Source organism: Scyliorhinus torazame, chromosome 14, assembly GCF_047496885.1.
Source record: "Scyliorhinus torazame isolate Kashiwa2021f chromosome 14, sScyTor2.1, whole genome shotgun sequence".
Taxonomy (NCBI): Eukaryota; Metazoa; Chordata; class Chondrichthyes; order Carcharhiniformes; family Scyliorhinidae; genus Scyliorhinus; species Scyliorhinus torazame.
The window spans coordinates 186,673,360-186,795,255 of NC_092720.1; the positions used below are offsets into that span (position 1 = coordinate 186,673,360).

The 121,896-nt window shown below is 49.3% G+C and overlaps 1 protein-coding gene and 1 long non-coding RNA gene across 2 annotated transcripts; one reads left to right on the forward strand and one right to left on the reverse strand.

Moving 5' to 3' along the window:
- Positions 1–7,811: 7,811 nt before the first annotated feature.
- LOC140389382 (uncharacterized) lies at positions 7,812–39,274 on the forward strand. Its single transcript, XR_011934364.1, has 3 exons — positions 7,812–7,873; positions 24,495–24,539; positions 38,269–39,274. It is a non-coding gene; the product is annotated as an uncharacterized lncRNA (long non-coding RNA).
- Positions 39,275–59,572: 20,298 nt separating this feature from the next.
- LOC140390274 (butyrophilin subfamily 1 member A1-like) lies at positions 59,573–120,879 on the reverse strand. The gene is made up of 13 exons (XM_072475298.1): positions 120,730–120,879; positions 109,750–109,870; positions 95,922–96,269; positions 93,146–93,427; positions 91,371–91,499; positions 86,814–86,840; positions 86,551–86,577; positions 79,007–79,033; positions 78,825–78,851; positions 69,702–69,728; positions 68,439–68,465; positions 65,280–65,306; positions 59,573–63,642 (listed from the first exon to the last, which is right to left on the reverse strand). Exons 2-13 carry the CDS (start codon positions 109,802–109,804, stop codon positions 63,116–63,118), a joined length of 1,530 nt encoding a protein of 509 aa, XP_072331399.1. The 5' UTR covers positions 109,805–109,870; positions 120,730–120,879; the 3' UTR covers positions 59,573–63,115.
- Between the last annotated feature and the right edge of the window lie 1,017 nt (positions 120,880–121,896).

Below are 121,896 nucleotides of genomic sequence, written 5' to 3' on the forward strand. Positions count from 1 at the left end.
ATGACTTTCAAATTGTAATCAAGCAACTACAAATAAAACAATTCTTTTTGGCACCTGAGAAGTTTTAACTGCAAATTTCTGCTGAGTCCCAGTATTCGCAAAGTGCTACTGGTAACCGAATAGTGGAAATGATATAAATTCCTTCAACTTTACACAGTCGAATAATACTAGGAATCCAACAACTTGGCACAGTCCAGAAATATTGTCGTATTGCGCCAGGACTTTGATTCATCAACTAAGCTTCCCCCAAACTAGGCGTAGTTCGGCAGGTTAAGATACTATCAATTACAGATTTCAACAATTGGCGAGCCAGCCAGGAGTTAAGATCCCTTTCAAATTAAAGATTCTCAACAATTGGCGAGCCAGCCAGGAGTTAACATCCCTTCAAAATATAGATTCCTACAGTGAGTAGACCTTAGTAGGTTTAAAATCTTCTGAAGCGAGCACGGCTTGGTCCAGCTCATTGTAGGCGACATTCTGCACCGCCTTGCAGGACTTGGGTCGATTCCGTGAGGTGTAGTGGCTGCCGGGAAGCCTGCGGGAAGCCTTACCCGACATCTACCGGCTACGTTGCGCTCCCAATTGGGCACGACGTGGCCAGTACATCATGCCCTTTGTTTCTTATTCATTCAAAGAATGTGGGCATCACTGATGGGGCCTGCATTTATTTCCCATCCCTAATTGCCCTTCAACTGGGCAGCTTCCATTTCAAAGTCAACTGCTTCGCTGTGGATCTGGAGTCACATATAGGCCAGAATCGAGAGGACAGATCTCCTTCCCTGAAGTGGGCCAGGCAGGTTTTTAAAACAACAACTTCGATTTTTATTACCCTGGTGGGATTTGAACCTGGGGTCCCAGAACGTTACTCCAGGTTACCCGCACAGGAACACTGCCTCGGCTATGCTGTGGTAATGCAATAAATGTAGTTAATGTGATCAAATGTCCCAAGGTAATGCTCTATTTGACACTGGGTGACATAAAGAGATAATCAGGACAAGCAATCCAAAATCTGTTCAAATAAGTAAGAGCAATTAAAACATGGACAGTGGGTGGAGAGAGTGAGGGAGAAAATTCCAGGCCCTCAGTTAAATTAAACAATGTCAATTAAATTCAGCTTCGCTATTCATGTCTCTACCATGAGAATAAAATTAATGTTCAAAGTAATGATCCATCATATACACAAAAGCCACAGGTGATCTCCTTAACTGATGTGTGTGTGTGAGAGAAGGGAGAGATGTCTAAATATGGATATCGCTTGCCGTTTTGGGGATGTGTATATTACTCATCCTTTTGCCCCTAAGGCTTTGTTCTACTGACCATCCCTATAGCAAAACAGAAGAATTTTCTCTGTATGCAAATGATAGTTGCACAATAGCTATTTTGTTAGCTGGACAGCTGGTTTATGATACTGAGCAATACCAACAGCGCGGGTTCAATTCCTGTATCGGCTGAGGTTACCATGAAGGCCCTGCCTTCTCAACCTTGCCCCTCAGCTGAGGTTAAATCATCACCGGTCGGGACGGCAGTGGTGAGCACTGCACCTGGGTTCGATCCCGGATCTGGGTCACTGTCCGTGTGGAGATTACTCATTCTGCATAGGCCTCACTCTCGCAACCCAAGAAAGTAGAGGGTAGATGGATTGGCCACACTAAATTGGAAAAAAAAGAATTGGGTACTCTAAATTTATTTTTAAAAATCATCACCGATCAGCTCTCTTTCAGTTTCATACAATTTAACACACTTTTTATCTGCTGAATGCGAACGTTATCACTGGTGCTGAGCGCCAGTTCGTGTTGGAGGTCGTGTCATCAAGACCAGACACCGCATGTCATCCTGACTCTGTTATGCATAATTTAGTAGACTGTCACAGTAAGGTCAGGTAGCTGTCACTGTGTGGTTGGAAGATGGTCATGTGGTTCATATTGTCATGTGAGAATACCTTTAAGAAATGGGTCTTTAAGAAATGGGTGTTTATCAGTGATGTCAGAGTGTGAGTGGAGCTGGGCTGTCTGTCTGCTTTACTTTCGTTTTTGAGTAGGCTGCTACAGAGTGAGTTTTTAGTTTCGTTTTCAGAGAGAAGAGCTGCAGTGAAAGCTAGCAGATGTGCATGGATCTCCCTACAAGCTAAAGAGTGTTCATTTGGGTGATTTCAAAGGGATGACTGCTCTCAATAGAGAATTTGAACCTGATCTCTGTGTTAAAAAGGGTCTTTTGTCTTCCGGATGTTGTTTGGGAATTAATTAAGGGTTATCTATAGAGTACTGTATTCTTTGGGGATTTATTGGTGTTGATACTTGTTAAGATGTTTACTGTGGGTTTATAAAGTGTTAACTGGTTTCATAAATAAATATTGTTTTAATTTAAAAGTACTGTAACTCTCTGAATAACACCTGAAAGGCAGGCCCGTGTGTTCCCCATAACCACAGTAAATTCAAAGTTAAGGATCAGGTGAACTCTATGATACACTTTGGGGTTCTCTAAGCCCTGGACCTTAACAGATTGGGGGCTCGAGGGGGATAAAAGTCTATCTATTTGATTGGCTTAGTGAACTTAAAGACAGCGAGGGGTGAGCATATTGTGGTTGCTTTTCAGGTGTGGTATTTCAGTTTAAGTAGGGAGTGTGTTGTGGACAATGGCTCATTCAGAGGCTCTGAAGTTTTTGGGGGTGGAGACGGTCACATGCAGTACCTTACGGACAGAGACTAAAAACACGCTTTTAAAGTTGGCAAAAACATTGCAGTTAACATTACCTGACAAAATGCGAAAAGATGAGGTAATTATGGCAGGGGCTAAGCATTTAAAATTGCCTGAGATACAGTTTGATTCATTGGAAATGGCAAAAATTCAGTTACAAATTAAACAAATGGAACATGAGAAAGAATTAAAGCAGCTTGAATATGAAAGAGAGAGAGTAAAGAAAAGGAGAGAGAAGAAAGGAGAAAAGAAAGAATAGCTCTAGCAGAACAAAAAGAAAGAGAAAGAGAGATACAGATCAGGGAAAAAGATAAAGAGAGAGAGTTTGAACTTCAGAAAATGGCCATGAAACATGACAGTCAGTTAAAATTGGCGGACGTAAAGGGAATCACACAATTGCATGATAGTGATGAGGATAGTGAGAAAGACTGTCATAGTCGAAGGCTTGGTGGGGATCTATTTAAATATGTCCAAGCATTGCCAAGGTTTGATGAGAAGGGGGTAGAAGCTTTTTTCATTTCATTTGAGAAGGTAGCTAAACAAATGAAATGGCCACAGGACATGTGGGTATTACTGATTCAAACAAAGGAGGTATCTGGGACGGATGAGGAGGTGAAAAAATCCATCTTAGGTGCATATGAACTAGTGCCTGTAGCCAATAGACAAAGGTTTAGAAATTTAAGGAAAGAATTTGGTCAAACTTACATGGAGTTTGAAAGGATCAAACAGAGTAATTTTGATAGGTGGATAAGGGCTTTGAAAATAGACCAAACGTATGAAGCTCTCAGAGAAATTAGACTTTTGGAGGAGTTTAAAAATTTATTTCCTGATGTCGTGAGAACTCATGTGGAAGAGCAGAGGGTTAAAACTGTGAGTTTAGCAGCAGAAATGGCAGATGATTATGAATTAGTTCATAAATCAAAGCTTGGTTTCCGACATCAGTTTCAGCCTGTGTGTGATAGAAACTGGGGACATGAGAAATACTCAAGTGGAAGAGGCAAAGGTGATCTGATGGGAGATAATAAGGAGAGTGTACCTCAGATTAACAAAGAAATCCAGGAGGGTAGAAAAGAAATGAAAAGTTTCAAATGTTTTCACTGTAATAAACTAGGCCATGTAATGTCACAGTGTTGGTGGTTGAAGAAAAACACTGGGAAGGCTGAGGTGGTAAAACAGGATAAGACAGTGGGGTTTGTTAAAGTGGTAAAGGAAAGCCCAGGTGAAGTGAAGGAGGTGCAAAAGATTGTACAGCCTGATCAAGAGGTGATTGATAAGAATGTGCCAGATGTCTTTAAAGAATTTACTTGTGTGGGTAAAGTTTACTCATGCATATCAGGAGGAGCAGGTAAAGAAGTCACAATTTTAAGAGATACGGGAGCTAGCCAATCTTTACTGGTAAGAGATGAGGAGTTAGGTAGTTTGGGAAGAATGTTGCCAGAAAAGGTGGTAATATGGGGAATTCAGGGTGAGAAGAGTAGTGTTCCATTATATAAGGTAAGGTTGGAAAGTCCAGTGAAGAGTGGTGAAGTGGTAGTAGGAGTAACAGATAAACTATCTTGTCCAGGAATATAGTTTATCTTGGGTAATGATATAGCTGGATCACAGGTGGGAGTGATGCCTACTGTGATTGATAAGCCAGTGGAAAATCAGACAACTGAAGTGTTGAAGGACGAATATCCTGGCATTTTCTGGATTGTGTAGTAACAAGGTCGCAAAGTCACAGGTTAACAAAGAGATTGAAAGTATGCTTAAAAATGGCATAAAATGGCATGGTTGCCGCTAATCGAGCTCACCCATAGTGATGGTACCAAAACCGGAAGGTACCAAATGGTTGTGTGTGGACTATAGAAAGGTTAATGCAGTTACAAGAATGGACTCTTAGCCTATTCCACGTTTGGAGGATTGCATTGAGAAAGTGGGACAATCAGCTTTTATTTCCAAACTGGATTTACTTAAAGGTTACTGGCAGGTACCTTTATCCGACAGGGCGAAGGAGATTTCAGCTTTTGTGACTCTAGATGGTATATACCAATTCAAAATTATGCCATTTGGCATGAAAAACGCCCCAGCCACATTTCAACGGTTAACTAACAAAGTTGTTTCAGCATTACCCAATTGTGTGATATACATCGACGATCTGGTAATTTTCAGTCAGACATGGAAAGAACATTTAAAACATTAGATGGAGTTATTCGATCGACTTCAGGAGGCGGGTATGGTGATAAACCTAGCCAAACATGAATTTGGAAAAGCCCAAGTCACTTTCCTTGGCCATACAAACAGACAGGATCGAATGGTCACACGGGATGTGAAGACAACAGTTATTGAGGAGTTTCCAATACCCTCGACACAAAGGGAAAAAAGGGAAATAATGCAATTTCTTGGTAAGAGTGGATTTGATCGAACATTTGTGCAAAATCTTTATAGCGTGGTTGCTCCACTGAGGGACTTGGTGAAGAAATGTCAAACAGCGGACTTTCAACAGGCATTTGACGGCCTGAAAACTGTGATAACCAATGCTCTTGTATTGGAGAATTACAAGGGACTCTGTGATCAGATTGAACTAAAGTATCTGACTTTAAAGAGAAATGCCGAGGTGGAGAGAAATGGACGGATCGTGCAAAGACCTTCTTGTTCAAAGAGACTGTTAATCAGAAGGATTCCTGTTGGAGGAAGAAGAACTAAAATGGACTATATTATTATAAATGTTTGCGTGTTATTAAAAAAAAAGAAATGTATATTCACTATCCATGTTTCTTAAAGGAAGTTGATGGTTTATTTATTTTTTCTTGGGGGAGGTGTCATGTGAGAGTACCTTTAAGAAATGGGTCTTTAAGAAATGGGTGTTTATCAGTGATGTCAGAGTGTGAGTGGAGCTGGGCATGTGTCTGCTTTACTTTCGTTTTTGAGTAGGCTGCTACAGAGTGAGTTTTTAGTTTCGTTTTCAGAAAGAAGAGCCGCGGTGAAAGCCAGCAGATGTGCATGGATATCTCCACAAGCTAAAGAGTGTTCATTTGGGTGATTTCAAACGGATGACTGCTCTCATTAGAGAATTTAAACCTGATCTTTGTGTTTAAAAAGGGTCTTTTGTCTTCCGGATGTTGTTTGGGAATTAATTAAGGGTTATCTATAGAATACTGTATTCTTTGGGGATTTATTGGTGTTGATAGTTGTTAAGATGTTTACTGTGGGATTATAAAGTGTTAACTGGTTTCACAAATAAACATTGTTTTAATTTAAAAGTACTGTAACTCTCTGAATAACACTTGAAAGGCAGGCCCGTGTGTTCCCCATAACCACAGTAAATTCAAAGTTAAGGGTCAGGTGAACTCCATGATACACTTTGGGGTTCTCTAAACCCTGGACCTTAACAATATGTAGTTTAAGGGTTGGCCACATATAGGGTTCATATGTGGGACTGAGTATTAGTAACATCCACATCGTGATGCAGGATGGCATCTGACCTAGACCCAGGGTCAATGTGATATTGAGCCGAGATGAATATAGACCTAAGCATGGACATAGGCCATCTAGTGTCCTTTGCTGTACATGTAATTAGCTCTAGTAGTAATGAAGACTTTGGCCGGAATTCTCTGAACCGTTCACCCCGCTACCAGTGAGAATGGAGAATTTGGCACTCACTGCAGTGGGAGCGGAGAATCCTGCCGGCAAGATTGTATGTAGAATCCCAGACTTACAGTTACCCCACTGAGGACTATGGGGCTTCTTAAAGACACACTGTTCTGTAACCAACACCCTCAATGAGATTTTTTGACTGTCACTGTGAGGTTGGCAGACTGTCATATGAGTCTGATATAGTGGAGATAGGTATCTTACTCGTTGAGATTCTTCCTGCCCTCGATGTTGCGAATCTGGCCACGTTGTTGCATAATGCTCCAAGTAGTCGAATCATGTTGTATCCTTAATCCTCATACGACAGGTTAATGCTGAAAAACAGCTTCGACCACTAATCCACCAGGCACTGGTCCATATTTAATGTGGACCTGCAGGATGAAGAGATGGTGGATCCTGTCGGAGGGTTCCCTCAACAAGCCATCTGGGTCAATTGGCAGAACGCCTCATCACCTGAACTTTCAAACAAGCACTAAGCCCCAGCTTGACTGTGGTGGGAAAGGTCCTTCCTACACGCCGATAGTCTCATCCCATCTACACATTGCCCTCAAGATGACTGTGGTAGGGAAGAGACTGTTGTCCACCTCCTTGTGCAATGTGCCTTTGCAAAGAAGGTCCAGAGAGAGATGAGGTGCATGAAGAAGTTTCTTTCTCATATCACATTGGCTTCTTTTGTAAATCATTTAAAATCTGTGCCCTCTCATTCTCGATCCTTTTACAAACGGGAATAATTTCTCCCTATCTACTCTACCCAATCCCCTCATGATTTTGAACATCTTCTATCAAATATTCTCTCAGCCTTCTTCTCTCCCAGGAGAACAATCCCAACTCTCCAATCTATCCTCATAACTGAAGCTTCTCATCCCTAAAACCAGTCTTGTAAACCTCTTCTCTACTTTCTCCAATACGTTCACATCCTTCCTACAGTGTGGCGTCCAGTACTGTACACAATATTCCAGCTGAGGTCTAACTAGTGTCTGTAAAGGTTCAGCATAACCTTGCTCTTGTACTGTATGCCCATATTGCTAAAGGCCAGAACTGCTCTCTCCACCTGTCCTGCCATTTCAACGACATGTGCACATGTACTCCAGACCCCTCTGAGTCTGTGCCCCTTTTAGAATTTTACCTCTTATTTTGTAATGTTTCTCCATGTTCTTCCTGCCAAAGTGCATCACCACACTTCTCTGCATTGAACTTCATCTGCCACCTAATTGCCCACTCCACCAGCTTGTCTATGTCCTTTTGAAATTCTACACTGTCCTCTTTGCAGTTTGCAGTGCTAAAACTTCTCTGACATAATTTTATACTATATACTATATATATTTGGTGAAATACATGAGTCTGATATAGTGCAGTTGAGGGCGAGGTGTTGACTTTTACCTGTGACTCGTATGGTTCATGCTGAGATGGGACCCAGTTTCCTTGATAACATGATGCCTTCTCGCTGAGCAAACAGGTGACTGTTTCCAGTTCCTCCACATCCTGTGTGAGGTGAGGGACTAAAGTGCTACTGCGCTTGTGTCAATCGGTGATTCAGGGCTGGCAGGTAAAACACGGCCAGAAACAAATGACCTTTGGGAATTAGTGTTAAACTTGATTTCATATTATCTGTGTGGTGGAGACAGCGAGATACTGACAGGCCTTTTCAAATCTCCACGTGGACCCCTACGGACTTAGGGTCCCAATAATACATAATAAGGTACTCGGCTGGGATTAGTGCAGGCGTCATTAATGGGTAAACGTTTAATGTATTCTAATTCCGCTCATGCTCAGCTATTTTAAATGAGACAGTGAAATATTTCAAGGCTGTAGTGCATTAAAATGCAGGAATGTTTCAAAGGAATGTTTTAAAATGGACAAGGTAGTCAAGAAAGCATACGGAATGCTGGCCTTCATTGGCCGGGGCATTGAGTATAAAAACTGGCAAGTCATGCGACAGTTGTATAGAACCGTGGTAAGGCCGCACTTGGAATGTTGCACACAATCTGGTCGCCACACTACCAGAAGGATGTGGAGGCTTTGGAGAGAAGGATTACCAGGATGTTGCCTGGTCTGGAGGGTGTTAGCTCAGTGGACAGGCTGAATAGACTCGGACTGTTGATAGGGTTGTGAAGAAGGCCTATGGAGTGTTGGCCTTTATTGGTAGAGGGATTGAGTTCCGGAGTCGGGAGGTCATGTTGCAGCTGTACAGAACTCTGGTACGGCCGCATTTGGAGTATTGCGTACAGTTCTGGTCACCGCATTATAGGAAGGACGTGGAGGCTTTGGAGCGGGTGCAGAGGAGATTTACCAGGATGTTGCCTGGTATGGAGGGAAAATCTTATGAGGAAAGGCTGATGGACTTGAGGTTGTTTTCGTTGGAGAGAAGAAGGTTAAGAGGAGACTTAATAGAGGCATACAGAATGATCAGGGGGTTGGATAGGGTGGACAGTGAGAGCCTTCTCCCGCGGATGGATATGGCTGGCACGAGGGGACATAACTTTAAACTGAGGGGTAATAGATATAGGACAGAGGTCAGAGGTAGGTTCTTTACGCAAAGAGTAGTGAGGCCGTGGAATACCCTACCTGCTACAGTAGTGAACTCGCCAACATTGAGGGCATTTAAAAGTTTATTGGATAAACATATGGATGATAATGGCATAGTGTAGGTTAGATGGCTTTTGTTTCGGTGCAACATCGTGGGCCGAAGGGCCTGTACTGCGCTGTATTGTTCTATGTTCTATCAATGTTCTATTAGAAAGATTGAGGTTGAGGGGCGACCTGATAGAGGTCCACAAGATTATGAGGGTCATGGATAGAGTGGATGGGCAGCCACTCTTTCCCAGGGTGGAGGGGTCAGTCACCAGGGGGCATAGATTTATGGTCTGTGGGGCAAAGTTTAGAGGAGATGTGCGAAGCAGGTTTTTTGCGCAGAGGGTGGTGAGTGCCTGGAACATGTTGCCAGGGGAGGTTGCGGAAGCAGAGACATTAACGGCATACAAACTGCATTTTGACAATGGATTGTATGGGTATTGAGGGATACGGCACAAGGAAGTGCTGAGGGTTTTGGCAAAGGTTGGTATCATGACCGGTCCAGGCTTGGAGGGCAAAAGAGCCTATTCCCGTTCTGTCTTTGTTATTTGTTCCTTGTTCCTTGTTCCTTGTTCCTTGTTCTGTGTTCTGTGTTCTGTGTTCTGTGTTCTGTGTTCTTTGTTCTGTTTTCTTTGTTCTTTGTTCTGTGTTCTGTGTTCTTTGTTCTGTGTTCTTTGTTCTTTGAAACGATAACTTCAGTTTCCTTAACACTCAACTGCAGAAATATAAATTAGGCTTAAAATTAAAGTCATATCTTATCCCTAATACCTACAAAATACAAATATAACTTAAAACTATCTCAAATTCCTATGTCGTGGAAATCATAATAAAGACAAATTCCTCGAGGTTCGGTTTAAGGAAATTTATTTACACAAATATATTTGCGGAGAGAGAGTGTTTCAGCTGCAAAGCCAGTGCACTGCACTCTGAGATTCGATTTAAGACAGCATGTTTTATAATCTGTAAGTAAATAGGCATGTTTATATTAAATAGACCTTGGAAAGTACGTACGATGAAATACGTAGTACGTATGTTCTTGCCCTTGGCTTTGTTATCTTTTGGAGGACAATGTGTTTTCATAATAAGTCCGAAACCAGAATATTTCATCAGTATTTCATTTATGGCAATTTCCCTTCCACATCCTAACAGATTCTGTTTGTAATGTCAATTCCATAGCCCTCTCCGCCTGGGCTGTTTGTTCGAGATAATGCAGGTCCACGATAAATTACTGTTGCCTCCAATGTCATGGGCGGCAGGGAAGCACAGTGGTTAGCACTGTTGCTTCTCAGCTCCGGGGTCCCAGGTTCGATTCCCGGCTTGAGTCATTGTCTGTGCGGAGTCTGCGCATTCTCCGGTGCTTGTTACGTGAATTGGACATTCAGAATTCTCCCTCCGTGTACCTGAACAGGCGCCGGAATGTGGCAACTAGGGAATGTTCACTGTAACTTAATTGCAGTGTTAATGTAAGCCTACTTGTGACAATAATAAAAAAGATTATTAAGATTAAAGTAACATTCGAAAATGATTAACAGCCCTTCTGCCACACTCTCTGCTCCGCATTTACAAACCCCACACAGTCACCCAAGGTTGGAATCAAATCCAGGGTCCCTGGTGCTGTGAGGTAGTAATGCTGACCACTGAGCCACTGTGCTATCCCTTGTTCATGTTCAAGTATGTGTGAGGTGGGAGCGTCATGTGGCACAGTGGATAGCACTGGTGCCTACGGCACTGAGGGCCCAGGTTCGAATCCAGGCCTTGGGTCACTGTCCGTGCGGAGTTTGCACATTCTCTCCTGGTCTGCATGGGTTTCACTCCCACAACTCAAAGATGTGCAGGGTAGGTGGATTGGCCACGCTAAATTGCCCCTTAATTGGAAAAAAATAATTGGGCACTCTAAAATTTTTGAAAAAGGAAGAAAAAATGTCTGTGAGGTTGAACCTCTGCCCTTTGACACTGAGGGCGACAGTTACAACATAACCGGATGATACATTCATGCTCATTGCTTTGTTTGCTATTTTAAGCGGCTAACATGCGTAGGAAGAGCAGGAAATAACCAACACAGCCCAGGCAGATGTATACCGTTAACCCATGCTTCCCCTGCCCTATCCCAGTTATGAACCTGCTTCCAGAACAGAGTTCCTGATGGGAGCCAAAGACTGAGGACGGGGTTGGAGAGGAGGTGAGGGGCATGGGAGAGGGGTGGAGGAGGGCATGGGAGGGGGTGGGGGAGGGCATGGAGGGATCGGTGAGGGAGTGCATGGGAGGGGGTAGGGGAGGGCATGGGAGAGGGATGGGGGACATGGGAGAGGTGGACGTGGGAGGGAGAGATGGCGGGGTGAGAGGGAGAAGTAGAGGAGCAAAGTGGGGAGGGTGGGAGAAGGGTGTGGGAGAGGAAGGTGGGGTGTTGGAGGAGGAAGGTTGGGAGGGGGTAATGGGAGGTGGGGGTATTAAGGTGGGGTTGAGGTGGCGGGGTGAGGGGCAGGTGGTGGAGGTTGTTTTGTTATGCTCTTGACGTAGCATAAGCTGTTTCCTTGAAGTGCACTCTGACAAAGGAAGGTTTGGAGATAGCTTTAACACATTTATTACTGTTAATGATTCTCCAACTTGGATTCGACTCTACTGTTAATCCTGCTGTAGCTACTCAGACTAACTAACCAGTCTGCTACAATCCACATGGTGGGTGTGATGTGTTTCAAATCAACCCTGTGTATACACTGAGTGTCTCCACTGGAAAGAGGAAGATCATGTGTGCTGTGTCCTTTTATATGGGTTGGTGTAATGGCCTCCTGTGGTAGTGTCACCTCTGTGTGTATCGTGACTGCCCATTGGTCGTGTCCTATCTTACTGACCTATTGGTTGACTGTCTGTGTGTCATGTCTCTGGTGCTCCCTCTAGCGTCTATCTTGTCTACGTGTATTTACATTAACACCTTGTGCATATCACCACAGAGGTGTGAGTTGGGGAGAGCGGAAGGGTGGCAGGGAGGGAGTTGGGGAGTGGGAGAATGGGAGGAGGGGGGATTTTGGGTGGTGGGAGAGGGAATGTGGGTTAGAAGTTGATGGGGGATGGAGGACAGAGGGAAGCGGATGGATAGGGGTGGAATGGGGGTCGAGCATGGTGGGAGGGGTTGGGGGTGTGTGAAGGGGAAAAGGGGAAACATGTGGTGGATGAAATTCCACGCTAAAAAATGCTGTGTGATGTGGGGAATGAGGAGAGATGCCACAAGCGAAATGGTACCTTGTTAAAGGCAGTTCAAGGAAAGAATTAACCGGCAGTGCGTGCATACATTAATGTTCGAAGGTGGCAGGACCAGTTGAGCAGGCTGCTATTAAAGCATACTTGATCCTTGACTTGATCTGTTGATACCACAAAAAATAGGAATGTATGTTAAACCGATAATAAATGGGACCTTATTGAAACGCACAGGATACTGAGAGGCATGGATAGAGTGGACGTGGGGAGGATGTTCTCACCAGTAGGAAAAACTAGAACCCGAGGGCACAGCCTCAGACTGAAGGGACGATCCTTTAAAACTGAGATGAGGAGGAATTTCTGCAACTAGAGGGTGGTGAATCTGTGGAACTCTGTCTTATGGTCTTAAACACTAGTCCTAAACATCACAGACCATAGGCGGGCACATTGCGAACAACCAGAATTGGGAATTCTCACCTTCCATGTCTTGGGAGGCACTGAAGGTGGTTATTAGGGGAGAAATTATAGCCCACAAGGCTCGCGCAGGGAAAAGAGGGCGACCAGGCAGCAACTGATCGACTCCATCTTGGAGATCAATAGAAGATACTCCAAGGCCCCAACCCTAGAGCTTCTGGTGGAGAGGAAAAAGCTACAAATGGACCTGCGATCCACCAAGAAGGCAGTGCACCAATTCCGCCAGACACGGGGGATCTTTTATGAACACGGAGAGAATGCGAACCGCCTACTGGCTCACCAGCTGAGAAATATCCACGAGGGAAATAGCACAGAAGGACAGCAGATGCGGACTGGTAGCCGAACCAAAAAAGGTCAACCAAGCATTTGAGGCCTTCCACCAGGGACTGTACACCTCCGAACCCCCCGACGGATGAAACGGTTCCTTGATGGACTGGACATGCCAGTTGTGGGGAACAACTGATGGAGGGAGCTGGAAACACCAATAGAACTGGGAGAGGTCATTGAGAGCACCAACTCCATGCAGGCGGGAAGGCGCTCGGACGTGATGGGTTCCCAGCAGACTTCTACAAACAATTTGCATCGGCTCTCACCCCGCACCTACGTGAGATGTTCGCAGAATGGCTGGCGAGGGGCACCCTGCCTCCAACACTAACACAGGCCACCATATCGTTGATACCCAAAACCCAGCGGAATGTGCATTTCGCTGCTCAATGTGGACGCGAAAATACTCACAAAATCCCTGGCCAGGAGACTGGAGAACTGCGTACCCACGAAGTACCCCAAACTCACTGGGTTCATCTCCACACTCGCAACTGGTGCCTTATATAACAGCCAGACCCAATCTACAATCCCCCTACCCGCACCGCCCCAACCCCTCTAACAAATACACCCACTCCATCCGATCAAACACCTTCTCCGTGTCCATCACAACCGCTAGCTCCCCCTCCTGCCTCTCCGAAAGCATCATAATTACACTGAGTAACCTCCTCACATTCAGACAGCTGCTTCCCCTTCACAAAACCCATCTGATCTTCGCCAATCTCCCCCGGGACACAATCCACAATTCGCGAAGCCAACTCCTTCGCCAATAACTTGGGCGTCCATGTTCAATGATATCGAGCGGTTAGACCAACACTGCTCCGGATCCTTATCCTTCTTTAAAATCAGGGAAATGGAAGCCTGCGACAATGTGGAGGGGAGTTCCCATCTCTCTTTTGCTGCAATACACGCCCTCACCAGCAGTTGTCCCATGTCCGCTTCAAACCTTTTATAAAACTCGACCGGGAACCTATCCGGCCCCGGGGGTCTTCCCCGCCTGCATCGTCCCCATACTATCCATCACCTCCCTCCGCCCAATTAGTGCCCCTGGTGCCTGAACCAACCCCTTCTCCACTTTGGGAAACTCTCATCCACCCAGGAACCGCCGTATCCCCTCCGAGTCATATAGCCTCCTATAAAACGCTTCGAACACCCCATTCGCCCCCTCCGGGTCAATCACCACAGTACCCTTATTATCCCTCACTGCCAATCTCCCTCGCTGCCTCCTGGTTCCTCAACTGATGGGCTAACATCCAACTCGCCTTATCCCATACAATGCTCCACGGCCCTCTGCAGCTCCCCCACCATCTTCCCCGTAGAAACTAGCCCAAACTCCATCTGGAGCCTCTGCCTCTGCTTCTACATCCCTGTCTCTGGCGCCTCTGAATATCTTCTATCCACCCTCAAAATCTCATCTACCAGTCTAGCTCTCTCCTCCCGCTCCATTTTCTCCCTATGTGTCTGAATTTATATGAACTCACCCCTGACGACAGCCTTAAGTGCCTCCAAGCTTGATGCCTCCAAGGGCTTTTGGCAGATTCAATTGGATCAGTCCAGCAGGAAGCTGTGCACTTTCAACACTCCATTTGGCAGATACTGCTACAATAGGATGCCGTTTGGCATCATCTCGGCCTCCGAGGTGTTCCATTGCATCATGGAACAGATGATGGAGGGCATCGAAGGGGTACGCGTCTACGTAGACGACGTTATCATCTGGTCCACCACACCACAGGAGCACATCAGTCGTCTCCAGCGTGTCTTTGCACGGATACGAGATCAGGGCCTGCGCCTGAACCGAGCCAAATGCTCTTTTGGCCAGACGGAGCTCAAGTTTTTGGGGGACCACATCTCCCGGATGCCGACAAAGTGGCAGCCATCGCAGCCATGCAGCAGCCGTCAGACAAGAAGGCAGTGCTGCGCTTTCTCGCGATGGTCAACTTCCTGGGTAAGTTCATTCCTAACCTTGCTTCGCACACGACTGCTCTTCGCCACCTGGTCAAAAAGACAACGGAATTCCAGTGGCTGCCCGCACACCAGAGTGAATGGGAGGAGCTCAAGGTCAAGCTCACCACCGCCCCGGTACTGGCGGTTTTCGATACCACACGGGAAACAAAGATCTCAACTGACACCAGCCAGTCCGGCATTGGGGCGGTACTCCTGCAAAGGGACGACACCGCATCATGGGCCCCGGTCGCCTATGCGTCGTGGGCCATGACCCCCACTGAACAACGCTATGCGCAGATTGAGAAGGAGTGCCTAGGCCTGTTGACTGGCATCGACAAATTCCACGACTATGTATATGGTCTTCCGCAGTTCACTGTGGAAACCGACCATCGCCCCCTGGTCGGCATCATTCAGAAGGACCTCAACGATATGACCCCTCGCATACAGCGCATTCTGCTCAAGCTCCGGAGGTACGACTTCCAACTTGTCGACACCCCGGGGAAGGATCTCATCACCTCAAATGCTCGGTCCAGGGCAGTCAACACACCGCCCGACTCGGAGGGGTTCGTTTGTCAGGTCGACGCACAGGTAGCCTTCACATCGGCCAATCTGCCGGCCACTGATGCACGTCTGGCCCACGTTCGCCGTGACACTGCGGCTGACCCCCTTCTACACCGTGTGATGCACCACATGATGGAAGGGTGGCTCAAGGGGCAGTGCCCACAATTTTACAATGTCCGGGACAACTTGGCCGTCATTGATGGTGTCCTCTTGAAGTTGGACCGGATTTTGATCCCACACAGCATGCACTGGCTTGTCCTCGAACAACTGCACGAAGGCCATCTCGGAGTTGAAAAGTGCAGGCGGAGGGCCCGAGAGGCTGTGTACTGGCCGAGCATCAGCGACGACATCGCCAACATGGTGCTCAACTGCCCCACCTGCCAGAGGTTTCAGCCGGCGCAACCCCCTGAGACACTTCAGCCCCATGAGTTGGTCACGTTCCCCCTGGGCGAAGGTGGGTGTGGACCTCTTTCATGCTCACGGCAGGGACTACATTATTCTGATTGACTACTTCTCAAATTATCTGGAGGTCATACGCCTGCACGACACAACGTCATCAGCTGTCATCCGGGCATGCAAAGAAACCTTTGCTCGCCATGGAATTCCACTCACCATCATGTCTGACAACAGGCCTTGCTTTGCGAGCCAAGAATGGTCTTTCTTTGCCACTTCATACAACTTCACACACGTGACGTCCAGTCCCTTGCATCCTCAGTCGAATGGCAAGGCAGGAAAAGGGCGTCCACATTGTGAAGCGGCTCCTCTGCAAGGCTGCTGATGCCGGATCTGACTTCTGTTTTGCCCTGCTGGCCGATCGCTTGGCCTCACTGTCCACGGGCCTCTTGCCAGCCCAGCTGTTGATGGGTCGCACCCTCAGAACCACTGTGCCATCCATTCATGCTCCTGACCTCGACCATGCTCCAGTACTACAAAGGATGCGACAGCAGTGTGCTCAGCAGAAGGTGGCACATGACGCTCGGGTGACTGATCTTCCTGCCCTGGCGCCTGGAGACAACGTCCGCATACACCTACCGGAGGGTGGCTGGTCGGCAACCGCCGAGGTTCTCCGCCACGTGGCTCCCCGCTCATTCCTGGTTCGCATGCCTGGAGGCTCCATTCGCCGCCGTAATCGGCGGGCCCTTCGTCTGGTTCCGCGCTCGCTCCGAGATCATGCACCGGTGCCACGCCCTCCTATTGTCCCTGATGTCGACTTTGTTGAGCTTCCTGCCACCCTGCCTCTTCCGCTCTCGCCCGTGGCCAGGCCCATTCCTCAGCCGGTGAATCCTGACCCACCCTTGAGGCGGTCAACCCGAATTCGTCGCCCACCTGAGAGACTTGACTTATGAGCCAGTTTGCACATTGGACTCACTGAATTGCTTTGCAATACTGTTAACGTGTTTCTTTCTTGTCGTTCCAGAAGTTCTCTCTCGTCGTTTGCTGATTGCATTTGTTCAGTTATTGGTACAACCTCGTTGTTCTGTTGCACCTGACACCTTCCTCTGTATATAGTTCAGCCTCATGTACATGTTGTAAATATTGCACACACATACTCAGATGCACTCAGTACACGCTTCTATTTATTAGCATGCAGGCACATATCCTTTGTGAAAGGGGGGATGTCATGATATCCACATCAGCATATCATGGTGCAATCACACACACACTGATGGACAGGCAGTTGGACCAACCAACACACACACAACATCGCAGCCAATCACCAGTGAGAGCACACGCACTATAAAACAGGGAACACCACAGTTCCCGCTCATTCTACCAGGAGATAGCTCAGAGCACAGAGCTCACAGCGTGCCACTCAGGCATACACCATGTGCTGAGTGCCTCACTAAGATAGTGATAGGTCTGGGTCCACAGGCTGGTGAAGCACGTACCCAAGCCAGCAGTTAGTTGTAGCTGTTGTTTATACAATAAAGCAGAGTTGTACCATCTACAGCCGTTTTGGATCATTTGTGCAGCAGAACACCCAACAAGACACTGTGGCTTACTGTCTTAAAGGAATAAGTGAATTGTCTGCTAATATATGCAAAATTCAAAGCTATCATTTATATCTGTAATAGCGTGAGGTGCCCACAAGGAGGCTGCTTGAATCACAGAATGATTTATTGGAACATCAATGAGATTAAACTATGTACAGACACAAAGGTATACAACACAGGTTTTTACTCCTTGACTCTTGAGTCTACACGCACCGGACCCCTGCTCCCGGGACTCGCGCTCTCCTCATTTAGACAAGGGTTCGTGCAAATGCCAACAAATGTCTGCCTCTTAAAGGGGCCACCCGATAACCCTTCAAGGTTTTTGCCACTTTCAAAGGAATGCAGTGGGACAGGGGTTGGGTAATGACATTTGTTTTGGATGGTAGCTCAGTACTGGGGAGAGAGATGGAATGGGCAGCTCTGTTTCAACACTAATTGTCTTTATTATTGAATTCAATACAATACGACTAATTAAACTGAAAGTGAGATGCAACAGAAATAATTAAGAACAGAACAACAACCAGAGGCACCTACATTCTCATGGGAGCTTTAATTGAATTATGATACAGAGTAAAGGGTGGACTGCCATACCTTGGTTAAGGACAGGAGAAAGGGAGCGCCTCTCGCCAGAATCGTTCAGCTATCAAGGACATAGTATCATAGCAAATAGAAGCAGTCGGAGGCCATTTGTCCTTTTGAGTCTGCTCCGCCATTCAATAAGATCATGGCTGATCCTCTATCTCAATGCCACATTCCACGCACATTCCCCATGCTCCTTGACACCTTTAGAGTCTCAAAATCTATCTATTTCCTCCTTAAATATACTCAGCGGCTTGGCCTCCACACCCTTCAATGGTAGAGAAATCCACAGGGCACCCGCTGAGTGAAGACATCTCTCCTCATATCTCAGTCCGAAATGGCTTCTGTCATATCCTGAGACTGTGACCGCTTCTTCTAGACCTCCAGGCAGGGGAAACAAAACTGCTGCATGTCTAGCCCCGTCAGAATTTTCCACTTTACAAGTAGATCCCCTCTCATTCTTCTGAAGTCCAGTGAATACAGGCCCAGTCATTACGCCAACGTATATCGCCAGAGCAAGGTTGCCCCTTTATATTGTGAACTGCTCCAAAATTAGGAAAAATGGGGTCTGAGATCTGAGCAAAACTAATTTCTTGTGTGTGTGGGTGTGGCATTTGTGTAATTGGACAATAACTTCATAGAATCATAGAATCCCTAAAATGCAGAAGGAGGCCATTGGGCCTATCGAGTCTGCACTGACCCTTCGAAAGAGCACCCTACCTATGCGCAATCCCCTACCCTACCTGTAAGCCCTCCCTAAGAGACAATTCAGCATGGTCAATACACCTAACATGCACATTTCGGGTTGTGGGGGTGAAACCCACGCAGACACAGGGAGAATGTGCAAACCCCACACGGACAGTGACCCGGGGCCGGAACCCGGGTCCTCAGCGCCATGAGGCAGCAATGCTAACCACTGGGCCACCATTTGCATATTCGGCCCGTGTCTGTGTGGGTCTCACCCCCACAACTCAAAGATGTGTAGGATATTTGTAGGATAAATTGCCCCTTAATTGGAAAAAAATAATTGGGTGCTCTGAATTTTTAAAAAACCTGCACCGCCCTACTCAAGACTCATTTGGAGCAAATGAAGTTTATTCGCTGTCGACATTCATTCAGGGAATGTGGGCATTTACTGTTCCTTGAACTGAGGGGCATTTTTTGAGACACTTTGCTGTGGGTCTGGAGTCACCTGAATATTGAGGTTTATCAAATAGAAAACTTAGCATATGCATGCACCTATAATATTATCATGTGCTCTGGACGGCAGCATTTTAGCACGGCGATTAGCACAGTCACTTCACAGCTCCAGGGTCCCAGGTTCGATTCCCAGCTTGGTTCACTGTCTGTGTGGAGTCTGCATGTTCTCCCCGTGCCTGCATGGGTTTCCTCCCACAGTCCAAAGTTGTGCAGGTTCGGTGGATTGGCTATGCTAAATTACCCTTCGTGTCCAAAAAAGGTTAGCTAGGATTACGGGGATAGGGTGGAAGTGCGGGGATAGGGTGGAGGTATGGGCTTTGTAGGGTGCTCTTTCCAAGGGACCGAATGGCCTGCTTCTGCACTGTAAATTCTACAATTCTATGAAGTACTATTGATCTTTTTTTTGCATTTATAGGTTGTTCCTTACACTTTGTCAATATTAAATGATGTGGACATGCCAGCATTGGACTGGGGTGAGCACAGTAATAAGTCTTATAACACCGGATTAAAGTCCAACAGTTTATTTTGAATCACTAGCTTTCGGAGCACAGCTCCTTCACCACCTGAGGAAGGAGCAGTGCTCCGAAAGCTAGTGATTCGAAACAAACCTGTTGGACTTTAACCTGGTGTTGTCAGACTTCTCACTATTAAGTGAGTGGGGTGGCACTGGCACAGTGGTTAGCACTGCTGCCTCATGGCGCCGAGGACCCGGGTTCGACCCTGGCCCCAAGTCACTGTCCGTGTGGAGTTTGCACATTCTTCCCGTGTCTGCGTGGGTCTCACCCCCATAACCCAAAAATATGTGCAGGGTAGGTGGATTGGCCATGCTAAGTTGCCCCTTAATTGGAAATAAATAATTGGGTACTCTAAATTTGTATGAAAAAATAAAAATATTGAGTGTGTGAATAAATGCCACTGTCGTTTGAACCCATATTAGTCTGGCCATGCATGCGCTATTTCCTCTTTCCGATAGGTGTGCTGTGAATCCCTGGCAGAGTGCCAGGTGATGGATGGATGGATTATGTTTATTATAATGTGTCCCGAGGTACAGTGAAAAGTATTTTTCTGCGAGCAGCTCAGCAGATCATTAAGTACATGGGAAGAAAAGGGAATAAAAGAAAATACATAATAGGGCAACACAACATATACAATGTAACTACATCAGCACCGGCATCGGATGAAGCATACAGGGGTGTAGTGTTAATGAGGTCAGTCCATAAGAGGGTCATTTAGGAGTCTGGTGACAGTGGGGAAGAAGCTGTTTTTGAGTCTGTTCGTGCCTGTTCTCAGACTTCTGTATCTCCTGCCCGATGGAAGAAGTTGGAAGAGTGAGTTAGCCGGGTGGGAGAGATCTTTGATTATGCTGCCCGCTTTCCCCAGGCAGCGGGAGGTGTAGATGGAGTCAATGGATGGGAGGCAGATTTGTGTGACGGACTGGGCAGTGTTCATGATTCTCTGAAGTTTCTTGCGGTCCTGGACCGAGCAGTTGCCATACCAGGCTGTGATGCAGCCAGATAGGATGCTTTCTATGGTACATCTGTAAAAGTTGGTAAGGGTTAATGTGGACATGCTGAATTTCCTTAGTTTCCTGAGGAAGTATAGGCGCTGTTGTACTTTCTTGGTGGTAGCATCAATGTGGGTGGACTAGGACAGATTTTTGGAAATGTGCACTCCTAGGAATTTGAAACTGCTAACCATCTCTACCTCGGCCCCATTGATGCTGACAGGGGTGTGTACAGTACTTTGCTTCCTGAAGTCAATGACCAGTTCTTCAGTTTTGCTGGCATTGAGGGAGAGATTGTTGTCGCTACACCACTCCACTAGGCTCTCTAACTCCCTCCTGTATTCTGACTTGTCGTTATTTGAGATCCGGCCCACTATGGTCGTATCGTCAGCAAACCTGGAGATGGAGTTGGAACCAAATTTTGCCACGCAGTCGTGTGTGTGCAGGGAGTTGAGTGGGGGGCTAAGTATGCAGCCTTGCGGGGCCCCAGTATTGAGGATTATTGGGGACGAGGTGTTGTTGTTCATTCTTACTGACTGTGGTCTGTTGGTCAGAAAATCGAGAATCCAGTTGCAGAGTGGGGAGCCAAGTCCTAGGTTTTGGAGCTTTGGAGCTTTGATATGAGCTTGGCTGGGATTATGGTGTTGAAGGCAGAGCTGTAATCAATAAATAGGAGTCTGATGTAGGAGTCCTTGTTGTCGAGATGCTCTAGGGATGAGTGTAGGGCCAGGGAAATGGCGTCTGCTGTGGACCGGTTGCGACGGTATGCGAATTGCAGTGGATCAAGGCGTTCTGGGAGTATGGAGGTGAGGCACATCATGATCAACCTCTCGAAGCACTTCATTACGACTGAAGTCAGGGCCACCGGACGTTCAGTTGTTAACTCTCTCACCTCTGAGTCAGAACATTGTGGGTCTAATCCCCACTCCCGGCGGATATAAACTATGCTGAGACGTCAGTGCAATATTCCCTCAGCCCACACCGTGTGCTCAGGCCTTGGAACTGGATTCGAGCCCACATCCTTCTGACTCAGGGTGGTGTGGGTTCTGAGGAATGCATAGAATTCTCCACGTTCCCCCAGAGGCTTCCTTCCAAAGCTGGTGCCAAATGTCTGTGGGTGCTGTTGGATTAATAATAATAATCTTTATTGTCACAGGTATTCATAGACACATAGTATTCATAGAATGTACAGTGCAGAAGGAGGCCATTCGGCCCATCGAGTCTGCACCGGCTCTTTGAAAGAGCACCCACTTAAGCCCACACCTCCACCCTATCCACGTAAGCTCCCCTAACCTAACTTTCAGGCAATTTAGCATGGCCAGTCCACCAGCCCTGCACATCTTTGGACTGTAGGAGGAAACCGGAGCACCCGGAGGAAACCCATGCAGACACGGGGCGAAAGTGCAGACTCCGCACAGACAGTGACCCAAGCCGGGAATCAAACCTGGGTCCTTGGAGTTGTGAAGCAACTGTGTTAACCACTATGCTAACGTGCTGCCCCCCCCCCCCCCCCTTACATTGCAATGAAGTCATTTGAGGCTTATGACTGAGGCCAATGTGTTTTTTTGTTCTCAGGTCAGGGTATCAGGGAATGTGGAACAAAGGTGAGTAATTGTAGCGAGCTACAGTTCGGTGGTAATCAAATTGAATGGTGGGCCCAAAAGGCTGAATGGCCCACTGCTGCTATTAACCGCAGTTAATTGTTGCTCCACCCGAGGATCATGTTAAGAGTGAGATAATTGTATCGTCTCATAAAGTCATTTCTTAAAAATTTGTTCATGGGATGTGGGCATCACTGGCTTGGCCCATCCCTGAGGATTTAAGAGTCACCCATATTGCCGTGGGTCTGGAGTCACATGTCGCCCAGGCCAGGTAAGGAGGACAGATTTCCTTCCCTGAAGGATATTAGTGAACCAGATGGGTTTTTTAACAATGGTTGTCCTTCTAGATGGCAGTGGTCATAGGTTTGGAAGGTGTTGTCTTGGTGAGTTGATGAGTTCCTGGAGTGCATCTTGTAGATGGTACACACTGCTGCCACTGTGCGTCAGTGGGGGAGGGAGTGAATGTTGATGGAACGGGTGCCAATCAAGTGGGGCTGATTTCTCCTAAATGATGCTGAGCTTCATGAGTGCTGGTGGAGCTGCACTCATCCAGACAAATGGGGACTGCTAACTTGTGCCTTGTAGATGGTGGACAGACTTTGGGGAGTCAGGAGGTGAGTTACTCGCTGCAGGATTTCGAGTCTCTTGCTTTTATAGCCACAGTATGTATATGGCTCGTCCAGTGCAGTTTCTGGTCAATGGTAACCCCCAAGGTGTTGACATTGTGGGATTCAGCGATGGTAATGCCATTGAATGTCAAGGGGTGATGGTTAGATCCTCTCTTGTTAGACATTGGGCAGCATGGTAGCATTGTGGACAGCACAATTGCTTCACAGCTCCAGGGTCCCAGGTTCGATTCCGGCTTGGGTCTCTGTCTGTGCGGAGTCTGCACATCCTCCCCGTGTGTGCGTGGGTTTCCTCCGGGTGCTCCGGTTTCCTCCCACAGTCCAAAGATGTGCAGGTTAGGTGGATTGGCCATGATAAATTGCCCTTAGTGTCCAAAATTGCCCTTCGTGTTGGTTGGCCTTACTGGGTTGTGGGGATAGGGTGGAGGTGGTGACCTTGGGTAGGGTGCTCTTTCCAAGAGCTGGTGCAGACTCGATGGGTCGAATGGCCTCCTTCTGCACTGTAAATTATATGGTAATCTATGATAATCTATGACATGGTCATTTCTTGGCGCTTGTGTGGCGTGAATGTAACTTGACACTTGTCAGCCCAAGCCTGGATATTGTCCAGTTCTTGCTGCATTTGGACATGGACTGCTTCATTATCTGAAGAGTCACGAATGATGCTGAACATTGTGCAGTCATCCGCAAACATCCCCACTTCTGACCTTATGATGGAAGGAAGATCACAGATGATAGAAAGAACAAGAACAAAGAACAAAGAAATGTACAGCACAGGAACAGGCCCTTCGGCCCTCCAAGCCCGTGTCGACCATGCTGCTCGACTAAACTACAATCTTCTACACTTCCTGGTCCGTATCCCTCTATTCCCATCCTATTCATGTATTTATCAAGATGCCCCTTAAATGTCACTATCGTCCCTGCTTCCACCACCTCCTCCGGTAGCGAGTTCCAGGCACCCACTACCCTCTGCGTAAAAAAATTGCCTCGTACATCTACTCTAAACCTTGCCCCTCTCACCTTAAACCTATGCCCCCTAGTAATTGACCCCTCTACCCTGGGGAAAAGCCTCTGACTATCCACTCTGTCTATGCTCCTCATAATTTTGTAGACCTCTATCAGGTCACCCCTCAACCTCCTTCGTTCCAGTGAGAACAAACCGAGTTTATTCAACCGCTCCTCATAGCTAATGCCCTCCATACCAGGCAACATTCTGGTAAATCTCTACTGCACCCTCTCTAAAGCCTCCACATCCTTCTGGTAGTGTGGCGACCAGAATTGAACACTATACTCCAAGTGTGGCCTAACTAAGGTTCTATACAGCTGCAACATGACTTGCCATGTCTTATACTCAATGCCCCGGCCAATGAAGATCCTTAGATCCCATACAGCTGAAGATGGTTGGGCGTAGGGCACACTTCCACATTTTAAATGTTCATTTATTGATTCATATATTTATATATTTATCCTGAGGCACACAGAACAGTGGGTAGAATGTAGCATTTTAGAAATATTTTTTCTTGTTACAAACTTGAGTTCTTCTTCACTTCATCCTTCAACTTCATAAAATTACTTTTGTCTATCCTTCTTCTAATTCCAGGATCACATCCGCTGTCAAATTTTCAACAATGCCACTGATACAGAGGTAAGAGTGTGGCTGGGGTGCATCGCACTGCAACTAAGGCCAATCCATAAGCTGCCTTCATTCTCTCAATCTGTGTATTGTGGAGTCTGTCCAAAGTAGGTTTCCAAAAGAAATTTTAAGCACTACAAAAACGACCTACATTTAGATAGCACCTTTACACACCGTAAAGCTATCCCCAAGCTATCCCAAAAGGAGTGCAATCCAACAAGGTTTGACAGTAAGGCAACATCAGCAGGCAGGTAACACAGAGCTCGGTCAAAGCGGTCGATCCTACGGAGCAGTGTATGGTGGAGACAGTGGTAGCTAAGTGGAGAGAGGCTGAGGGAGAGAATTCCAGGGTTTAGGGCTCAGTCAGCTGAAGGATACCTGGGGGCAAAGTGATGTCAAATCAGGGAATGCGTAAGAGGGCAGACTTGGAGTAGTCCAGGGATCTTGGAGGGATGCGGGGGAGGCGGAGGCCACGATAGAGTGGGTTTCAAGTCTCTTTTGTGGGCCATGACATTTAATCACTGTCGCCAATATGTGTTGATGTTCAGCCATTGGATATTGAGGTCTATCAAACAGAAAACCTAATAATTGCACCCCTGTAAATATTACCCTATCCCCTGAATTGCTTTTGATCCATTTGTTTACATTTATAGGTTGTGTGTTATGGGCAGCATGGTAGCACAGTGGTTAGTGGCGACCAGAATTGAACACTATCCTCCAAGTGTGGCCTAACTAAGGTTCTATACAGCTGCAACATGACTTGCCAATTCTTAAACTCAATGCCCCGGCAATGAAGGCAAGCATGCCGTATGCCTTCTTGACTACCTTCTCCACCTGTGTTGCCCCTTTTAGTGACCTGTGGACCTGTACAGCTATACTCTCTGACTGTCAATACTCTTGAGGGTTCTACCATTCACTGTATATTCCCTACCTGCATTAGACCTTCCCAAATGCATTACCTCACATTTGTCCGGATTAAACCCCATCTGCCATCTCCCCGCCGAAGTCTGCAAACGATCTAAATCCTGCTGTATCCTCTGACAGTCCTCATCGCTATCCGCAATTCCACCAACCTTTGTGTCGTCTGCAAACTTACTAATCAGACCAGTTACATTTTCCTCCAAATCATTTATATATACTACGAACAGCAATGGTCCCAGCACTGATTCCTGCGAAACACCACTAGTCACAGCACTCCAATCAGAAAAGCACCCTTCCATTGCTACTCTCTGCCTTCTATGACCTAGCCAGTTCTGTATTCATCTTTCCAGCTCACCCCTGATCCTGTGTGACTTCACCTTTTGTAACAGTCTACCATGAGGGACCTTGTCAAAGGCCTTACTGAAGTCCATATAGACAACATCCACTGCCCTACCTGCATCAATCATCTTTGTGACCTCTTCGAAAAACTCTTATCAAGTTCGTGAGACACGACCTCCCCTTCACAAAACCATGCTGCCTCTCACTAATACATCCATTTGCTTCCAACCAGGAGTAGATCCTGTCTCGAAGAATTCTCTCCAGTAATTTCCTTACCACTGACGTAAGGCTCACCGGTCTGTAGTTCCCTGGATTATCCTTGCTACCCTTCTTAAACAAAGGAACAACATTGGCTATTCTCCAGTCCTCCGGGACATCACCTGAAGACAGTGAGGATCCAAAGATTTCTGTCAAGGCCTCAGCAATTTCCTCTCTAACCTCCTTCAGTATTCTGGGGTAGATCCCATCAGGCCCTGGGGACTTATCTACCTTAATATTTTTCAAGACGCCCAACACCTCGTCTTTTTAGATCTCAATGTAACCCAGACTATCTACACACCCTTCTCCAGACTAAACATCCACCAATTCCTTCTCTTTGGTGAATACTGATGCAAAGTATTCATTTAGTACCTCACCCATTTCCTCTGGCTCCACACATAGATTCTCTTGCCTATCCTTCAGTGGGCCAACCCTTTCCCTGGCTACCCTCATGCTTTTTATGTATGTGTAAAAAGCCTTGGGATGGTCCTTAACCCTATTTGCCAATGACTTTTCGTGACCCCTTCTAGCCCTCCTGTGGTAGTCACCACTGTTGTACTGTCTATATCGCATACGAGGGGTAGTACGATAAGGCCCCTGTACTACAGGTACGGGGGTAGATCCCTGCCTGCTGGCTCCGCCCAGTAGGCGGAGTATAAATGTATGGGCTCTCCGAGCTGCAGCCATTTCGGCAGCAGCTACGGGAGGCTACACATCTCTGCGTAATAAAGCCTCGATTACCCTCTACTCTCGTCTCGTCGTAATTAATAGTGCATCATGTGTGGAAAGTATCACTGTCATAGAATTATAGAATCCCTCCAGTGCAGAAGGAGGCCATTTGGCCCATCAAGTGGGCACCACCCCTCTGAAGGAGGTCACTACCCAGGCCCAGGCCCTCTATCCACCCAATCCCTTAACCCCACCTAACCTGCATACGTTTGGACACTACGGGGCAATTTTAACATGGCCAATCCACCTAACCTGTGCATCTTTGGACTGCGGGAGGAAACTGGAGCACCTGGAGGAAACCCACGCAGACACGGGGAGAACGTGCAAACCCCACTCAGACAGTCATCCAAGGCCGGAATCGAACCCGGGTCCCTGGAGCTGTGAAGCAGCAGTGCTAACAGTTGAACCTGTATTATGCTGGCCATATATGCGGTATTTCCTCTTTGCTGGGGAGAGATCTAAAATATGTGTTGGCGGCGGGGGGAGGGGGGTGGGGGGGGGGGGGGGGGGCGTTGCCAGATGCGAGCCAGCATGCAATCGAAATCAAGGAGTGCTGGGCTAAACAGGAAGATGTGAGTTCAAATACAAGGGACAGACTTTTGGATGGGCTGACGTTTTCAGTCATCAGAACTTGAGATCATGCCCACTAAACTGGAACAGACAAATTACAGGTTTCACTCACTGCTTGCAGCTGGTGGGGCCAATAAATGATCAGAACTGTTTGCTCTTCCTCAGACTTCAGTGGACCATTGGGAATTAGTCATACATCATGTCACTAATCAATACCTAGGTAGTTTCCTTTCCTAAGAATGATGATAATCACTGCCAATTAAACCTGCCCAAACAAAACAGTATAAGGCTTCCTGGTACTTGGATTGCAGGAATGGTTTTCCAGCATACTCGGAGCAATGAGCACAGCTTTGGTCCCGAGACCCATTTAAAGGAAATAGTCATTTTTCCCCTTCAGGGAGGTGACCAATGCCAATTTACAATTCTCTTCCCGCACCTCGTGGTGCTCTGAGGCAGACTTTTTAATCCCTCTTTTGTGAGGTCCGCAAAGAGGTCAAACAGAAACTTTTGCGGTGCGTTAGCACTGCTACCTCATGGTGCTGAGGACCCGGGTTCGATCCCGGGCCCGGCTTACTGTCCATGTGGAGTTTGCACATTCTCCCCCGTGTCTGCTTGGGTCTCACCCCCACAACCCAAAGATACGCAGGGTAGGTGGATTGGCCATATCTTTGTATTAAAACTGTAAACAATATATGCATGGCCAAACGGTACAAACACTAACTTTGCGTTGGAGAAACAGGGTACCTTCTCCTCGGTACCAATGTAAGGGGGGGGGGGGGGGTACCAATGTAAGGGGGAGGGTGGATACTCTGATTATTAAAACAGTTCACAACACAGTTCTAAAAAAAACAAATGGAACAAGCACCAGACTTTGCGCTGGAGAGACCAGATACCCTCGCCTCTGTACCAACAGAAGGGAAAGGAAGGGGGGTGGTAGGGAGAGAGGGGAAATGAGGGTGGTGGGGAAGGAGGGAGTCAGGGTGTTGGTGGAGGAGGGCCCAATAGGGCACTGCCGGAACTATCTACGGAAGCAGAAAAACAAAGAACCTTCAATTATGATGTGCCAGATTACAGAGTCCCCCAGAGGGGGTGAGGGGCGACACAGTGTCAGGCACGAGTGAGCCCTGCACTACACTACAGAGTGCCTCATGTGCGCCCTTCGCTCCCGACACTGGGCGGCTGACAGCCATCGGACAATCGTCCTCTGGGCCTAAATCCTCCACCACACTGAGTGCGGCGGGCGACACGGGCTCACCAACCAACCCAGGGCCTGCCTTGATCCCGCCACCGGGATCATCGACAGGAGGGATCTCCTCAGGCTCCTCCCAGGGTCCCAGGCCAGTGGGAGGTGGTGGTGCAGATGCCTGCTCTGCTCCTGCCGGCTGGTCACCGGAAGGCCCTGAAATAACTCCGGAAACAGGTCCGGGATGGTGGCAGAGGTGCCCGAAGACAGAGGGTCTTCCAAACTCCAACCCGCTACGAACCTAAGAAGCAGGAGGTTATCGCTTACCCCCCTCTCCTGAGAAATTATACAAGTCCAGGGTGCGAACTTGTACTGGGTGGAACAGGACCTCTCGGGTCCCGTCTGACCCCAAGGCACCGTGCTAAATTGCCCCTTAATTAAAAAAGAAAATGATTGGATACTGTAAACTTAAATATAAAGAAAGCAACTTATATTTACAACAATATTTACACAGCACCTGTGGTTCACTGCTGGCTTTCTCCCTAGCCGGTTCCACACTGGCCGGCTCTATTTATACAGATAAAAGGTTAACGATTGCCCTGCCCCCTTACCGGGGAGCTCATATCCGCAAGGTCCAAATGGTAACCAATTGTCTCTACCCAATAGGACCCAGGCAGGTTCCAACACCGTCATTTAGTACTCCTTATGTGATCCTGAAGAATAGCGTGCAAAACAAAAACATGAATAATGACCTTCCCATAAGAAACCATAAGTAACGAGGACGGGTTATTCCTGACATGTGTTCTTTTTCCCTGACTGGCCCAAAACTTCTCTTACCAATTTAACAAAGCAGACTATGGCCTGTTCCTGTAGTTTGTAATTCCCAGAACAGGTTGCTAGTCTGTCACCAGAGGCTTATAGTTTGAGGGGGTGCCACTCCTCATCAAGTGTGGCTGACCATGGGTCCCTCCTGCTCTTACCGCCAGCCAGTGGCATATTGGAAGGACTTTACAGGTCGATCCTCAACCTGTTTGGCCACCTTATGGACACACCTTCCTTGGCCAACAAATCCTGGGGTGGGACTCGAAGTGGAGCTTCTGGGCTCAGAGATTGGGTCACTACCCTATGTGTCTACCCTATGTTAATTTATACGAGCTCTTAATAACTTTCCATCTCGTTCTACTTATCACACGCACACCTACACTCACGCTCGCCATCTCCCTCCTGCCCACCTACTCTCCCGCTCACAGCCCCCCATCCTGCTCGCTGATCCTCCCACTCACTGCTTCCTGCCCTGACACTGCCCCCATCACCCCATAAGGAGGGTTGGGGAGGGAAGCGGCAAGGAGGAGGGGCAGTGAGTAGGAGGGTTGGAAAAGGAAGCAGCGAGGGGGAGAGGGTGAATGGGAGTGTTTGGGAGGGAAGCGGCGAGAAGGAGGGTCATTGAGTGGGTTTCAGAAAAGACAAGTGCTGAGGGCTGTGCAGTGAACACTGCTGGTCTAGATGTGTTTAAGTGGAAACCATATGGACATATGGGGGGTATCGGGGATAGAGGACACATTGATGGGATGAGATGGTGGAGGGAGGATTGTGAAGGAGGCCTGTATGAAGTATAAACAGCCGTTCCAAAAGGCCCATTCCTCAGCTCGATAATACTTTATAAGGATTAAACTGTAAGACGCTGCATTGGAACTTACACTTACTTAGAGTCATAGAGGTTTACAGCATGAAAACAGGCCCTTCGCCCAGCTCGTCCTTGCCGCCCAGTTTTTACCACTAAGCTGATCCCAATTGCCCACATTTGGCCCACATATCTATACCCATCTTTCCCATGTCACTTACTCGAGAAATAATAAAAACTTTAGTGAAGGAAGTAACAGAAAGTTGCTGAACACTTTGTTCAGAACCTTCTGGTGTAGAAATGCTGCCTGAACCCGCAGAGTGCCTCCAGCAAAAAAACACCTCACAGCACCAAAGGAGGCCTTTCAGCCCATCGTGAATGTTCTGGCTCTGATCAATTCCACGCACTCACTCTATCCCCGTCACCTCAGACATGCTCTGCCTGTACTTCAACAACAGCGCGTATTTGTATAGCACCGGCAATGCAGGGAAGACACATCGTGAAAACCGTTATCGATTAATGTTTGACACCGAGCAAATAAGGAACTACTAGGACAAGTGAAAGGAAGGCAGTTTTGAGGAGGGTAAAGGGAGCAGAGAGAGAGCGACAAGGAGTTTTATAAAGGGAATTACAGAGCTTAGGCACCAGGCAGCAGAAGACATGAGCCGGAATTCTACAGCCGTTGCGATTCTCTTTTCCCGTCAGCAGCGGACGCCCGCCCGTGGGTTTTCCAGTGGGATGGGATGGTTACAATGGGAAATCCCATTGGCAAGTGGTGGGAAGACAGAATCCCACCGCCAGCCAACTGTGCATCGTGCCTGGAGACCTGAGAATCCTGCCCAAGGTCGTCAAATGGCGGAATGATTAAAATCAGGGTGGCGCAAGGGGGCAGAATTCTAGACTTCCAGCCGCTTTGCCACCTTGGCTTCAGATGCAGGGGCTCTTCTCCCCAAAACTCACCTTCCTCCAGTTTAGCCCATCACTGCACAGTAGAGGTGGAACATGGTGTTACCTGCCCCGGATTGGTGGGGAGATTACGTCTCCACCAATCAGTAACACCTCAGCGAGCATTGATGGAAGATTATTGCTTCCTGGATTATTTCAGCATTGCCTTGGACAGGGATTACTGCTGTGGTTTCTGTTGAGTGGTTGAGCAGAGCGATGCATTCTCCAGGCACTCCCATCAGTCTGTCCACAGGGACATTTCGTAACTTTAGGACCCGGAACACTGAACCTGAAATCTTTACCTTCGACCTAAACCTAAAGCCGGAACCCAGCAAAAGACGCAAGAGGGGGCCCTTAAAGTGCTTGAATCCAATTTACCAGGTAGGAATTCTGCTTTATTTACTGGGGCTAGAGAGATCCCGTCTCAAATTGATCCTGGGGAAAAATGGTTGATAGAAGCTAAAGGTCTGAAAGCAATATGGTTCATTCAAGAGTAACATAACAATGGTTTAGCACAGATGGCTGCACAGTTGGTTCGTGATGCAGAGAAAGGCCAACAGCGTGGGTTCAACTCCCGAACAGACTGGTTATTCATGAAGGCCTCACCTCGTCAACCTTGCCCCTTATAGAATGATAAAATCATAGAATCCCTGCAGATCAAGAGACCAATCGACCCATTGAGTCAGCACTGGTCCTCCAAAAGAGCAACCTACCATGGTCCACGTCCCCGCCCTATCCCCGTAACCTCACCTAATTGTTGGGCACTAAGGTGCAATTTAGCATGTCCAATCCACCTAACCTGCACACCTTTGGAATCTGGGAGGAAACTTTAGCTCCCAGAGGAAATCCACAGGGAGAATGTGCAGACTCCACACAGACGGTCACCAAGATCAGAATTGAGTGCAGGTCCCTGGCGCAGTGAGGCAGCGGTGCTAACCGCTGTGTCACCGTCCCACCCTCGCCCGAGGTGTGATGATCCCCAGGTTAAATCAGCATCAGTCAGCTCTCCCCCTCAAAGGGGAAAGCAGCCTATGGACATCTGGGACTGTCAAACTTGCATTTTTTTTACGCTCTTTAAAGAAATAGCTCACCCCCAGGTGTGTCACAGACATATTAAAAAAGGACATGGTCAATAGGACTTTAAACTAAAGATTGGGGGGGGAAGGGAAAGTCAGGGAACCAAGAGGTGAAGTAATCAGTGGGCAGCGTAGCTGCTTAGGAATACAAAAAAGCACGAAAAGACAAAACTCAGGAGAGGTTACGATAGTCCCCACCCCACAAAATATGACACAGTGTATGGAAAGGCTCAGTAAACCAAGGTCCACCACACTAAGAAAACAAAAAGGGACGGTCAATAGAGAATTAAAGGTGCTATATTTAAATGCGCGCAGTGTACGGAACAAGGTAGATGAGCTTGTGGCCCAGATTGTGACTGGCAGGTATGATGTGGTAGGCATCACAGAGACATGGTGGCAGGGGGTTCAGGACTGGCATTTAAACATCCAGGGATTCACAACCTATTGAAAAGACAGAGCGATGGGCAGAGGGGGCGGGGTTGCCTTGTTAATTAGGAATGAAATTAAATCAATAGCACTAAACGACATAGGGTCAGATGATGTGGAGTCTGTGTGGGTAGAGTTGAGGAACCACAAAGGCAAAAAAAAACATAATGGGAGTTATGTACAGGCCTCCTAATAGTGGCCAGGACCGGGGGCACAAAATGCACCACAAAATAGAAAGTGCATGTCAGAAAGGCAAGGTCACAGTGATCATGGGGACTTCAATATGCAGGTGGACTGGGTAAATAATGCTGCCAGTGGACCCAAGGAAAGGGAATTCATTGAATGTTTACAGGAGGGCTTTTTGGAACAGCTTGTGATGGAGCCCACGAGGGAACAGGCCATTCTGGACTTAGTGTTATGTAATGAGCCAGACTTGATTAAAGGTCTTAAAGTAAGGGAGCACTTAGGAGGCAGTGATCATAATATGGTAGAATTCAATCTCCAATTTGAAAGAAAGAAGGTAGAATCAGATGTAAAGGTGTTACAGTTAAATAAAGGTAACTACAGGGGCATGAGGGAGGAACTGAAGAAAATCGACTGGGAGCAGAGCCTAGTGGGAAAGACAGTAGAACAGCAATGGCAGGAGTTTCTGGGAGTAATTGAGGACACAGTACAGAGGTTCATCCCAAAGAAAAGAAAGGTTATCAGAGGGGGGATTAGGCAGCCATGGCTGACAAAGGAAGTCAGGGAATGCATCAAAGCAAAAGAGAAAGCCTATAATGTGGCAAAGAGTAGTGGGAAGTCAGAAGATTGGGAAGGCTACAAAAACAAACAGAGGATAACAAAGAGAGAAATAAGGAAAGAGAGGATCAAATATGAAGGTAGGCTAGCCAGTAACATTAGGAATGACAGTAAAAGTTTCTTTAAATACATTAAAAACAAACGGGAGGCAAAAGTTGACATTGGGCCGCTCCAAAATGACGCTGATAATTTTGTGATGGGAGACAAGGAAATAGCTGAGGAACTAAATAAGTACTTTGCGTCAGTCTTCACAGTAGAAGACATGAGTAATATCCCAACAATTCCGGAGAGTCAGGGGGCAGAGTTGAATATGGTAGCCATCACAAAGGAGAAAGTGCTAGAGAAACTAAGAGGTCTAAAAATTGATAAATCTCCGGGCCCAGATGGACTACATCCTAGAGTTCTAAAGGAGCTAGCTGAAGAAATAGTGGAGGCGTTAGTTATGATCTTTCAAAAGTCACTGGAGCCAGGGAAAGTCCCAGAGGATTGGAAAATCGCTGTTGTAACCCCCCTGTTCAAGAAGGGAACAAGGAAAAAGATGGAAAATTATAGGCCAATTAGCCTAACCTCGGTTGTTGGCAAGATTCTAGAATCCATTGTTAAGGATGAGATTTCTAAATTTTTGGAAGTGCAGGATCAGATTAGGACAAGTCAGCATGGATTTAGTAAGGGGAGGTCGTGCCTGACAAACCTGTTAGAGTTCTTTGAAGAGATAACAAATAGGTTAGACCAAGGAGAGCCAATGGATGTTATCTGTCTTGACTTCCAAAAGGCCTTTGATAAGGTGCCTCACGGGAGACTGCTGAGTAAAATAAGGGCCCATGGTATTCAAGACAAGGTACTAACATGGATTGACGATTGGCTGTCAGGCAGAAGGCAGAGAGTTGGGATAAAAGGTTCTTTTTCGGAATGGCAACCGGTGACGAGTGGTGTCCCGCAGGGTTCAGTGTTGGGGCCATAGCTGTTCTCTTTATATATTAACGATCTAGATGATGGGACTGGGGGCATTCTGGCTAAGTTTGCCGATGATACAAAGATAGGTGGAGGGGCAGGTAGTATGGAGGAGGTGGGGAGGCTGCAGAAAGATTTAGACAGTTTAGGAGAGTGGTCCAAGAAATGGCTGATGAAATTCAACGTGGGCAAGTGCGAGGTCTTGCACTTTGGAAAAAAGAATAGAGGCATGGACTATTTTCTAAACGGTGACAAAATTCATAATGCTGAAGTGCAAAGGGACTTGGGAGTCCTAGTCCAGGATTCTCTAAAGGTAAACTTGCAGGTTGAGTCCGTAATTAAGAAAGCAAATGCAATGTTGTCATTCATCTCAAGAGGCTTGGAATATAAAAGCAGGGATGTACTTCTGAAGCTTTATAAAGCATTAGTTAGGCCCCATTTAGAATACTGTGAGCAATTTTGGGCCCCACACCTCAGGAAGGACATACTGGCACTGGAGCGGGTCCAGCGGAGATTCACACGGATGATCCCAGGAATGGTAGGCCTAACATACGATGAACGTCTGAGGATCCTGGGATTATATTCATTGGAGTTTAGGAGGTTGAGGGGAGATCTAATAGAAACTTACAAGATAATGAATGGCTTAGATAGGGTGGATGTAGGGAAGTTGTTTCCATTAGCAGGGGAGACAAGGACCCGGGGGCACAGCCTTAGAATAAAAGGGAGTCACTTTAGAACAGAGATGAGGAGAAATTTCTTCAGCCAGAGAGTGGTGGGTCTGTGGAATTCATTGCCACAGAGGGCGGTGGAGGACGGAACGTTGAGTGTCTTTAAGACAGAAGTTGATAAATTCTTGATTTCTCGAGGAATTAAGGGCTATGGAGAGAGAGCGGGTAAATGGAGTTGAAATCAGCCATGATTGAATGGTGGAGTGGACTCGATGGGCCGAATGGCCTTACTTCCGCTCCTATGTCTTATGGTCTTATGGACATTTATCATTGAATTTATCATTGAATTTACAGTGCAGAAGGAGGCCATTCAGCCCATCGAGTCTGCACCGGCTCTTGGAAAGAGCACCCTACCCAAGGTCAACATCTCCACCCTATCCCCATAACTCAGAAACCCAGTAAACCCACCCAACACTAAGGGCAATTTTGGACACTAAGGGCAATTTATCATGGCCAATCCACCTAACCTGCACATCTTTGGACTGTGGGAGGAAACCGGAGCACCCGGAGGAAACCCACGCACACATGGGGAGGATGTGCAGATTCCGCACAGACAGTGACCCAAGCCGGAATAGTACCTGGGACCCTGGAGCTGTGAAGCAATTGTGCTATCCACAATGCGGCCGTGCTGCCCTTTTTGACACTGAACTCCAATGGGGCAGCTGATCAAAAGCTGAGTGAAAGGTATAAGCTCGAAGGAGTTCCTTAAAGGAGGGGAAGAAAGGGTCGGAAAAATTCAGGGAGGGGATTGCAGAGTTTTAATCCCAGGCAACTAAAGGCAAGGCCACTAGTGGTGAAAACCTTAAAATAAGGGATTCTCATTCCGCCAGAATTCGAGGAACGCAGATATCTCAGAGGGTTTTGGGGCCAGAAGAGATTACAGAGACATGGAAGGGAGAGGCTATGGAATGTTTTGCAAACAAGGAAGAATTTTTAAAATTAAGGTGGTGCTTAACTGGGAGATGAGGTAGAGAAGTGAGCACAGGGGTCAGGGGTGTCAAAGATCAGATTTATAGATTCATAGACATTCACAGCACACAAGGAGGCCATTCGGCCCATCATGTTCATGGCAGTCAAAAAAGGTCTGACTGCACTAATCACGTTTTCCAGCGCTTGGCCCACAGCCCTGAAGGTTATGGCAGCGCAAGTGAATATACAAATACTTCATAAATATTACGAGAGTTTCTGGCTCAACCACCCTTTCGGGCAGCGAGGCCCAAACTCCCTCCATCCTTTGGGTGAAAATGTTTCGCCTCAACTCCCCTCTTAGCCTTCTACCTCTTACCTTAAATCTATTTCCCCTGGTTATGGACCCCTCCACTAATGGAAAAACTGTCTTCCTATCCACCCTATCTACACCCCTCATAATCTTATACACATCTATCCGGTCTTGCTCAACCTTCCATTCGCCAAGGAAATTACCCCCAGCCTGTCCAATCTCTCCACGTAGCACTGACCCTCCAGCCCAGGCAACATCCTGGTAAATCTCCTCTGCACTCTCTCCAGAGTAATCACATTCTTCCTATAATCTGGCATCCGGAACTGCACACAGTACTCCAGTTGAGGCCTAACCAGCAGTTCCAGCATGACCTCCCTGCTCTTGTATTCCATGCCTCAGTTAATAAAGGCAAGCATTCAATATGCCTTCCTTCTTTAAAAAGTGTTTTTATTTTTCCCAATTATGGGGCAATTTAGTGTGGCCAATCCACCTAACCTGCACAGCTTTGGGTTGTGGGGGTGAAACCCACCCAGACATGGGGAGAATGTGCAAACTACGCACGGACAGTGATCTGGGGCCTGGATGGAATGCGGGTCCTCGGCGCCATGAGAGAGCAATGCTAACCACTGCCCAACCATGCCACCTTCAATATGCCTTCTTCACCATTTTATGTACTTGCACTGCCATCTCATCGATAGAGTCATAGCTGTTTACAGCATGGAAACAGGCCCTTCGGCCCAGCTTGCCCATGCCACTCAGTTACTATCACAAAACTAGTCCCGCTTGCCTGCGTTTGGCCCATATCCCTCAATACCCACCCTGCCCATGTAAATGTCAAACTGTTTTTTAAAGGAAAAAATTGTACCGCTTCTACCACAGCCTCTGGCAGCTCGTTCCAAATGCTCACCACCCTCTGTGTGAAGAAATCTCCCCTCTGGTCTCTTTTGTATCTCTCCCTTCTCACCTTAAACCTATGCCCTCTAGTTCTAGACTCCTCTACCTTTGGGAAAAGATGTCGACTATCTACCTTATCTATGCTCCTCATTATTTTATAGACCTCTATAAGATCACCCCTAAGCCTCCTACGCTCCAGGGGAAAAAGTCCCAACCTATCCAGCCTCTCCTTAGAACTCAGACCATCAAGTCCTGGTAGCATCCTCGTAAATCTCTTTCTAGTTTAACAATATCCTTCCTATAATAGGGTGACCAGAACTGAACACAGTATTCAATGTGGGTCTTACCAATGTCTTGTACAACTTCAACAAGACGTCCTAACTCCTATATTCAATATTCTGACCAATAAAACCTAGCATGCTGAATGCCTTCTTCACCACCCTGGCCACCTGCGACTCCAAGGAGCTATGGACCTGTACTCCTAGAACTCTTTGATCTGTAATTCTCCCCAACTCCCTACCATTAACTGAGTAGGTCCTGTCCTGATTTGATCTACCAAAATGCAACACCTCGCACATATTTATCCAAATTAAACTCCAATTTATCCAAATTAAACTCCAAGGGATCTGTGGATATGCACTCCAAAGTTCCTCTGATCGTCAGTACTTTCCAGAGTCCCGCTATTCACAGTGTAATCCTTTGCTTTGTTCGCCCTCCCCAAGTGCATTACCACACACTCGTCAGTCAAACGATTGAGATCATTTCAAGACAGTGGAGGCGTTGATGAGGTAGGGCTGGCTGTCACCTCAATACAGATGTGGCAATGGCTGTTGATGCTGAGTAAATGGTAGCGTCATAAAAAGTGAAAACAATGGGGTGTATAACAACAATTCTACCCAATCCTTGTCAGTTCATGGGCTGGGTTAAGGTAAAATTGCTTGAGTCATTCCAAAAGACCAGCTAACCTAAGCTAAGTGTGTGGAACTCCAATATCACGTTGACGTTCTTGCTTGCACTCTGATGTAGATCCTTCTGAAAGGTTGTCCCATTAACCAGCTGCCGCTTTGTTTGGCTTTGCAGACTCGGAGATCCCTCCCTGCTGAGAAGGATGTGGGCAAGAGGCTCCTTGTGCTTCTGCTCTCCATTGTTATCTTCCAGGTGTACTGCACTGTGGAGCCACAGGAAGATGAGCAGGCTTTGCATCCTGAGGGACTGGGGCTGGAAGCAAGGCCCGCTCTCCCTCCCACCATGCTTTTGAAGTTGGATTCTGCCGTCCTCCCCACGGGTACCTCCCCACCAGGAGCTGAAGCCAATACCACAGTTTGTTCCATTTGAATTCCCCCCTGTAGCCATCCGGGATGGCCACTTCCAACTAGGTACAGAGAAAGTCGCAAGCCTAGTGGGTAAAATGGACAAGCCAAGACTCAGGCAAGCTCAGAGCCTGAAATGCATATTTGTCAACAAGAAGTCCAGACGGTATCGAAACTCTGTCCAATTAGCATTTTAATGGGGCCGATTAGCATTTGATGGCCAATCTTCACCAAAACAAAGGACTGGTACTCATGCAAACAGCACAGTGACAGACATTTTTGCACCACTCCCTGTTCAAGGGAAACACAAACAACAGGGTCAATGACCGCTTGGGCCACGCCCAGCCATCCAGATCCCCGCCCACTTATTGGCTAAGGAATCAAACGGAGTGATTCGGGATCACCCAATTAGTAAGGCCCAAATCGAAGAACCGCCTAAAAGAGTGCGAGAAACCCCGAGTGCAAGAAGAAGAGTTCGCCATAAGTTCGCTCTCTCTTGGTCCTCATAACCCGGTCACGGCCATCGGCAAGAGCAGCAACACCAGAAGCAAGTCCAAGTTCAACGCCCGCTACCAGACGGATGAGCCTAGCTGAGCAGCAGTTACTCCTTCGAACTCGATAGATCCCGAAGCGAACAGCGGCCACTGTTTTCTGACCTAACCCGGGTGCCCGAAATTAAGTGCAGGTTGTCTCAGTCGATAGGTGTAGTTTAATTAGTAGTGTTTATGTTGCATGACTAATTGTGTGTAAATAAAGTACCCTTGACCTTGAACTAACTCACTGGTGTTTGGCTCGTTGATCGATAGCCGGTTGAAACTTGTGGTGGTATCACTTGATACCTGGCGACTCTAAGCATTAAGACATAGATAACACAGAAAGAAGGGCAAACTCACTGATTGCCATAATTGGAACAGAGCCACAGAAAAGACAAAGTATAAGAAACACACAACCCCCCCACCCCCACCACAGAAATCTGAGGGGCAGGCTCCCATCTGAACCAGCATCAGTGGGCAATTGCAAATTGGTAACTGTCTGTCTTACCTCCCGCCATTGCTTCGATGACCTGTCCGCCTACAGCAGCATCCCTCCCTGCCGGAGATTCAACACTGTTGCCAAGCGGGAGCAGCGATTGGGGTGTCGGTGTTCGGACGGACTGACAAATTCTATTGAACCAGGATCTTCTATTGAACCAGGATCCAACTGGCACACCTCGCTGCCAACTGTACCCTGTTGGCTTAAACCCCACAGCAGCCATTGAGCCTCATCCCACTCCAGGATGAACTGGGAGATGTGTGTGTGTGAGGGGCCTCAACAGGGTAGACAGGAAAGAATTGGTTCCCCTAGCGAAGGGGTGAATTACCAGGGGTATAGATTTAAGGTGATTGGTGGAAGGATTAGAGGGTACATGAGGAAAAACATTTTCACCCATGGAATTCACTGCCTAAATCAGTTGTTGCAGTTGAAACCCTCAACTTGTCCAAAAGGGGAATGGTCTTTTTCTGCACCGTAACGCAGCTCTATGCGCTGAAGCATTCAATAGCATGTCCCCAAATCCGTTACGTTGGGCAGCACGGTGGCATTGTGGATAGCACAATTGCTTCTCAGCTCCAGGGTCCCACGTTCAATTCCGGCATGGGTCCCTGTCTGTGCGGAGTCTGCACATCCTCCCCGTGTGTGCGTGCGTTTCCTCCGGGTGCTCCGGTTTCCTCCCACAGTCCAAAGATGTGCAGGTTAGGTGGATTGGCCACGATAAATTGCCCTTAGTGTCCAAAATTGCCTTTAGTGTTGGGTGGGGTTACTGGGTTGTGGGGATAGGGTGGAGGTGTTGACCTTGGGATAGGGTGCTCTTTCCAAGAGCCGGTGCAGACTCACTGGGCCGAATGGCCTCCTTCTGCACTGTAAATTCTATGATAATCTTACTGTTGGAGTGAAAGTCTTTATCGTCACATCAATGTTCGCTAATCAGGCAGCACTGGCCAAATTTTATGTCGGATCCTTTAACAGAACCCGCGAATAGATTCATAGAATCACTGAGTGCAGAAGGAGACCACTCGGCCCATCGAGTCGGCAATGACCCTCTGAGAGAGCACCTTTACTCAGGACCACGCCACAACCCTATCCCAGTCGTCCTGTGTAACCTGCATATTGGACACTAAGGGGCAATTTATCACGGCCAATCCACCTAACCTGCACACCTTTGGACTGTGGGCGGAGATAGGAGCACCCGGAGGAAACCCACGCAGACACGGGGAGAACGTGCAAATCCACACAGTCAGCCGGGGCTGGGCGCAGACAGTGACCCAAGGCTGCCTCGCAGCTTTACATTCAGAGATGAAAATGTGCAGAGAGTTTGTCTGCTGCTAATTTTGATGAAGGTTCATTGTTACCAAACCATTTGAAAAGGGGTCCTTCAGTCGAAAAGGCTTGACGACCGCTGCTTCAGGGCTCTATGTCAGGATTGCAAATGTCGTGGCATTAGAGGCAGTTCAGAGGAGGTTCACTAGATTGATTCCAGAGATGAGGGGTTTGTGTTCTGAAGAGAGATTGAGCAGTTTAGGCATTTACGCTCTCGAGTTTCGAAGAATGAGAGGAGATCAAATAGATCAAAAAGATGATAAAAGGGAAGGATAAAGTAGACATGGAGCAGATGCTTCCTCTTGTTGGGCAATCTAGAACAAGAGGTCATAGTCTCAGGATAAGTGGTAGAAAATTTAACACAGAGACGAAGTAGAAGCTACTTCTCCCAAAGGGTTGTGAATCTGTAGAATTTACTACCCCAGAGTGCTGTGGATGCTGGGAGTGGGTAAATCTAGGGAGGAGATAGACAGAGTTTTAATTAGTCATGGGTTAAAGGGTAACTGGGAACGGGCAGGATGGTGGAGCAGGCTCAAGAAGCTAAATCAAGAAGCTCCTAATTATTTTGTTCTAAAATATAACTATTCTGTCTAATTCGACCTTCCAGCTCTTGGTCTGTAGCCCTGTAGGAAACAACACCTCAAGCACAAATCTGGTGTTTTTGATAATGAGGGGATTTATTCATTAATAAGGGGATCAGGGTTTATGGGAGAAGGCACTTGAATGGGGATGAGGAACAGATCAGCCATGATTGAATGGTGGAGCAGACGCTATGGGCCAAATGGTCTAATTCTGTCCCTATATCTTATGGTACTTGGCTTGAGAAAGGCGGCGCAGTGGTTAGCACTGCTGCCTCATGGCACCGAGGTCGCGGGTTTGATCCCGGCCCCCAATCACCCTGCCCATGTGGAGTTCACACATTCGCCCCGTGTCTGCATGGGTCTCACCCCCACAATCCAAAGATGTGCAGGGTAGGTGGATTGGCCACGCTAAATTGCCCCTTAATTGGATTTAAAAAAAAAAAACCTTTGGCTTGAGAAAGAGCAAAAGCATATTCTCACTGCCTTCACGGTAATATAGGAAGGAGATAACTGAAAGGGAGAAGGCAGAGTTCTGTACAAAGTGGAAATTCCCACCTCCTATCGAATGATTGCACAGGCAATCCCTATGATCATCTACTCCAGCGAATAAGGAAATGCTTTGACATCTTACTTCAAACAATTGCTGATGATTAACTGAAACATCAGGCTATTAAAGTAGGTGGGCCCGCATTCCCTCTTGATGACACCTATCCTCAGCCAGACACTCAGTCTACCTGGAATGTGCAGCGACTGTGTTTAATCCCAAAGCACCGCATTATGAGGACATTGAGGCTATTGGGGTTTAATGGGGTTAACTCCAGCTTCACACTTCACGCTGTGATAAGGGACTAAAATGATGGAATTTTCATTATTGAACTTTTTTGGTTGATCTAATCATGCTTCTTGAACAGCATGCTGAATCTTAATTATTGCCAATGACTGAAATGTGTTGTTTACCATTCAGAGATTAAAGAATAAAATTAGAAGTTGGGGAAAAAAATCCTTTTTTTCCTCTCTCTCATTCCAGCCTTTCCTTCCATCTATTTATGTGGCTATTTTAACATTAATTTTACTATTCTAACCTGCACTCCCTGGTTAATAGAATCATAGAATCCCTACAGTGTAGAAGGAGGCCATTCGGCCCATTGAGTCTACACAGTGGTAGTCAGTATTAGAGGTATTACGGTACTCTGTAATGCCGGAAGACTATTGGTGTAGAAGGTACTCTGTTCTCATTGGTTAAGCCTGTCTGCTGGCTCCGCCCAGCAAGGCGGGGTATAAGAGCCCGTGTCGCCCCAGCAGCTGCCATTTGTGCCTGCGCTGCTGGGGGAAACATCTAGTGTAATAAAGCCTTCAATTGTCTCCAATCTCGCTTCTGGAGTTATTGATCGAGCATCAATTTATTACACTAGATTTTAAAGAATGGAGCTCCGAATCAAGCCAGAGTGTCTGCAACTCAGCCCCCACGCGGCAAACTCAGCGGCAACCTTCAAGCACTGGCTGGCGTGCTTCAACGGATATCTCGGGATGGCCGAAAACACACCCACGGAAGACCAGAAACAACAAATTCTGCACTCGAGGGTGAGCCCAGAGATCTACACCCTCATCAAGGATGCGGACGATTTCGAGGCCTCAATGGATCTGCTGAAAGGGCATTATATTCGCCCGGTAAACCAGGTCTACGCCCGACATCTACTAGCGACGAGACACCAAATCCCCAGGGAATTGCTGGAGGAATTCTATTGTATGCTCCTGGTGTTGGGGAGAAACTGCAGCTGCCCGCAAGTTTCGGCGAGCGACCGCACAGAACTCTTGATCCGGGACGCTTTCGTAACAGGTGTGGCTGTCCTCCCAAATCCGCCAGCGATTGCTGGAGAAAGGGACACTAGGCTTCAAGGAGGCATGGGCCCTTGCCAGCTCCCTGGATGTGGCCTCCCGAAACGCCCGCGCTTACGTCCCAGACCGCGCGGCAGCCCCCATGGCAGCGCGGAACTCCCCCGCGGCCGACCCCGGTGCATCTCCCACCCCCCCCCCACAAGCTTGTGCTGCGAGATGGCCTGGCAACCCCAGGGGGCCCCGCTGCTATTTTTGCGGGCAAGCTAAGCACCCCCGACAGCGCTGTCCAGCCCGCTCATCCTTCTGCAAAGTATGCGGCAAAATGGACCACTTTGTGGCGGTATGTCAGGCCCGGGCCCCGTGTGGCCAGCGGAGGCCGCCATTTTCCTCCTCCAGGGCCACGTTCGGCCTCTGGGCGCCGCCATCTTGTCTCTCGGCCACCAGGTGCGATGGATGGGCGCCGCCATGTTGTACACCCCCAGCTATGTGCGACCAGTGGGCACTGCCATCTTGGCTGGGCTCCCAGGACCCCAATTCAGATGACCACACACCGCCCGAAGAAAACATCCAACTGCTGCCGCGACTAGCCTCGGTGACCCTGGACCAGTCGCGGCCCTGAACACTCTCGACTGCAACGACGACGGTGCTCATCAATGGGCATGAGATGTCCTGTCTGATCGACTCTGGGAGCACGGAGAGCTTCACACACCCCGACACGGTAAGGCGCTGTTTGCTCCCCGTTCACCCCGTTAACCCAAAAATCTCCTTGGCCTCTGGATCTCATTCAGTAGAAATGAAGGGGTTTTGCTCAACGAATCTCATGGTCCAGGGAAAGGAGTTTAAAAACTACCGCTCTACGTCCTTCCCCACCTCTGCACTGCCACACCCCTAGGGTTCGATTTTCAGTGCAACCTCCAAAGCCTTACTTTCAAATTCGGCGGCCCTATACCCCCCCTCACTGTCTGCGGCCTCGCGACCATCAAGGTCGATCTGCCCTCCCTGTTTGCGAACCTCACCCCGGATTGCAAACCCGTCGTTACCAGGAGCAGACGGTACAGTGCCCAGGACCGGACCTTTATCATGTCGGAGGTCCAGCGATTACTGAGGGAAGGTGCCATTGAGGTTAGCAACAGCCCTTGGAGAGCTCAAGTAGTGGTTGTAAAGACCGGGACAAGCATAGGATGGTCAGAGACTATAGCCAGACCATCATCAGATATACGCAGCTTGACGCCTACCCTCTCCCCTGCATATCCGACCTGGTCAATAGGATCGCGCAATACAATGTCTTTTTCGCGGTGGATTTAAAGTCTGCCGACCACCAGCTCCCCATCTGCCCTAGCGACCGCAAATACACTGCTTTCAAAGCAGATGGGCGGCTCTACCACTTCCTAAGGGTTCCCTTTGGTGTCACTAATGGAGTCACGGTCTTCCAACAAGAGATGGACCGAATGGTTGACCGGTACGGTTTGCGGGACATTCCCGTACCTTGATAATGTCACCATCTGCAGCCACGACCAGCAGGACCACGATGCCAACCACCGAAAATTCCTCCATACCGCAAAAATCCTAAACCTCACATATAACAAGGATAAATGCATGTTCAGCACCGACTGCCTAGCCATCCTCGGCGACGTAGTGCATGATGGAGTTATAGGCCCAGATCCTGAAACCATGCGCCCCCTTATGGAGTTCCCCCTCCCTCACTGCTCCAAGGCCCTGAAACGCTGCCTAGGGTTTTTCTCTTATTTGCCCAGTGGGTCCCCAACTATGCGGACAAGGCCCACCCGCTGATCCAATCCACGGTTTTTCCCCTGTCGACAGAGGCCCGCCAGGCCTTCAGCCGCATCAAAGCAGACATTGCAAAGGCCACGATGCATGCCATCGACGAGTTCCTCCCCTTCCAGGTCGAGAGCGACGCGTCTGACATCGCTCTGGCGGCCACCCTCAACCAAGCGGGCAGACCCGTGGCCTTCTTCTCATGCACCCTCCACGCTTCCGAAATCCACCACTCCTCAGTCGAAAAGGAGGCCCAGGCCATAGTAGAAGCTGTGCGGCATTGGAGGCATTACCTGGCAGGCAGGAGATTCACTCTCCTCACTGACCAACGGTCGGTTGCCTTCACGTTCGATAATGCACAGCGGGGCAAGATAAAAAACGACAAGATCTTACGGTGGAGGATCGAACTCTCCACCTACAACTATGAGATCTTGTATCGTCCCGGGAAGCTCAATGAGCCTCCTGATGCCCTAACCCACGGCACATGTATCATCGCACAAGTGGACCGCCTCCGAGCCCTCCACAAGGACCTCTGCCACCCGGGGGTCACTCGATTCTTCCATTTCATCAAAAACCGCAACCTGCCCTACTCCATCAAGGAGGTCAGGACAGCCACCAGGAACTGCCAAATCTGCGCGGAGTGTAAGCCGCAATTTTCCAGGCCAGAGAAAGCGCACCTGATAAAGGATTCCCGTCCCTTTGAACCCCTCAGTATGGACTTCAAAGGCCCCCTCCCCTCCACCGACCGCAACACGTACTTCCTGAACGTGATTGACTAGTACTCCCGGTTCCCATTCGCCAACCCCTGCCCCGACATGACCGCAGCCACCGTCATGAAAGCCCTCCACAGTATCTTTACGCTGTTCGGTTTCCCCGCCTACATACACAGCGATAGGGGGTCCTCCTTTATGAGCGATAAATGTGAAGTAATGGGTTAAGAGACATTGCAATTAGTTGTCTCATTTATGTTAAGTATCCATTAATTGACACTGATATGTAAAGGGGCTGCAGGTGGCCTCTGTCAGGTGATGTATATGATGTGGAGATGCCGGCGTTGGACTGGGGTGAGCACAGTAAGAAGTCTTACAACACCAGGTTAAAGTCCAACAGGTTTGTTTCGATGTCACTAGCTCTTGGAGCGCTGCTCCTTCCTCAGGTGAATGAATGAAGAAGACCTGAGGAAGGAGCAGCGCTCCGAAAGCTAGTGACATCGAAACAAACCTGTTGGACTTTAACCAGGTGATGTATAGTGAGAGTTTTGTGCAAAGGCTGTTGGAAGGAAATAAATGTGTGTTTGTGAATAAGGAACAGAACTTTAGACTCTTCATATCACAGCAATTAAAACGTCTAACGAACTGCGTCAATTCCTGCTCAGCAAGGGCATTGCCTCGAGCAGGATGACAAGTTACAACCCCTGAGGAAACGGACAGGTAGAGAGGGAGAACGGAACGGTCTGGGAGACCGTCCTACTGGCCCTACGGTCCAGGAATCTCCCAGTCTCCCACTGGCAGGATGTCCTCCCGGATGCCCTCCACTCCATCAGGTCACTGCTTTGTACCACAACCAACCAGACACCTCACGAACGTCTCCTTGTCTTCCCTAGGACGTCCTCCTCTGGGACCTCGCTCCTGACCTGGCTGGCAGCTCCTGGACCCATCCTGCTCCGCAAATACGTTTGGGCACACAAATCAGACCCATTGGTCAAGAGGGTCCATCTACTCCACGCTAATCCTCAGTACGCCTACATGGAGTACCCCGACGGCTGACAGGATACGGTCTCCCTACGGGACCTAGCGCCCGCTGGATCCCCCCCCCACCACCAGTCCCACCCTCCCTCCCACCGGAGCAACCCACAGCCGCCCCCTTCCCAGGTGGGTCGGTTCTCCCACCGGTCCCGTCGAGGGGTGATGAAGCAGCTGCCGAAGAAGCCGAAGCCACACTCCCGGAGCCACAGACGCCCGAGCCGCCACCTGCATCACCACCAAAGCTACGACGATCGCAGAGGACGACCAGGGCCCCCGATCGACTAATTGCTTCATTCTGAAATGTAAATACATTTTGTAAATAGTTGCGATGTTATGAGGCAAAACACTGTACAGAGTTATACCAGGTACCTTCATAAGCTTAACCTCTACCACTCTGTAATGCAAGGCCACTACCCCTGCCGGAGCCACCACTCCCGCCGGACTTTTTTTTAACAGGGGGTGAATGTGGTAGTCAGTATTAGAGATATTACGGTACTCTGTAATGCCGGAAGACCATTGGTGTAGAAGGTACTCTGTTCTCATTGGTTAAGCCTGTTTGCTGGCTCCACCCAGCAAGGCGGGGTATAAGAGCTTGTGTCACCCCAGCAGCTGCCTTCTGTACCTGCACTGCTGGGGGAAACATCTAGTGTAATAAAGCCTTCAATTGTCTCCAATCTCGCTTCTGGAGTTATTGATCGAGCATCATACATGGACCCTCTGAAAGAGCGCCCTACCTAGGTCCACTCCCCTTGCCCCATCCCTGTAATCCCACCTAACCTTCGGACACTCTCGGGCATTTTATCATGGCCATTCCACCTAACCTGCACATCTTTAGACTGTGGGAGGAAACCGGAGCACCTGGAGGAAACCGACAGAGACAGGGGGAGAAAGTGCAAACTCCACACAGACCGTGACCCAAAGCTAGAATTGAACCCTGGTCCCTGGCACTGTGAGACAGCAGTGCTGACCACTGTGCCGCCCTGCGTGGGTTGCTCTGCTCTGCTCGTAACAGACCTTCAATCTGATTGGTTAAAGGGGACACAATTGCTGAGTCCCACTTGCCCTATAGAGGGCACCACACCATATTGATATCCTACTCCCCATCCAGAAGTGTGTGGCCATGGGCAACTTTGTTGTTTGTTTGCCTGTTATAGTAAATTCCAGCCCGTTATGTGTTCGACAGGTTGTGATTGACAAGGTTAGAAATTCCCACTGGAAAAGTTTATCCCTAAGGCGTTATAAGGAGCTTTGTGGGAGGGCAACATAGGATTTACACCAAACAATGGAGAAGATTGACTTTGGGCTGTTCTGCACGGTTGCCACGGACCAAGTATACAGGCTGGTTTAGCTCAGTTGGCTGGACAGCTGGTTTGTGATGCAGAGGGAGGCCAATAGCACGGGTTCAATTCCCGTACCAGCTGAGGTTATTCATGAAGGCCCGGCCGTCTCAACATTGTCCCTCGCCTGAGGTGTGGTGATCCTCAGGTTAAATCACCACCGGGCATGGTGGTACAGTGGTTAGCACTGCTGCCTCATGGCACTGAGGACCTGAGTTCCATCCCCGTGCCGGGTCACTGTCCATGTTGTCATGAGAATGTCGCTTTATGAAATGTTTGTCGGCTCATGTTACTGCAGTGATGTCAGAGTGTGGGTGGAGCTGAGCTCTGGCTCTGCTTTTTCGTTTCACTTTGAGAAAAGCTTGTTCGTGTCGGTGGTTTTTTTTGGTTTCGTTTCAGTGTTGGAGCTGAAGCCAGACAAAGCAGGTGTACTGTTGTTCTCTCTGCCATGAAAAGACTATCTCTTGATCATTTGGTGAATTCAGAATTATAAATGTTCTCAGTAGTGAATGTAAACCTGATGTGCTTCTGTTAAAAGGTGTTTCTTTTGTCTTCCGGATGTTGTTTGGGAATATATTAAGGATTACTTAGTGTTGTATTCTTTGGGGGTTGTATTTGAATTAATGGCTACTAAGATTTCACTGTATGTTTTAAAAAGGTTAACTTGAGTTCATAGAATAAACATTGTTTTGCTTAAAAAAATACTTTTCGATTTCTGCTGTACCTCGCCTGTAGAGTGGGCCGTGTGCTCCCCATACCACAATCTATTCAAAGTTGTGGGTCAGGTGAACTCCATGAAACCCTTTCGGGTTCTCTAAACCCTGGCCCATAACAATGTGGAGTTTGCACATTCTCCCCGTGTCTGCGTGGGTCTCATCCCCACAACCCAAAGATGTGCAGGTTAGGTAGATTGACCCCTGAATTGGAAATTTAAAAAAATAAACATGTGACTCCAGACCCACAGCAATGTGTCGACTCTTATTTACTCCTTCGAAACAGCCGAAGAAAGCCACTCAGTTCAAGGACAAGTAAGGATGAGCAGCAAGTGCTGGCCTTGCCAATGACGCCCACACCCCCATGAAATGATGTTTTAAAAATGTGGTGGTTTCAGACAAGTGTCGTGCCGTAACATCAATGAAATCAATAAATGATGCAATAAAATATCTTACATAATTCAAATATTCGTCACTTATTCATGGAATGCATTTCATGAAACAACTTTGGAAACTGCTGCGAGTCACGACGTGAAAATGTTACAGTCAAAGCGGTGTAGCATGACACCCTCTAGAGGGCACAGGCCAAAGAAGTCAAATTGAAGCCAATGGGAATTGGGGGGGGAAAGAAAACTCTCCTCTCGCAGGAGCACTTTGCAGGCTCAACAGGGGCTGGGTTTGCCGTTGTCGTTGCCAGTGCCTAGGTTGATGTCGCGTGGTCCGTCCATGCCCCCTTGTACCACGATTTGGACAACATTTAGGCTTGGGCTAATGTAAGTGTCAAGCAACATGCGAACCACAACCAAGGACCCGGCAATGACCATTTCCAAGAAGACAGTGACCTCTTTACCCTCAGCGGTTCTGCCATCACCGAATCCGTTTATTGAAGATCGGGAAGCTTGTAATGCCCTAGCTCTGTAATTCCAGCTTTCCTTTTCCCTTCTCTGTTTCATCTTTTCAGAAAAACCGCTGTGATTTCACATTCTTTAGCCTAGGGAGAATGGGGAGAGGGGGAGCTGGGGCTTTTCCCACTCAGTTATTTCAGCCCTGTTTGTGAGGTTTGGTGTGGATGGAGGGATTGTTCTGTGTGTCAGAGTCATAGAATCGTAGAATTTACAGTGCAGAAGGAGGCGATTCGGCCCATCAAGCCTGCACCGGCTCTTGGAAAGAGCACCCTACCTAAGCCCATACCTCCACCCTATCCCTGTAACCCAGCAACCCCATCTAACCTAAGGGCAATTTAGCATGGCCAATCCACCTAATCTGCAAGTCTTTGGACTGTGGGAGCACCCGGAGGAAACCCACGCCGACATGGGGAGAATGTGCAGACTCCACACAGATAGTGACCCAGCAGGGAATCGAACCTGGGATCCTGGAGCTGTGCAGCAATTGTGCTAACCACTGCGCTATCATGCCACCCCAGGGTCAGGGTCATGTCATCCCTGAGGTTTAGTGTAGAGTTTATGAATGACAACATTCCTCATCTTTCCAATATTTATTCCTGGGGCAACATCGCCAAAACAGAGCTGAACAAATATCATGTCGCTAGCCACTTGTTGGACGTGCGCTGCTGCGCAGAAATGGCCTGCTGCATTTCCTACTTTACACCAGTTAGGGGCCTGTATATGCCCCCCCCCCCCCGCCATTTTGAAAGCAAGACTTGCCAAACTTTGGCTGATGGCCCGCCCTCTCCCCAGCTGAGGAGCAAAACTACCCCGGCCCAGCTCAGGAGCTGAAGCTAACATGTTGCTCTATTTATTTATCTCGGTGAACCACAAGCCTTTCCCTTATATCAGTCAAATGACCACACAATCAGTTAGTTAGTTTATTAAAAGATGGTTTATTTACATACACAAGAGTTATCTCAACATGCAAACAAATATCTACTACAAGTTAAACTACACCTATCAGCTACGATAATCTGTACTTAACTTCAGGGCGACCGGCACTGTGCAAATGGATAAAGGCCTTTATCTGGATTTCACTTGGCTGGTTCAAGAAAGTGGCTCTGTCTCTGCTGGGCTCATCCATCAGGTAGCAAACGTTGGTCTTGAACTTAGCTGGTCTTATGGTCTTATGGTCTTATGGCTGTTCCTGCTGCAATTGGGTGGCACAAGCCGGATCCAAGAGAGACAGAACACATGGCTGCGCTCTCTTTTATCCCCCTGGGATTTTGCGCTCTTTGGGGCGGTCCTTAACCTTGGACCCAATAGTTCGACAGATCTCTGATCACTCTCTTCGATTTCGGTCAATAAAGGGGCGGGTGGCTTGGTAGCTGGGCAGGTCCTTAGCAGTCATTGGCCTTGGCAGTTGTGCTTTCTGAGCAAGGGAGTGGCGCCGATCAGTCTGTAGCTGTACCGGTTGCTTGATTGGAGTTCTATTGCCCTGGGAAAATGGGCCATTCAAATGTAAACGAACGGGGGTTTCAGTCATGTCTGGTTACCTGTGTTTTAGATACACATAGGCTGTCTCTGTCTGAGTCCTGGCTTGGCCATAATTCCCATGGTCCTTTGCATGTGGCCATCTTAGATGGCTACAAACACCCGCCTGGGGACATACAGGGAGGGATTCTTCGTTGCCTGATGCCAAAATTGTGTTTGGGAATTGGGCGGAGAATGGGCTCCAAACCCCAAATCAGGGCAGTCGCCGGTTTGGTGCCGGTGAGCCTTGCTCCACCCCCTCTGAAATGGCATCATCGCTTCGCGCTCCATTACAGTCATCAGCCGGCTCTCCCACGATGCTCCGTCTAGGATGGGCCGAGTTCCCGATGGCTCGGGACAGGTGTGGTCTCAGCAGTCACGAAACCGGCCAGGCGGTTGAGGACTGTGTCCAGCGCCGCCACACTCAGCCGGGATCCGTGCCACTGGCTGGGGGGGGGGGGCTTCTGCGAGGGCTGAGGGGACTGGTGGCAGGGTGGGCTGTGGGGTCACAGATTGCGGGCCGGGCCAGCGCACGGCAGGCGCCAAGCTGTACGCCATGACCGCTGCAGATCGTCACGATTGCTCATGCGCGGCCCGGGAACTGACCATTCTCCGGCCATTTTCTGCGTGGGAGGCGTGGGACCCTCTGGCATCTGACGGACCCAGCGCCAGTACTAGCCCCTCACGGGTCCCGGAATCGGTGAGGGTTTCATGCCGAAGTGTTGGTCGTATAGGACCACACATGCTCTGCTACTGCCGGTGCCGGCACTTAGCCGCTGAAACGGAGAATCCAACCCACTATGTCTGAGGCATTAATTTAGGTTTTAAGACATGGGGAGTCCACAACAAGTTGAATAAAAGAAACAAAAGTTTATAAAGGTACACTGCTCCGGGTGATATCCATCCAGGTGAAAGATGCCCGGTCCCTTATATACAATGGCAATTAAGCTTCCCCCGACCCCTTAGCGGGGAAGCTCGGATTCCGCAAATGACACGGGGAATACAATCCCGTAAGTACCGTGCGGATGCAGGTTATGACATCCCTCCCCCCCCCACAAAGTCCGAAAGGCTCTCCAGAGGTTGTGGACAAGGAGGAGAAAGAGAAGTAGATGAAGAGGAAAGGTGTCGGACTCTCTTCGGCACAGGTGGAACACCCTGCACCTTAGGCACTGGGTCCGATGACGTGTATCGTGTGAGGGAACGCCGTTGCCCACAGGGAGGCCGTGGCTGAAGTACGGCAGGTGGTAGCTGCACAGCAGAGTCCACATCAGAGGCCGCAGAAGGCTGCGTTTCCATTTCGGAGTCGCAGGCATTGTCCTGCGTGTCCGCATCGAGACCACTGCGGGGTGTCATCGTGGGTCGACTGACAGCAGGACTGGATAATCTGGAACAAGACGCGCATCAGGAACCTGACGAAGGTGACCCAGATGGCGCTTCAGCAGCTGGCCGCCGACCCAAACTTGGGAGGAGACCAGCCCAGCCTGGCGGAAAACACCACATCCCTGGAGCGATATGCCAGGTGTGCGATGCCGAACTGGGTCTGATGTGTTGGGTAGGCTGGGTCAATGTGGACTGCACTTGATGCAGCGTAGCGAGAGACAGACCTCCAACACTTGATAAGATGCAACACGATTTTATTTAACATCTAAACTATTATACATGTTCAACTGTGGGTTGACACTATGCTGACTTGACTGGAGACCTGATACTCGTCTAACCAGACTTACTAGCTACCATGTGGTGTTTGCACTGGCCAGCTCACTAACTCTGACTGTCTCAGAGGCTGGGTCCCGAGAGAGCGGGAAAACTGGTGCCCTCTGGCTTTATAGTGGTCGTGTCCTGTCTGGTGATTGGCTGCTCTGTTCTGTGTGCTTACTGTGTGTCAATCACTGCCTGCCTGCACTCCATTGTATACAGATGTATATTATGACAGGGCCTTCAGCCCAATTATCGGGGAGCAGCAAGCTAAGGCGGGTACAGAGTCATCGGCCCATAAGCATCTCAGCGAGGGCCAATCCAGTCACTGTGCATGACGTGGTCCCTTAAGCGAACAAGAACCGAGACAGCTTTGTATCCATGGTTTCCGGAGCTCCAGTTTGAACATCTATATGGTCCGCACAGCTGACTTGCTAAACGCCAGGTGGTAAGGGGCAATACGCACATGCTGAATCCCTTTGGCCTTCAAGAACATCGAGAACTCCCCACTGGTGAAAAAAGTCCTGTTATCCGTGAGTAGGACCTCGGGGATGTCGTGTGTCGAAAAAGAGACACGCGGCTTCTCGAAGGTCACGTGAGAGGTGGATCGCTGTCATTCTGTGGACCTTTAACCACTTGGAATGGGCGTCTACCAAAAAACAGAAACATTGAGCTCAGCCACTCCCAGGGAAGAAGGGACGTAGCGGAAGGGAGTATCTGGTGCTACTGGCAAACGGAACACTGTTGAACCACTTTCTCAATGGCCGTACCCATTACTGGCCAACGTTAGCTCCACGCCAACGTTTTCTTCTTAGACACACTTGGGCATCCGTTGTGTAGGTCATAGAATCCCTAGAGTGCAGGAGGCCATTCGGCCCGTCGTGTCTGCACCGACCATTCGAAAGACCACCGTACACAGACCCAATCCCTGCCCTATCCCTGCAACCCCACCTAACCATTGGACACTTCAGGGCAATTTATCAAGCCCAGTCCCCCTAAGCCGCACATCTTTGGACTGTGGGAGGAAACCGGAGCAACCGGAGGAAACCCACACAGACACGGAGAGAACGTGCAGACTCTGCACAGACAGTGACCCGAGGCTGGAATTAAACCTGGGTCCGTGGCGCAGTGAGGCAGTAGTGCTAACCACTGTGCCACCGTTCCGCCCCTTGGGGATGTCCTTCAAGACAAACTCTTGACCCTTCACCGGAACTACAACCTGTGTGCTCCACCATAGAATACCGTCCTCCACACTCAGTTCAAACATTCTGGAGGAGAAGGCTCGCAGTTCTCCAGTAGCTGTCAATGCTGGACATCAAACAATACCAGATGCCGCATCTTGGCGAGTACGAGGTCCGTCTGAGTCTACTTGCGGATACGCGATGCATGCGGTGACCAGTAAGGAGTCCATGAAATTCAAAATGACGATGACTTTATCTGCCAGAGGATGGGCCATGGCCTCGGTCAGCTGTGGCAACCGGCTCAGTGCATCAGCGTGCGCAACGTGGGTTCCTGGCCAATGCTCGAAGTGCTCAGCAGGGCTCAGCGCTCGATCTGTGCCGCGCAATTAGGCGGGATCGCCTTGTCCTCTCGAAAAAGACCAAGCAAGGGCTTATGGTCCGACACAATGTAGAAATGACGGCCGTTGACATGCTGGTGGAACGTTAATACCCCGAATACCACTGGCAGACTCTCCTTCTTGAACTGCGTGTACTGACGCTCGGCCGTGGTCAGCGTTCGGGATGCAAAAGCGAGCAGCCGCTCCAAGCATCCTCTGGCATCTGATGGACCAGAACGGCCCAATCCCATAAGTGACGCATAAAATGTGACGATCAACGGCTTGCCCGAATTGTAGTGTGTCAGCACTTCCGAGGACAACTGTCTCTTGATATTCTGAAAAGCCGCCTCCTGGGCTGCTCCCGTTCAGGAACAGACGCACAGACTTGGGACAAACTTCCCATAATAATTGACCAACCCCAGAAACGAGCAGAATTCCATCTCATACGTAGGGGTGGGGACAAACTTCATGGCACACACGTTCTCCGCCACTCGGTGCAAGCCATCACGTTACACCCGATGACCCAAGGGACCGCCTCTCTTGCGTGTAACATGCACTTTGCCCTGCGCAGGTGGACGTCAAACCCTGAGGAGCGTCGTAGCACCGCTTCTAGGTTCTTCAAGTGCTTCTGGTCAGTATCCCCTTTGACCAGCACATCGTCCAAATACGGCACCACATGAGACAATCCCCACAGGACACTCTCCAAGCGGTAATGATAATCAATTTGTCATTCCCACAGAGGTGGACCATCCCGTATGGTTTTAGGACAGGAACCACTAATGCTGCCCAGTCGGCAAAACGCACGAGCCAAATAATGCCCAAACTATCTAACCTGTCAAGCTCGGCTTCCACCTTCTCCAGTAGGTGTGGGGAACCAGACGCACCTGGAAGAAGTGCAGCTCAACCGCTGGGTCAATTTGTACTTGAGCCACGGCTCCTTTTGTGGTTCCCAGGCTGGGCTGGAAAACCTGCAACTGAGCACCTCGCACAGCCCACCTGACCGCACCTGTACAACGCGCTGCCAGTTCAAGCGCAAAAGGCCCGTCCAATTGCGCCCCTGCAGGCTGAGCGATCCCCATGAACAACAATAAGGGAGAAGGTGAGCTGACTGGTTATCAGAAACAACAGGGGTCATGTTCCCATGATATGCAGTTATTCCCCCAGTGTTGTGGCCAAACGAGCTGCTGTGTCCGTCAAGGTTAAAGTTTATGCGGCCAAAGGTGCTTTGAGCCACCACGGAAACCTTGGCCCCAGTGTCAAACTCTATGCTCAATGTGCGCTCATTCACCTGCACCAGGAGCCAAATGGGGGCCACACGGGGCACCACCAGACAACGCAACTAAATCATAGCCTCGTCTTCCGGCTCTGCCAAGCGGGAATTTTGGACCTCAGGCAGGCGTCTAGTCCTGCCGGGGCGAATGTACTCTTGGGACACCCGGTGCCTGTGATCGAAGTGATGCATGGAGGCTAATCACCCTCGCCCGATGGTTCCCCTCACGAAGGTAGGGCCTGTGATCAAAGCCTGTCGGACCCGGGCTGGGGGGGTCCATGGGAGAACCGCGCTCAGGGCATTGGCCACCATGCCCTCTATCTCCTGAACCCCATGCTCTGCACTCTCACGGGATAGAATATCTGCAGCTTGCTGGAGGTCCACGGAAGGCTCAGCCAAAGGATTTTTCTGAGTTGTTCATGCCACAGAGAAGGCGATTGCGCAACATCTCCAACAGTGTTGCCCCATATTCACAGAATCCGGGAATTTCCGAAGCCGGGATGTAAACTACTTGACCGAATCACCCGGGGCTCTTTCTGCCATATTTAAACGGTACCGTTGGACTATTTCCAAAAAATTTACAAAAATAAATTTCGAGTACCCAATTCTTTTTTTCCAATTAAGGGGCCGTTTCACCTACCCTGCACATCTTTTTCGGTTGTGGAGGTTGAGACCCATGCAGAAAATGAGGAGAATGTGCAAACGCCACACGGAATCGAACCCGGATCCTCGGCGACCGTGTAGCAGCAGTGCTGACCATTGCGTCACTGTGCCACCCTATTGGTCAGAGTCATCACTCCTGGGGTAGGCCAACGAGAGGCGAGGCCATATTGGATTTGGTACTGCGTAATGAACCAGGACAGGTGTTAGATTTGGAGGGAGGTGAGCACTTTGGTGATAGTGACCACAATTCGATTAAGTTTACTTTAGTGATGGAAAGGGATAGGTATATACCGCAGGGCAAGAGTTATTTCTGGGGGAAAGGCAATTATGATGCGATGAGGAAGACTTAGGATGCATCGGATGGAGAGGAAAACTGCAGGGGATGGGCACAATGGAAATGTGGAGCTTGTTCAAGGAACAGCTACTGCGTGTCCTTGATTAGTATGTACCTGTCAGGCAGGGAGGAAGTGGTCGAGCGAGGGAACCGTGGTTTACTAAAGCAGTCGAAACACTTGTCAAGAGGAAGAAGGAGGCTTATGTAAAGATGAGACATGAAGGTTTAGTTAGGGCACTCGAGAGTTACAAGTTAGCTAGGAAGGAATTAAAGAGAGAACTAAGAAGAGCCAGGAGGGGACATGAGAAGTCTTTGGCAGGTAGGATAACCCTAAAGCTTTCTATAGATATGTCAGGAATAAAAGAATGACTAGGGTAAGAGTCGGGCCAGTGAAGGACAGTAGTGGGAAGTTGTGCGTGGAGTCCGAGGAGATAGGAGAGGTGCTAAATGAATATTTTTCGTCAGTATTCACACAGGAAAAAGACAATGTTGTCGAGGAGAATACTGAGATTCAGGCTACTAGACGAGAAGGGCTTGAGGTTCATAAGGAGGAGGTGTTAGCAATTCTGGAAAGTGTGAAAATAGATAAGTCCCCTGGGCCGGATGGGATTTGTCCTTGGATTCTCTGGGAAGCTAGGGAGGAGATTGCTGAGCCTTTGGCTTTGATCTTTAAGTCACCTTTGTCTACAGGAATAGTGCCAAAAGACTGGAGGATAGCAAATGTTGTCCCCTTGTTCACGAAGACGAGGAGAGACAACCCCGGTAACTATAGAGCCTTATTTCTGTTGTGGGCAAAGTCTTGGAAAGGTTTATAAGAGATAGGATGTATAATCATCTGGAAAGGAATAATTTGATTAGAGATAGTCAACATGGTTTTGTGAAGGGTAGGTCATGTCTCACAAACCTTATTGAGTTCTTTGAGAAGGTGACCAAACAGGTGGATGAGGGTAAAGCAGTTGATGTGGTGTATATGGATTTCAGTAAAGTGTTTGATAAGGTTCCCCACGGTAGGCTACTGCAGAAAATATGGGATTCAGGGTGATTTGGCAGTTTGGATCAGAAATTGGCTAGCTGGAAGAAGACAAAGGGTGGTGGTTGATGGGAAATGTTCAAACTGGTGTCCAGTTACTAGTGGTGTACCACAAGGATCTGTTTTGGGGCCACTGCTGTTTGTCATTTTTATAAATGACCTGGAGGAGGGCGTAGAAGGATGGGTGAGTAAACTTACAGATGACGCTAAAGTTGTGGACAGTGCAGAAGGATGTTACAAGTTACAGAGGGACATAGATAAGATGCAGCACTGGGCTGAGAGGTGGCAAATGGAGTTTAATGCAGAAAAGTGTGAGGTGATTCATTTTGGAAGGAATAACAGGAAGACAGAGTACTGGGCTAATGGTAAGATTCTTGGCAGTGTGGATGAGCAGAGAGATCACGGTGTCCATGTACATAGATCCCTGAAAGTTGCCACCCAGGTTGAGAGGGTTGTTAAGAAGGCGTACGGTGTGTTAGCTTTTATTGGTAGAGGGATTGGGTTTCGGAGCTGTACAAAATTCTGGTGCAGCCGCATTTGGAGTATTGCGTGCAATTCTGGTCGCCGCATTATAGGAAGGATGTGGAAGCATTGGAAAGGGTGCAGAGAAGATTTACCAGAATGCTGCCTGGTATGGAGGGAAGATCTTATGAGGGAAGGCTGAGGGACTTGAGGCTGTTTTCATTAGAGAGAAGAAGGTTAAGAGGTGACTTAATTGAGACACACAAGATGATCAGAGGATTGGATAGGGTGGACAGTGAGATCCTTTTTCCTTGGATGGTGATGTCTAGCACGAGGGGACATAGCTTTAAATTGAGGGGAGATAGATAAAGGATAGATGTCAGAGGTAGGTTCTTTACTCAGCGAGTAGTAAGGGAGTGGAATGCCTGCCTGCAACAGTAGTGGACACGCCAATACTAAGGTCATTCAAATGGTCATTGGATAGACATATGGACGATAAGGGAATAGTGTAGATGGGCTTGAGAGTGGTTTCACAGTTCGGCGCAACATCGAGGGCCGAAGGGCCTGTACTGCGCTGTAATGTTCTATGTTCTATTCCTCACAGTTTTACAATTTTAAAATTGTGTGCGGTTCTCATTCGGTATCCGAACAAATGTTGACATTTGGTACGGTATCTTAACAAAATGTCTTTTAAAATATTCATGTTTATTCTTCCATTTCAACAAGTTAGTTCTTTACACATCTTTTTTGTTTTAATTTAAAATACCCAATTCTTTATTTTTCCAATTAAGGGGGATTTAGCATGGCCAATCCACCTACCCTGCACATCTTTGTTGTTGTGGGGGTGTCCACATGGACAGTGACCCAGGGCCAGGATCGAACCTGGGTCCTCAGTGCCGTGAGGCAGCAGTGCTAACCGCTGCACCACTGTGCTGCAACAGTTCTTTGCACATCTTTAAAAAAGAAACAAGCATTTGCCATTTTACTTAGCGAAAGTTTAGCATAAATGCAGGAATTGTTATCAGTGGCAAACTTACCGGTATTTGCTGTTAAGATCATAAGAAGGTTTTGCCAAGAACACTTTGAATGAGTTATTCGTATTGTACTGTGCCTGGCCCCTCAGCTCAAACCTGAGAAGTTACAAGGATACTACCTTCCTGCAGATCTTTAAATATGTCAGTTTTTTAAAGTGCATTTTCCAACAAATCCCAGCAAGTGTGGATGAAATAACATGCAGTTTTGTCATAATAATTTGGAAAATAAAAGGGTTCATTGAAAGCACAGACACCATAAAAAGTCTTTGGTTTTAGAGATACTCCCTTTTATTATTCTCTGGAAATTGAACTCCAAAAATTGAGACTTTACCAAAATCCAGAGCCTCAGCCCAGTATACTGCTGATCTGTTGGGACCCTCACAACCGCGTTCTGATGTGTTACATGTCCGCATGTCATTTGGTGCACAGGGGGGGACGAGGGTTAACATGAGACTGGGGAGTAGCACCACACACGCTATGGTTTAAAGAAGCACATGGGAAGAGACCCTGAGAGAACATTCTGAGCAGCCTGCCACTGTGATCTGAAATCTGTAGAAAAAGGCTACCATTACAAGGCTCACATTTGCCTTGGTGTTGGTGTTGGTTATAAAAGATTAAAGATTCTTCCCCACTGTCACCAGACTCCTAAATGACCCTGTTATGGACTGATTTCATTAACACTACACCCTGTATGCTTCATCCGATGCCAGTGCTTATGTAGTTACATTGTTTATGTTGTGTTGCCCTATTATGTATTTTCTTTTATTCCCTTTTCTTCTCATGTACTTAATGATGTGTTGAGCTGCTCGCAGAAAAATACTTTTCACTCTACCTCGGTACACGTGACAATAAACAAATCCAATCCAATCCAATCCAATTTAAACATACAAGTCTCAAGACATTGTTAGTGAAGGAATTAAAAAGAACACGTAATACATTTGGAACAATCATTGCTCCAGGTTGATAGGCAGCATTGGCACAACATCAGTCACCTTCGCCATATACCAGTCTTGGGATTCTGGGCCACAACATCTATCAAAAAGGACCTGGCAGCAGGCTACTCAAGAAGGTCATTCTTCCTGGCTGCCGGTCCAGTCTTCTGTGGTTTCACCTCGCCAGGGTGTCCGTGGTTACATCGCCGGGATACCCATGAAGACGGAGCAAACAGAATAGTGAAGAAAATGTTGGTGTTGGTTATAAAAGATTAAAGGGCATGGCACTTGGAAAACAGTGGCAGAATCAGACAAAGTCAACATGGATTTACAAAAGGAAAATCGTGCTTGACAAATCTACTGGAATTCATAGAAATATAGGAAATAGAAGCGGGAGGAGGCCATTCAGCCCTTTGAGCCTGCTCCACCATTCATTATGATCATGGCTGATCATCAAGTTCAATATCCTGATCCTGCCTTTCCCTTCCCCCCTCCCCAATATTCCTTGACCCCTTTAGCCCCAAGAGCTATATCTAATTCCTTCTTGAAATTACACAACATTTTAGCCTCAGCCAACTTCTGTTATGGTGAATTCTACAGATTCACCACTCTCTGGGTGAATAAATTCCTCCTCACCTCAGTCCTAAAAAGGTTTACCCCTTATCCTCAAACTATGAGGCCTAGTTCTGGACTCCCGCACCATCGGGGACATTCTTTCTGAATCTAGACTGTCTAATCATTTTAGAATTTTGTAAGTTTCTATGAGATCCTCTCTCACTCTTCTGAACTCCAATTCATTATAATCCTAACCAATTTATTCTCTCCTCGTATGACAGTCCTGCCATCCCAGGAATCAGCCTGATAAATCTTCGCTGCACTCCCTCCGTAGCAAGAGCATCCTTCCTCAGATAAGGACACCAAAACTGCTCATAATACTCAAGATGTGACCTTGCCAATGCCCCATACAATTGAAGTAAAACATCGCTATGAAGATCTACATGCAAAACAGATATTGCAATCTTTACTACCTGTAGTACCTGCGTGCTTACTTTCAGGGACTGATGCACAAGGACACCAAGTTCTCGCTGAGTATCCACCTCTCTCAATTTACACCCATTCAAATAAAAATCTGTCTTCCTATTTTTGCTTCCAAAGCAAATAACCTCACATTGATCCACATGTTCACAGTAACTTCACTGCAGTGTTAATGTGAGCCTACTTGTGACACAAATAGGCAGCACGGTAGCATTGTGGTTAGCACAATTGCTTCACAGCTCCAGGGTCCCAGGTTCGATTCTGGCTTGGGTCACTGTCTGTGCGGAGTCTGCACATCCTCCCGTGTGAGCGTGGGTTTCCTCCGGGTGCTCCGGTTTCCTCCCACAGTCCAAAGATGTGCAGGTTAGGTGGATTGGCCATGATAAATTGCCCTTAGTGTCCAAAATTGCCCTTAGTGTTGGGTGGGGTTACTGGATTATGGGGATAGGGTGGAGGTGTTGACCTTAAGTAGAGTGCTCTTTCCAAGAGCCGGTGCAGACTCGATGGGCCGAATGGCCTCCTTCTGCACTGTAAATTCTATGATAATCTATGAAATAAAGATTATTATTATACTGCATCTGCCATGCATGTGCCCACTTACACAGCCTGTCCAAATCCCGATGAAGCATCTCTGCACCCTCCTCATAGTTTACCCTTACACCCAACTTTGTATCATCTTTCTTCAGCAGAGGGTGGTGAATCTGTGGAACTCTTTGCCGTAGAAGGCTGTGGAGGCCAAATCACTGTGTCTTTAAGGCAGATATAGATAGGTTTTTGATCAATAAGGGGATCAGGGGTTATGGGGAGAAGGCAGGAGAATGGGGATGAGAAAAATATCAGCCATGATTGAATGGCGGATCAGACTCGATGGGCCGAGTGGCCTAATTCTGCTCCTATGTCTTTTGGTTTTATGGATTAGAACAGCACGTCAGGGCTCATTCCAAAAGCGAGATCTGTATCACCTTGACAACCATATGATCTGCAATTCTTGAAGGATGTAACTAGTAGAGTTGATGGGGGGGTGGCCAGTTGATGGGGTTTATTTGGACTTTCGGAAGGCTTTCAACAAATTTCACATAAACGAGATTAGCGAGTAAAATCAAGGCGCGTGGGATTAGGTGTAATCTCTTGAAAGTTGGATCGGCTGAGAAGGAACCGGATTGAGGAGTATGAGATTATGAGGAACTTGGACAGGGTTGATAGAAAGCAGTTGACCCCTTAGCTGAAGGGTCAATAACAAGGGGGCATAATTTTATGGTGGCAGGCAGGAGTTTTGACGGGAATTTGAAAAAATAATTTTCAACCCAGATGGTGGTGGGAATGTGGAATGCACCACCTGGGAAAGTAGCTAATAATAATAATCTTTATTGTCACAAGTAGGCTTACATTTGAGGCAGGGAACCTCAGAATCTTTAAAAAATACTTGGATGGGTACTTAAAATGTCATAAAATTCAAAGCTATGGACCAAGTGCTGGGTAGTAGGATTAGTGTAGGTTAGAGTAGCCCTGTTTTTTGTCAGTGCAACTTGATCGGCTAAAGGGATTCTTCTGTATGGTACAATTCTATGAATTTGTTTATCTGTTCAGTTGTTTTACTCAAAAAAATATACATCACTTGGGGCAATTGACCAGTTAACTCAGATGAAAGAGCGTGGTTCTAATAATGCCACGGTCATGGACAGAATAAGGATTCTTATTCTGTCCAGCATGCCTGTTCTGACATCGAAGGCTTAGGAGCTGAGCATTTGTGATTTGTAACATTTCACTTTGTGAATTAATCAATCCAAAAATTGACTTCTGGTGCCCTCCGTCGCTAACTGGCTGCAAGGAGTTTCGAACAATCAATTCTCCAATGTAACGGGGGTAATTTTCAATGTCTCCTGAGACCTCCATGGACAGAAGAACGGGAAAATGGTCTCTGTAAATGCAGTATGAAACACATAGAGCTGGTCTTTTGTGTCTGCGTTGTGGAATGAAACAATCCCTTCATCGTAATTGAGACAAATTCCGATCTTCCTGGGTTTCTCGCTGACGAGGATCTCAGTCTTTGCCGCATTTTTCACCTCATACTTCTCCCAGTAACGCCCAATGACAAAGTATCCGTGCTCCTCGTTGAGGGTGATCCGGCCCTTCCGTTGCACCGTCTCCTTGGCCACACCCAGGTCCCAATTGCAGCTCTCTCCCACCTCCACTTCCCAGTAATGCTTCCCAGTTTTGAAGCCTTCGGTGGCCAAGGCAAACGGGTAACGTTCAAATCTCGTTGGGTTTTCGGTGACGTTCCGCCAACCCCCACCGTCTTTCACCATCGTCTGATCCTGCGACACATCAAGGTTTCCATTTGCCGTATCGGGGTCCAGGCTAACTGAAACTGTGGAAAGAACGTCATTGGGATCATTATCGAACGGAATGCATCGTTCCGACACACAGAGCAGCAAACCCTGTCAACATCAGCCCGTGTCAAAGGGGACCAATAAACTGGCAAAGGAATTCTCATCACTCACCAGTAGCAGGAGTACAACTAAGCCACCCAGGCTCGCTCCAGCCTGAACGACCATTCCTAGCTAGTGGGATGGCACAGTGGTTAGCACTGCTGCCTCACACAGCGTCAGGGACCCGGGTTCAATTCCGGCCTCAGGCGACTATCTGTGTGGAGTTTACACTTTCTCCCCGTGTCTGTGTGGGTTTCCTCAAGGTGCTCCGGTTTCCTCTCACAATCTAAAGTTGTGCAGGTGGATTGGCCATGATCAATGCACAGGGTTATGGGGATTGGGCGGGGAGTGGGCCTAAGTGGAGAGCTCTTTAGGAGGGTTGTTGTCCCTTTGATGGGCGGAATGGCCCCATTCTGTACTGAATGGATTCTATGACCATGATCAGGGTTGATCAGTTTCAGCTTTCTGCCATATCCCTCAATCCCGAGACACCAAACGTCCATCTATCCCAACCTTAAATTTAGCCAACAATGGAGCACCCAAATTCCACAGCTGAGGAAAACAACTGGGGAGGGATTCTCCGAGCCTCGGGCCGAAATTGCGCTCGGCGTGGGAGTGGAGAATGGGGCGTCAGACCCGCAATCTATTTTCTTTTTAAAAAATAAATTTAGAGTACCCAATTCATTTTTTTCAATTAATGGGCAATTGAGCATGGCCAATCCACCTACCCTGCACATCTTTGGGTTGTGGGGGCGAAACCCACGCAAACATGGGGAGAATGTGCAAACTCCACACGGACAGTGACCCAGGGCCAGGATCAAACTGGGACCTCGGTGCCGTGAGGCAGCAGTGCTAACCACTGCACCACCGTGCTGCCCTGAGATCGATAGGTTTTTAATCAGTGGGGGGAATTAAGGATTATGAAGAGAATCCAGGAAAGTGGACTTAGTGAACATTAGATCAGCCGTGATCTGATTAAATGGTGGAGTAGGCTCGAAGGGCTGAATGGCCTGTCCACTGTTCCTATTTCTTATGGTCTCCCCTTCCCCCCACCCCTCGTTATGCAGGCGTGGTTTGGTTAAGCTTTCTGACCCGACTGAAACCAGCAAATGCTTTGCCCTCTGCGACATTTGCAAACTAAGGGAAAAGACTGGTTGGCTAAATCGAGGGCAGTTCTGAGAGTTAATACCACTCAATAATCACCCCCATGCCCCAGTCACCAGCTCAACAATCTGCAGAAGTACCTCGTTCAGTCCACATCTTCCCTGCTGAAGTACTGACCGGCTGAAATAAGTTGAAGTTAAAAGCAATAGAACCAAGTGCAAAGGGGCGCAGGGTTGAGATTCCCACATCACAAAACTCGCAAATTTCACAAAGCAGTTCCAGCCCATTATTCAAGCATCACTCGCCACATACGTGGCCTGCCCCAAATATTTCAATGCGTTTCTAGATGCAGGCGGCCGAGGCAGAAGCAGACTCGCTTTTGCGATTACCCCATCGTTCTGCAGGAGGGGTTTTTACACCAATGATTTGGTGCCTGCTTAGCATTTAGCCATTTGGCGATCATTTCTCTTACCTGCGCATCGAAGCATCTTGTCCCACTCTGGAAAGAAGAAGATTGTGTGTCAGTAATGACTATCGGCTCGCTTCATAGAACAACTAGCTCTGCAAACACGATGGAAATCATGAAAGGGCGGCTGAAGTCGAGGAATTACATCCCAATTTGATCGTGGCTGCAATTTTCAGAATGGTGGGTTTAGTTGGGCTGCACGGTAGCACGGTGGTTAGCACTGTTGCTTCACAGCTCCAGGGTCCCAGGTTCAATTCCCAGCTTGGGGAGTCTGCACATTCTCCCCACGTCTACGTGGGTTTCCTCCGGGTGCTCCGGTTTCCTCCCACAGTCCAAAGGTGTGCAGGTTAGCTGGATTTGCTGGGCTAAATTGCCCTTAGTGTCCAAAAAGGTTAGGTGGGGTTACTCGGATAGGGTGGAGGTGTGGGCTTGGGTAGGGTGCTCTTTCCAAGGGCTGGGTGCAGACTCGATGGGCCAAATGGCCTCCTTCTGCACTGTAAATTCTATGATATGATTCTATGAGGAAAGGCGGGAGGAGGCCCAAGTGGAGCATAAACACCAAGGTGGACTTGTCGGGGTGGCACGGTGACACAGTGGTTAGCACTTCTGCCTCACAGCCTCAGAGACCTGGGTTCGATTTCAGCCTTGAAGTGACTCTCTATGTGGAGTTTGCACTTTCTTCCTGTGTCTACGTGGGTTTTCTCCAGATGCTCCGGTTTCCTCCCACGGTCCAAAGGTGTGCGGGCTAGGTGGATTGGCCATGCTCAATTGCCCCTTCGCTGTCTCAAGAAGCGCAGTGGTAACCACTGCCACCCCAGATGGAAAGCAGCAAAATGTGGTAACACTGCACATGGGTAACGGTCAACAAAATGTCTCATGCAGCACAGTAGCACAGTGGTTAGTACTGTTGCTTCACAGCGCCAGGGTCCCAGGTTCGATTCCCGGCTTGGGTCACTGTCTGTGCGGAGTCTGCACATTCTCCCCGTGTGTGAGTGGGTTTCCACCGGGTGCTCCGGTTTCCCCCCACAGTCCAAAGATGTGCAGGTTAGTTAAATTGGCCATTTTAAATTGCCCTTAGTGTCCAAAATGGTTAGGTGGGGTTACGGGGATAGGGTGGAGGTGTGGGCTTGGGTAGGGTGCTCTTTCCAAGGGCCGATGCAGACTCGATGGGCCGAATGGCCTCCTTCAGCACTGCAAATTCTATGTAAATCTATGTTGTCCCTGGGCTGCAGGTGCCCCATACTGGTGCAGAGTGACAGCGTTGCATTACTATTTAACTCCAAGTAATATCAAATAAAAATGCTACAATTTAATAAAGGCACAATAAGATTTTAAAATAGAGATTCAATTATGTCAGTGTGTTCCAATTAAATCATCTCCTTCTCCCCAATCCCCTTTTGCCTGAAGGCTCTGAGTAGATTAACGTGTTCTTGCCGTTTTTAAGCATTTACAAATCGGTAGTTTTCCCACAGGCTGCTGGCAAACCTAAAACAGTAAATGAACTACAAGTAACATTTTAAAGGTTCTAAAATTAAAGCAAGTGGTTAGCACTGCTGCCTCACGGCGCCTAGGGACCCAGGTTCGATCCCGGACCCGAGTCACTGACCGTGTGGAATTCGCACATTCCCCCCCCGTGTCTGCGTGGGCCTCACCCCCACAACCCAAAGATGTGCAGGGTAGGTGGACTGGCCACGCTAAATTGCCCCCTAATTAGAAAAAAATAATTGGGTACTCTAAATTTATTTTTAAAAACTGCGGTTGCTGGAAATCTGAAGGGAAGTCAGAAAATGATGGGGAAAGTCAGCAGGTCTGGCAGCATCTGTGGGGACAGAAACAGAGGGCGCGATTCAAGTAAATGGGAACAAAGTCCCATTAGCGAGTGTGTTTAGCCACATGTATCCCAGCGCTCGCAACACCAAGAAACACAAGGCTATACAAAGCCACTCGGGTTAAATAAGGGGCCTCAGCATGGAAAGCACAGCCGAGGCCCCACATCGCCCCGTTTTCTACATTGAGGCTCACTGGAACTCCTCAGTATAGTAAGAGATCAGGGCAGCATGGTGCAGAGGTTAGCACTGCTGCCTCACGGCGCTGAGGACTTGGGTTCGATCCCGGCCTTGGGTCACTGTCCGTGTGGAGTTTGCACACTCCCCGTGTTTGCGTGGGATTCACCCCCAGAACCCGCAGATGTGTAGGTTAGGTGAATTGACGACGTTAAATTGCCCCTTCATTGGAAAAAAATAAATAATTGGGTACTGTAACTTTATTTTTAAGAAGTACAGCGAGAGATCAGAACCCCCGACACGACCCTAGAGCCCCCCCAGCTCCAAAGCACTATGGGAAGGTTCCCCACCACTCCCCCTCAACACCCACGCAGAGCACCTGAACACCCGGTCCAATTACCAGCGTACGGTAAATGCCAGTTTGGCACCTTGGCAGTGCCCCTCCCATCTGGCAGTGCCACCTAGGCACTACCAGGACAACAGGTAGCACTGCCAGGGTGCCCAGGAGGCATCAACTGTGCCAGGGTACCACCCTCCCCAAAGGGCATGCACCTAGGATCCTCTGATCCCCTTGGAGACCCGCCCACGTTCCATCTGGTTTATGGAGACCAGGACTGAGCAGCGCTTGCCTGAGACCTCCGACGAGAAATGGATGAATCCCAAAGCCTCCGGTAATCTGCACAGTAAAGTGAGATTAGCCATCTCGCGCTAATGTGCAGATTTGCTAAAGAGTGATCCCGCCCACAATGGGCAGGATTTACATCACAACGTCTCGCGAGATTGCGTTAGATCGCGCGAGGCATTGCGAGCTGGGTAAGTCCCGGGAGCGGGGTCTCTCGGCTTTTATCGGCTATGCTGCGGAGAGCAGCTTTCCGAGCGCCGCGTGGCCGCTGGATCGCGCCCATAATTAACGTTTCGAGTCCATAGGACTCTTCTTCAGAAGGCGAGTCACATCAGACTTGAAACGTTAACTCTGTTTCTCTCCGCAGATGCTGCCAGACCTGCAGACTTTATCCAGCGTTTTCTGTTTTTTAATTTAATGTTCTAACTGCAATCCCATAACATTAGACACATAAATATCACAAGACCATATGATGCAGAAATAAAACCGCAAAGAAACAAAAGACATGAAGACGCAAGTGCTACTGACAGAGCATCTTACCTATAAGATGGAGAAGTTTTTCAGATTCTGCAAGAAAGAATACATTTGAGATATAATTTCATGGTTTAAAATTACTAATTGGAAATTACATTTATTTTGCACCTTTCACAACCTCAAAGTATTTTACAGTCAATTACGTATTTCTGAAGGATTTCACTGTTGAGATCCAGGGCTGGATTCTCCGGTCCTCCAGCTGTGTCTTTCTTGGCAGCACGCAGCTGCTTGTCAATGGGAATTCCCATTGAAGCCACCCCACGCTGCCTGGAAAGCCGCAGGCTGTTGGCGGGAACAGTGAATCACATCGGTCAGAGAATTCCAGCCCAAATGTGGGCTCCTCCAGCCCCCAAGGTTTTGCTGCAGCTTTATAAAACCCTGGTTAGACCACACTTTGAATATTGTGTCCAATTCTGGTTGCCTCATTATTGGAAGGATGTGAATGCTTTGGAGAGGGTAGAGGAGATTTACCAGGATGCTGCCTGGACTGGAGGGCATGTCTTATGAAGAAAGGTTGAGGGCTTGAGGGCTTTTCTCACTGGAGCGAAGAAGGCAGAGAGGTGACTTGAGAGAGGTGTACAAGGTGATGAGAGGCATGGATAGTGTGGATAGCCAGAGACTTTTTCCCAAGGTGGAAATGGCCGTCATGAGGGGACATAATTTTAAGGTGATTGGAGGAAGGTATGGGGGAGATATCAGAGATAGGTTCTTTACACAGAGAGTGGTTGGTGTGTGGAATACACTGCCAGCAGAGGTGGTGGAGTCAGAGTCATTAGGGACATTTAAGCGACTCTTGGGCAGGCATATGGACAGCAGTAAATTGAAGGGATGTAGGTGAGGTTGATCTTAGAATAGGATAAATTGGTCGGTACAACATCGTGGGCCGAAGGGCCTGTACTGTGTTGTACTGTTCTATATACAGGTTAGGTGGATTGGCCACGCTAAATTGCTCCTTAATTGGAAAAAAAAAATGTTTTTTGTTTTTTTTAAAAGCGTCATGGGATCTTTTACCCGAGAGAGGAGAGGAGGAAATGGGACTCCTTAGTTTAATGCCTCATCTCGAAGACTATCCTCCACCTCTGACAATGCAGCAATCCCTCAGTACTGCACTGGTATCAGCCAAGGTTATTTCTGTGGAGTGTGGGGGCGGGGATGAGTCCATGAACCTGACTCAGGAGATGAGTGTTGTGTTGCTACTTAGCTATGCTGACATCTGAAAATCTGTGAAACTCACTCACAATACTGAATCTAGTTATAATGTTTTCATACCCAGTTTAGCTGCCAGCTTTTCATTTTCTGAAAGAAAACAGACACAAATTAATGTTATTCCGATCCCAAGCCAGTTGATGCAGTCTGAAACTAGGTACACACTAGTTTTCATAACAATAGGTTCATTCACAGAATACAGCATTATATCCTCCTACTTCCTACTTACCAACAAAGTATCCCAGCAGTCTCTCTTTATAAGTGCTCTAAGTACTTAATTGAACAATGCCTTTTGCCTGTGTATCTTAGCCGTATAATTAAAAGGTACCATTAACGATGAATACCAATGAGTTCAGTTTCAGAGATTGGGTAATTTCATCAAGTCCAGGTATAGCTATTTTAAAAAATAATTCAAGGGCAACACCGGTGGCACAGTGGCTAGCACTGCTGTCTCACGGCGCTGAGGATCCAGGTTCGATCCCGGCCCCGGGTTACTTTCCATGTGTCCATGTGGAGTTTGCACATTCTCCACGTGTGTCTCACCCCACAACCCAAAGGTGTGCCGTGTAGGTGGATTGGCCACACTAAATTGCCCCTTAATTGGACTAGCAATCCCCAATTGCCCCTCGAATTGAGTGTCTCGCTCGCCCATCCCTAATTGCCTCTCAAACCGAGTGGCTCGCTCGGCCATTTCAGCGGATAGTTAAGAGTCAAACTCCTTGCTGTGGATCGAAAATCAGATGTACGATAGACAAAGGAAAGACGACCGATTACATTCTCTACAGGACATGAGTGAACCAGATGTGCTTTTAATGGCAATTGACAATGGTTTCATGGTCATCATTGGACTTTTAATTTCAGATTATTATTGAATACCAATTCCACCATCTGCTGTGGTGGGATTTGAAACCTGATTCCCAGAGCATTACCCTGGGTCTCAAGGTTACTAGTCTAGTGGCAATATCGCTGCGTCACCGTCTCTGACCATCACCAGCTTTTTGCCACCACTCATTACTGAGACCACGGGCAAAACACAGCCCGAGATGCTTGTTCCTCTCCCATTCACCCATTGAAACAGGCCTTATTCACTCGTCTGCCAATGTTGTAAATGCCCACATGATACATCAAAAGTAAGTCTGACCCGGCCCACCCCACGCATTTCTAATCAGGGTCACTGCACACCCACGAGGAACAAAACACCATCCAGAAATGATCTTCTCCAAAGCCAGAGGCATTCAAGTTAGGAAAAACGGTCACAGGCTCCTCCGCTACCCTGGTTGCGAATGGCAAGACTGGTGACCGAATCATTAGCTTTAACGAATACTCTGCGCAGCAACAATGATACAAAGAAATAATCGCATTGTGTAACATCAAAGTGATTTTTGCCAGGCCCAAATGCTTGGGAGTGAACAATGCGAGGAAGGAGATGAAGAGGGGGCAGAGGAGGAGAGGTAGCGAGGACAAAAAAATTAATTAAGATCATCGAATAGGCAGCAGGTGGCACAGCGGTTAACACTGCTGCCTCACAGTGCCAGGGAACCGGGTTCAATTTTGACCTTGAGCGACTGTCGGTGTGGAGTTTGCACATTTTCCCCGTGTCAGCGCGGGTTTCCTACGGACGCTCCGGTTTCCTCCCACAGTCCAAAGATGTGCGGGTTAGGTGGATTGGCCATCGCAAAACTGCCCTTTAGTGTCCAGGGGCGAAATTCTCCGTTATCGGCGGAAAGTCCGCCGATCGGCGCAAAAAACGGCGCAAATCCCACTTGCGTCACGTCATAAAAATGGGCCGATAGTCTCCGGCCCGAAATGGGCTAGCAGCGACGTGACGGGATCCGCGCTTGCGCAGCGGTTCACGCCGTGCAGCGTCATACGCGCTGCACGGCGTGACGGCTCATAAGGCCGCGCAGCTCCCCCCACCCGACCGGAACACCCGACCGCAACACCCGACTGGATGGCTGGCCGTCGCTCAGCCCCGAGGTTCGAGTCACGCGATGTGGAGGCGCTCCTGGACGCGGTGGAGCAGAGGAGGGACGCCCTGTATCCCGGGCATGGCCGCAGAGTTGCCCCACGCCACAGCCGGCGTCTGTGGAGGGAAGTGGCAGAGGCCGTCACCGCTGTGGCCCTGACACCACGGACAGGCACCCAGTGCCACAAGAAGGTGAACGACCTCGTCAGAGCAGGCAGGGTGAGCCTCCCCCATATCCCCCCTCCCCATATCCCCCCTCCCCCATATCCCCCCTCCCCATATCCCCCCTCCCCCATACCCCCCCTCCCCATATCCCCCCTCCCCCATATCCCCCCTCCCCCATATCCCTCCCTCCCCCATATCCCCCCTCCCCCATACCCCCACTCCCCCATATCCCCCCTCCCCCATATATCCCCTCCTCCCCCATATCCCCCCTCCCCATATCCCCCTCCCCCATATCCCCCCCTCCCCCATACCCCCTCCCCCATATCCCCCCTCCCCCATATCCGCCCTCCCCCATATCCCCCCCTCCCCCATATCCCCCTCCCCCATATCCCCCCTCCCCCATATCCCCCCTCCCCATATCCCCCCTCCCCCATATACCCACTCCCCCATACCCCCCTCCCCCATCCCCATATCCCCCCTCCCCCATATCCCCTCTCCCCCATATCCCCCCTCCCCCATATCCCCCGTGCCCCATATCCCCCTCCCCATATCCCCCCTCCCCCATATCCCCCATATCCCCCCCTCCCCCATATCCCCCCTCCCCCATATCCCCCCTCCCCCATATCCCCCCCTCCCCCATATCCCCCATATCCCCCCTCCCCCATATCCCCCATATCCCCAAGTGAATCCAGCCCTAACCTTAACCTCTGCAATGCACGCGCAACCGATGGCGTGCATTCATATACCTGCCTAACACTGTTGCCTTTTACCCCTGCCCCCCCCCCCCCCACAGGAGAAGCGCGCACACAACAATAGGGAGCATGTGAGGACTGGAGGATGCCCCGCTGATGAGAGGCCACTGACTGTACACGAGGAAAGGGCCCTGGAACTGGCTGGCGGACCTGAGGACCGGGAGGTTGCTGATGCAGAGGTCGGGGGCCCACGAGCAAGTGAGCCACCAACAGCCCGTCCCCATATCCCCCCTCCCCTATATCCCCCTCCCCCGTATCACCTGATCACTGCCTGATGTCTAACCATGCATGCTTCATTGTGTATCGCAGGACCAAACGTCCAGGCACCCATCCCCGCAGATGCACACCGCCCACAGGATGCCCCTCGCACACCACGGGAGACGGAGAGACCCGCATCCTCCAGCATGCGACGCCCGCAGGATGCCCCTCGGAGACCACGGGAGACGGAGAGACCCGGACCCTCCAGCATGCGACGCCCGCAGGATGCCCCTCGCACACCACGGGAGACGGAGAGACCTGGAGCAACAGGGAGATGACACCCCCGTCACGTGCGGGAGCGACCACCCAGCGATGAGGGGGGCAGCCACAGGCCCCCGTCATATCCGAGCCAGGACACCACTACCCAGGACACCACTATCCAGGACACCCCTACCCGGGACACCACTACCCAGGACACCCCTACCCGGGACACCACTACCCAGGACACCCCTACCCGGGACAGCACTACCCGGGACAGCACTACCCGGGACAGCACTACCCGGGACAGCACTACCCAGGACACCCCTACCCGGGAAGACGAAATACCGGACAGTGACTCAGAGTGGATGGGTGGAGACGAACCCCCACCCCAAAGTGCCATGGAGTCAGAGTGGGACGAAGAGCACGACATAACGCCACTGCTGTCACCAACACCCTCCACCATCGCAGAAACACTCACCACGGTTGGGCACTTTAGTGATGAGGCGTCTGGTACACTCACTGGTGCGCACAACACAGCCGTCCCGGTACAGCAGGTAGAGGTAGGAGCAGCAGAGGGACCGGGCGGTCGGAGGGCAGCGCAGGCCAAGCGAACATCTGCCGCCCAGATGGATCCCGGGTTCCTGCAGTTACCACACCCACACATAGATCCGATGCAACCACCGACACGGAGACGAGCGAATAGGGTGACGGGTGGCTTGCGGCGGCTGCGGTCGCAGGTGGAGGAGTCCACCCGCGTCCAGGAGCTGGGAGTGGTCCCGGTCATGCGTGCCACCCAGGCTGACACCGCACGGGTGGCGTCCGCGGTGGAGGCAATGGGTGCGACGGTGTCAGACATGGGGAACGGTTTGCGAGGCCTGGGGCCTTCCGTCCAGGCGGCGTCTGTGGCCCAGGAAATGGCTGCCCTCTCACAGGAGGCCATGAGCCAGTGCCAGCGCCAGATGGCAGAGGCGCTCAACGCCATAGCCCAGTCTCAGCAGGCCATGGCCCAGTCTCAGCAGGCCATGGCCCAGTCTCAGCAGGCCATAGCCCAGTCTCTGCAGGCCATGGCCCAGTCTCTGCAGGCCATGGCCCAGTCTCTGCAGGCCATGGCCCAGTCTCTGCAGGCCATGGCCCAGTCTCAGCAGGCCATCGCTGAGGGCATCGGCGCCAGTGGCCATGTGCGAGCCGGCGTTGCACTGTCACAGACAGGGTTTGACAACCCCCTGGGCTCCATGGCTGCAAACCTGCAGACCCCTGTCGATACCAGCACGGGCCTCCAGGACTGGCAGCGCCAGATGTCGGGGGCGCGTCGGATGGCCAGTCCGCTCGCATCCCCCACCCATGTAGAGGCCTGGGGGCCATCGGGCACCCCGAGGGAGGAGGAGGTGGTGTGGTCCGTCCCGGCTCCATCTGTAGGGGAGGTCCCGGTACACCGCGACACCTCGGACTCCCCCCCTTCCGTCCCAGGTGCATCGGGTGGGCAACGGGCAGGACAGGCTGGCAGCTCGCCATCCCAGTCGCCCGGGCCGCAGCCTGGCCCATCTAGGCCAGGACGCCCCAGGAAACGGCCGCCAAAGGGATCCAGTGTCAGAGGGCAGGAATCACAGGAGTCCACCTCCAGTTCTGCTGTACCGTCTGGGGAATCACGTAGACGTAGTCAAAGGGCCCGTAAGGCCAAACAATTAGACACTGAGTTAGTTGGCACGGGTGCAGGGCACAGATGAGTTTTAGGGGCTAGGGCACGTGCATGAACTCCTTTGGTTATTAAAGTCAATGTTACACCTACCGAAGCTGCCTTTGTGCTCTGTCCAAAGTGTGCGGGCGTGTCATGTACGTTGAGCGCAAGTGTGTGTGTGACGGGTGGTCTTACCTCAGCCCCAGGTGAGTCTGCCCCCTTCCCCCTGGGCCGCCATCAACATCCCCCGGGCAGAGGACGGGACCGTGCGCTGCAGTGTCACAGCCGCATGCAGGGATGGTCCGGGTGGATGGTGGTACTGTGGCCATGGGTCAGACATAGTCCAACGATGTAGAGCCAGGAGCTCATCGGAGGCGGGTTGTCATCATCCTCCATGGCCTGCGATAGACACGCGTCCACCCGCAACTGGGTGAGCCTGGCCCGTTGTGCCGCCGGTGGATCGGCAATTGGGGGGGGGGGGGGGGTGGTGTGCATGCGGGTGGGGTGTGTGGGGTTGGGGAGGGGGGGTGAGGGTGCTGGGTGGGTGGATGGGTGGGGGGTGTGGGTGGTCGGCTGTTGCCATGGTGTGCGGTCTGTGGCCATACTACCCGATTCCCACGCCCATCTAGTCAGTGAAGCGGGCGTCTATCAGTCTGTCCCATGCCCACTGGGCCAGCCGGTAACGGTGGACAGCCACCCGCCTGTGTCTACCCCGTCTGCCCTGACCATTGCCCCCATCCCCCTCATCTGGGGAGGACTGGGCCTCTTCCTGCTGCTCCTCCACTCCGCCCTCCTCTGCCTGCGGCACATCGCCCCTCTGCTGGGCTATGTTGTGCAGGACGCAGCACACCACAATGATGCGGCCGACCCTATCTGACCGATACTGGAGGGCGCCCCCAGAGAGGTCCAGGCACCTGAAACGCATCTTCAGCACGCCAAAGCACCTCTCGATCACTCCCCTTGTCGCTACATGGGCATCATTGTAGCGGTTCTCCGCCTCATTGCGTGGCCTCCGTATAGGCGTCATCAGCCACGATCGCAATGGGTAGCCCCTGTCGCCCAGCAACCAGCCCCTCAGCCGGGGATGACGTCCCTCGTACATGCCGGGGATGGATGACCGCGACAACACGAATGAGTCGTGTACACTGCCTGGGCGACGGGCGCAGACGTGCAGGATCATCATGCGGTAGTCGCAGACCACCTGTACGTTCATCGAATAGGTCCCCTTCCTATTAGTGAACACGGCCCTGTTCTCTGCAGGTGGCCGCATGGCGACGTGCATCCCATCGATCGCGCCCTGGACCATGGGGAACCCGGCAATGGCAGAGAAGCCCACGGCCCGGGCATCTTGGCTGGCCCGGTCCACGGGGAAGCGGATGTAGCGGTGCGCCATGGCATAAAGGGCATCTGTCACTGCCCGGATGCACCGATGCACCGATGTCTGCGATATGCCGGACAGGTCCCCACTCGGTGCCTGGAATGACCCCGTTGCATAAAAGTTCAGGGCCACCGTAACCTTGACGGACACGGGGAGAGGGTGTCCCCCGCCAGTGTCACGCGGTGACAGGTGTGCCAGCAGGTGGCAGATGTGTGACACGGTTTCCCGGCTCATCCGGAGTCTCCTCCTGCATTCCCGGTCCGTGAGGTCCTGGTATGACTGCCGGGGCCGGTACACACGGGGCGCCCTCGGGTGCCTCCGTTGCCATGGGGCCGCGACGTCCTCCTCCCCCTCCTCGTCCTGTCGGTCAGGTGTCCCTCCAGCCTGGGCGGCTGCCGCCTGCCCCTCTGCGGCAGCCTGCGCCGCCTCTCTGGCACGCTCCTCCTCCTCCTCCTCCTCCTCATCCAGGGCAACATAGACATGAGCGGCTGCCACCACGGCGGCCAACATCGCTGGATGGTCTGAAAACATGACGGCCTGGTGGGGGGGAGGGGAACGACGACATGTCATCATTGCCCATATCCCCTCCTCCCCCCAGCCAGGTGGCATGGACCGCATGGGTCCAACTGTTGGAGGCTGGCACCTGGCCAGGTGGACCAACTCATTTGCCCTCCCATCACCCACCCCGGCACGGACCCCCTCCCCAACCTCCACCCCAGCACGGACCCCCCAACCCCCAACCTCCACCCCGGCACGGACCCCCCCCCAACCTCCACCCCGGCACGGACCCCCTCCCCAACCTCCACCCCAGCACGGACCCCCCCAACCCCCAACCTCCACCCCGGCACGGACCCCCTCCCCAACCCCCAACCTCCACCCCAGCACGGACCCCCCCCCAACCTCCACCCCGGCACGGACCCCCTCCCCAACCCCCAACCTCCACCCCGGCACGGACCCCCTCCCCAACCCCCAACCTCCACCCCAGCACGGACCCCCCCCCAACCTCCACCCCGGCACGGACCACCTCCCCAACCCCCAACCTCAGCCCCAGCACGGACCCCCCCCCCAACCTCCACCCCGGCACGGACCCCCTCCCCAACCCCCAACCTCCACCCCAGCACGGACCCCCCCCCCAACCTCCACCCCGGCACGGACCCCCTCCCCAACCCCCAACCTCCACCCCAGCACGGACCCCCCCCAAACCTCCACCCCGGCACGGACCCCCTCCCCAACCTCCACCCCAGCACGGACCCCCCCCCCCCCCAACCTCCACCCCGGCACGGACCCCCTCCCCAACCCCCAACCTCCACCCCAGCACGGACCCCCCCCCCAACCCCCAACCTCCACCCCGGCACGGACCCCCCCCCCCAACCTCCACCCCAGCACGGACCCCCTCCCCAACCTCCACCCCAGCACGGACCCCCCCCCCCAACCCCCAACCTCCACCCCGGCACGGACCCCCCCCAACCTCCACCCCAGCACGGACCCCATCCCCAACCTCCACCCCAGCACGGACCCCCCCCCCCAACCCCCAACCCCCACCCCGGCACGGACCCCCCCCCCCAACCTCCACCCCAGCACGGACCCCCTCCCGGCACTCCCCCGGAGCCCAGCCTACTCTAACCACCCCCCCCCCCCCGCCGCACACACACACAAGCCGAGACACACCTCTCCTCACGCAATCAGTCTGCGGCCACGCCATTTCCTGCCCAGAGCCAACCCCCCAGCCCCCCAGGCCGTCACTCACCTCCTCGCTGGTCGGCGTGAGCCTGGAGCACCGGGTCACGCCGATGAAAAGGAGGTTTGATTCACGTCGACGTGAACGGTCATCACGTCGACGGGACTTCGGCCCATCCGGAAGGGAGAATATCGGCAGGCCGAAAATCGGCTGCCTTGCGCAGACCCGTGACATTCTCCGCGGCAGCGGCGCCATTAACGCCCCGCCGACTTTTCTCCCTTCGGAGACTTCGGCGGGGGCGGGGGCGGGATTCACGGCGCCCAGCGGCCATTCTCCGACCCGGCGGGGGGTCGGAGAATGACGACCCAGAGATGTGCTGGTTAGACAGGGTTACGGGGATAGGGTGGGGTTCAGGCCTAAGTAGGGTGCTCTTTCAGAGGGTTGGTGCAGATTCGATGGGCCGAATGGCCTCCTTCTGCACTGTAGGGATTCTATGGATTCTACGTGTAGAGGTGAAATTTTAAGGCAGCGCAGTGGTTAGCATTGCTGCCTCATGGACCCGAGGTCCCAGGTTCGATCCCGGCTCTGGGTCACTGTCCGTGTGGAGTTTGCATATTCTCCCCGTGTCTGCATGGGTGGGTTTTGCCCCCACAACCCGAAAGGTGTGCAGCATAGGTGGATTGGCCAGGCTAAATTGCAAAAAATGAATTGGGTACTCTAACATTTTTTTTAAAAGAGGTGAAATATTAAATTAACCTGCCCAGCAAGTGGATACAAGGCGGAATGTACACCCTGCACGAGTTTAATTCTTGATGGCAATGGAGAGCGATTTGGGTGAGATAGCAGGCGCTAGGATTGACAAATTAGCAATGCTCATACTGAATGTCAGAGCAGGCCAGAAGAGCCGAATGGCAGACCCTGCTCCTGTTTGTTATGATTCCAAAAACAGTGTCTGTACCTTGCACTCGGCCCCTGACCCATTGCGATTGCTGGACAGCAAGTCAAGATAAATTAGGCCCACAAAGTGACACAAATTTAATTTACCTTCAGCTGCACCTTCCCAGCAAGAGAATAACGCAATACCTGTGACACGATGCAGTACCTTACCCTTACCTATCTCATTTAACAGCCTCTCCTTTTCTGTAAGGGAGAAGAAAAAAAAAAACAGATGACGATAATGATTAGGCAGCTTGTTCGCAAACTTTCAAAATTCCGTTGTTCGTTTCCAAACATGTTTTGCAGGCAGCAGAGAATTAATGTTCATGAGATAACGCCAAAAATTCGACATGACCCACCTTGTTCTGCCAGTGCTTGCTCCTTATCTGTGTGAAGGAGAAAGCACAAATGTTAACAGCACTCTTCGGGTTGGCAACCTTCAGAACCTTCTCAGCATGACAGAACGCAGTTATTGGAAGTATATATTACTTTTTTAAAATTGTAAACGCTTTGTTGAGCAGTCATGTTGTGATATGGAAACACTTTCTGGTGAGAGTTAGCACCAACTAAGAGTTTTCATGGGCAGCACGGTGGCACAGTGGGTAGCACTGCTGCCTCACAGCGCCAGGGACCCGGGTTCGATTCCAGCCTTGTTTGTGTGGAGTCTGCACTTTCTCCCATGTCTGAGTGGGTTTCCTCCGGATGCTCCGGTTTCCTCCCACAGTTCAGGGATGTGCAGGTTAGGTTACGGAGATAGGGCGGGGTGGACATGAGTAGAGTGCTCTTTGAAGGGTTGGTGCAGACTCGATGGGCCGAATGACCTCCTTCTGTACTGTCGGGATTCTTTTCTATTCAGACCCAATATTAAGGAATGATACAGATGGAGGTTTCAAAGAAAGAGTGAGGGGTGCGATTTTGGGGGATGGCACGGGGTTCTCCAGTATGTGTATATATGGAGGGTCTCATGTTTTATCTACGGGGTCTCTCTCTCTCTGCAGCTTATGGGTCCTTTGCAGTATGGCAGTAATAAATGATGACATTTTAAATATAATTGTAGCATTGCTGCTCCTTCCTTGCAGCCACATCTGCACAGATTACATTCGCTCATTAAACCCCATCGAAAACCATTCTACATTCACAAATCAGCGTCAGGATAGTGAAGTGGGGAAAATGGGCCCTGTCAATGTTTCTCCCCAAATGACGATATGGTCCTAAACAATTCCACTCAGAAAAGACCATGGTTCAATTCCTGCCCTGTGCTGTACCAGATTTCACACAGCACACCACCAACAATCTGCAATGGTAGCGTAAAATTAAAAATATGTATCATTTGTATGTTGCACTGAAAATATATTTCCTATACGGGAGATTAATAAGTTGTTTACTACATGTCCAGGAAGGAGACAAAGTTCACGTGTGTCTGAAGTATCCTTTGCTTATGCAGGATTTTAACATATTGTCCACCGTTAGAACGCTGGGCAGCACGGTGGCGCAGTGGTAGCACTGCAGTCTCACGGCGCCGAGGTCCCAGGTTCGATTCTGTGTCACTGAAGAATTTGCACATTCTCCCCGTGTTTGCGTGGGTTTCGCCCCCACAATCCAAAGATGTGCAAGTTAGGTGGATTGAACACGCTAAATTGCCCTTTAATTGGAAAAAAATGAATTGGGTACTCTAAAAAATGTTTTAAAAAGAACCCCAATATTTACCGTCAGATCCCCAATGTCCACCGTCAGATCCCCATTGCCCACCGTTAAATCCTCATTGCCCACTGTTGAATCCCCATTGCCCACCGTCAGATCCCCAATCTCCACCGTCAGATCCCCATTGTCCACCGACAGATCCCCAATCTCCACCGTCAGATCCCCATTGCCCACCGACAGATCCCCATTGTCCACCGACAGATCCCCAATCTCCACCGTCAGATCCCCATTGCCCACCGACAGATCCCCATTGTCCACCGACAGATCCCCAATCGCCACCGTCAGATCCCCATTGCCCACCGACAGATCCCCATTGTCCACCGACAGATCCCCATTGTCCACCGACAGATCCCCAATCTCCACCGTCAGATCCCCATTGCCCACCGACAGATCCCCAATCTCCACCGTCAGATCCCCATTGCCCACCGACAGATCCCCATTGTCCACCGACAGATCCCCAATGTCCACCGTCAGATCCCCATTGCCCACCGTTAAATCCTCATTGCCCACTGTTGAATCCCCACTGCCCACCGTCAGATCCCCAATCTCCACCGTCAGATCCCCATTGCCCGTCAGATCTCTAATCTCCACCGTCAGATCCCCATTGCCCGTCAGATCTCCAATCTCCACCGTCAGATCCCCACTGTTCACCGTCGAATTCAATTCTTAGGTACGTTTGTGCCAAATTAAACCAATTTCACATTATTTTCTCCCTCTCTGCGAGAGAGCATTAATTGATTACAGGCTTAAAATGGAGCAAAGCTCTTCTTCATTTGGAATCAGTGCGAACTCTTCAACCCCACTCATTTTTAAAAATGATTTTGTGGGATGTGAGCGTGGCTGGTGAGGCCAGCATTTTTTCTCCACCCCTAATTCCCTGCGAGAAGGTGGTGGTGAACCGCCTTCTTCAACCACCTCACTTCTTTTGGTTCCTTAAATCACTGGGCAAGGGCTGTAGAGAGTTCCAACTACAGCTCAAGTTTCAACTAGCAAAAGGAGCTAGTGGCATCAAAGTTATTTATGCCACGTAACTAATTTGACAAATGGGCAAAGTGGAAAGCATGTTCTTGTTTCCTGTTTAAATGTGTACAAGTGAAAGCAGCAATAACAATCAGTACCATGATGACATACAGATGTCAGCGGCATTGCAAGGGACCCTCATAAGAATTACATCCCGTTCTCTCAGATTTTGAATGGGAATAAAATGCAACAGTATGAGTCGATTTCAGCGGGAGCGGTGCAGGTTAGTCAATTTCAGCGGGAGCAGTGCGCAAGTGATTGCTGGGAGGTAAGTTTCTCCTTTAAAAACACTTGTTTTTGCAGGAGCAGGCCAGTCGATTTCAGCGGGAGCGGAGCAGGTTAGTCAATTTCAGCGGGAGCAGTGCGCAAGTGATTTCTGGGAGGTAAGTTTCTCCTTTAAACACACTTGTCTTTGCAGGAGCAGGCCAGTCGATTTCAACGGGAGCGGAGCAGGTTAGTCAATTTCAGCGGGGGCAGTGCACAAGTGATTGCTGGGAGGTAAGTTTCTCCTTTAAAAACACTTGTCTTTGCAGGAGCAGGCCAGTTGATTTCAGCGGGAGCGGGGCAGGTTAGTCAATTTCAGCGGGAGCAGTGCGCAAGTGATTTCTGGGAGGTAAGTTTCTCCTTTAAAAACACTTGTCTTTGCAGGAGCAGGCCAGTCGATTTCAGCGGGAGCGGAGCAGGTTAGTCAATTTCAGCGGGAGCAGTGCGCAAGTGATTGCTGGGAGGTAAGTTTCTCCTTTAAAAACACTTGTCTTTGCAGGAGCAGGCCAGTTGATTTCAGCGGGAGCGGAGCAGGTTAGTCAATTTCAGCGGGAGCAGTGCGCAAGTGATTTCTGGGAGGTAAGTTTCTCCTTTAAAAACACTTGTCTTTGCAGGAGCAGGCCAGTCGATTTCAGCGGGAGCGGTCTGTTAGTGATTTCTGGGAGACCTTCACAGGAGCAGGCTAGTCAATTTCAGCGGTAAACACTTACCTGGTCCCGTTTTCGGTCCCTCTTTGCTGTTTTTTATTTTAGTGTTTAAGGCGGGAACAGGAAGTTCGACTCGCGGACTTCTGGGAAGACCCTCACCAATAAATTCTGGTGGAGAGGAAACCCGAGACACTACACGTGTAGTGTCTCCCACCCGCCCTCCTCCTCGAACCTAATAATAAAACCCATTGGTGTGAGGTAAGTACCATATTTTATTTATTTTTAAAAAAAATTTAATTTAGTTGTTAGCCAGATCTTGGTAGAAAGTTAGAGGGATGGCAGGGAAGGGAGTGCAATGTTCCTCCTGCAGGATGTTTGAGGTGAGGGATGCCGTTAGTGTCCCTGCTGATTTTACCTGCAGGAAGTGCTGCCATCTCCAGTTCCTCCAAGACCGCGTTAGGGAACTGGAGCTGGAGTTGGAAGAACTTCGGATCATTCGGGAGGCAGAGGGGGTCATAGGTAGCAGCTTCAGGGAATTAGTTACACCAAAGATTGGAGATAGATGGGTAACTGTAAGAGGGACTGGGAAGAAGCAGTCAGTGCAGGGACCCCCTGCGGTCGTTCCCCTGAGAAACAAGTATACCGCTTTGGATACTTGTGGGGACGACGACTTACCAGGGGTAAGCCATGGGGTACGGGCCTCTGGCACGGAGTCTGTCCCTGTTGCTCAGAAGGGAAGGGGGGAGAGGAGCAGAGCATTAGTAATTGGGGACTCGATAGTCAGGGGCACAGATAGGAGATTTTGTGGGAGCGTGAGAGACTCACGTTTGGTATGTTGCCTCCCAGGTGCAAGGGTACGTGATGTCTCGGATTGTGTTTTCCGGGTCCTTAGGGGGAGGGGGAGCAGCCCCAAGTCGTGGTCCACATTGGCACTAACGACATAGGTAGGAAAGGGGAAAAGGATGTCAGGCAGGCTTTCAGGGAGCTAGGATGGAAGCTCAGAACTAGAACAAACAGAGTTGTTATCTCTGGGTTGTTGCCCGTGCCACGTGATAGTGAGATGAGGAATAGGGAGAGAGAGCAATTAAACACGTGGCTACAGGGATGGTGCAGGCGGGAGGGATTCAGATTTCTGGATAACTGGGGCTCTTTCTGGGGAAGGTGGGACCTCTACAGACAGGATGGTCTACATCTGAACCTGAGGGGCACAAATATCCTGGGGGGGAGATTTGTTAGTGCTCTTTGGGGGGGTTTAAACTAATGCAGCAGGGGCATGGGAACCTGGATTGTAGTTTTAGGGTCAGGGAGAATGAGAGTATAGAGGTCAGGAGCACAGATTTGACGTCGCAGGAGGGGGCCAGTGTTCAGGTAGGTGGTTTGAAGTGTGCCTACTTCAATGCCAGGAGTATACGAAATAAGGTAGGGGAACTGGCAGCATGGGTTGGTACCTGGGACTTCGATGTTGTGGCCATTTCGGAGACATGGATAGAGCAGGGACAGGAATGGATGTTGCAGGTTCCGGGGTTTAGGTGTTTTAGTAAGCTCAGAGAAGGAGGCAAAAGAGGGGGAGGTGTAGCGCTGCTAGTCAAGAGCAGTATTACGGTGGCGGAGAGGATGCTAGATGGGGACTCATCTTCTGAGGTAGTATGGGCTGAGGTTAGAAACATGAAAGGAGAGGTCACCCTGTTGGGAGTCTTCTATAGGCCTCCAAATAGTTCTAGGGATGTAGAGGAAAGGATGGCGAGGATGATCCTGGATAAGAGCGAAAGTAACAGGGTAGTTATTATGGGAGACTTTAACTTTCCAAATATTGACTGGAAAAGATATAGTTCGAGTACATTAGATGGGTCGTTTTTTGTACAGTATGTGCAGGAGGGTTTCCTGAAACAATATGTTGACAGGCCAACAAGAGGCGAGGCCACGTTGGATTTGGTTTTGGGTAATGAACCAGGCCAGGTGTTGGATTTGGAGGTAGGAGAGCACTTTGGGGACAGTGACCACAATTCGGTGATGTTTACGTTAATGATGGAAAGGGATAAGTATACACCGCAGGGCAAGAGTTATAGCTGGGGGAAGGGCAATTATGATGCCATTAAACGTGACTTGGGGGGGGATAAGGTGGAGAAGTAGGCTGCAAGTGTTGGGCAAACTGGAAAAGTGGAGCTTGTTCAAGAATCAGCTACTGCGCGTTCTTGATAAGTATGTACCGGTCAGGCAGGGAGGAAGGCATCGAGCGAGGGAACCGTGGTTTACCAAAGAAGTGGAATCTCTTGTTAAGAGGAAGAAGGAGGCCTATGTGAAGATGAGGTGTGAAGTTTCAGTTGGGGCGATGGATAGTTACAAGGTAGCGAGGAAGGATCTAAAGAGAGAGCTAAGACGAGCAAGGAGGGGACATGAGAAGTATTTGGCATATAGGATCAAGGAAAACCCAAAGGCTTTCTATAGGTATGTCAGGAATAAGCGAATGACTAGGGAAAGAGTAGGACCAGTCAAGGACAGGGATGGGAAGTTGTGTGTGGAGTCTGAAGAGATAGGCGAGATACTAAATGAATATTTTTCGTCAGTATTCACTCAGGAAAAAGATAATGTTGTGGAGGAGAATGCTGAGACCCAGGCTAATAGAATAGATGGCATTGAGATACGTAGGGAAGAGGTGTTGGCAATTCTGGACAGGCTGAAAATAGATAAGTCCCCGGGTCCTGATGTGATTTATCCTAGGATTCTCTGGGAGGCCAGGGAAGAGAGTGCTGGACCTTTGGCTTTGATTTTTATGTCATCATTGGCTACAGGAATAGTGCCAGAGGACTGGAGGATAGCAAATGTGGTCCCTTTGTTCAAAAAGGGGAGCAGAGACAACCCCGGCAACTATAGACCGGTGAGCCTCACGTCTGTAGTGGGTAAAGTCTTGGAGGGGATTATAAGAGACAAGATTTATAATCATCTAGATAGGAATAATATGATCAGGGATAGTCAGCATGGCTTTGTGAAGGGTAGGTCATGCCTCACAAACCTTATCGAGTTCTTTGAGAAGGTGACTGAACAGGTAGACGAGGGTAGAGCAGTTGATGTGGTGTATATGGATTTCAGCAAAGCGTTTGATAAGGTTCCCCACGGTAGGCTATTGCAGAAAATACGGAGGCTGGGGATTGAGGGTGATTTAGAGATGTGGATCAGAAATTGGCTAGCTGAAAGAAGACAGAAGGTGGTGGTTGATGGGAAATGTTCAGAATGGAGTTCAGTTACAAGTGGAGAACCACAAGGATCTGTTCTGGGGCCGTTGCTGTTTGTCATTTTTATCAATGACCTAGAAGAAGGCGCAGAAGGGTGGGTGAGTAAATTTGCAGACGATACTAAAGTCGGTGGTGTTGTCGATAGTGTGGAAGGATGTAGCAGGTTACAGAGGGATATAGATAAGCTGCAGAGCTGGGCTGAGAGGTGGCAAATGGAGTTTAATGTAGAGAAGTGTGAGGTGATTCACTTTGGAAGGAATAACAGGAATGCGGAATATTTGGCTAATGGTAAAGTTCTTGGAAGTGTGGATGAGCAGAGGGATCTAGGTGTCCATGTACATAGATCCCTGAAAGTTGCCACCCAGGTTGATAGGGTTGTGAAGAAGGCCTATGGAGTGTTGGCCTTTATTGGTAGAGGGATTGAGTTCCGGAGTCAGGAGGTCATGTTGCAGCTGTACAGAACTCTGGTACGGCCGCATTTGGAGTATTGCGTACAGTTCTGGTCACCGCATTATAGGAAGGACGTGGAGGCTTTGGAGCGGGTGCAGAGGAGATTTACCAGGATGTTGCCTGGTATGGAGGGAAAATCTTATGAGGAAAGGCTGATGGACTTGAGGTTGTTTTCGTTGGAGAGAAGAAGGTTAAGAGGAGACTTAATAGAGGCATACAAAATGATCAGGGGGTTAGATAGGGTGGACAGTGAGAGCCTTCTCCCGCGGATGGAAATGGCTGGCACGAGGGGACATAGCTTTAAACTGAGGGGTAATAGATATAGGACAGAGGTCAGAGGTAGGTTCTTTATGCAAAGAGTAGTGAGGCCGTGGAATGCCCTACCTGCTACAGTAGTGAACTCGCCAACATTGAGGGCATTTAAAAGTTTATTGGATAAACATATGGATGATAATGGCATAGTGTAGGTTAGATGGCTTTTGTTTTGGTGCAACATCGTGGGCCGAAGGGCCTGTACTGCGCTGTATTGTTCTATGTTCTATGTTCTATGTTTCGGTACCATTGCTTTGTATGGTTTTAGTGGTCACTTACTGAGCTTTGCAGCCAGTTCTTCGTACTCTGAAAGAAAAAGAACGTTGAGAATTTATTTCATTAACATTCATGTTCAATGAAACCCTCTGAAAGATGAAGGGAGCTTTTAAGGTTTACAAAACATCGAGAGTTGTTATCGCTGTATTCAAAGGGCGCATTTTAAAGGTTGGCTTTCAGCACTGACTGACTATGAGAAATTGTGTTCAAGTTCATGCACTCTTATTTTAAATGTGGATATTTCAATTGCTAAATATTAGACTTACGAGGGATTGTAGGCCGCAAATACAGTCCTGAAAGAGAAGACACATATAGTTAGTTAGCTAGTAATCACATCAGCTGCCTCCCATGGAAATGAAAGTCGCCATAGTCCCTGTGGTGAATGTGTAATTACTGATAATTCACCAGTGCACTATGTTATGTTATTAACCCTGTGGGCTCTACCTATGGGACATTGTGTGGCTTCACCCACAGGGGATATGTTGGGGCATGTATGGGCTCTGCCAATGGCTCCACCCCCTTTACAGGAAGTATAAGAGCTGCTGACCTGTGGGGCCGCCTTCAGTGTTGTACCGGTCACAGGCAGGCTCAGTTCTAAGCTGATTAAAACCACGGTTTACTTCTCCACGTGTCTTCGAGTGAATTGATGGTCCCATCAATTTAATCAGCTTAAAATACTACGATGGAATCAGCCCTCAAACCTGACAGACTGGAAATCGATCCACAGGTCGCGGAGGCGAGAGAAATGTTTTCACATTGGCTTCGATGCTTCAAGGCCTATCTCGCCGTGTCGTCTACGCCATCCGTCACTGACAAACAGAAGCTGAGCCTCCTCCACGCTCGGGTGAGCCATCGCATTTCTGTCCAGCTCGACGAAGCCGCTTCCTATACAGAGGCCCTCGCACTACTCGAACGCCTCTATGTGCGGCCTGTGAACGAGGTATACGCGCGACACGTCTTCACCACTCGCCGCCAGCGCCCCGGGGAGTCGCTAGATGATTACCTACGCGACCTCAAAGCCCTCGCGCGCAACTGTAACTACCAGGCCGTTATGGCCACTTAGCACATGAAGCTCGCCGTCCAAGACGATTACGTGGCGGGGGTCCGTTCGAACGATGTGAGACAGCGCCTGATCAAAAAAGGGGCCCAGGACCTGGACGACACGGTAAAACTGGCTACCTCTCTGAAGGCCGCTTTTCAGAGCCTTACTGCGTTCCTGGCCGATCACGAGACCCCTCGTGGGCCCCCGACCCGAGACTACCCCAGGCCTGTGCCGCGCGGCCGCCCGCCCATCATGGGGGGCTACAGTGCTACTTTTGGGGCCAGTCCCAACACCCCCGACTGCACTGCCCGGCCCGCAATGCGAACTGCAGCAGCTGTGGGCAAGAAGGACACTTTGCCAAGGTCTGCCTGGCCAGGTCTAAGAACTCAAACTCACAGACCCGATCCACAGACTCACAGGCCCGCAGACCCCGCAAGGTGGCAGCATGTCTGCCGCCTCCGCATAACATGAGTGACTCATGGGGGCCACCATCTTGGCCATCCTCCCCCACACGGCCGGCCACTTGCGATCCATGGGGGCCGCTATCTTGGACGCCATCTTCCTCACAGCCCGCCACACTTGACCAACGGGGGCCGCCATCTTGGCCGCCATCTGCTACGCCGCTCGACGCGTATGACCTACACGGACAGCCATCGCGGGGCCGCCCCAGCACCTCCGATCACGCCGCCAGCTACCCACACCTCAATGCGGTCACCCTGGACCAGTCGCGACCTAAGCACCTCCGGAGCTCCATGATGGCTGCCTGGGTTAACGGGTACGAGACACCTTGCCTTTTCGACTCCGGGAGCACAGAGAGCTTCATTCACCCGGACATGGTAAGCCGCTGCTCGCTCTCAATATTCCCGACGCAACAAACCATATCCCTCGCCTCTGGGTTGCACTCGATGCAAATCCAAGGGTGCACTACTGCAACCCTAGCAATACAGGGCGCTGAGTACGCTAATTTTCAACTATATGTGCTCCCAGACCTCTGCGCTCCTCTCCTTTTGGGACTCGACTTCCAGTGCAACCTCAGGAGCCTAACCAAGTTCGGGGGGGCCCCCGCTCACCATATGCAGCCTCGCGACCCTAAAAATCGACCCCACCCCCCCTTCTTCGCAAACCTCACCGCCGATTGCAAGCCAGTAGCCACCAGAAGCAGGCGGTATAGCATGCGGGACAGGACGTTCATTAGGTCCGAGGTACAGTGTCTCTTGCGGGAGGGGGTCATACTGGTGGACCAGTACGGGCTGCGGGCCACGTTTCCGTACTTGGACAATGTCACCATCTGCAGCCATGATCAGCAGGACCACGACGCCAACGTCCACCGATTTCTCCAAACCGCCCAAAAACTCAACCTCACCTACAACAAGGAGAAATGTGTTTTCCGCACACCAGACTAGCCACCCTCGGCTACGTCGTGGAAAACGGGGTCCTAGGGCCCGACCCTGACCGTATGCGCCCCTTCCTACAACTCCTCTCCCTCACTGTCCCAAGGCCCTGAAGAGGTGCCTTGGATTTTTCTCCTATTATGCCCAGTGGGTCCCCCAGTATTCGGACAAAGCCTGCCCACTATTTAAGGCCACCCTCTTTCCACTGGCAGCCGAGGCTCGCCAGGCCTTCAACTGCATCAAGGCGGACATCGCCAAAGCTGCGATGCGCGCGGTGGACGAGTCCGTCCCCTTCCAGGTGGAGAGCGACGCCTCAGAGGTCGCTCTCGCCGCCACCCTCAACCAAGCAGGCAGACCGGTAGCGTTTTTTTCACGCACCCTCACCACCTCTGAAATTCGACACTCCTCGGTCGAAAAAGAAGCCCAAGCCATCGTGGAAGCCGTGCGGCACTGCAGGCACTACCTCATTGGTAGGAGGTTTACCCTCGTCACCGATCAACGATCGGTTGCCTTCACGTTTGACAATACGCAGCGGGGCAAGATCAAGAATGATAAGATCTTGAGGTGGAGAATCGAACTCACCTATAACTACGATATAGTATATCGTCCTGGGAAGCTTAACGAGCCCCCAGATGCCCTGTCCCACCGCACATGCGCCAGCGCGCAAGATGACCGACTACGGGCTATCCACGATGACCTCTGCCACCCGGGTCACCCATTACATCAAGGCCCGCAACCTGCCCTACTCCACCGAGGAGGTCAGAGCTATAACCAGAGACTGCCAAATCTGTGCGGAGTGTAAACCGCACTTCTACCGACCGGATAAGGCCCACCTGGTAAAGGCATCCCGGCCCTTTGAACGCCTCAGTATCGATTTCAATGGGCCCCTCCCCTCCAATAACCACAACACATACTTTCTTAACATCATAGATGAGTTCTCCTGCTTCCCGTTTGCCATCCCCTGCCCTGATATGACCACCCCCACTGTCATTAAAGCCCTGCATAGTGTCTTCACCCTGTTTGGTTTCCCCAGTTATGTCCACAGTGACAGGGGCTCGTCGTTCATGAGCGACGAACTGCGTCATTACCTGCTCAGTAAGGGCATCGCCTCGAGAAGGATTACCAGTTATAACCCCAGGGGAAACGGGCAGGTGGAGAGGGAGAACGCGACAGTCTGGAAGACCGTCCTACTGACCCTACAGTCTAGGAATCTCCCAGTTTCTCACTGGCAGGAGGTCCTCCCCGATGCGCTCCACTCTATTAGGTCCCTCCTTTGCACGGCCACAAACCAGACCCCTCATGACCGTTTGTTTGTTTTCCTTAGGGGAGCTGCCTCAGGGGCCTCGCTTCCGCCCTGGCTGATGACACCGGGTCCAGTTCCTCCTCCGAAAACATGTTCGGAGCCATAAGACCGACCCCCTGGTAGAGAGGGTCCAGCTCCTGCACTCCAACCCACACTATGCGTACGTCGAACGCCGGCAAGATACCGTTTCCCTCCGGGACCTGGCGCCTGCAGGCTCCAACACCACTCCCACTAATGCATCCCCCACACTATGTCCCGTCCAACCTCCCATGTTCAGCGCTCCCTCCCACCCGCCGCACCGGTCCACAGGAATGAATCTCCGGAAGAGCCACTCCGGGAGCCAACGCCTGTGCCTGCTCCGGACCCACTTCCGCAGCCACCCGAAGCGGCTGCAACACCAGTGCTTCGGCGGTCGCAACGTACAATCCGGACACTGGACCGACTGAATCTATGAGCCCGTCACCCCCGCCGGACTTCATTTTTAAACAGGGGGTGAATGTGGTGAATGTATAATTACTGATAATTCACCAGTGCACTGTGTTATGTTATTAACCCTGTGGGCTCTACCTATGGGCCATTGTGTGACTTCACCCACAGGGGATATGTTGGGGCATGTACAGGCTCCGCCCATGGCTCCACCCCCTTTATAGGAAGTATAAGAGCTGCTGACCTGCGGGGCCGCCTTTAGTGTTGTACCGGTCACAGGCAGGCTCAGTTCTAAGCTGATTAAAACCATAGTTTACTTCTCCACGTGTCTTCGAGTGAATTGATGGTCGCATCAGTCCCCGAGGACCATCGGCTGATTGGTGGGGATTGAACCCAAGGGTCACCGCACCTCAGGTGAAGGTTGAGAAGGCGGGATAACCTTCAGCCGGTATGAGAACTGAACCCGTGCTCCGCATCACGAACCAGCCATCCAGCCAAATAAGCTGCTCAGCCCCATAAAAGTGTCTCTTAAAAGTACATAACGTCAGGGCAAAGTGAGGGCTCCCATTCGCCTCTATTTTTCCTTCCTTTTAACAGCACAAAATGTACATTAAACCAAAACTGCTGCATTTGAATTCCAAGCTTTGCTCAGTAAACTAACCTTTTACGATGGTGCGTTGTTTTCGCCGCTTCCAATAGAAGTAGAAAACACCACCAATTCCTGCCAGAAGAAGAATGAAAAGGATCCAGAAAGCCACAAGCCAGCCGGTGACGTGAGGGAAGAATTCACCTGCAAGGGAGGTTTCAGAGGGAAAACCACATGAGTAAAGTGCGGGCACCAGATTCACCAAACACAAAGGTAAAATGTCCGTGCAGTACGTCATCCAATAAAAAGGAGATCTCAACAATAGCTCCCGTGGCACCAAGGGTATCGAGAAATGAAACAGGCTGTGCAATTGCCTTAGAACAAGTGGCTTTGTTACATAAATGTGGAACAAGATCATTTGACAAAAATATGTTGAATATATATGTGCAGCTTGTTCCCTGTAAACCAAATTGATACCAACGTGCTCTCTGCATTTTAAAGGCAATGATGATTACAAGTGGAATTTAGCCCTCACCCACACAACAGTTTATCCTACATTAGATCTAATATCTATCCTCCGCAAAATAAATGTTATACTTGCATGTAAAGATATTGAACAAACAGAATTAGCACCTCCATAATTCCACTATTACAAATCTCTGATGGGTTACAAAGATTAACTTATGAAAGCAAACACATTTCTGTTCAGATGCCACATCAAAGATACCTAATCCTTTAATAGCCACCTTAAATGGTTAATCAAACTGTGACTCAGACTGTAGCTTATGAAACTCAGCTAATAAAAGTCCTTGGGCAAATGGCAAAGACCTCTACTAAAACTGTTCACAGACTAATATTTTTATCCAACCGATAACAGGTGACAGCCCAGCAGAGGGTTTTTTTTTAATGTCACTGACATTTGCCAGTTTTTATTTGTGATGTTTAAAGTGAAGGATATTTTGAAAAAATCTTCAGGTTATGACACTTAAATGCACCTTATCCACCCTTGAAGAGCACTAATATCTACTCCATCAATTTGTGACTTGTATGCTGCTGCAGGTTAAGGTCCACAGGACATGCAAAATGGAGTGTGTTTGCACTCAGCCCCAAGTCTAAATGGCTCTGCACAATTCGGATTTCTCACCTATGTGAATCACGCCCTGACTTCTTCATCCAGGTTTGTCATCCAGGTCCCGTCTGCTATTTTTTAAAATAAATTTCCAATTGAGGGGAAATTTAGCTTGCCCAATCTACCTACCCTGCACATCTTTCGGTTGTAGGGGTGAGACCCATGCAGACACGGGGCAAACTCCAGACGGACAGGAACTGGGATCGAATCCTGGTCCTCGGCGCCGTGGGACAGCAGTGCTAACCACTGCACTACCGTGCCATCCTTAACCCCCCCCCATTTTTAAATGTCCGGACCAAATTTGTCCACACTGAGGGAAGGGTGGTGGCAATGTCGCTGGATCAGTAACCCTCTGGGAACTTGGGTTTGAATCCCACCAGGGCAGACAGTGAAATTTAAATTCAATAGGGGGAGAAAAATATCCTGAATCAAAAGTCTAACAACAACCATGAAACCATTGTCGACTTCTGTTGAAAGAAACTCATCTGGTTCGCCAATGTCTCTTTGGGGAAGGAAATCTGCCACTGTGACCAGGTCTGGCCTACATGTGACTCCAAACCAACAGCGACATGATTGACTCTTATCTGCCCTCTGAAATGGCCTAGCAAGTCACTCAGTTCAAGGGCAATGAGTGATTGGCAACAAACGCTGACCCAGCCAGTGACACCCCACAGCCTGCGAAAGAATGAAAAAAAAATTCCAAAGATGGCATTTTACAGACCTGATATTTGAAGGTTGCTTTCCAGCCATTTGTTCAATAAAATGTTGGTGATGGTACATGTGTACCTGTTGTGCAAATCATTTGTAACCTCAAGACTGCTCTCCACTTTTAAGAGTCCTCTGGAGTTGCTTGTTTGTTTCTCAAGTATCCCAGTATTCACCTCTCTGTTTTCTTTCAACCATTTTATGCTTGGTTTTGGATACCAGTCATCGGACTCACACGTAAGCTTGATCCTGCTGCCTTGGTAGCCAGATATCTTCACCACAGGTTCGAGGCCCACATCTATTATTTAAAAACAGATTTTGCTGGTTTGTGAAGGTTTCTGTGAACATTCAAAATCTTATTCCCCACAAGCATGTTCCTGCCATTCAACCACATCTCAGTCAATCTGCCCCTCAACTACTGCCAAGTCTCTTAACCAAGCAACAGTCTTGACATATAATAAAAGGAAAATATGACAGGTGCTGGAGATCTGAAATAAAAACTGGAAAGGCTGGAAAAGGTCAGTGGTTTGGCACCATCCGTGGAGACGGAAATAGGGTTCAAGTTTCATGTCCAATCTACTCGTCTTCACTATAGGGCAGGATTTAACCCGAGTTGACAGACATGTGGGAGCCAGATGGAAATAACATGGGACGAACACAGACACAACAATTAATAACAATAATAATAATCTTTTATTATTGTCACAAGTAGGCTTACATAAACACTGCAGCCAGATAGGATGCTTTCTCTAGTGCACCTGTAAAAGTTGATAAGAGTTAATGTGGACATGCCAAATTTCCTTAGTTTCCTGAGGAAGTATAGGCGCTATGGGCTATGCGGAGAGTATGGGGTTAGTTTGGGATTGATATCAGGTTATGGGGAGAGTACGGGGCAGTGGGGTTAGTTTTGGATTCGTGATAATGATCTGTATTAGTGTCACAAGTAGGCTTACATTAACACTGCAATAAAGTTACTGTGAAAATCCCCGAGTCGCCACTTCCGGCACCTGTTCGGGTGCACTGAGGGAGAATTCAGAATGTCCAATTCACCTAACAAACACGTCTTTCGGAACTTTGGGAGGAAACCAGAGCGCCCGGAGGGAACCCACGCAGACAAGGGGAGAAAGTGCAGACAGTGACCCAAACCGGGAATCGAACCCGGGTCCCTGGCACTGTGAAGCAACCATCGCTGCTTGACATTCAATGGCATTTCAATCAACATCCTGGGGATTACCATTGATGAGAAACTGAACTGGGCTAGCCATATTAATACTGTGCCTACCAGAGCAGGTCAAAGGCTAGGAAATCCTGTAGTGAGCAGCTCACCTCCTCACCCCCCAAAGCCACCATCTACAAGGCACAAGTCAGGGGTGTGATGGAATACTCTCCACACAGCCCGCCTGATTGTTCCCCCTTCCATAAACATTCAATCCCTCCACCACCAAAAAACAGTGGCAGCCGTGTGTACCATCTGTAAGATTCACTGCAGGAACTCACCAAGGTTCCTTGGACAACACTTTCCAAACCCACAACAATTATCATCTAGATGGACAAGAGCAGCACATACCTGGGAACCCCACCACCTGGAGGTTCACCTCCAAGTCACTCACCACCCAGACTTGGAAATATATTGGCCGTTCCTTCATTGGATCAAAATCCAGGACTTCCCTCCCTCGCAGCACAGTGGATGTACCTACACCTCAGGGACTGCAGCGGTTCAAGAAGACAGCTCACCACCAGCTTCTGAAGGGCAACTAGGGACGGGCAATAAATGCTGGCCGAACCAGCAACACCCACATCCCATAAATGAATATTTGAAAATACTAGAATATGAGGCTTTATTCGAAAGGACATTGTGTCCAAGGGCAAGGAGGTTATCTTGAACTTGTTTAACACTGCTGGTTTAGCTTCAGCTGCAGTATTGCGTCCACGTCTGGGTATCACACTTTTTAAAAGGTGCGATGGCATTGGAGAGAGTGCAGAAAAGGTTTGTGAGAATAGTTCCCGTGGATGAGGAACTTCAGTTATGAAGATAGATTGGAAACGTGTGGACTGTTTTCCTTGAAGAAGGTGGAGAGGAAATTTGCTTGGAGTATTCAAAATCATGAGGAATCTGGGCAAAGTAGACAGGGAGAAACCATTTCCATTTACAGAAGGGGGAGAACGAGAGGAAACGCATGAGAAAGCAAAACAGAGAAAAAAAACAACCTTTCTCACGTGGTGAGATGGTTGAGGTCTGGAATGCACTGCCTGAGAATGTGGTGGAGGCAGGTTCGATTGAGGCATTCAGGCGGGAATGTGATGGTTATCTGAAGACGGTCAATTTGCAGGCTGACAGGGAGAAGGAGGGGGAAAGGCATCAAGTGTATTTTGAATTACTCAACAGTGACATAGGCAAGGGCCATGAGTGCAGAATGAGGGCTCATTTACCCGCACCCTTATGCCACGGCCACACACAAAAAGACTCAAAGCACAAATGGGTGGGGGAAACCCAGAATTGGGTTCCTACCGCAGTTCTGTATTCCTGACACCCTCACATTCCCCCTCCTCCCACCAGACTCTGTTCTGACACAGACAGAAGCATGAAATTTCAAGCCTGAGTACTTTAAAAAAAAAATTTAGAGTACCCAATTATTTTTTTTCCAATTAAGGGGCAATTTTGCATGTCCAATCCACCTACCCTGCACATCTTTGGTCACAGACACGGAGAGAATGTGCAAACTCCGCACAGATAATAAATCAAATCCAATCAGAACAGTGACAAGGCCCGCATACCTAACCACCCAACTCACTTGCAACGTTCAGGTTCACTGTTCCCTCTGCATCCTGAGCCTTCGAGATCACGAAACAGGTGTACTCTCCTTCGTCCTTCACAGTGACTTTCTTCAGCAAGAGGGAGACATTCCCTTTGTGAAAGAGTCCTTTAAACAGTTCTGTTCGACCAGCGTATTCCTCCATTTGCGACTCGGGAATATCCTTGCCTTGTCGATTGCGATGTACCATTTTGGACCATTCTGATCGAAACCATCTCACTTCCATTTCCACAGGCACCTCCGCTGGTATCAACTGACAGTCCAGGATGGCATTGTCACCAACGGTCGCAATTATTGGCCCGTTTGGAGTGGTAACAATGAATTTTCCTAGAATTGGTCAGCGACAGGAAAAAAACATAAACAGACAAATCAACTTGCATTGATATAACTCTCCCGTCGCAAAGGTAGACCAGTGTCAACTGTACCAGAGCTCCCTCTCAGAAGGGAAGGGGGGAGAATAGAAAAGCGATAGTGATAGGAGACAATGATTAGGGGAACAGATAGGAGATTCTGTGGTCACGAACAAGCCTCCCAGAAGGCATGTGGCCTCCCGGGTGCCAGGGTCAGGCATGTCTCGGATCAAGTCTACAGGATTCGTAAGGGGGAGGGGGAGCAACCAGAAGTCGTGGTGCACATAGGCACCAACAACATAGCTAAGAAAAAGGATGAGGATCTAAAAAGTGATTTTAGAGAGTTAGGTTGGAAGCTAAAGAGCAGGACGAGCAAAGTAGTGATCTCAGGATTGCTACCGGTGCCACTTGCAAATGAGGCAAGGAACAGAGAGCTAGTGCAGCTGAACACATGGCTACAGAACTGGTGTGAAAGGGAAGGCGTCAGATATGTAACATTGGGTTACATTGGGGAAGGTGGGACATGTACATGAAGGATGGGTTGCACCAAAACTGACAGGGCACCAATATCCTGGACGGGAGGTTTGCTAAAGCTCTTCGGGAGAGTTTAAACTAGTTTGGCAGGGGCATGCGAACCAGATCAGAAGATAGGATAGCTGTTGAACAGGCAGAAATAGTATGCAGCAAGTCTGTGAGGAAGGGCAAAGTTGCTCTCAGTGGGATGGGTTAAAGTGTGTCTGTTTCTATGCAAGGAGTGTCAGGAATAAGGGAGATGAACTTAGAGCATGGATCAGTACTTGGAACCACGATGTTGTGGCCATTACGGAGACATGGATTTCACAGGGACTGGAATGGTTGTTAGATGTTCCGTGGTTTAGCTGTTTTAAGAACAATAGGGAGGGAGGTAAAAGAGGAGGGGGAGTGGCACTGTCAATTAGGGATTGCGTCACAACTGCAGAAAAGGAGGTAGTCGAGGAGGGTTTGAATATTGAATCAGTATGGGTGGAAGTCAGAAACAAGAAAGGAGCAGTCACTTTGTTGGGAGTTTTCTATAGACCCCCCCAATAGCAGCAGAGGGATGGAGGAACAGATTGGGCGGCAGATCTTGGAAAGGTGCAGAAGTAACAAAGTTGTTGTCATGACTTCAACTTCCCTAATATTGATTTAAACCTCCTTAGTTTGGATGGAGCAGATTTTGTCAAGTGTGTACAGGAAGGATTCCCGACTCAATATGTAGATCGTCCGACTAGCGGGGAGACCAATTTGGATTTGGTGCTTGGCAACGAACCAGGCCAGGACTCAGATGTCTCGGTGGGAGAGCATTTCGGTGACAGTGACCACAACTCCTTGACCTTTACCATAGTCATGGAGAGGGATAGGAATAGGCAGTAGGGGAAGATATTAAATTGGGGGAGGGGAAATTATACTGCTATTAGACAGGAGCTGAGGAGCATAAATTGGGAACAGTTGTTCTTGGGGAAATACACAACAGTAATGTGGGGGTTGTTTAAGGTGCACTTGCTGCGAGTGCTGGATAGATTTCTCCCACTGAGACGAGGAAGGAATGGTAAGGTGAAGGAGCCTTGGATGACAAGAGAAGTGGAGCTTCTAGTCAAGAGGAAAAAGGAAGCTTACGTAAGTTTGAGGAAGCAAGAATCTGGCATGGCTCTAGAGGGTTACAAGGTAGCCAGGAAGGAACTCAAAAATGGACTTAGAAGAGCTAGAAGGGGGGCATGAAAAAGCCCTGGCGGGAAGGATTAGGGTAAACCCCAAGACGTTCGACACTTATGTGAGAAATAAGAGGATGATCAGTGAGAGTAGGGCTGATCAGGGATAGTGGAGGGAACATGTGCCTAGAGTCTGAGGAGGTAGGGGAGGCCCTAAATGAATATTTTCAGTATTCACTAAAGAGACGGACCTTGTTGTTCATGAGAACAGCGTGAACCAGGTCAATAAACCTAACCACAGAGGGGGCAGTTTGGCGTGGCCAATACACCTAACCACATCTTTTGGGTTGTGGGGGGGTGGGGCCCACGTGGACGCTGGGAGGGTGTGCGGGCCCCGCAGGAAACAGTGGCCCGGGGCCTTGATCGAACCCGGGGTCCTCGGTGCCACAGGCACCAGTGCTAACCTCTGCGTCAACGTGCCGCCCCTTCAATATTTTTGTTCCCCTAAAGTTAGAGTGCCCAATTCATTTTTTCCAATTAAGGAACAATTTAACGCGGCCAACCCAACTATGCTGCACATCTTTGGGTTGTGGGGGCGAGGCTCGCGCAGACACGGGGAGAGTGTGCAAACTCCACACGGACATTGACCCAGAGGCAGGATCGAACCTGGGATCTCGCCACCGTGCTGTCCCCTGCCGCCTCTACAATAAGTGGTCCTTAGGTCATCAAATGTTTGGCGGGGGATAGTGAGAGGGGTTGGAGCACAGGGTCTCGGTCTACGCGGACGATTTACTGCTTTATATCACGGACCCATTGGGGGGTGGCTGGAATTATGGAGACACTGGAAGAATTTGGGCGGTTTTCGGGCTACAAGTTAAGCATGGGAAAGAGCGAGGTGTTTGCGATTCAGGCATGGGGACAGGAAAGGAGACTGAGGGAGTTATCTTTTAAGGTGGTGGGGAGGAGCTTTAGATATCCGGGGATCCAGGGGGCTAAGGATTGGGGACAGCTCCACAAGTTAAATCTGGGTAAAGCGGTCAATCAGATGAAAAGGGATTTCTGCAGGTGGGACATGCTCCCGCTGACCCTGGCGGGGAGGGTGCAGATGATGAAGATGACAGTTCTCCCGAGGCTGCTTTTTAAAAAAAATGTCTCCAGATTTTTGTCCCGAAGGCCATTTTTTAGGAAAATGAATGCCGCGATCTCAGGTTTTGTGTAGGGTTGGAAAACCCCGAGGGTGAGGAAGGCACTCCTGGAAGGGGGCCGTGGGGATGGGGGCTTGGCCCTCCCGAGTTTTATTAATTATTAGTGGGAGGCCAACTTTTCGATGTCAGGAAGGGGGTAGTGGGGAGGGGTCGGTTTGGGAGCAGCTACTGCCTCCCTTTTGGCCATGAGGAGCACTGAAGAGCTTTCGACCTCTGATTGGCCGGAAGTATTCGGTGGGCTGGATTTCTGTCCCTGGGGTCCTTGATCCTGGGGCAGGCCTGTCACTGGTCTGTCCTGTCAAGTGCCTGATTGACACAAGATTCAGTGGGCCTTTCCGAAAAGAGGCAACACCTGCCCTGCTCTCCCGCGATGGCAAAAGAATCAGAGGTGGCGCGCGAGACAAAAAAAAAAGAGGGTTGTGTTCTTGTGCCTTCCATGAAAGGAACAGATTCAATAATAACATGGAAAAAGGCAATTTGCAAAGGAAGAAATTACAGGGTCACAGATCAAGAACAGGGGAGTAGGATTGAATGGATAGTTTTGTCAAGAGCTTTCACAGGCAGGGTGGGCAAATGGGCTTCTCATATGCTGTATAACATATGAATTAGGAGCAGGGGTCTGCCACTCAGCACCTGGAGTCTGCTACACTATTTAATTAGATCATGGTGGATCTGGTTGAAACCGCAGCCTCACATTAATGCAACCATCAATAATCTTTCACCGACTTACATATCAAGAATCTGTCCAGCTCTGTCTTAAAAGTAACCAAAGACGACCCTGCTACAGAGGCAGCAATGGGGGTTTGGCGTTGTCGAACTTGCTTCATTATTATTGGGCGGCGATGTGGACAAGGTGCGGCGGTGGTGGGAAGGAGAAGGGGTAGAATAGGTTAGGATGGAGGAGGAATCTTGTAAGGGGGCTAGTTTGTGGGCTATGGTGATAGCAGTGTTGCCAATGGCTCCGGGTAGGTATTCAAGGAGCCCGATGGTGCAGTCCACAATGAAGATATGGAATCAGCTTTAGGGTGGAAGGGATGTCAGTGCTAACGCCGCTGGGCGAGAATCATGAGTTTCAACCGGGTTGGGGGGGGGGGGGGTGGATAGTGTATACAGGAGGTGTAGGGAAGCGGGGCTGATCAAGGTGAGGGATCTTTATTTGGAGGAAGCTAAGGGAGAGGGTAGAGCTGACGAGGGGAAGCGAGTTAAGGTATCTGCAGGTTAGGGGCTGTAGCGCAACAATTACTCACAAGTCGAGAAGTGATGAAGTCAATCGAGGCTTTATTAAGCAAGACTTGTTCCCCAGCAGCTCAGTTACAGAATGCGGCTGCTGGGAGAACCCGGGCTCTTATACTCCGCCTTGCAGGGTGGAGCCAGCAGGCGGCAGATCCAACCAGGACCCAGTGTCCGTCAGCCAATAGCCTCTCGGCTTCACAGGTACCGTACTACCCCTAATACATACCACCACATGGGCTTTGCGCGAAAGGTCTGGAGGGGGTTCCCTAGGTTGCCGGAATACACCCTGCTGGAGCGACTGCTGCTTCCAGATGTGGAAGGGGAGGGAAGAATTGGGGATATATACAAGTGGCTGGGGGAGCAGGGAGGCGAGCGGGTGGTGAAGATCAAAGAGAAATGGGAAGCGGAGTTGGGAGGGGAGATCAATTGGGGAGCATGGAGTGAGGCATTGCGTAGGGTAAACGGGACCTCCTCATGTGCAAGGATGAGCCTGATACAGTTTAAGGTGATGCACAGGGTGCATATGACTCAGGCGAGAATGAGTGGGTTCTTTCAGGGGGTAGCAGATGAGTGTGAGAGGTGTGGGCGGGGCCAGCGAATCACACGCACATGTTTTGGGGTTGCGGAAAATTGGGAAGATTCTGGGCTGAAGTGTTCGCAGTCTTAGCCAGGATAGTGGAGGAGGAGGTGGACCCGGACCCTTTGGTGGCGATATTTGGGGCTTCAGAGAAGCCGGAGCTCATGGAGAGGAGGAAGGCCGATGTCTTGGCCTTCGCCTCTCTGATTGCACAGTGGCGAATTTTGCTGGAGTGGAGGTCGGCATCGCCACCGGGTGTAGCGGCTTGATTGGGTGACCTGTACAACCTCCCGCGATTAGAGAAGATAAATATGAGTTAAGGGCCTCTTCAGGGGGGGTTTGAGGAAAGGTGGAGGATGTTTGTGGCCGTGTTTGAGGGTGTACATTGCGGGAAGGGGGGGGGGGTGAAAAAGGGGACAAATCTGTACAGATTTGACTGTATAGTCGATTGTAGGGAAGCATGATTCCCGGGATACAGGTTTGCTGTAACCTGTTTTGATACATGTTTGTAATAAAATACATTTTAAAAAATATATTCAAAGACTCTGCTTCTACCTTCGAGAAAGTGCGTTCCAGAGACTCACAACCCTCTGAGTTCAGTTTTGGTCTCCTTACCAGAGAAAGGACATATTGGCACTGGAGGGAGTGCAGAGGAGATTCACTAGGTTGATCCCAGAGTTGAGGGGATTAGATTATGACGAGAGGTTGAGTAGACTGGGACTGTACTCATTGGAGTTTAGAAGGATGCGGGGGGGATCTTATTGAGACATATAAAATTATGAAGGGAATAGATAGGATAGATGTGGGCAGGTTGTTTCCACTGGTCGGGGAAAGCAGAACTAGGGGGCATAGTCTCAAAATAAGGGGAGGTAGATTTAGGACGGAGTGTAGGAGGAACTTCTTCACCCAAAGGGTTGTGAATCTCTGGAATTCCTTGCCCAGTGAAGCAGTTGAGGCGCCTTCTTTAAACGTTTTTAAGAAAAAGATAGATGCCTTTCTAAAGAATAAAGGGATTCGGGAATATGGTGTACGGGCCGGAGAGTGGAGCTGAGTCCACAAAGATCAGCCATGATCTCATTAAATGGCGGAGCAGGCTCGAGGGGCCAGATGGCCTACTCCTGTTCCTAGTTCTTATGTTCTTATGAGAGAAATAATTTCTCCTAATCTCCATCTTGTGCATTCTAGATTCTCCGACAAGAGGAAACATCCTCTCCATATCTACCCTGTCAAGACCACTCCGGGTCTTCTATGTTCCAGTCAAGTCACCACTTACTCTTCTAAATTCCAATGGATACAAACCTAACCTCGCTAACGTTTTCCTCACAAGACAACCCACCTATTTGTGGTATTGGTCAAGTAAACCTTCTCGGAACTGCTTCCAATGCAATTAAATCCTTCCTTAAATAAGGAGACCAATATTGTACACAATACATCAGATGTGATCTCACCAATGCCCTGTACAAACTTAGCATAACCTTCCTACATATAAGCTCAATTCCCCTTTCAACAAACAATAACATTTTATTAGCTTTCCTAATTACTTACTGTACATGCAGACTAGAATCATAGAATTCCGACAGGAACAGGGGTAGGCCATTCAGCCCCTCTAGCATGCTTTGCCATTTAATGAGATCTTGATTGATCTGTGGCCTCACCTTATACCTGTCTTTGGCCCATAATCCCTTAATACCTTTGCTTAACAAAAATATATTTATCTCAGATTTGAAATTATCTCCTGATCTCGCATCAATTTACGTTTGTGGAAGACAATTCAAACCCTCTACCACACATTATAAACAGAAGTGTTTCCTAACATCTTTTCCAAATGGTCTGGCCCTAATTTCTAGACTATGCCCCCTAGTTCTAGAATCTCCAACCAGAGGAAACAGTTTACCTCTATCTATGCTGCCTTTTCCTGTTATTGTCTTGAAGATTTCGATCAGATCACCCCTTAAACTTCGAAATTCTGGAGAAAAGACATCTAATTTAGACCCATAGAATTCCTGCAGTGCAGAATGAGGCCAGTGGGCCCATTGAGTCTGCACCGACCCGCCGAAGATACCCTACTTCGGCCCACTCCCCCATTCTATCCCTGTAACCCCACCTAACCTTTGGACACTAAGGGGCAATTTAGCATGGTCAATCCACCCAACCCGCACATCTTTGGACTAACCTTTTGTGATTCATGCACTAAGGCACCCAGATCTCGCGGCATCTCAGAGCTCTGCAATCTCTCACTATTCAGATATTATGATTCTTTTTTATTCTTCCCGGCCAAAATGGACAATTTCACATTTCCCCCCATTTTACTCCATTTGGCATATCCCTTTGTTGCCTTATGTCCTCTTCTCAATTTACTTTCCACCTATCTTTCTGTCATCAACAAATTTAGCATCCGTACCTTTGGTCTCTTCACCTAAATCATTCATATAAATTGTAAAAAGTTGAGGCCCCAGCACTGATCCCTGTGGCACAATATTTACTACATCTAGTCAACCAAAAAATGACCCATTATAGAACATAGAACATTACAGCGCAGTACAGGCCCTTCGGTCCTCGATGTTGCGCCGACCTGTGAAACCACTCTAAAGCCCATCTACACTATTTCCTTATCATCCATATGTCTATCCAATGACCATTTGAATGTCCTTAGTGTTGGCGAGTCCACTACTGTTGTAGGCAGGGCATTCCACATCCTTACTACTCTCTGAGTAAAGAACCTACCTCTGACATCTGTCCTATATCTATCTCCCCTCAATTTAAAGCTATGTCCCCTCGTGCTAGACAGCACCATCCGAGGAAAAAGGCTCTCACTGTCCACCCTATCCAATCCTCTGATCATCTTGTATGCCTCAATTAAGTCACCTCTTAACCTTCTTCCCTCTAACGAAAACAGCCTCAAGTCCCTCAGCCTTTCCTCATAAGATCTTCCCTCCATACCAGGCAACATTCTGGTAAATCTCCTCTGCACCCTTTCCAATGCTTCCTCATCCTTCCTATAATGCGGCGACCAGAATTGCACGCAATACTCCAAATGCGGCCGCACCAGAGTGTTGTATAGCTGCAACATGACCTCATGGCTCCTAAACTCAATCCCTCTACCAATAAAAGCTAACAGACCGTACGCCTTCTTAACAACTCTCTCAACCTGGGTGGCAACTTTCAGGGATCTATGTACATGGACACCGAGATCTCCCTGTTCATCCACACTGCTAAGAATCTTACCATTAGCCCAGTACTCAGTCTTCCTGTTATTCCTTCCAAAATGAATCACCTCACACTTTTCTGCATTAAACTCCATTTGCCACCTCTCAGCCCAGCACTGCAGCTTATGTAACTCCCTCTGTAACTTGTAACATCCTTCCGCACTGTCCACAACTCCACCGACTTTAGTGTCATCTGCAAATTTACTCACCCATCCTTCTACGCCCTCCTCCAGGTCATTTATAAAAATGACAAACAGCTGTGGCCCCAAAACAGATCCTTGTGGTACACCACGAGTAACTGGACTCCAGTCTGAACATTTCCCATCAACCACCACCCTTTGTCTTCTTCCAGCTAGCCAATTTCTGATCCAAACTGCTAAATGCCTACGATGTTTCTTGTTAGCTAGCCAATCTTCTATCTATGTCTGAGGATCCTGGGATTATATTCATTGGAGTTTAGGAGGTTGAGGGGAGATCTAATAGAAACTTACAAGATAATGAATGGCTTAGATAGTGTGGACGTAGGGAAGTTGTTTCCATTAGCAGGGGAGACTAGGACCCGGGGGCACAGCCTTAGAATAAAAGGGAGTCACTTTAGAACAGAGATGAGGAGAAATTTCTTCAGCCAGAGAGTGGTGGGTCTGTGGAATTCATTGCCACAGAGGGCGGTGGAGGCCGGGACGTTGAGTGTCTTTAAGACAGAAGTTGATGAATTCTTGATTTCTCGAGGAATTAAGGGCTATGGAGAGAGAGTGGGTAAATGGAGTTGAAATCAGCCATGATTGAATGGTGGAGTGGACTCGATGGGCCGAATGGCCTTACTTCCGCTCCTATGTCTTCTGGTCTTATGCCAATATGTTACCCAGATTCCATCAGCTTCTGTTTTGTCTATATTTTATTGTTCATTCACGAGATGTGGCTGTCACTGGCTAGGCCAGCATTTATTACCCATCTCTAATTGCCCTCGAGAAGTTGGTGGTGACCTGTCCTCTTGAACAGCTGCAGTCCAGCAGGTGTAGGTCCACCCACAGTGCTGATAGGGATGGAGTTCCAGGATTTTGGCCCAGACACAGTGAAGTAACGGTGATCTATTTCCAATTAAGGATGGTGAGTGGTTTGGAGAGAAAATTCCAGGTGGCGGTCTTCCCATGTATCTGCTGCCCTTGTCCTTCTGGGTGGTAGTAGTGGTCAGTTTGGAAGCTGATATCAAAGAAGCCTTGTTGAGTTCCTGCAGTTCATCTTTTTTTTTTAAATTTAAAGTACCCAATTATTTTTTTCCAATTAAGGGGCAATTTAGCATGGCCAATCCACCTACCCTGCACATCTTTGGGTTTGTGGGGGTGAGACCCATGCAGACACGGGGAGAATGTGCAAATTCTACACGGACAGTGACCTGGGGCCGGGATCGAACCTGGGACCTCAGCGCCGTGAAGCAGCAGTGCTAACCACTGCGCCACCATGACACCCTCCTGTAGGCTGCCACTGTGTATCTGTGGTGGAGGGATTGAATGTTTGTGGAAGGGGTAGTAATCAAGCGGACTGCTTTGTCGCTGCATTCATCCATGCAAATGGAGGGTATTCCATCACACCTGACTTGTGCCTTGTAGATGGTGGACAGGCTTTAGGGAGTCAGCAGGTGACTCAGTAGGATTCCTGGCCTTTGACCTGCTCTTGCAGCCACAGTATTAATATGGCTAGTCCAGTTCAGGTTCTGGTCAATGGTAACACACAGGATGTTGATAGTGGGGGATTTTGTGATGGTAATGCCAATGAATATCATGGGGTGATGATTAGATTCTCTCTTGTTGGATACGGTTATTGCCTGGCACTTGTTTGACATGAATGTTACTACTTGTCAGCCAAAGCCTGGATATTGTCCAGGTCTTGCTGCATTTAGACATAGACTGCTTTGGTATCAGAGTCCAGAATGGCGCTGAACATTGTGAAATAATCAGCAAACATCCCCACTTCTGACCTTTCTGCAATAACCTTTGATGTGGCAAAGTATTACCATAGGAACAAGAATAGGCCATTCAAACCATTGAGCCTGCTCAGGCATTCAATGTGATCATTGCTGATCACCCACTTCAATGCCTTTTCCCCCCACATTATCCGCATAACCCTTGAGTCATTTAGAGAGATCTCAATCTCTTCTTTGAACACACTGCTTCCACAGCCCTCTGGGATAGAGAATTAGAACGACAAAGGCAGCAGGTGCATGGGAAAAGCACTTGCTGCAAGTTCCCGTCCAGGCCACTCACCATCCTGACTTGGAAATACATTGGTCGTTCCTTCACTGTCGCTGGGTCAAAATCCTGGTACTGCCTCTCTAACAGCACTGTGGATGTACCTACAGCAGTCAAAAAGGCAGCTCACCATCCCCTTCTCAAGGGCAATTAAGGATGGACAATAAATGCTGGCCTAACCAGTGAGGCCACATCGCGCAAAAAAAATGAATAAAAACTCATAACCCTCCGAGCAAAACTATTTCTCCTCATCTCGGTGACTGGCATTCCCCCTTATTTTCAAATTGTGTCCCCTGATTCTAGACTCCCCAACCAGGGGTAACATCTTACCTGCATCTACCCTGTCTATTCCTTTAAGCATTTTGTAGGTTTCAATTAGATCACCTCTCATTCTTTGACAGAGAATACAGACCCAGAATCCCCAATCTCTTTTGATAAGACAGTCCTGCCACCCCGGGTACAAGTCTGGTGAACCATCGTTGCACCCCCTCTTTGGCAATAATAGCCTTATTGGGGTAAGGGGACCAAAACTGTACACAGTACACCAGCAGACTGACTAAGCTTCTATACAATTGAAGCAACACCTCATTACTCCTGCACTCAAATCTTCTTGCAATAAAGGCTAACATGCCATTATTCTTCTAATAGCTTGCTGCATCTTCATGTTAGCCTTCAGTGACTTATGGGCATGAACACTTTTTATACATCTATACTTTCTAATCCATTTTGGACCAAAAGGATAGGTCGGGGTACTTTCTAGAGGGTATGAAGTTAAATTCAGTGGATGTCCAAAGAGACCTGAGGGTCCAGGTGCATAAGGGGCAGCACGGTGCTGCAGTGGTTAGCACTGCTGCCTCACAGCGCTGAGGACCCAGGTTCAATGCGGGTCCCAGGTCACCATCCCATGTGGAGTTTGCACATTCTTCCCATGCCTGCGAGGGTCTCACCCCCACAACCCAAGGATGTGCAGGCTAGGTGGATTGGCCATGCTAAATTTCCCCTTAATTGGAAAAAAAAATGGGTACTCTAAAGGTTTCAGGTGCATAGATCTTTAAATAGCCATGAACAAGTGCAGAACATAAACAAAAAGGCTGATGGAAATTCTGGTCTTTTTATGTAGCGAACTGGAGTATGAGGACACAGAAGTTACGCTTCAGCTTTACAAAAGCCTGGTTAGACCCCACTTGGAGTCCTGTGAGCAGATCTGGGCACCACAGCTCAGGAAGGATATTTTGACCTTGGAGAGAGTGCAACATTGGTTTAACTTCAGCGGTTAAGTTATTAGGAGAGGTTGTACGGGGTGGCACAGTGGTTAGCACTGCTGCCTCACAGTGCCCAGGGACCCAGGTTCAAGTAAAGCCTTTGGTGACTGTCTGTGTGGAGTTTGCACTTTCTCCCCGTGTCTGCATGGGTTTCCTCTGGGTGCTCCTGTTTCCTCCCACAGTTCAAAGATGTGCAGTTTAGGTGGATTGGCCTTGCCAAGTTGTCCCTTAGTGTCCAAGGATGTGCAGGTTAGGTGGGGTTACAGGATTACAGGGATAGGGTGGGGGAAGTCTGCCTAAGTAGGGTGCTATTTCAGAGGGTCAGTGTAGACTCAATGGGCCGAATGGCCTCTTTCTGCACTGTAGGAATTCTACGTGTCTAAATTAGACCTGTTTTCTCTAGAATTTAGACGGTTAAGGGGTTATCTGATCATGTCTTCAAGATATTAATAGGAAAAGACAGCGTAGATAAAGATAAACTGTTTTCTCTGGTTGGAGATTCTGGAACTAGGGGGCAAAGTCTAGAAATTAGGGCCAGACCATTCGGAAAAGATGTCAGGAAACACTTCAGGAAACACTTCTGCTCATAATGTGTGGTTGAGATTTTGAATTGTCTTCCACAAACGTAAATTGATGCTCGATCAGGAGATAATTTCAAATCTGAGATAAATATATTTTTTGTTAAGCAAAGGTATTAAGGGATTATGGGCCAAAGACAGGTATATAGTTAGGCCACAGATCAGCCAGGATCTCATTAAATGGCAGAGCATGCTCGAGGGGCCAAATGGCCTACTCCTGTTCCTATGGTACCACTTAAGAAACGCTCTGCACATCTGTTCCTCCAACCAAAGTGGTGGAGCTCACATTTTTCCATCTTCTATTCCATCCGCCATGTTCTTGCCCACCTACTAAGTCTGTCCAAGCCCTCTTGAAGCCACTTTGTATCTTCCTCATTCCTACCTGGCTTTGTGTCATCTGCAAATTTGGAAAGAATACATTTGGTCCCCACATCAAAATCATTTATATGTTGTGAACAGCTGGAGCCCCTCTAGTCACAGCTTGCAACCCAAGAATGATCCATTTATTCCTACTCTGCCAATTTTTAGTCCATGTCAGCATATTACTTCCTGTTCCATGCGCTTTAATTTTGCTAATCAACCTCCTGTGGGAAAGTACAGTACATCTACCAGTTCTCCTTTAACCACAGCACATGTTACTTCTTCAAAGAAGTCCAATTAATTGGTTAAGCATTATATCCCTTTCAAAAAACCATGGGCGGGGTTCTCCGCCCCGCCACGCGCCACATTGCTGCTTCACCCCGCCGGCAGGATGCTCCGTTACGCCGGCTGGTCAATGGGGTTTCCCATTGTGGATAGCCCCACACCGTCGGGAAACCTCCGAGCTGCTGGCAAAACGGATTATCCCGCCGGCGAGAATCAGCCCTATGTTGACTTTGCTCGATTTCTTTGAATTTTTCTAAGTGCCTTGCTATAACGTCTTGAATAACAGCTTCTAACATATTCTCTATGACAAATGTTAAGCTGACTGACCTGTAGTTTCCTACTTTCTGTCTCTCCCTGTTTGAATAATAGGAGTTACATTCATTATTTTCCAATCTAATGAAACCTTCCCCCGAATCTAGGGAATTTTGAAAAGTTAAAACCATCACATCAACTAGCTCACCAGCGACTTCTTTTAAGACCTTAGGAGGAAGTCCATCGGCACCCGGAGACTGTCAGCCCACAGTTGCAACAATTACTTATTACCAATTCCCCGACATTGTAATTTTCTGGAGTTCCTCCCTTGCATTTCTTGATTTACAGCTTTTTCTGGGATGTTACTTATATCCTCTATAGTGAATACCAATGCAAAATATCTGTTTAATTATCTGCCATTTCCTTATTAATCAGTGTTCATCCCCAGATTCACTTTCCATAAGACACTTTGTTAACTCATTTATTTTTCAAATATCGATAGAAACTCTTATCGGCCTTCATTTTTCTATTTCTAGCTAATTTTCTCGAAGAATTTATATAAATATATCAGTATGTTGCTTCTTACCAGGAATTGAAGCTACTCGCAGGAGAAGAATAAGAATAAAATATCTCCTCTTCATCTTTCACAGGATCACCAGGACAGCTAGTCACCAAAACCATGAGCACCGCATGATTTTCATTAGAAGCTGTAAGAAATATTTCAGGCTTCATTTGTACTGTTGTTCAATACCAAACAAATTCAAAACACAATATTGATTTAAGGTGGATCTACCAAGAACCAAATGAAAAGGTTACAATTGTTGTGTGATCTGTTACAGAGGTAAATGCCGCTTAAATTGTAGCAAATTAACATAACTACCAAATGTTGCAATATCTTTGGATGAAGTGATGCAGATGTTTTGTATGGGAAGTGGGGAATTTGTAGCTTGGTGTGTAACAATCGTGTCTCGGTGTCACAAGGCTCCAATTTCAAGTCGCATTCCAGAACATGAGCACAGAAATCTCAGCTGATACCACATCCAGTGTGGGCACTACGCTGCCAGAGGGCCGGTACTGAGGGGGCACCGCGCTGTCGGAGAGCCGGTACCGAGGGGGTGCTGTGCTGTCAGAGGGCCGGTACTGAGGGGACGCCATGCTGTCAGAGAGCCGGTGCTGAGGGGGCACCACGCTGTCGGAGAGCCGGTACCGAGTGGGTGCTGTGCTGTCAGAGAGCCGGTACCGAGGGGACGCAGTGCTATCAGTTCAAGTACCGAGGGGCCGCCATGCTGATTGCACACACCATTGACTGTAAGAACTATGCTCTCTCTCTCTCTGTCCTAAGTGTAAATATTTATTTAGTTTTTCCCATTTGAAGTTGATGCCAGTCTATTAATACACGAATAATTAAGCATTTTCTAAAACTCATTATAGAAACATAGAAAATAGCAGAAAACCATTCGGCCTTCAAGCCTGCTCCGCTATTCATTATGGTGATGGCTAGTCATCCAACTGAGTAACTTGCTCCTCCCCTTCCCTGTGTGTGTGTGTGTGTGTGTGTGTGTGTCTATTAAATGTAATTAATCTCATTCATCGGGTCTTGGTTAGTCAACAAGCCCAATTTCAATCTTGCAGCCCACTGGGATGAAGGAGGGTCACTCATGCGGCCCACTTAGTAGCCGAGGTTGCCCATCAATACCGTAGAGGAGTAATTCCTGGAGCATATATGGGATGGTTTTCCAGACCAATACGTTGAGGAACCAACTAGAGAGCAGGCCATCCACGACTGGGTACTGTGTAATGAGAATGGAATCATTGGCAATCCAATTGTGTGACACTCTTGGGGATGAGCGGCCATAATATGATAGTGAAGAGTGATGTAGTGGGGAGTGAAATAGTTGATTCTGAGACGAGAGTCCTGAATCTTAAGAAAGGAAACTAGGATGGTATGAGGCGCAAGTTGGCTATGATAGATTGGGAAACATTACATAAAGGGACGACAGTGGATAGGCAATGACAAACATTCAAGGAGCCTATAGGGGGACTGCAACAATTGTTTATTCCTGTCTGGCACAGAAGTAAAATGGGAAAGATGGCCAATCCATACAAGGGAAATTAGAAACAGTATTCGATCCAAGAAAGATGCATACAAATTGGCCAAGAAAAACAACAGGTCTGAGGATTGGGCACTGTTGAGAATTCAGCAAAGAAGGACCAAGGGACTAATTAAGAAGGAGAAAATAGAGTACGAGAGTAAGCTTGCAGGGAACTTAAAAACGGACTGTAAAATTTTCTATAGGTATGTGCAGAGAAAAAGATTGGTGAAGACAAGTATAGGTCCCTTACAGTCAGAACCAGGGGAATGGTGGTTATGGTGTTGAAGGCGGATCTGTAGTCAATAAATAGGAGTCTAATGTAGGAGTCCTTGTTTTCGAGATGCTCTAGGGATGAGTATAATGGGGATAACAAAATGGCTGAGCAACTAAACACATACTTTGGTTCTGTCTCATAAATGAGGACGCAATTCAGATACCAGAAATGTTGGGGAACGCAGGGTTTAGTGAGAGAGAGGAACTAAAGGAGAGCAATATTAGTAAAGAAATAGTGTTGGGAAAAATGATGGGATTGAAGGCTGATAAATCCCCAGAAACTGATAATTGATAATTATTTTCCCGCAATTAAGGGGCAATTTAGAATGGCCAATCCACCTACCCTGCACGTCTTTAGGTTGTGGGGGTGCGACCCACGGGCAGACACGGGGAGAATGTGCAAACACCACACAGTGCGGTGAGGCAGCAGTGCTAACCATTACGCCACCGTGTCACCCTGGGCCTGATAATCTGCATCCCAGAATACTTAAAGAAGTGGCTCTAGAAATAGTGGATGCATTGCTGGTCACCTTCCAGGATTCTACAGACTCTGGAACAGTTTCTGCAGATTGGAGGGTGGCTAATGTAACTCCACTACTTAAAAAGGGAGGTAGAGAGAAAACAGGGAATTATAGACTGGCCTGACACCAGTAGTGGAGAAAATTCTAGAATCCATTATCAAAGTTTTATAGCAGAGCACTCAGAAAAAGTGGCAGAATCGCACACAGTCAGCATGGATTTACAAAAGGGAAATCATGCTTGACAAATCTATTGGAATTCTTCGAGGATGTAACGAGTAAAGTTGACGAGGGGGAGGAGCCATTGGCTGTGGTATATTTAAACCTTCAGAAGGCTTTTGACAAAGTCCCGCATAAGAGATTAGTGTGTAAAATTAAAGCGCATGGAATTAGGAGTAGTGTATTGAGATGGATAGAAAACTAGTTGGTGGACAAGGAACAAAGAGTAGGAATTATTGGGCCTTTTTCAAATTGGCTGGCAGTGAATAGTGGGGTACAGGGATCGGTGCTCGGACCCCAGCTATTCACAATATATTAGATGAAGAAATAAAATGTAATATCTCCAAATTTGCTGATGACACCAAGTTGGGTGGGAGGGCGAGTGTTCTGGGTCAACATCAATCAGAGAGTTCACCTGACCCACAATTTTTAATAGATTTTGGTTATGGGGAGCACAAAGGCCCACTTTACAGTTGTGGTGCAACAGAGATCTAAATTAATATCAAACCAAGCTAGAGTCACAGACAGACTCTCGGCGGTTGTGGCAAGGACTAAACAACACAACGGGCTACAAAGCAAAGCCGAACAGTATCTCTGGCAGCAGCGCACCCCTCCCCGATGAACTCAATGCATTCTATGCTCGGTTCGACCAGGTAACCAACAATCCGCTGGCGAGTGCCCCAGCAGCCCATAATTCACCCATACCCACCATCACAGCTTCCGAAGTCAGATTGGCCTTCCTGAAAGTGAACCCTCGGAAGGCGACGGGCCCAGATGGGATCCCTGGTCGTGCACTCAGAGCCTGCGTGGACCAGCTGGCAGAGGTATTCATGGATATCTTTAACCTGTCCCTACTCCACTCCGAGGTCCCCACCTGCTTCAAGAAGACCACCATCATATCGGTACCAAAGAAGAACCAGGCAACGTGCCTCAATGACTACCGACCAGTGGCCCTGACTTCAGTCGTAATTAAGTGCTTCGAGAGGTTGATCATGAAGCGCATCACCTCCATACTCCCAGAACGCCTTGATCCACTGCAATTCGCATACCACTGCAACCGGTCCACATCAGACACCATTTCCCTGGCCCTACACTCATCCCTAGAGCATCTCGAAAACAAGGACTCCTACATTAGACTCCTATTTATTGACTACAGCTCCGCCTTCAACACCATAATCCCAGCCACGCTCATATCAAAGCTCCAAAACCTAGGACTTGGCTCCCCACTCTGCAACTGGATCCTCGATTTTCTGACCAACAGACCACAATCAGTAAGAATGAACAACAACACCTCCTCCACAATAGTCCTCAACACCGGCGCCCCGCAAGGCTGCGTACTTAGCCCCCTACTCTACTCCCTGTACACACACGACTGCGTGGCAAAACTTGGTTCCAACTCCATCTACAAGTTTGCTGACGTTACGGCCATAGTGGGCCGGATCTCGAATAACGATGAGTCAGAATACAGGAGGGAGATAGAGAACCTAGTGGAGTGGTGTAGCGACAACAATCTCTCCCTCAATGCCAGCAAAACTAAAGAGCTGGTTATTGACTTCAGGAAGCAATGTACTGTACACACCCCTGTCAGCATCAACGGGGCTGAGGTGGAGATGGTTAGCAGTTTCAAATTCCTAGGGGTGCACATCTCCAAAAATCTGTCCTGGTCCACCCACGTCGACGCTACCACCAAGAAAGCACAACAGCGCCTATACTTCCTCAGGAAACTAAGGAAATTTGGCGTGTCCACATTGACTCTTACCAACTTTTACAGATGCACCATAGAAAGCATCCTATCAGGCTGCATCACAGCCTGGTATGGCAACTGCTCGGCCCCAGACTGCAAGAAACTTCAGAGAGTTGTGAACTCCGCCCAGTCCATCACACAAACCTGCCTCCCATCCATTGACTCCATCTATACCTTCCGCTGCCTGGGGAAAGCAGGCAGCATAATCAAAGATCCCTCCCACCCGGCTTACTCACTCTTCCAACTTCTTCCATCGGGCAGGAGATACAGAAGTCTGAGAACACGCACAAACAGACTCAAAAACAGCTTCTTCCCCACTGTCACCAGACTCCTAAATGACCCTCTTATGGACTGATTTCATTAACACTACACCCTGTATGGTTCATCCAATGCCGATGCTGATGTAGTTACATTGTATACCTTGTGTTGCCCTATTATGTATTTTCTTTTATTCCCTTTTCTTCTCATGTACTTAATGATCTGTTGAGCTGCTCGCAGAAAAATACTTTTCACTGTACCTCGGTACACGTGACAATAAACAAATCCAATCCAATCCAATCCAATGTTTAAACAAAAACAATGCTTATTCTATGAATCCAGATAATATTTTATGAACGAACAGTAAACATCTTATCAACTACCAACACTGATAATCCCCAAAGATACAATACTCTATAGGTAACCATTAGTAACTTTCCTAACAACATCCATAAGTCAAAAACCCTTTTTAACAAAGACAATGGGCGCGATTCTCCACTCCCGCACCGGTTGGGAGAATCGCCTGGGTCGCCAAATTTTCCCGCGATGCCGGTCCGACGCCCTCCCGCGATTCTCCCAAGCGGCGAGAACGGCCCCGTCGAGTTCCGAGTTCCGCGCGGCGCAGGCCGGAGAATCGCCCGAGACACTCAAAATAGCGATTCTCCGGCACCCCTGCTATTCTCAGGCCCGGATGGGCCGAGCAACCAGCCCAAAACAGCGGGTTCCCCCCGGCGCCGTCCACACCTGGTCGCTGCCGGCGGGAACAGCGCGGGAACGCTGGGTGGGCGGCCTGCGGGTGGGGGGGGGGGATCCTGCACCGGGGGGGGCTGAAATGGGGTGTGGCCCGCGATCGGTGCCCACCGATCGTCGGGCCATCCTCTCTGAAGGAAGACCACCATTCGTACGCAGCCCCGCAAGATCCGTCTGACATCTTCTTGCGGGGCGGACACGGAGAGGACGGCAACCACGCATGCGCGGGTGACGGCAGTTATGCGGCGCTGGCCACGTCATGTATGCGGCGCCGCCTTTACGCGGCGCCAAGGCCTGGCGCGCGTAAAAGACGCGGCGCCGCTCCTAGCCCATTATCGGGCCCTGAATCGGTCGGGATAGGGGCCGTTTAGCACCGTCGTGAACCTCGACGGCATTCACGACGGCGCGAACACTCTGCCTCCATTTCGGAGAATCCCGCCCAGTAGGTTTGCATTCCTTACAGAAACAGGTATTACTTTGAAATCATCAAGTGATCTGGAGACATTCTTTAGTAGGCAGAGAGAGAGAGAGAGAGACCACCTCCTTGGTTTTGATGCAGCTCCCCAACTGAAAATGAAACTAAAACTCAGAGCCAAAAAGCAGCTTCCAACTCAAACCGAAAGTAAAAAGCCAGAAACACAGCTCCACCCACATGATGACATCACTGCAGCTATTTGATAAACACACTTTTCTTAAAGGGACCCTCACATGACAGTGAGCTTTGAGGAGGATGCAAAGATCCTACAATGTGATTTGGACAAGTTGAATGAGTGGGCAAATGAATGGCAAATGCAGTATAATTTGGTGAAATGTGAGGTTATCCACTTTAGTAGCAAAAACGAGAAGGCAGACTATTATCTGAATGGCCCTAAATTAGGAGAGGGGAATGTGCAATGAGACCTGGGTGTCCTCGTACACCAGTCACGGAAGGTAAGCATGCAGGTACAGCAGGTGGTGAAGAAGGTAAATTGTATGTTGGCCTTCATTGTGAAAGGATTCGATAACAGGAGCAAGGATGTCTTGTTGCAGTTATACAGGGCCTTGGTGAGGCCACACCTGGAATATTGTGTGCAGTTTTGGTCTCCTTATCTGAGGAAGGATGTTCTTGCTCTAGCGGAGGAGCAGCGAAGGTTTACCAGACTGGTGTCTGGTGTGGTGGGACTGATGTATGAGGAGAGATTGAATTAGTTAGCATTGTATTCACTGGAGTTCAGAAGAATGATGGTGGATTTCATTAAAAAGACCTATAAATTCTAACAGGACTGAACAGGGTGGATGCAGAAAGGATGTTCTCGATGGTGGGGGTGTCCAGAACCAGGGGTCACAGTCTGAGGATACCCAGTAGACCATTTAGGACCGAGATGAGAAATGTCTTTACCCAGAGAGTGGCCGGCCTGTGGAATTTGTTACCACAGGAAGTCGCTGAGGCCAAAACGTTGCATATTTTCAAGAAGCAGTTAGATATAGCACTGAGAGCGAAGGGGATCAAAGGACACAGGGAAAAGCGGGATTAGGCTATTGAGTTGGATGATCAGTGGAGCAGGCTCAAAGGGCCGAATGGCCTCCTTCTGCTCCTATTTTCTAAGTTTCTATCACTGTCCCACTTCAACTCCATTTCAACCCATTTTCCTGCATGATCCTCATATCCCTTGATGCTTTTACTATATAGAAATCTTGTACTGCTGACAGGGGAAGGTTTTCCAAAAGGTAATAGGAGGAGGATCGATGACAGGGGGAGCCTATGGATGCGGGCTGGAGGCTGGCCCAAGAGAAGCTACGGTTGATTGGCAGGGGGCGGGGAGGTGGGGGGCATAGGGTGTCTCCTGACCAGGCTGATCACGTGGAACGTACAAGGGTTGAATGGGCCGGTCAAGAAGGCCCGTGTGTTCGCACATTTAAAAAGATTGAAGGCGGATGTGGCCACGCTACAGGAGACTCACCTGAAGGTGGGGGACCAGACGAGACTGAGGAAAGGATGGATTGGGCAAGTATTTCATTCAGGATTGGACTTTAAAATTAAGGGGGTGGCGATTTTGATCAATAAGTGAGTGGGTGGCACTTGACGTGGGAAGTTTAGTGGCGGACTCTGGGGGAGGTATGTTATGGTGAGTGGGAAACTGAAAGGGGATGCCGGTGGTATTCGTGAACATTTATGCCCCCAACTGGAACAAATTCAAATTTATGAGGCGAGCGCACTAGTTGAGGAAGCAGGAGGCAGCAAGGGAGATTGGGAAAGTAAAGGACATAGGTGGGAATACAGTCTTGGACCCAGCGGGGTGAATGGAGTGTTTAGGGACTTTTATAGAAAGCCAGCCAGGTACTCCACAAGCCAGGTATGAGCCGGAATCCTCAGCCGGGGTGGAGGAAATGAGGTAGTTTCTAGGGAGGTTTGAGTTCCCAAAGGTGGATGAAGAGTTGGAGGAGGGCCTGGGGCCCCATTTGGGCTGGTAGAAGTAGTGGAGGGGCTGGAGGCGATGCAATCAGGCAAGGCCCCGGGTTCGGATTGGTACCTCGTGGAGTACCCCGGGGATATTGGGACCGCTGCTGGTAAGGGCTTTCAATGCTGTAAAGGAGCTGGGAGTACTCCCCCCGACGTTTTCATAGGCGTCGAACTCCCTCATTTTAAAGTGGGATAAAGACCTGGAACAATGTGGGTCATAGAGACCAATTTTCTTTGTCAATGTAGATGCCAAACTGTGGGCTGAGATCTTGGCCTCGAGGATCAAAGATTGTGTGCCGGGGTATAGGGGAGGACCAGAAGAGGTCCATGAAGGAGAGGCATCTGGCGGCCAACATCAGGAGATTACTTAATGTGATCATGATGCCTCCAGAGGGGCAAGAGGTAGATGTGGTGGTTGCCATGGACACAGAGAAGGCCTTCAATCAGGTGGAGTGGGAATACCTATGGGGCGTCCTGGGGTGGTTTGGTTTGGGGCAGGGATTTGTGGACCGGGTCCGGTTGTTGTATCAGGCACCGGTGGCGAGTGGGCGGACGAATCGGGTGAGTTCAGACTATTTTAGGCAGCACCCAGGGACGAGGTAGCGGTGCCCACTTTCCCCACTGCTGTTTGCCCTCGCTATAGAGCCGTTGGCAATGGTACTAAGAACGTCAGGGGTCTAGCGGGAGATAGTACGGGGGGGGGGGGGGTGGAGCACAGGGTCTCGCTTTACACGGATGATTTACTTCTATACATTTCAGACCCGGTGGGGGGTATTGGAAGGATTATGGGATATTAGAGGAATTTGGGGTACAAATTGAATGTGGGCGATTCAGGCGAGGAGGCAGGAGAAGAGATTTGGTGAGATGCCGTTCAAGGTGGTGGGGTGAGCTTTCAGTATTTAAGTATCCAGGTGGCACGGGAATGGGAGCCGATGCAAAAGCTGAATTTGGGTCGGATGATAGAACAGATGAGGGGGGACTTTCGGAGGTGGGATGTGCCACCCGCTGTCATTGGCGGGGCGAGAACACAGTTAAAATGATGGTCCTCCCGAGGTTCCTGTTCATCTTTCAGAGCCTTCCAATGTTTATCCCCAAGACGTTCTTTAAAAAGGTGAATGCGGTGAACTTGGGATTTGTTTGGGCGGGTAAATCCCTGCGGATGAAGAAGGTGCTGCTGGAGGGCGGGGGGGACAGGGAGGGGAGGGGGGGGGGCGAAGAGAGGGTGGGGGTGCGCTGGCTCTTCCAAATTTTATAACTTATTATTGGGCAACAAATATAGCAATGGTCAGGAAGTGGGTAGTGGGAGAGGGGTCGGTTTGGGAGCAGGTGGAGGAGGCCTCATGTAAAGACACAAGTTTGGGGGCACTGTTAATGTCACCTCTGCCGTTCTCGCCAGCCAGGCACTCCACAAGCCCGGTAGTAGTGGCAGCCCTGAGGGTGTGGGGACAGTGGTGGCAGCACATGGGGCTGGAAGGGGAGTCGGTAGAGGCACCGATATGTGGTAACCACCGGTTCACTCCAGGGAGGGGGACGGAATGGGGGGGGGGGTTCCGGAGGTGGCAGCGTGTGGGAATCGAGAGATTTGGAGATCGCTTTATGATGAGGGCTTCCCGTGCTTGGAGCAGTCGGAGGAGGCGATTGAGCTGCCCGGTGGGAACGGGTTCCGGTGTCTGCAAGTGAGGGACTTTGTACAGAGGCAGGTTCGACCTTCCCGCACCTGCCGCCCCAGGGGCTACGGGATGAGGTGGTGTCGTGAGTAGCAGTATGGGAGAGGAAGGTTTCAGAGATCTATAAGGAACTGATGGAGTGGGAGGGAGCCCCGATAGGGAAGGTGAAGAGAATGTGGGAAGAAGAGCTGGGTGGGTCGGATTATGGGAGGAGGCCCTGAGATGAGTCAATGCACCCTCGTCGTGTGCCAGGCTCAGCCTGATACAATTCGAGGTGGTCCATAGGGCACATATGACAGTGGCCTGGATGTGCAGGTTCTTTGAGGAGGTGGACGATAGGTGTGGGCGCTATGCGGGGGGGGGGGGGTCCTGTGAACCATGTCCATATGTTTTTGCGTGTGTCCGAGGCTGAGGGTTTTTTGGCACAGGTTTGCTGACGTCATGTCCGAGGTCTTACAAGTGAGGGTGGTGCCGAGCCCAGAGGTTGCGATCTTCGGCGTGTCGGAGGACGCGGGAGCCCAGGGGGGATAAGAGACTCCGATATCTTGGCCTTTGCCTCTCTGGTGGCCCGGAGACGTATCGTACTAGGGTGGAGGGACTAGGAACCCCTGAAGTCGGGGGTATGGGTTAGCGACATGGCGGGGTTTCTCAGACTCGAGAAAATTAAATTCACCTTGAGGGGACCGCTGCAGGGATTTGCCCGGAGGTGGCAGCCCTTCATCACCTTCTTCGAGAAAAATTAAGCTTGCAGGAAAGAGGCATGGGGTGGGGGGGGGGGGGGGGTGGGTTGAATAAGGTCAGGAAAACCAGTGGGAAGGGGGCTGGGGAAGGAGGTCTTTTTGTGCAAGACATGTTTGCTGGGGTTTGCTACTGGGGGGGGGGGGGGGGGTGATGTTGGTTATATTGTTTTGTTCTTGTTGAAACCTGATGTTTGAAATTGTTAAAATTATAAATGCCTCAATAAAACATTTTCAAAAAAAATATCTAGAAATCTATTGATCTCAGTCACGAACATACTCAACGACTTGAGCCTCCACCGGGCAGAGATTTCCAGATTCACGATCCCGACCAGAAGGCCGGAATAAGGGTTTCTTTCCGCAGCGGATTAGCTGAAAACGAAAGTGAATGTCAAACTGCAGCAGACCACTGGGAGGGGGGAGGGGGGGGGTGTGAAATCGGGGGGTGAAATCTCACAGATGATGTGCGATATCATGGCATTAACATCAAAATCATTGACATTGTCAAACGTATTTGCAACTACGCGGTTAATAACTTCTTCAACACAAAACTGTATGTAGTGTAAGGCTTGATTCACTGGAACCCGGAAGAGTGCTGAGCTGCACCTTGTCCGGATACTTTTATGTAACTTTTTGATCACGTTTTGTTTAAAAACTGTAACATTCTTGTAACCCTGTCTGGTTATTCAGTGGTGCTCGTTGTCGGGAGCACGCGTGGGTCTCCGGGGGGGGGGGGGGGGGGGCGGTTACTGCCTCTAACCCAGCTCACGCCATGGGGGTTAGGAGTGACTTGATCAGGAAGAGATCCTTCAGGGGCCACCCGCTTCACTTTGAATAAAGACAAATAGCTGCCAATGTGAAGCTCACCTTTCACATCTGATATTCCTCAGGACAGCCTCGTCTCAACAACTCTCCTGGCGAAGATTGCAGTGGAAACCCTTTTCCCCTGTCCCCTTGTTCAAACTGGTGGGGGGGATTTTATGTGTGTGAAGTTGACGTCTGTGAAATCGACAAAACAAATTTCGCTGCAATGATTTCCCACGATCGAGAGAGGGAGCTCTAGCAGTCAGGCACGAACGCAGGCAGCTGGGAACTCTGCAACTGGGCGATTCCAGTCCTGGATATACCTTCCAGTTGAGGAGGTGTTCTCATGGGGCAGTTTGATCATTTAAAAAGTTGCAATTAGTATTGATATAGGGGGCTGTGGCGAGAGCTGGTCAGTGGCGTTAGTTTAGAGTTGAAAGGGCTATGGAGAGGGGGGAGCAGAGGGATTAGTTTGGAGATTGATAGGGAACTATGGGGAGAGTGAGTGCAGTGGGATCAGTGTAGGATTGATACAAGGAGGGACAGTGGGCAATGTTTGTGAATGATGCAGTGCCATTGGGATTAGTTTCGGATTGATGGAGGCAGAACAGAGGGATTTGTTTGGGAATTACAGGTGGCTACTAAAATCGCCACAGTGATGACCATGGTGGTGATTTAAACTGAGGATCACCACACCTCAGGAGAGGGCCAAGGTTGAGAAGGCGGAGTCCTCATGAATAACTTCAGCCAGTACGGGGATTGAACTGGTCCGCCCTGCATCACAAGCCAGCAATCCAGCCAACTGAACTGAACAGGGGCACTGAGATTCGTTTAGGGTTTATATGGGGCTATGGGGAGAGAAGTGGGGGGGGGGGGGGAAGTGGCATTCCTTTGGGATTGATAACAGCTATTGGGAGAGACAAGCAGTAGGATATAGGGCTATGAAGAGAGTTTGGGAAAGTGGGATTAGTTTGGGATTGATAGAGGGCTATGCGGAGAGTATGGGAAAGTGGGATTAGTGTGGGATGGATATAGGGCAGTCGGAGAATATGGGAAAGTGTGGTTAGTTTGGGATTGATATAGGGCTATGCGGAGGGTATGGGAAAGTGGGGTTAGTTTGGAATTGATATAGGGCTATGAGGAGAGTATGGGAACGTGGGATTAGTTTGGGATTGATATAGGGCTATGCGGAGGGTATGGGAAAGTGGGGTTAGTTTGGGATTGATATAG

Bases quoted from the DNA above. Each gene is read 5' to 3' on its own strand.
- LOC140390274 (XM_072475298.1), bottom strand. From the start codon at position 109,804: ATGAAGAGGAGATATTTTATTCTTATTCTTCTCCTGCGAGTAGCTTCA. The intron at 79,034-86,550 runs GTAAGTGACCAC...TCCTTCACACAG, and splicing joins AGAACTGGCTGCAAAGCTCA to ATAAGGAGCAAGCACTGGCA. The intron at 65,307-68,438 runs GTAAGATGCTCT...TCTTCTTTCCAG, and splicing joins AAAACTTCTCCATCTTATAG to AGTGGGACAAGATGCTTCGA.